We start from the raw sequence: 142762 nt of genomic DNA, 5'->3' as shown, positions 1-142762 counted from the left end.
GATCCTCCGGCAGATAGCGCGGTCATCCCCAGGCCGTCGACGTCGTATTGACAATCACAGCGATCACATGACTCTGGCCTGATAAAAGACTCCACTGGAGTGGCAGGTCCAGTATGTACTGATGAAACACGTTGTCACTGTTGACACTGATTGAAGTTATCTGTGGTATGTTTTGAAAGCGGCTGATTCAGGCGTGTCATGAGACGAGACAATGGTTTCATTCAGTCATCTGTGCAGTTGAAACTCAGCTGCTCATCCAACAGACAACAAGTAAATGGGTCTGTATTTATATGCTGCTTTTCTAATCTTGATGACCACTCAAAGCTGCTTTACAATACAGTTCAGCCATTCAGCCATTCACTCACACTTTCTTCTATGTGCACACGCTGCCGTTAAGTCCATGTAGACAAGCAGAGCTGGGATTTGAACCCAAAACCTGAAACCACTGAGCTACCGTCGCCGTCAGTCAAATATGTCCTGTTTTGTATTTACATTTTGACACTAGAACGCGATTGGAACATGTCACTAGTTCAGAATCAGCCGTTCTGTCGCGGTACAGGACGTATCGTCCTATGTGATTTCCGTATTCCCGTAGCAGCCTCCACATTAAAACAGCTTGAAGCACTTCCACGGAAGCTCAGCTTCTCTGGGAGTCAATGGAGCAGTGGGCGGGGCATGGATGATTGGAGGAACAGTCTGAAAGGCAAAGCCAGTTTTTGATTGACGGCGTTGCAGAGACGAACATGACGGCTCGGTCCTGAAGTCTGTGGACAAACAGCTGCTTGTTGAGTGTTATTTGCTCGAATATTTACATTTGTACAATGAAAACACACTTTTTACATAATTATCACATAATTACAGAAATAACTGAGCCTGAAATGAGCTTCTCCTGTTTCAAAGACCAGCTGCTGTCACTGCACTGTATACAAAAAATGGACCATTGAAAAGCCAAGGACATAGGACAGAAGTAGGAGTTGGCCTCCAGGGGGCGACTGTGGTTGTTACAAAAAGAGCGCGGTTTGAATCTATGGGAATATTTGCTTTTTGATTTATGACGTATAATGGTTTCCTGATTAGTTAATGTTCTCAATCACTAGTTTCAGGTCTTTGTCAGTAGAGCACAATGCCAATTTTATGAATTATGTTCCCATTTAGCACGGTGGTGCAGTGGCTAGAAGTGTTGCCTCACAGCAAGAAGATTGCCAGTACGGATCCCAGTTGAACCAACGGCGCTTCTGTGGGGTTTTCATGGGTTCTCTCACATTAACTGGACACTCTGCGTTGGCCTTGTGAGAGGGAAGGGTTGTCGGATTGGTGACCTGTCCAAGGTGTACCCCGCCTGTCAGCTCCTCCCATGAGCCTCATGTGGAGGATAAAGCAGAAGAAAAAGCTCAGCTGTTCCCATTTAAAGGAGAAGAGACAATAAAGCGGGTTTTGTCCAATAGTAGCTTCAAAAACTGACATTCAGCCGGTCAAATCAAAACAGGAGCTTGTTTTGCAACCGGAAGACTGCGTCTATTTATATAAAGTTTATACATGGACTTCTTTATATGTCCCACTACTTATTTTCTGTCTCTACTGTCAATTAAAGCAGAATTTGGAACGACCTACCGGAGAAAACAAGGTTTTTAAATTTCACGTCTTCCCAATTTTCCCCTTTTTTTGTCCATTGATGTTATCTGATTTTTTTTTCCACTGAGAAAGCACTCTAGATCATTAACTGGGACTCAGTCACCAATAAGATAAGATTAGTGAAAAAGCAACGCACGTAATAATCGATTTGTGGTTATTTAACAAATATACAAATTACTTGTTGGAAATAGCTGATTCATCTATTCAACATAATATTAGACATGGCAGTAAAAGTGGTCAGAATTATAATTTTTTTTTTTATACAGGTTGAAATGCTAAATCTCTTTATATTTAACTTTATTTTGACATTTTGCATTATTTATAGGCCCACACTACAAAATACGAACAGACTGAGAAGAGTCGTGTGATCATAATTCAAAAATGAATTACGCAAATTCAATTAACCTCGACGACGACAAGCTGTTTCTGTTCACGATGGCGTAAATCAACGACTCACAAATATGAGCTGTGTGGTTTCCACTGCAACAATGTTGATTTCACTAAGCAAAGCAGAAACTTCTGACTTTATTTTCATGATACAGCACATTTTTCATCAGCGGCAAAACCTCAAAAACTCAAATTTACAACATCATATCATCATTGCCACATTTTTCTCCCTCTCTCTCTCTCTGTGTGTGTGTCTGCTCGCAGCTTCACTCTTACACTGACATCCATTTTGGCTGAAGGGAGATGTATTTTATTTCGGTGCGTCTCCATGGCGATAATGAGGCCAAGAGCCACGCTGGTGGGAAAAGAAGTGGGTTTGAGAGGACGGACGGACGGACGCACGGACGGAGGAGAGGGAGAAAGGGTACGCGGTGGTGAGGCGGGCGATGCCAGGACTTATGACTCACCCTGGTGAGAGGACGGGAGGAGGAAATGAAGGAGGGAGGATCAGGAACGCAGGGCGGGGATTGGTGGAAGCACTGTGGAAGGTTACAGCCGCCATGTTCGCTGCCATAGTTTCACCATGAAACACGGTCAGAAACAGCAGCAGAGGCATGAAGGTGTTCCACTCCTGAGCATCCACAGCAACAATAGAGCGAGACTTTCATTGTTTATGACTATAAATAAACTCTGACACTTAAGTTTATTGTTCTTTAAAGCCTCAGGCTCAGTAGCGTTAACCTAAAAAAAAAACACCCTTAAACCTCTTGTTGAGGAGTAATGAAAACCACATGCGTTTGCTTCACCTGGTTTGCAGATATGAGCGTCCGTACATGTGGTGTGTGTTATGTTGTTGTAGCAGCCAGAGAGAAAGCACTAAATCGTCTCCAAACTGTCTGACTGCAGGATACGCCTATACAAATAAACCTTTACATATATATGTATATAAGCTGAGCTAAATCTGATTCTTATTGCATTACAAACTCTTGTTTTGTCTTATATACTATTAATGATTAAAAAACATTCTTAGGTTCTGCTAAATGTTTGCTAATGTTAGCGAGCACCAGTTAAGGCTAACGCTAATACCAGCAAACTTAGCCAAAAAATGGCGAGTCAGTTAGTTTGGTAAGCACAAAGAAACCAACACAGTTAATTGGAAAAAAGAAAACTAAAAATGTAAAATTTGGAGTTAATTTTAAAAAAAAGAGAACATTACGGAGCCTCAGACATGTGGGAAAAAAATAAAACTCTGACTCATGGCCACGAAATAGTAATAATAATAATAATTAATAATGTTATAATAACAACTACATGAATAATCATGAAGCTTCGGGATGGACAGAGCTAAGTGTGATTGAGTTTTATTTTAGCTTGGGAATGAGTTACAAAGATATTCTCAAAAGCCTGACACCATCTTTTAATTCTTTAATTCACCCTCAGGTGATTCAAGAGAATGTTATTATAATATTATTAACTGTGTTAACGGTTTCTTTGTGCTTACCAAACTAACTGATTCCCCATCTTTTGCCTAAGTTTCTGCCTCTTGCTAGTATTACCGTTAGCCCTAACTGGTGCTCGCTAACATTAGCAAGCATTTCAGCAAAATTGGTTCGATTCTACTTGTTTTTCTGTTAGTGATAGCTAATACCTGGTACCTAGTGCTTATTTTCGGTGCACGATACTAAAATATGACGTCAACACACTGCCGGCCATTGATCGGTCAGAGAGTGCCGTCACTGGAAGACTCATGAGTGCGACGTACGACACAAGAATCAAAACCAACAATGCTGAACTGTAGATCGGTTAAAAATCCCATGAGAACATGAACGTTAATCTCCAACATTTAGCAAAGGAAACGTCTAAAATGTCAATATTTAACAGCGGAGTCTGAATGATTCTGTAAACAAATATTTTTAATCGACAGATTCTAATGATTCAGTTACACCAAAAACAACCGCTTTACAAGTCACTGGTTGTCCTACTTGGCCAGCTTCTCCTCAACTTCCTGTTTCTTCATGCTATTAGCATGAGCCCTAACTGATAACTTACGTCAGACCTTCATTTTTATTTTCTATCTAATTCATTCCAACTTCAGCAACTTCATTGTCTGTGTGTGTTTTTTTCTACAGTTACCAGGCTTTTGGCTAGCTTGCTAACTGCTATTCATCGTGGACAAAACCTGCCGTCACGAGCGTAAACTACAAACAGGCTCATTGTGTCGTTCTGGCTCGTGATTGTTTTGTGTGTTGTGAAGTTTTCTTTCAGATTTACAGTCCGAGCCCCAACGGACTGTAATTGTGTCACTGAGGTAACTTCACGTCCCCTTGCTACCATTAGCATTCCTCCCTTTTCTCCTGCACGCATTAGCATACAGACACGTTTGACGAGGGGACATTTATTCACGATGCAAACAACCTAATCTCACAAGCGTTTAAAGACTCTTTCTTGTGGAGTTCTGGCTCCTCTTGGTTGAAGAGTTACTTCTGAAGAGATGTTTTTTTTGTCCTGCAAGTAGATTTACTGTCAGAGCCCCGGGAGACGCAAGTCACCGAGGAAAACACTCCAGATCCACAAAAGCTGTCAGAATATAGAGCAGATAAGAAGATAAGTTAAAATGTGTCGCAAGTAACAAGGAATTGCTCATTTATCCACTGCTGTTAAGCAGTGTTAGCTATTAGTTCCACGAGATGAGCAACCGGTGCAAAAGTCCGTGTCACCACGAGGATAAACAGCTTTTATGTGTAATTTCTTTGCTGCTTCCATTTATTAGTTATTAAGTCAAGTCGAGTTGTTCACCCTCATCAATACACACACACACATAAAAAATTATATATATATATATATATATATATATATATATATATATATATGTATATGTATATGTATTTACCTACTTTTGACCACCATTTTTTCCAGAAACACCAAAAAACACCAACTTCTTTAATCTTTATTTCGTGTGTTTACACCAAGGTTATTATAGTTAATGAAAATGAACGCAAACTGAAATTGAAAAAAACACTTTTGTTAACTGAAATAAAAATAAAAACGATAATAACTAACTGAAACTGAATTGTGTTTTGACAAAACAAACTGAAACTTTAGCGAAAATGTGCGTTAGTGAATTATTACAAAAACCTAAACTTTAACACTAAAACTAATAAAACCTAAACTAAAACGAAGCATTTACAAAAAATAAAAACTAATAATAAAAATTAGCACTCTCGCTTATAAACTAATTAAAACTAAAATTGAAAAAGCCAAAGGAAACCATCCATATACATGTATATATACATACCTATACACATATGTATGTATATATATAATATATATATATATATATACATAATGTATGTCAGATAAAAAGAGAGTTTGGTCGTCAACACTTTGGCTTTGATGTGAAAAGTGATTCCACGCAGCCTGAAGGCAAATGTGCGCGGAGATACCAGGCTGTGGACTGGCATTCCATCTGGGGGGGATGGGGATGGAGTCGTAACATGGATCCTGAAACCTGGATTTGACTGAAAGCCTTTGTGTGCACTTTGCATGTTCTGCAATGTGTGCGTGCGTGTATGTGTGTGCGTGTGTACGGTACTTTGGTTTCCTCGTCCTCTCACAGTGGAAAGACATGCAGAGTCGATCTCAACAAAACGTTGACCCTGTGATGGGCCGATGACCCCACCCACCCAAAGTCAGCTGGGATTGTCTGCAGCTACCAGAACTTAAATAAGAAAAGCAGCAAAGACAACTGATTGTACAACTCCGACAGAGAACAAGTTTAATATCACAAATGCAAAACACTACTTAACCTTTAAGACGTGAAGGACAAACCACATTCCTGACAGCATGATGAAACAATGAAATCCAAAGGTTTTGAACAGTGGAGATTGAAATGATATGACATGGATGAATAAAAGTGGAAAAAGAACAGATGCAAAGTGGAATATATCATGTTTATTGACACATGTATTATTGATATTTAATAATACTAGAAACTCCAACCCTAACCCTAACCTGACCTTAAGTGTTGACCCCTATCAAGACCTCTGAAGTTGTGAGGACCTGCACACACACACACATGCTTTTATACATGAATGATTTATATACACGCCTTCATTTACAAATATAAACCAATGTTAATGTTCAGGAAGGAGTGAGCGCTGTCAGCCCGAGGCACACACACACACACACACACACACACACACCTTTTTAAAGCCGTAACTGCAGCGTTTAACTTGTGCTGAATCAGCTGTGTTGTGTTTGAGTCGTTTCAGCTGGTGGATCAGAGAGAGAGAGAGAGAGAACAGATAAAAGTGAAGCAGCTCAACAATCCTCAGTAAAAGATAAGCTTGTCTTTAACAACACACACACAGAGAGAGAGAGAGAGAGAGAACGCTGCAGAAAGACCAGGTAATGGTTTTGAGTGACTGGACAATGTGTCATACAAGTGTAAGGTTTCAGCCCGGCCTCCCTCTCTCTCACCCAGCTCCTGCAGCCAATGGCAGCGCAGAACAGGCTCCTCCCACAACAACAGGGTTTAAAACTCCTCTGAAAGTTCTTCACTGTCTACCCTCTCTGGTCTCTCCCCTCTGCCTGCCTGCCTGCCTGCCCTGATTCCAGGCTACATTTCGTCCAAGAGATCAAGTCCACTCCACTCCTCCAGAATGTCCAACTACAAGTCCACGTCCTACAGCATGAGGTCCTCCTCTGCGCCCAGAACCTACAGCAGCATGTCTTACTCTGGACCAAGCATTTCATCACGCAAAAGCTACAGTGTCAGGAGCAGCGTTGGTGGAGGCAACCGGGGCTATGGAGGTGCTGGCATCACCAGCTCCTCCGCCTACAGCCTGAGCTCAGGCATGGGCGGAGGCGGAGGTGCAGGTATGGGAATGGGAATGGGAATGGGAACAGGAATGGGTATGGGTATGGGCATGGGCTACGGTAGTGGTGGCATGGTTGCCCAGGCCCCCATCACCGCTGTGACTGTGAACAAGAGCCTGCTGGCCCCGTTGAACCTGGAGATCGACCCCACCATCCAGGCCGTCCGCACCCAGGAGAAGGAGCAGATCAAGACCCTCAACAACCGGTTTGCCTCCTTCATTGACAAGGTAAGAAAAAGTCTTACATTCCATGGGAGAAGGGGGTGTTGTGTGACTTTTGGACTCCACTGTGCACATATCCCAGTGTAGTCTTTGCAGAGAGACAGAGAGTCGTGAGGGAACGGGTGGATTTGCACACGAGACTCATATGTGAGCCACATGTTCTGCAATTTCCTCACGTTTTCTTTTATACACACCCCCCCCCACACACACACACACACACACTAATACCGAAAAGATTGAAATGTGCTTGAACCTCAGGGCTAGGCTTCTCTATCTCTTGGCTCTTGGTTTTGGTGGTTATGGTGATGAAAAACAGACGTGCGGAAAGAAAGAAGGAGAGCGAGAGAGAGAAGGAGAGAAAAGGGTGTGTCATGGCACAGCTCAAGGCTTGTGATACCAGTTACCTTGGGATTGGTCCCTCCTTTCAGCTGGGGTGTGGCTCTATATCCACTGCCTTGGTGGCCCACACCCCTCTCTCTCTCCACACACACACACACACTCATACAAACTTCCATAAACACACGCACACAAGTGCCATTGTTCCTTATATGACAATACCTTCTTCAGCAGTGACATATTTAACCAAAAGAGTCCACTGGGTGTGTGCACAGGCTAACTTTGAGTCACTTATGTTGTCATCGAAAGCAGGGCGGCATTGTCCTCTAAAGGCCCGAGCAGCGGGTTAATATTTAAAAAGGCCTGTCGGCCGGTTTCATGTTCCAGTTGTCACCAGCTGCCTGGCTCTGTGTCAGCTCTCCTTCTCACGCCGCTGTGAGGATAATGTGCATTCTGCTTTGCCACTGAAGAACAATAAAAAGTCCTTATCTGGCAGCAGATATCTGCATTTTTCTTTTTACTCCAGTTCAAGTAAAGAGGTTCACAGTGAGACGTGATCTGAGCTGTGCAAGGTCCACTGTGTCACAGATCAGGTTTCACTATCACGGTCACAAATATGCAAACTCCCCCACCTGCACATCTTCCCCTCCTCCTCCTCCTCTTCCTCTGCTCACCTGGCCTTCACTGTGCTGCTCCACCTCCCCCACCTCCTTTCTTTTCGCAGCTCTCCTTTTTCATCACACCTCTAACTCGGTTAAATATTTACTCTTCTGCATCTGCCTGCGGATGCAACACGTCACCCACACCCTCCCCCCCTCCCCCGCTCTGTTTCTATCTCGCTGCACATTTGTGTTCCCTCAGCCGCACAAAAACAGGAAGAAATCCTTCCATGGCCAGACTTTTCCAGCCTCGTCACGCTCTCCGTCCCTGCTGCCCGCTGTCAGGATGCACACACGTCACACAGGCTTTCCTTTCATGGAGCAGATCACCAACCACGTAGAAGATAAAACTAGAGTATAGACGATGAATCAGTTGTGGAAAAAAATGGCCATGTTGACAGTGACTGTGGGACTATTTCAGTTGGTGACCGGCAAAAAGTGTGTAGTCCATTTACCCGGTTCTCTTCTCCCGGCATCAGGTCCGCTTCTTGGAGCAGCAGAACAAAATGCTGGAGACCAAGTGGAACCTGCTGCAGGGACAGACCACCACCCGCTCCAACATTGACGCCATGTTCGAGGCCTACATCAGCAACCTGCGCAGACAGCTCGACAGCCTGGGCAATGACAAGATGAAGCTGGAGGCCGACCTGCACAACATGCAGGGCCTGGTGGAGGACTTCAAGAACAAGTGAGTGAACATTATATGCAGCAACAGAGACATAAAAAGAGGCGTAGGGCTCGTCTAAGTGTTGGACAGGATTTGGGACTTTTCAAGTCAGACTTAAATTATTATTTTTTTTTTTGGGTGGACAACTCCCTACATCTGTCCGTTGTCTTGCGTCACAACCACACTCGTGGGAATTACAACACAGAGGAAGCATGTTCTCAGCACAGATTACGTTACATATGGCTGGAGGTAAAAACTCATTCTACAGTTGCGTGTCAGCACAGCTGTCTGCGGCTTTTACGTAAGACAACAACATCATCAGGAATGAACGCCTGGCTGCTGACTCACAGACAGGTATGACAGGACCACATGTAGTCGTTAGCTGTCCACAAACAAATGGGAGTGCATGAGCCGGGACGTTCCTGAGGGAGAAATGTCACCAACACCTTCTCAGGCCTCTGGCCCTGACTCAACAGACGGTCTGAGGCTAAATGTCTCACAGGAGTCCTAAAGAGTTACACATGGACCACTTATGCCTCCTAGTGTTTTGTTGGTGTATTAACTGAACAGGGGCAGAGATGAGATGTTCCTGCAGAGCCACAAACTGATCTTTTCTGTACGTTGTTTCCTTTTTACTTGTCAGGTATGAAGATGAGATCAACAAGCGCACAGAGTGTGAGAACGACTTTGTTCTCATCAAGAAGGTCAGTATCTCACTATTTACTGAAGTATTTAAAGAAGTGCTTTAAAGATAAACAAATAAATCTGTTCCAAATCAGAGCAGAGAGAAGCTAAAGCTATAGGATATTATAGTATAGGAGATTCTTAAGCGTTAGGTGACCTCAGGTTTTCCGGGAATTCTGCTCCAGGTTTGAATAGCATAAATGTTAAACAAAACCCTTTTCTTGGTTCCACAGGATGTGGATGAGGCCTACATGAATAAGGTTGAGCTGGAGGCCAAGCTCGAGAGTCTGACGGACGAGATCAACTTCCTCAGGTCGATCTACGAGGAGGTACGGCACAGAATCGTCTTACCTTACCTTTCCTGAGACGTTTATGGTGTCTGTGTGGAGTAGTTTGCTTCCACGACCCTCCAAAGCGGACAATAGCCTGAAGGGGTTTCCTCAGTAAGACGGGGGGACTGACTTGTTTGTCTTCTTCAGGAACTGCGTGAGCTCCAGAGCCAGATCAAGGACACATCAGTCATCGTGGAGATGGACAACAGCCGCAACCTGGACATGGACTCAATTGTTGCAGAAGTCAAGGCACAGTATGAGGACGTCGCTAACCGCTCCCGTGCCGAAGCAGAGACATGGTACAAGAGCAAGGTAATGAATGATATTTATAGGTATTTGTTTCATTTTCAAAGACTTTTAAGGTTTTCAGGTCTGCTAATATCTCACTTTTCCTGATGTCTGTTTTAGTTTGAGGAGATGCAGACATCCGCCAACAGATACGGAGATGACCTGAGATCTACCAGGACAGAGATCGCAGACCTGAACCGCATGATCCAGAGGCTGACATCCGAGATCGATGCTGTCAAAGGACAGGTATGAAATAAAGTGTTTTGTTTTATTGAACTACATTAGACCAGAACAATAAGGAGAACAGAGAACGTCTTTATAACGTCTTTGTAAAACTGAATCTCTTTCCAGCGTGCCAACTTGGAGGCTCAGATCGCTGAGGCTGAGGAGCGCGGCGAGATGGCAGTGAAGGACGCCAAGTCCCGCATCAAGGACCTGGAGGATGCCCTGCAGAGAGCCAAGCAGGATATGGCCCGCCAGATTAGAGAATACCAGGACCTGATGAACGTCAAGCTAGCTCTGGACATTGAAATCGCCACCTACAGGAAACTGCTGGAGGGAGAGGAGGACAGGCTGGCAACCGGCATCAAGGCAATCAACATTTCCCAACAGAGCAGTAAGTCACTGTCGTTGTTGGTAAAGCTTTCAGAGTCTTCCCAGATTTCGCATTTTAAAGCTGACGTGTTCCCTCAAACAGCCAGCTACGGTGGCGGCTATGGTGGCGACTCCATGAAGAGCGGCTTCTCCAGCAGCTACTCCAGCGGCTACAGCAGCGGGTACGGCGGCGGATACGGCGGTGGATACAGCAGCGGCGGGTACAGCAGCGGTGGCGGCGGGTACAGCAGTGGTGGCGGGTACGGCAGCGGCAGTAGCAGCGGCGGCATGGGCTTCAGCGGCGGCAGCAGCGGTGGTAGCTACACCCAGAGCAAGAAGAACGTCGTCATCAAAATGATCGAGACCAAGGACGGCAGAGTGGTGTCCGAGTCCTCCGAGGTCATCGAGGATTGAGCTGACTTATAGAGTTTAGAGGTGTAGCTGCCTGTTCTGCTATGATCTAGTTTTATACTCACAGTTCACCCCCCTTTGCCCCCACAACTGTTTTAACAAACAAGTCTGAAGTAAAACCGCTTTCCAGCCTCTGTCTCCCGTAGAGCCTAAACCTGTTCTTCCATGAAACGACAAACAAACGCGACCAAAGATCTGAAAAGGGACCAAAGAATTTAGGATCTAAAAAAAAAACCCTATATAATATCTGACAGTCTTTTACTAAAAAAAGAGTTGTGTCGTAGAAAGTGAGATTAAAAAAAAAAGAAATTTCAAACACTTCCAGCAGCGATTCCACACACTGACGGGTTGTCGCAATCAAATGGACTGTGGCGTTGTCAAAGGAACGTGAATGTACTAAAAACAAGTTCTCCAGTATTGTTGGTTAACTAATGTCTTTAAAATTCGCCTGCTACAGTAGGTAGTGCATGTCTTCCCCGTGCGTGTTCCTGTAACTGAAACTGTTCGACCCCTTAGGAGGCGGCCCACGTCACACTGTCCTGAGGTGCTGTTTTTGCTACCAAACCAAATAAAATGTGTTTACTGAAAAAGTACAAATGCGTTGATTTTTGTTTTAAAGGAAGGAAATATCCCCTGGTTTTGTGAGTGTTTGGAAGTTCCGCCAGTAGTTCCTTTCATTCCCTGTTACGGTCATTGCTGAGCGAGACTAATTTGAATAAATCAATGAATAAATAAATGATTTTAAACACTCACCTTACAAAGCGTTGAAAAAAGTCAATTATTTGTAGCCAATGAGGAGAATGAGGTCAGTGGGACGGTGGAGTTAGGTTTGGTGGACGGGTGTCGTCCACGTAACAGCAAGGCAAGTTCATTTATAAAGAAACATTTCAACAACAAGGCATTTAAAAACATACAGCAGCAGCATTGACAATATAAAAGGCGTAATAAAACACAACATAGACATTTAAATAGAGAGGTAAAGTAAAGGAAACCTTTAACCTTCACAGACCTGCACACCTCTGGGAGTTTGTTCCACATATTTTAGGGCATAAAAACTGAAACTGCCTCCCCCATGTTTAGTCCTGGTACTGGGGACACAGAGCAAACTTGACCCAGGTGACCTTAGTGGTCTGGATGGTTCATAGTGGAACCCTAACCAGGTCAGAGATTAATTTTGGGCCTAAACCATTCAGTGCTTTAGGGACTATCAACAGTATTAAAAAATAAATTTGTTGGCACAGGGGAAGCCAGTGTAAGGAGCTCAGAACTGCAATAAAACTTAAGGTAAATTTACGTATAAATTTACTGAAGGTATGGCCAAAAAATGCAAGATAAATAATGAACAGAAGGGGCCCAGGATAGAACCCTGCGGAACACCATTGGTAACTGGACATTTGTTTACATATATAATGTATATACATACATATATATATATACAGTAATTTATGATTTATGAAAGCTGTAAAATTGGTCAGATTAAACACAAGGGAGCTGAGAGAGAATAATGACTAAACAGAGACATATGGGATGTCAACAAATGAACAAATGAACCTCCACATGAACCCGACAGCGGCAGCCATCTGCTTTTTATTTGCTGTTACTATGAGTATTATTAACTGTGTTGACCTTCAGCCTACTGCTATAATTTGACACGCCCAAAAATGAACAGAATTATTGCCTTAGACTTTTATACCTGTGTGTTTAAATGCAATGAGTGACAGGACATGAGCAACTTTAGCTGGATGCTAGCTGAGGCCAATGTTGAGCATAAATTCAGTCTGGACCTCAGTCCAAAAATGGCAACAGTCTGGTTTTCTCCATGTTTTTCTTGTTGTTGTGGGTGAGAACATGTGTGTGAGTGTCTAGACAACAGTAGTTTGGGTCCACTTCAGTACTTGAACATAAATAACATAGTAATTCAACTAACCAACCTGAATTTTCTGGCTTTGTTAATCCAGATTAAAAAACAGTTTCAGCCAGATTTAAGTGTTCACATGTATTGTAAAAGTCAGGCTTTAGGCGCACTAACGCAACGCAACGCACTCATCACGTGTCCATGTTGTTAAAACGTCTACAGCTGTGATCCTCAAAGAGTGCTCTGCCGCCCTCTGGTGTGCTGTTGGCGGTACTGCAGTTGGGCCATTAAAGAAAGTCATTAAAAAATCCATTTTGTTGTTTTCATAAATAACAAACACAAAAGATGATTGAGATACAACAATAAATGACTATTGTAGGAAAAAAATTAAATGAATAGAAACATTTAATTATTATTTTGACACAGTAAGTCACGATTTGCAAACATTAACTTGACATTTTGAGATAGTGCGTCATTATTTTGACATTGTACATAAAAACTGTATTTGTAGCTATGTCTGTATGAGGTCCAGAAAACTTTGTGGGGACATTTTGTCACAGGTAAGACTTGGTTTTAAGGCTAAGGTTAAGTTAAGTTAAGGGGCGAGTGAATTGTGTCTATGAGAATACAAACAAGGTTGTGTGTTTCTGCATGGAGTTTGCATGTTCTCCCCGTGTGTGCGTGGGTTCTCTCCGGGTTCTCCAGGTTCCTCCCACAGTCCAAAAACATGCGATGTGGGTATTAGGAAAATTGGACACTCTAAATTGACCATAGAAGTGAGTGTGAGAATGAATGGTTGTTTGTATTTATTTTTTTTCAAATGTGCCGCTCAGTGCGTCATGACGCACACACACCCTGCGTCAGTGCGTCAGCAGCAGCACCAGCAGCAGCAGTTGCAGTGCTCCTCTGTCGCCTGTGCGCGGCGCTGTTCTCTGTTGTGTTTCGTTATGGTGCCGCTGCTGGCCGCAGATGCGGCGATACCCTTGCGTGTGAACGCGTCGTGCGGCGCTCGGTCAGCGGCTGCGGGGACGCTGCGCCTCCGGTGACTGATTATTATTATTCTTGTTATCATTATTATTATTATTGTTGTTATTATTATTATGAGGAAGAGGAGGAGGAGCGACCGTCGTCAGGAGGAAGGACGCGCGTCTGTGTCTCTGTCTCTGTGTGTCTGTCCATCAGCGGCCCGTGGATCGTGGTTTGAGGCTGGATTTGAAGATCACAGCAGGGAAGGATGTGATGGTGAGTCTCTGCTGCTGCTGCTGCTGCTGCTGCTGCTGCCGCTGCTGCAGAATTAAAAACCACGGTTAAGGCTGCAGATGTTTCACTGTAGCCATGTTGACTTCACTCGGGCCTGACGATGGATGCTGTGATGAAAGGCTAATCACCTGCTTTGTAACCATGACTGCTGCTGCTGCTGCTGTGTGCTTTGATTATATTGAGAAGAATAAGCAAAGTCAGGAGACATGATGAGTTCAAAGTGCATCATTAAGCAATAAAACCAGAGTCAAATAAACAACTCAACAAATGGAGGGGGGAAAAGAGTCTTTTTAGCTACTGTGTTAAAAAATAAGGGAAGTAAGTGATTATTTTCCCTAAAAATAATGATAAAGTGTGACTTTATTCTGATATAGTGAGTCAAAATGACGAGAGAGTAAGTTATTATTTTGAGATCACTCAAAATATGGAAATCATTATTTAAAGTCCAGATATTGACAGAATAAGTCATTATTATTCGTATATCATTATCTTGACATTGACATATAGAGATAGCGAGACCTTATTTTATGATATTAAGTGATTATTTTAAAAATGAGTGACGCAAATTGATGCAGTCATTATTTGGACATAGTAATCCACAATAATGAAAATATTATTTGATCAAAGTTGCTTTGGATGTAAGCGTCCGCTAAATGACATGTAATGTAATCATTTGAGTTTGGTAACTTATTATTTAGAGATTAATCACGATTTTCACATATAGTAAATCATTATTTGCAAATATTATGTTGACATTTTCAGAGATTTTGTCACTGTTTTTGACATCGTGCATCACAAATATTGATAAATTGTGGCATTACTTTGATACACAAAATACAAATAATGGGATAGTGAGTTATTACTTGCAAAAAAGTTAGTTATTTTGAGATATTAAGTGGACAAACTCATTATTTTGATGTAGTAAATCAAAGATATTGAGATCAAGTTATTTTAATAACAGTGCAATGATTTCAAGATAAAAATGTCCAAATGATGAGACAGTAAAATTATGATATTAATAAATAGTTTTTTAAGTAGAAAGTCATGACTTTGAGATATTACATCAACATATTGAGATGTGAAGCTATTATTCTGACACAGTAACTCATTATTTTTGATCTGGTTAAAGTTTGTGAGTCATTTCTGTCCTAGAAAGCAGTATTAGTGAGAATGTAACTCAAAAAAATGTATTCAACGCTAGTCATTTTTTTGGGAAAGTGGATCTAGTTTTTGTCAAAATGAGTTTCCAATGAGGTGAAACAGACTCTTCATAAATTGACCCGCACAGTAAACGGCTTTAGAAACGTCAGTGAACAACAACGCACTTCATAAATCTGTCGTTTCTCACTTTTATCGTCCTCTGATGTCTTCACTCTGTCACAGTCTGGACAGTTTGGACATCTGTGGACAAACAGGACGAGTGTGATGTCGGACTTTGACTTGCTCTGCAGGCGTCAGCATCTCCTTCATGTTTATGTCTCTGTGGAAAGTCACAGCTGAAAATAAGCCGCGGCGTCTAAATAAAGCAGCGGACGTGACATGTGTTTGGAGCTGCCCAGCTTATTTTAGCTCACTGTGTGTGTGTGAGAGAGAGACACTCACCCATCACATCTTTTTCTTCATCTTTCAGAAAAGGTTTGATGATGAAAGGAAGAAGAGGAGCAGAGAGGAGGAGGATTGAGCGCTCGTTTTAATCTGGCACCGTTTACAATCAGGTACTGACAATATATCTACAGATAAATCAATTAATCTACAGTAAAATCAATAAATCCACAGTCAAATCAATACATCTACAGTCTACATCTACAGTAGAATGCAGTAAACCACCTGGATTATCACTGTATGGTGATCATGGCGTACTGCGGCCGCTCTCTGGACTCCCCGTGCACTCTGGCCTTGCTGGTCGGCTTCCAGTTCGCCTTTGTCCTCTACTTCTCCCTCGGAGGCTTCAGAGGACTGGTGTCCGTGCTGGTGCACACCACGCAGCCGGAGTTCGATTACTCTCGACCGCACGACGTCTACACCAACCTCAGTCACCTGGGAGCGCCGCCCCCGCCGCCTCGCAACTCTGGCACGGGACCTCCTGCCACGGTGCCACCGCTGAGAGACTGCCAGATCCCATCACCACTGCTGGGTAAGATGATGATTTCTTTGTCGTATGGACAGAGACCAGGAAATATTCTATATAATAGTTTGGTTTGGTACGTTGATAATATCAAAATAACCGGTGCCAACCGTTCCATTTTTGGGCACCCTTACCTCGGGGGTTCCACAGTAATGGTACGGTTTGGTACGGGTGGGGCTCAAGCCCACGACAGTCTCAAGTGAACTTGGCTTGGAATTGGAGGGTTGCCAATTTGAATCCTGATAGGTCAACGGATTGGGTCCCTTACCTGAGCAAGGTACCCAATCCCCATCGCTCCACATTGCTTGTTTGTTCTTCTCTACTTCGTTTCCTTCATCTTTAGTGAAGGAAACAAAGTCTCAGACAAAGACGTCTCATCTCGGTAGCAAACCAAAGACAGTAGTGTAGGAGCTGTCTTTTGTATTTACTCCACAGTTTATATGAAGAAGACAAACTCTGTCTTTTCTTTAATGTGATGTGATGTAGACCGCAGCAGAAATCTGTGGATTTCTATAAAGTGGAAGTGAAGGTTTAAATATGTGGCTTATAATGTGCGGTTTCATCGATGAGTGGGTGTGTGTGTGTGGCTTTTCTGTCCAGCTATTCATATTCCATTCCTCCATCTCCTCCCCCAGTTGGACCCGTGTCCGTCCATCTCGCCGCACCTCTGTCTCTGGACGAGATCAGACAGAGGAATCCGTTAGTGTTGCCAGGCGGACGCTACCGGCCGCCTGACTGCGAGTCCCGCCACCACACGGCCATAGTGGTGCCATACCGGAACCGGCTTACCCACCTCCGTGCTCTGCTCTACCACCTGCACCCGTTCCTGCAGAGGCAGCAGATCCACTACAGCATCTACATCGTGCAGCAGGTCGGGTCAGGAACGAGTGTGTGACGGTATCGGGTTTCAGTTTACGCGTCATCTGAAGGACCCGTCCATCAAAGACAAGAGTCCTTTAACGACATGCCTTACAAGGGACGTCTGTCCATCCTCAAATCTGTGGTCCTGTCTGTCCCCACGTGGCTACAACAATAGAAGTGAAGAGTAGTAATAAGAGAACAGTCTTCTGAAACTGTCAATGTAGAGTCCTTTGATGACTTTGATAACTTGTTAATAATCTCTTAAACACTGAAAACCTCTCCCCAGACAGACATATAATATTTCAGTAAGACATGATGACAATAATAGCAAGAAGAACCGTAGCAAATTAAAAGTAAAAACAGAAGTAATATTATTGCATAAATAATTTAGAAACAAAATAAGTGAACAAAAAACAAAGCAAAAAGATAATAAAGCACTGTTTCCAGTCCATCGCACATGATCTACGTCACATGATCTGGGTGACCAGTCATCATTAGCGTGTCACAGGACTGCAGAGGATCGCTTCCACTCTGAGAGCTCGGCCCCAGAGTCAAGAAAGGGAGATCAAACCCTCAAAAATGTTCCATCCTTTCCTTTCAAAACATTCCTCATGGGCGAGAGGACTGAATATCTCCCGTTACCAAAGGGTAACATTCGGTGGGGGAGGAGTTAGTGATCTCTTATTTCAAGGAACTCTTGTCCGTCCCCAACACTTGGCCAGAACAGGAGTAGACGACTACTTAGAATAATAAAATAAAAGAATAAGAGAGGAAATGAAGAAATGAGAGTCCTTTGATGACTTTGATTAGCAAAAGACCGTCTGGCTGTCTGCTAATACCACATCTTCTGCCTCAGGTCTCAACATTACGAAACGATGTGTGGTGTATCATCATTTGAAATGAAAAATCTCTTACTTTTTGTAGCCTTAGATTAAGACTTGTATCTGAATCTTAGACGGACAAACCAGCCACATCGAGCATTTCATGTTTTTTATTCGCATAATCCGTCAAACGGTTGGCTGGACAGACTTGGCGGGTGTGTGCAGTGTTGACATAAATACAGCTCTATTCTGACGGGATTATTTTTTACATGGAGAGGTGAAGGTAAAGTAATTATTACCAGAGCTTCTCAGTGATTTTAGTCCCGTCTGAACGTGTCTTGTCAGTAATTATTATCGTACGATGTCAGTAAAGATTACAGCGACTTTTAATGGGGAGTAAAAGATCGGAAAAAATGACCCCATTTCAGACTAATCCCATGCGAATAGACCAGCAGTAAATATGTGCGTAAATATTCCGTTACTTACAGTTCACAAGCATTCTGTGGGTTTTTCCGTCAAAAGACGAACACCATTTTTAACCAAAAGAAGGTCAGAAGCCCTTGGGATTTCTTATAAATCTCCACCTGAAATCGATGTTTTGCGTTTTTTAGCTTTTGTCGGCACCACATTGAGATCAGGAGTTGAGGGCGGTGCGTAAAATCCATTGACCCCTCCCACTTTTGGTAGTTTAACTGAGATAGTCCTGTGGTAAAATTACATTACTCCACCTACTCATGTAAAACTAATCCCGCTGAAGCCTGCACTGGTGCTGGTAATGATATCAGAGTATTACAGCAGGTTAATATTCCTGGAAATTCATCATTGTGATATAAATACATGTATGAGGTACATTTGTCTAATATGGAAATAACATAACATTACACTATTACAACATAATAGTGTAGTAGTAAGTCTACCTGACCCTTGACCCTCTGCCTCTGTGTCCGTCGCCAGTGGGGGAACGGCACTTTTAACCGGGCCAAGCTGCTCAACGTCGGCGTGCGCGAGGCCCTGCGAGACGAAGACTGGAGCTGCATCTTCCTGCACGACGTGGACCTGCTGCCCGAGAACGACCACAACACCTACACCTGCCACAAGCAGTTCCCCACACACCTGTCTGTGGCCATGGACAAGTTCAGATACAGGTGACGGAGAACTATAGCGCCCACAGCTGCACTTGTTGTTGTTACTGCAGACCTATGGGGCGACTGGGGGTCACCACCAAGGTTGTGTTTGGGTTTTTTCTGTTCTGTTTTTGTTCAAACATTGTGTGTTGTTGATGTCCAGGCTGCCGTACTCGCAGTACTTTGGTGGGGTTTCTGCACTGACGCCAGACCAGTACATGAAGATGAATGGCTTCCCAAACCAGTACTGGGGCTGGGGTGGAGAGGACGACGACATCGCTGCCCGGTGAGGAGCGTCCACAGATCTGCAGCTACGTGCACGACCCCGTCTCCTACTTTTATCACTTTCTGTTTGCATGTTTTCATTCCTACACTTTTAATTTCACGTGTCTAACATCATATTTCACTTTCTGGACCAGACTTTTCAGGCAGGTTTTAACACTCATCTCATTCATGCTGAGGCTCATTTCTCTTTTATCACTTTCCTGGCAAACAAAACAGTTTTATTACCAACCAGGTAACGTTTCAGGTCCTACATAGATATGGGTCATTGAAAGTGCTTGAATTTTGTGCAAGAAAGATGTTAGTGTTGAAATTTCTCCCTTGTTTGTTACGGCGCCACCTCCTGTTTCATGCCCTGCGTTTCTCGATGTAGACTCGGCCTACGCAGGACAAACATGGAGTCACGATCACTAGCGGTGTTGTGGACACTGTCCACTGTCTCTCTCTCTACCATTGACGTGAGATTCCGTGCAGAACAATGAGCGAGTAAAGTTAAAACAAGAGATGCCCGGGAAATGAAAATTTCCGATTCCGAATTCTGTCTCATCAAAGACAACTGACTTTGACCAAGATCCCAAAGACAATCACTTGTCCAGATGCAGAGCAATTAAAGTGCACGCCATCATTGATGAAGATGCTCTTACAAGTTTGTCCTCCCATCTTAAGCTATATCAGCACATTCGGTCCTTGGATTTGTGGGAATTTAGTCCCAGAAAAGTCCTTGAATTTGATGTCAATCAAGGTGTGGGAACCCTGATAAAAAAAGAGTCAATAAATAAATGAATGTTTTACCTAGATCCATAAAATTGAATTACCTCTCACACCTCACATGCAGTACAGTCAAAGCCCATTAGGGGGCAGCAGCCCTCGATTTGGAGTCAATAGTTTGGAATAACAGAATGAAATTGTTTTGTTGATCCAGTGTTGATCTATCGCAGGCTGATATTTCCTGGTTTTACCGCGTTGACCGAGATTCTGATTGTCTTGTTTTGTTTCATCTGTCCAGAGTTCGTCTCTCTGGCATGAAGATTGTGCGCCCTCCAGTGGCCATCGGCCATTACAAGATGATCAAGCATAAAGGAGACCGAGGCAACGAGCAAAATCCACGCAGGTACGGCTGCACAATGTCGAAAGAGTCAGCCTCCAAACTGCACCTTTCAAGTTTGATCGCTGAAAAACAAACACAGAAAAACTTGAGATATCGTTTTGGTCTTTCTAGGTTTGACCTTCTGAAAAGGACCAGGCTCAACTGGCGCTCTGACGGCCTCAACTCTCTGACCTACGAGCTGCTTTCCAAAGAGCTGGAGCCTCTCTACACCAACCTCACCGTCAACATCGGAGAGGACCCCCGTCTGCCCCCGGGGAAAGCGCCCGTTCCGGTGAAAACGGCGGTGCCTGTCCACCAACGTAGCACCAGCAAGAGCCAGGAGTCGGTGGCGGCCACGGTGGCGGTTGCGGCGGCGGCGAACATGACTGTGGCCAAGTCGGTCGCTGAGGGGGCGGAGCCTATGCGGTCGAAAACAGAGAGTGACACGACACACAGAGAAACTGGTGTTAAGACATAGGACGGGGTGTCTGCACTGCAACAAAGTAGTTTAGATCAGCTTTGCCGTGGAACTTCAAGTACACCAGCTTTCTGTGCTCCGTGCGGGTAATTATGCAAGGGATCAAACGAAGAGGCCACTTTGGTCCAGGGCTCAAGAACACGACTGAGTCACCACCTGGTTTATCTTCCACTGAATGTGACTCTGCTTCTTGGAGAAAGTGATGGACACGTTTCCACACAGAGGTCCAAAACAAACTCAATGAACACGAGACGGCCAATATATTAAAATCTCTGCCCTTTTCCAGACACATCGCAAGTCGTATGTACGCAACCCATCTGCCGCCAGCAGCTTCGCCAAGTCTGCGGCCAAAATACTGCTACTGCCCCTACGCCACTGTGGGTCTGTGTTTCTGTGCCTTCTCTCTTTGATGCGCGTTTTATAGACTGGTAAGAGTCGCTTTCAGATGTTACCTCTGTCCTCTGAGGTTTAAGCTGATCCAAGGAAAAGAGCAAATGGTTTGTTCCAACTTCCAGGACTGCCGTTTTATATCGCGTGCACTGACAAAAGCGTTGACCAACTCCATAGTTACCAGACAATTCTAAAGTTTTATATTTATATAGAGACTTATTTATTTGTTTGTTGTTTTGTCGTCTGCTTGTCTACAGTCTGGTGCCTCTCTCTCGCTCTACTCTCTTTCTCTTACATTTAGTTTCTAGACAATCAAAAGATCGCCCTTTGTCCGACCACATTAACAAATTGGAGGAAAAATCATGTCACATAAACATGGACTCGGCATGCTAGTTGTCCTAGTTTGACAGTATTCTTAGAACTGTGCTTCTGATACCATCTGTGGTTATATCATTTTTCTTTGAGATTCAAGAGTTAAGGTTGAAAACTTAATGTTAGCACTGGATTAACCAGTGTCACACTGTGGTTTAATTACAACAAAAGTGTGTAGTTGAAATAAAGCACTGTGTATCTTTGTGTAAGTGAGCGCCAGAGGTGAATCATGAGCGCAATTCAATGACTTGGAGACTACTATGCCTGTACTGCAGGTATCACTGGAGTATTCCACTAGAGGGCCCACTTCAGAGTTGATATAGAACTACCAAAATTCAGCGTGCAAATTTAATAAGTAGCTAGTTAACATTCTGAGTAAAAGAAATGCAAACCAACCTGCTCAAGGCCCGGGTATACTTCCATGCACAACGCGTGCTGACCTAATACTCTCCATGCGCATCAAGCAAACTGCGTCATCTTAATTTTGGAACCACATTGGGTGTGCTTGAACAGTGCATGCGCGAACTGAATTTCCGCCCCAGCGCTAGGTGGAGTATTAAGCCCTGCTCACTAAACAGAAAAAAACATTTGGACAACAGAAGAAGTAGTCAAGGAAAGTCATCCGAGCCTTGATATGGCGACCCCAGAACCGGCCAGTACCCTGACTCTACCTGCCCAATGAGCCTTTCAGCTGTGAGCCGCTCGAACATGACGTGTCCGAGGGAGGTGTAGCATCGTTCTCTGCCTCTTCTTTGGTAGGAATGCTTCCTATTCCCTACGTCCCCAGATTTGTACCGCCACCTGATGGGGAAGTGGGATACTACAAGACCCTGACACGCAACTATATCAGGGTCCATGTGTGTGGAAGTATACCACGGGCTTAATGCTCCCTGTTATACTTGTGCAGGCCGAGTGTTTCCAGCAAGTTGTAGTTATCATTTTGTGGCCCTGGAACATGCTAACCTGGCTAGCATGGTTACCATGCTAAGCAGTCTGATGGTAAGATTTTTTTGTTATCTTCTGTTACCGTCTGTTGCGTACTAGCCTTTGCACTGCCCCCTACCTTTCATTTGAGTATTACAACTTGCGGACATGTCAACTTCATGTCGGAGAAACAGACTCAGGTTTTGTAGAAAAAACAGAAACCCTATCTGGATCCGGTGAGATCCAACACATCGGGCCGAGTTCAAACAAATATATCGTGATTGTAATTGTGAAGTATCACATATTTGTTATTTCATATCTACTGAATGTGCGTATTGTTGATCATTTTCACTGCATGTGTGTGTGTGTAATCAGCGGAAACAAGTAGTAACTGTGTATCCGGTGTGTATCACCAACAGGGTGACAGCTCACTGTAACTGCATCAGGCATTCCAACCTTACCAGTACTTTTCGGGTTAGGGTTGGACTTTGTAGTTTTTCAGGGTCAGGTTCAAAGTGTACACATATGTAGAGTTAACAGCAAGTGTTTCTCTGGCCAAATGTGGTACTAACAATACTAACACTTTCAGTAAGTAAGGGAGATAAGACCTGCGTTTAAGACACAAAACCAGAACATGCATAAACCTGTAGATCTTTCTGTGTTCACAGCTAGGGACGGGTTCTAAACTGGTAGAGGTTTCTGAAAAGTAGCAAAGAAACAACTTAATCCACACTGTCCTAATCCAGTCTTCAGTTTTTGCACCAGATTATAGAGAGTAGGATCATCAAGGATCAGTATCGTTACCAGTCCTTATCAAATCCCTATTCATAGCTTAAATATCGTGTTTCATCTCTCTGGCAGTGCTTTTTTTTTTTTTTAAGTAATAACTACGTGGAATGTAATATTTTTCGTGTCCCTCATGGTTGTTTAACTTTTATTTATTTATTTATTTATGAATTGATTTATTTATTGATAGATGCGGTGCTTGTGTTTGACTTGAATCTGAACACTAGTTTGTATAGGTTATAGGTTTAGGTCTTGCTGCTAATAGACTTGGGGAAACTGTTCAACGTTGCTTGATGATGACGTTGCTTGAAAAATGACATTTATCACAGTATGTAATGAATGTATTTAATTTATTGGTTATTTATTTAACTCATTAACTCAAAGACTTTACCTATTTGATTTTTTTCAGTACGCGTGTGTGTGTGTGTTTTTGGTCTTAAAAACACGCCCGCCTCCACTGTGCATGAACCACATCCATTTTTCTGATGTTAACATTGTGCCTCATGGTGTATGGAATGGCACTTTTCTATTATACAGTTGTAAACACGTCGTTTTCCTTTACTTCATAGAACCTCAATGTGGACGCGGTCAACATTGCATGGCTGCGTGAGACTGTTGTGACGTGATTTGATACGCGACACAGCGCGTAGGCTGAGCGTGCAGCCCAGATTTTGGAGCATGCAAAGAGCGTGTTGGGTGCGCGTGTGTATGCCGCATGAATTTCTGCCCCACCTGTAGGTGGAGTATTGAGACCCGCTCACCAAGCAGGCGGTATACCAGGGCCTTTGGACATTTCCTTTTTTTGTTTCATGATTTTTAAAGTCCTTTTAACTGGTCTACAGTTCAGCATTGATCTCTTTGTGTCTAGTGTCGGAAGTCGCACTCATGACTCTTCCATTGACGACACTCTGACCGATAAGTGACCGGCGGTCTGTTGACGTAGCTTGGAACCTCGCCAGAGCAGGTACAAAAAAAAGTCCAAAGTACCCTAATGGAAAAACAAAGAAACCGAGTAGAGCAAGAACTGTATAATGGAAAAGCACCATAAGTCAGGTATAGGGTTTATGTGTGAGTGCCCTCATGTGGTGAGGTCTGGTCATTACGCCAGTCTAGAGGAACCAAGGCTTGAGTGAAACTGCAGTGTTCTGACATGAATGTGAACTTGTTGGCGTCAGCCATTCACAGACAGGCTTCAGCCAATCCGATCTTTTGTACTGGCTTGAGTTGTATCACGTGACTGAAGCTAATGTCTTAAAGGTGTCGTAAACTTTTATTGGTTAATAGAAACAAAAAAGACTGAAAAAAAAGGCATGTGTTTTATGAATGGGACTAGTTTTTTAGACTGAATCTATGTTTATTTATGGAGAAATATTACCCGTTTAAACAAAAAGTGCTGTAACCAGATAACAGAGTATATAGAGACAATAATTTCCTAGCTTTATACAACACAATTACTATTATTGCATATCAGTAGATTATACATACACATATACATATATACATACATATAGATGTATATATATGTATATATATGTCCTCCAGTCATCATATTGCCTACCTGACACGTTGAAAGCTTTTAAGGATGTTGTGTAATCTCAGCAGCCTGTGTGTGTTTACCTAGAGATTGTTACTATATTTAATAAATAGGGTAGTTTTTATAGGGTGTGTCGTGTTCAGTGTCAGGATTAGAAATGAAATGAAGTCAGTGACCAGGACTGGGTTTTGATGGTTACATTGTTGTTTTTGTTTTCTTCATATCATTTCTGTATTTTTGTTATTGAACACACACACATAAGTGTGTGAGTCCTGATTGAAGTGTGTGTATTCCTGGCAAATAAGACATGATTAATACATGACATGGCTAATCATTTTAGCATCACTAACGTCACTAATGCCTCCGTTATTATTTTTGTGTGGCCTTTTTTTACTGACCTTACGTTGAAGGTGAGAGTGTGTGTGTGTGTTTGTGTACGTACATTTATATATCTTTGTGGGGATATTTCCTCTGGACCCCATAACTGTAAAGGGCTTTTTGAGGGTTAAGACCTGGTTTGAGGGTTAGGGTTAGAATTGGGTTTATGTTAGGTTAGGACTAGGCCACACAGACTGAGTGTGTGTACTTATATTTATTTCACTGTGAGGACATTTTGTCTGGGCCCGACAACTTTTAAGGGCTTTATCAGGGTTAAGACCTGGTTTGAGGGTAAGCGTTTAGGTTAGACACTCAGTTGTGATGGTAAAGGTTAGGGTAAGGGTCTAGGGAAAGCATTATGTCAATGATGTGTCCTCATTAAGATATAAAAACAAGTGTGTGTGTGTGTGTGCATGTCTGTGTGCTACATAATGTAAACCAATAAAAACCCCTGAATGCAAAAATGTGTCTTTCCACATATTCTATAAGACTTAAATGTAGAGCTGTAAACTCTTAAAGGGACAGTTCAGTGTGTGTGTGTGTGAGACACTGACACTGTTCTGTATTTGATAATTAGCTTGATAACAAAAAGTCCATCAGTAAAAATAAGGCCCCCGTTGTTCCACAGGTGCAGATAAGTGTTTATTACTGGTGTGTGATAAGTACTGGTTAAATAGAGAAGACAAATTCACTCTCACTAATTAATGTGTGTGTGTGTGTGTGTGTGCAAAAATGACTAATTCTAATTTAGTTTTTATTTTAGCTTAGTTTATCTTAAGCTCATGTTAGCTTAGTTTTTTATCTTAGCTTGGTTTATCTTACCTTTGCTCATCTTCTCTTAGCTTAGATTTTCTCTTAGCTTGGTGTATCTTATCTTAGCTCATCTTATCTTAGCTTAGTTTTCATCTTAGCTTAGTTTATCTGATCCTATTTTATCTCAGCTGAGTTTTTAATCTCATCGTTTTTTTAATTTCATCTTAGTTTTTTATCTTATCATATCATCTTATCATTATCTTATATTAGCTTAGTTTATCTTAGCTTAGTTTATCATATCCTATTTTAGCTCATCTGAGCTGAGATTATGTGTTTGCTTAGTTTGTTATGTCTTATCTAAGCTCATTAGAGATTTGTTTTTTTTTTATCTTAGTTTTGTTTACCTTGTGCTATCTTATCTTACCTCATCTTAGCTTAGTTGATAGCTGAACTGAGTGTGTCTTTATTATTACTTTTTAATCATGTTATGATAGTTTGAAAAGATACAAACTGATTGAAGTCATTTAAAATGTTCTTGCAGTGCTTGAGTGTGTGTGAGTGTGTGTTTGTGTGTATTAGTGTGTGTATTTGTGTGCTTCTCGGCTCTCGGGCTTTCCCTGTTTGAGGCGACCTTTAACCTTAAGGCCCAACAGGACTTTCAGACTGGCACCAACAAAAGCAGTGTTCAGTTTCAGGAGAGTCGTGGTTACCACACACACACACACACACACACACACACACTCACAGAGAGATAAGCAGAGTTATTAATAACCTGCCTGCTGTTGGCCTGTTGATAGTTAAAGCCTGCTGGATTTCCACATGTCCAGGTTTATTTTTACACACACACACACACACACACATGAAGTTTGTCTTTATTAAAAGGATGTAAAAAGGTCGCTGATAAACCAGCTCATCAAATAGCTGATAATAGTCAAATAATAATAGACACTCACTCCTGTCGACTCTTGATCTTCAGAAGCCGGGGATTGAAACGAGTTGGGAGTTTGAGTCGAGTGAACCCCCGACAGACATCAGCGTGTCCAACAATAGGTTCTATTTCTGATACCAGGGTTATCACTCCACTCATCCCATGTCTCCACCCCTCTGGCTCTCTCTTTCTTCATCCCGCTGCCTCGGTATATCTGACTCTGTCGCTCCACTGCCACAGAATCATGGCCGACAGAAACAGTGCGAAGAAGAAACCGGAGAAGAAGAAGGCCGAGGAGAAGGAGAAGAGTGTGAAAAAGTCGGAGAAGGTGGTCAAGAAGACGCAGAGCAGGACGGATGAGGAGAAGAAGAAGGCAGAGGAGGGTGGAGGAGCAGCAGCAGGAGCAGCAGCAGGAGCAGCAGGAGCAGCAGCAGGAGCACCAGAGGAGGCCAACACTGAAGGAAATGGAGAATTTCAGCCCATCGAGCTGCCACCGTTCCAGATTGTCACAGGGTTGGTAACATTTAAAACAATACACTAGGTTATCATCTGTATCGGCCGATATTGGCTTTTTAAATGTTTTATCAAATCTTGGCAATAACACGCCAACATACCCTGATATGACTTTACTTGTACGTGTACTTTATTTTGTAAGAATTACCAAAATGGCAACATAGGTTTTATTTTAAATCCCTGAACCTACTGTTCATCGCTTTGACAGGAAATCGTCACACTTGGCGCTAACACGGGCACTAACGCTAGACAACCAAATTTTATTTACGCATTTAGCTCTAACACTGTGTTGCCACTGCCTAAACACCGTGGCAACACAGTGATGTCATGCTGCATTCCATTTGTAGTCAGAACGTGGAATTTCCGAGATCACAGGCCATGCAGAGGTTTTTTAACAACTGGCATTGCTAGCAATAGCTAACATTGGCTAGCTCAGGATACGCTTGTGCCTTCCGACTTCTCTCTTGAAACGGGATAAACTCGGATAAACCTCGGGATAAACCCCCCCGGCTAGTCTGGCTAGCTTTCATCCTGAAAAGTAGCAACAGAAAAACTGACTTTTCATCATCTTTCAGTTTTTATCATCGCTATCACTATCGTTATAGTTCATCCCTACTCCCAGTCTGTTGAAGTCACTTTTTATAATATTACTTTTACTGTACTATCCATCTTTTTATTTGGCGGTTACAGGTTACAAAAATAGAGGAAATATTGTGGATTAAAGTTTAAGTTGCTAGAAATATAAATAAAACAGTAAAGTACAGATATGTGAATTACTGAGGTATTTGTATTTTTGCTAACAATGCCACACAACTCATCTCTGGACATGACTTCACTCCCAGCTCCGATTCTGGAGTTGTGACGTAAATGGAACGCAATATGAGACATCCCCATCACTTTAGCGACATTAGCAACTCTTGCAAAGTAGTCGGCTATGCCAGGCACCACTGTCCTAACCCCTATTAGCGTCTTCCAGCTTCACACCCACACGCCGTCAAACATTAACTCATTTAATTTTAATTAGCTGAGGATACAAATGACTTACACTTGAGTCAGTGATAAAAATAGGGATGCATAACTCCGTTGCCGTATCCGTCCGCGAAACCCCAAAGATTTTCTGCTTTCCATTCTCATCAGTTTTTCTTTGTTTGATTTGAAAATGGTGTAAATCTGTCTATTCGTGTCAGCCATCTGTTGGTGCGCAGTCAAACTCGGGCTTAATGAAGACAGACGTGGCAGATGTGTGTGCCGAGTCATGAACTGGCAACTCCAGAGATTAATGTGGATGGATCAATGCCAGTAATATTTTTAGAAACACTGTAGAAGCCTCTTTATTATTCTCAGGGCATCTCTTACAAAGACACAAATGTTTTTCTTTTGAGAACCAACACATTTGTTCACTTAATGGACCTCATTCATTCAATATCTTGAAGAAATATCCATGAAATGCCACATAAAACAGTAACTCAGTCCATCAGAAAATTATCTGTATCTCTGAGGTTCTGAATCAGATCATGACTTTTTTACTATGCTATGACTATTTTGTCTCATTTTGGACGACTTACTATACTATGATTATTTTGTCTCATTTTGGACCACTTACTATACTATGACTATTTTGTCTCATTTTGGACGACTTACTATACTATGACTATTTTGTCTCATTTTGGACGCCTTACTATACTATGACTATTTTGTCTCATTTTGGCTGAGAGAGGACAGGATGAGACGGACAGAGCTCTCACTCTGACGCTGTTTCCGAAAACCGGCGACAGATGCGACTTCCTGTCAAAACAATTTACGGCACTTCCGGGGATTTTAAATAAATAAAAAAGACATCTTTGGTTTTCACTAGTTATTCATATTAAATTAAATCAACATGTTTATATTTTTACAACAGTACCAAACAGTATAGAAGAGGTATGTGTCATGTCCCCCCCTCCAATACAAAAGAGAGGAAAATATTTACCATAGACTCTGGTCATAAACAGTACATGTGCAGACAGTAGACCCTCCTAATACAAAAGAGGAAAAATCTTTACCATAGACTTGGTCATAACGGTACATGTGCATACAACGACCCCCCAATAATAAAAGAGAGTGAAAATCTTTTACCATAGACTCTGGCCTGGCAACAGTAAGACAGACCCCTCTATCAGTTAAAAGAGAGGAAAATCTTTACCATAGACTCTGGTCATAAACAGTACATGTGCAGACAGTAGACCCCCTCTAATACAAAAGAGAGGAAATATTTACCATAGACTCTGGTCATAAACAGTACATGTGCAGACAGTAGACCCCCCTCTAATACAAAAGATAAGAACATTCTGGGATGCAAAAATGAGTGCCCACAGCCGAGAAGACTGGCCCAGATAACCAGATATGATGAACATGTTACTACGGTAACTACAGGTACATGCTCAGATCTGTAAGTGTCCATGTGGTGTGACAACCCTCTCTGTTCTGGTCATCCTTGGTTTCTGTTGCAGGCTCGTTTCAGGCAGATGGGTGGAGTTGATGACGGGGCTGAGATTATTTAGTTGGCTCCTCATTCAGCCACACTCTCTCTCTCTCTGACACTTGCTGCCTGTTTGGATTTGTTTTTTTTCTTTGTTTTATCGTCACCACACTGCACACATTACTGACGTTACGGATTACAGACTTCTTGATTAAGTTGTTTTGAGTTATATTTAATAATAAAATTCTGTTTAAGTTACTTAAAAGTGTGTGGTCTCCCCCTTTGTCTTGCTCTCTGAGCCAGGGTTATGACAGTGGACACATGTCTTCTCCATAGCAGGTGAGACACGTGATGACTGAGGACATTTTTTATATAAAAGTTTTTATATAAACTTTTGTGAACGTCAAACTAGTTTGAAACAATATCATTCTGTCACAGCAAGAGACAACACTCTGTGTGTGTGTGTCTCTCTCCGTCTCTCTCACACACATCATGTCTGATCTTTAATCGATTGCCCACACTTTAAATCATGTCAGCTGTTTTTTTTCCTTTTGAGTCATGCTGTGCTTTTTTTTTCTTTTCAATAAAATACCCCCCACCCATCATTTTTTTTTATCATCAGCTGCCACTGACACACACACACATACTATGGAGAAGTTGATGAAGAGCAGTTGCAGTAAGAGGAAGTGGCTGTGAGGGATACTTCCTGTATGCAAATACACTGACAGAGAGAAGCTGTCAGTGTATTTGACAGCAAACGAAAGGAGAACAACTGAGGGACAACACGCGCTGACAGGTAGGTCCCTGAACGCACCATTACAGCCACAGGACAACAACGAACAAACAACAGATGACAAATAAATACAATACACACACACACGGGCCACACGGTGGTGTAGTGGTTAGCACTCTCGCCTTGCAGCGAGAAGACCCGGGTTTGAGCCCCGGTTGGAACAAGGGCCTTTCTGCATGGAGTTTGCATGTTCTCCCCGTGTGTGCGTGGGTTATCTCCGGGTTCTCCAGCTTCCTCCCACAGTCCAAAAACATGCAATGGGATTAGGTGATCTGGACTCTAAATGAATCATAGGGAGTGAGTGTGAGAGCAATGGTTTAACTGCCCTATGACTGTCCAGTGTACCCCTGCCCATCGCTGATAGCTGAGAGATTGGCACAGCACCCCCCGCGACCCTCTGGTGGAGGATAAAGCGGTTAGATGATGACTGACTGACAGTGCAGGGAAAGAAATCACACAAACAGAATGTGAGGAATGAAAACAGACTACCAAAATAAAACAGGAAATAACAAAAATAACTTGACAGACCCTGACAGTTAATACAGAGAGATTATTATTTTAATGTGATGAACACACAGACACACCCACTGTCACTATGGTTGCTGAGGGGTTGTGTGTTAGTGTGGACGAACAGAGAGTGAGACTTTTATCTTGAAAACTAAGGGGTTGTGTGTTAGTGTGGACGAACAGAGAGTGAGACTTTTATCTTGAAAACTAAGTGGTTGTGTGGAAGTGCGGTTGAACATAAAGTGAGACTTTTATCTTGAAAACTAAGTGGTTGTAAGGTTGAACAGAAAGTGAGACTTTTATCTTGAAAACTAAGTGGTTGTGTGGAAGTGCGGTTGAACAGAAAGTGAGACTTTTATCTTGAAAACTGAGGGGTTGTGTGTTAGTGTGGATGAACATAAAGTGAGACTTTTATTTTGAAAACTGAGGGGTTGTGTGTAAGTGTGGACAGACAGAAAGTTTCCACCTTCACGCATTCACTCACGCAAACTCCCAGCATGCAGTGCAGAGGAGAGGAGAGGAAAGGAAACAGGAGAGGTGAAGAGACGTTCAACAGATAAAACAATCAGATTTCAGATTTGTGCTTCCTGTTGAGTTGCTCTGGGACCAGATGGTGTAACCATGACAACTGAAGTCACACTTCCTGCTGTGATGCAAATAAGCATCAGTGAATTCACAACATCTCACTCTATAGATTCTGCGACACTTGTTATGATGTCAGAGACAAAGTTCCACAGGTCAGAGACAAAGGTCCACAGGTCCACAGGTCAGAGACAAAGTTCCACAGGTCAGAGACAAAGGTCCAGGTCAGAGGAGACAAAGTGGTCCAGGTCAGAGACAAAGTTCCACAGGTCAGAGACAAAGGCCCACAGAGACAAAGGTCCACAGGTCCACAGGTCGTAGAGCCCACAGGTCAGAGACAAAGGTCCACAGGTCCACAGGTCAGAGACAAAGTTCCACAGGTCAGAGACAAAGGTCCACAGGTCAGAGACAAATTTCCACAGGTTTATGAGAATGTGAATCAGGTTTGTGAGTTAAAAAAAAGTTAAAATCCCTGTGTGCTTGATCAGATTATTGAAGATGACTGACATGAATGACACGTACGCTGTGGTCAACAAGTCCAAACATCCCCACCCACCTCTGAAAAACCCTGCCCATTGTGATGTAGCTCCACCCAGATGCAACAGGTAAGCACGTTCACTTTCTGTGACATAGTGAAAATGCAAATGTGACACATTAACGTGTCTCTCTGCTTCCAGGACGATGCCGACGATGCCGTCCTCCCATTACTACGATAATGTCTCCGCTGGAGCTTCGGCCACTCCCATCTACAGCTGTGTCCAACGCCGAGACAAACGGACCGCGGTCACCTTTGACAATCATAGGCTGGGGGAGGTACTACCAGGTAAAGATAGGACAGGTGAAGACAGACAGATGGAGGGAAGACAGGTGAAGACAGACAGGTGGAGGAAAGATGGTAACACTGGACTGTTGTGATTTGTCTCTTCTCTTCCAGATGAACTAATTTCACCAACAAATGATGACTATGAAGAATTTTCAGCAGCCTCAGATTCTTCCACTTTCTGTCCACCTGCTGGCATTGGTGAGTACACCTGTCCTCACTTGTCCTGTGTGTCCTCACCTGTACAGGGACATTTTGTCTCCTGTTCCTGTCTATGCTCTGGTGTTAGTTTTATTTTCTCTTCTGATCAGTTCAGGGACGTATATGACATCATCTGTTACCAGGACAGACGTTGTCCTTCATCTGTTCATGTTGCTGGTACATATGGAGCTAGGCTAGATTGTTACCAGTCTCTGTGCTAAGCTAGGCTAAGTGTTTCCCCTTCTTCCAGTTTTTATGCAAATCTAGGCTAACTGTTTCGGCCTGCCTTCAATCTTTATGCTAAGCAAGGCTCATGTTTGTGCTAAGTTAGGCTAACAGTTCCTCCCTGCTTTCAATCTTTGTGCTAAGCTAGGCTAGCCCTTGTGTAATCATTTCTATATTGATGTATTTACTTGTGTATCTGTGCATGTTTGCGTGTGTATCTGTGTGTGTTGTGTCAGGTTTTAACTGTCGTATCCAGAAACCTCGTGGGCCCAGAGAACCTCCTCCAGAGTGGAGCTGAACCTGGGATCAACTCATTCAATTGTAACTCCACTCAGACTAACTGGACTCAGTTAAATTTAAATCAGGCTCAGTTAAACTTGACTCAGTTAAACTTAAACTTGACTAATTTGAACTGGACTCAGTTAAACCTGACTCAGTTAAACTGACCTCAGTAAAATTGAACTCATTTGAACTGGACTCAGTTAAACCTGACTCAGTTAAACCAGACTCAGTAAAACCAGGCTCAGTTAAACCAGACTCAGTAAAACCAGGCTCAGTTAAACCAGATTCAGTTAAACTGACCTCAGTAGAACTGGACTCAGTTAAACCAGACTCATTAAAACCAGACTCAGTAAACCAGACAGTTAAACCAGACTCAGTAAAACCAGACTCCATTAAATTGTAAACACTTCCTCACATCATGTCATGCTCTTCTTTACATTTTTGCTTCATGATTTCCAATGGACGTTTGTTATTTTAAAGGTTCAGTCTGTAAATTTTCTTCATTAAAATGATTTCAACTCAGAGTTTTGAGTCATCATTATTTTATTATAATTAAGGGCCTGGTGTGTGGTGTTCTAGGTTACCTGGACCCACAACTGTTCAATTCTGCACAATTCACTGACAATGGCCGTGTTTAATTCTCCAGACTTTATGGTACTGAAGGTCCAGGACAGACAGAAAGTCCAATTACACGAGCTGTAAATGACCATGTGACAACACTCAGCCAATCATATCAGTGATTTAGAGCCACGCTAGATTCAGAACAGATGATCTTCATCCAACCAAGGTCGTAAAGGTCACACTAGGTAAAGTGAAAGGTCACACTAAGTGTACTGTAGTAACAGTTTACTAATTTACTGATTTATAAAAAGGTAATCTCTGACCCATGTGTACGCACATTTACGGGGGAAACAGTGCCTCTGGTGGTAGAACAACGAATAACCAGAAGTTGTATGAAAAAATGAATTCAAATATTAAATATTACTACTGTTCACAACTTAAACAGACAAATACATGTTTGACTGATAATGTCACACTCACTATTATTATCATGATTCAGTGCACAAACATCTGGACCTCAGCTCCTGGCACCTGGACCACCATCACTGTGTCCTCTGCTGTTCCTTCTGTCCTCCCATAACTGCAGGACGACACAGTCCTCCTCTCTGGCTCCTGGATGTTTCCCTGGAGCTAAATGTGGAGGAGACCAAGGACATGGTGGTGACCTTCTCCAGCATGCAGAGGGAGCTGGAGACAGGAGCTGGAGACAGGAGCTGGAGACAGGAGCTGGAAACAGGAGCTGGAGACAGGAGCTGTCAGCTGTGACGGAGTCTCCTGAGGAAGCTCTGGGGACGACAAGGACATTTTTATTACTCTTTCATCGAGAGTCTCGTCACCCTCTCCGTGGAACAATGCCAAAATAACAAACCCAAACTTCTCTGTATAGTCCTATTCTCTTAAATTTAAAAAGGGATAAACCAATTTATGTGATTTGATGCTGCACATGTTATGGTACTAGAGAGCCACCTTGTGGTCCTTTGGAGTATGATTTTTCATGACATGCCCAGAGCTCACTGTGTTTTCATTCAGTTATTTCAGTTTTCACTGTTGTTTGTTTTCTCACAGGAAACCACACCTGAGTTAACCTGTTAATCTGAGTTAACCTGATTTAATCCGATTTAATCTGATTTAATCTGATTGAATCTGATGTAACCGGACCACTGGACTGTGGTTTCTGATCCAACACCTGGACTGGACCACTTGTCAAAGCTTCATTTTTCAGTCGTACTACAGACACTGAGCTGATGTGTCATTGTCAAAGCTGAACACCAGGGGGAAGCAGAACCACATTGAACACACACACACACACACACACCAATCCTGCGAAAGGTTGAGCCAGAGAGAGGGAGAGCGAGCAGTGGTTGCTAGGCAACTGAGCAGCTCCTCTTTGAAGTTTTCACTCATTGTTTTTTTTCTTTTCTTTTTTTGCGATTGAACAATGAGGTCAGAGTGAGGCTCTTCCGTAACCATGGAAACCACCTCAGTGATGGAAGGGGTGATGGTCCTTCTCTGGGGCCCCCTAGAGTCCAGGAGCGGCACTGTTACTGAATCACTGTCATAACACACACACACACTCACACACACACACACAGACACACAGGGGAAGGATATGACGTCACATCATCGATGATCAGTTTTACGAGATGATTGTTGTCATGGTAACCAATGTAAACAAACAAAAAAAGTCACTCCTGTCATACTCAGTGCGACCACCAGAGCCTGTGACAACCAGCTGCACACTAAGCCCCGCCCCAAACCCCTCCCCCAACACTGAACCAGAAAGAAATGTAAGGAGAGTGAGTGTGTGTGTATGAGAGAGAGAGAGAGAGAGAGAGAGAGAGAGAGAGGAAAGAATAAAAAGACGAAGAAAGACAAGTGTCTTCAATTGAGAAAATTACAGAGAGAGTGCGAGAGAGGCTGATTAGAGGGTGAAACCACATCCCTGCAGGATCAGTCAGAACAAGAACCAAAACCAGAACCAGGACCAGACTGAGTCAGACCAGGTTTATTTTAGGCTTCATCCACACAAATACATTTTTGTTTAAAACTCATCATCACTGTTGCCATGGTTACAGCCTTGAGACACATGAAGTTCCACTTAAAAAAACAACCTTTAAGGTAAAGTCTGCTTCTGATTGGTTCTTAAAAAAAACCTTTAAGGTAAAGTCTGCTTCTGATTGTCTAAAAAAAACCTTTGTAAAGTCTGCTTTGATTACCTTAAAAGAAAACCTTAAGTTAAGGTCCTTAAAAACCATGGTAAGTCTGGTTCTGTTTGGTTCTTAATAAAAACCTTTAAGTTAAAGTCTGCTTCTGATTGGTTCTTAAAAGAAACCTTTTAAGGTCTGCTCTGATTGGTTCTAAAAACCTTTTATGCTAAAAGTCTTGATTCTTGATTGGCTCTAATAAAACCTTAAGGTAAAGTCTGCTCTGATTGGTTCTCAAAAAAAAGAAGTAGTCTGCTTCGATTGTTTTATAAAACTGCTAAAGTCTGCTTCGATTGGATTCTTTTAAAAAAGTAAAGTCTTCAATTTAAAGTTTCATTGGCTCTGCTGATTGGTTCTTTAAAAACCTTTATGCTAAAGTCTGTTTGATTGGTTTTAAAAACCTTGGCTAAAGCCTGCTTCTGATTGGTTCTTAAAAGAAACCTTTAAGGTAGTCTGCTTCTGGTTGGTTCTTAAAAAAACCTTTAAGGTAAAGTTTGCTTCTGGTTGGTTCTTAAAAGAAACCTTTAAGGTAAAGTCTGCTTCTGGTTGGTTCTTAAAAGGACAAGGACTCAGAACAAGGATTCAGACTCTGAGGACTTTGAGGACTCAGCTCCATCACTGGGGGAAACACAGGGATTGAAAATAAAGTGGGCCTAAACTCCAGCCTTGAGGTTCACCACAGTTGGACCACCTCACACTCAGCTGCTCCCTCTGGTGGTCACCATCACTCATCACATTTAGCTCTGGAATGTGGGTGTGGCTGCGCTGAGCTGCTCTGAGCTGTGATTGGTGGAAAACAAATTGCCACAGTTGTACTGTAGTACTGTATCCCGTATTTATGTTTTCCTGTAATCAGCTGATCAGTGACGCTGCACTTTTATTCTGTTAAAGGTGGATTTATCTTTTGTGTGTGTGCGTGTGTGTGAGAGTGTGTGTGTGTGTGTGTGTGAAGTGTGTCCAGGTATTACTAATGTTGTGGGGACCTAAACCTGTTTACACAGTCACATTATGGGGACTTGTCTTCCTTGTGGGGACAAAAAGCAAGTCCCCATAACGTAAATTACTACATTTTAAGGTGAAGGTATGTTTTAAGGTTAGGCTGAGATTTTAGGGTTAGGGTTAGGATTAGGATTAGGCCAGTAGTAATTGTGGTTATGGTTAGAGTAAGTCTCCAGGAAATGAATGTAAGTCAATGCAATGTCCCCTCATGTCATGAATGTCGAACATATGTGTGTGTGTGTGTGTGTGTGTGTGTGTGTGGTAACATCTATATCTTGCTATGATAATTTTTGTTACAGTTAACCCAGGTTAAATTAACCCCAGTTAATGTCACACACACACACACACACACACACACACATCTGGTTCTGGGAGGAGGGGGAGGAGACAAACAGCAGATTAAGGATTTTTGGACGTGACTATCTCAGACTGTGACAGGGTGAATCAGCTGTTTCACGTGTAAAAACACCGGAAGTCTGTCGTCCATCTTTTCCTCCTCCCCCGTGTTCAAATAAACTCAACAAAAACTGCGGACTAAGCCTTTAATAAACCGTGTCAGTCACGTGTTACTCTCTTATCTCACGGACTCTCGCGGACTCGCCCCCCCTATCCCGGCTGCACAGTGGTACAGTCCAGATGGAGAGAGGGGGGGGGGTGTCTGTGGTGGAGCAGGGACAGACCGTGCCGAGCCAAACCGAGGCAGGCTGAGTGTATGTGTGTGTGAGTGAGAGAAAGTGTGTGTGATTTGGATTATTGTCGTTTTTTTTACCTGCGGAACCACCTGAGTTCAGCTCCGCCCCTTTCCGTTCATGAGAAGAGAGGCGAGAAGAGAAGAAGAAGAAGAAGGAGGAGGAGGAGAAGAAGAAGAATCAGAGAGGCAACAGTAACAACAGCAGCGCGTGCTTGTGAGGATTTAAATTCACTGGACTTTTTCTCTGCGCGGTTCCAGGTGAGTCCATACTGTGTGTATGTGTGTGTGTGTGTGTGTGTGTGCGCGCGCGCGTGTGGATCTGGGGGATCAGGGTGGAGGAGGTGAGTGTGTGTGTGTGGAGGTTTGGGGGAAAACGCCTCGTCTCTCTACGCCGCATCATCATCATCATCATCATCGTCATCTTCATCTTCTTCTGCCGCTGATGCAGTTTTTTTTTTAACGCGTGGAAATTCCACCCATTTTCTTACCATTTTTTTCACTGTGAGGAGGGAGGGGGAGTGTGGGCAGTAGCGCATTTAGTAATTTTGGGCGCTCTCGGTCTGTGTGTGTGTGTGTGTGTGTGTGTGTGGTGGGGGGGTTCTGTACGCGGATCCATTGAAGAACAAAAGGATCCGCGGCAGCAAAAAACCTTTTAAATCGCAGCCGAGGCGTCGAAAACCGCGTCCGCGACAAAGCGCTGCCGCGACGCACGCGCTGATCCCGTCTGTGTTTTTCTCGATCGACCGCCCCCATCATCTGATCAGACCCGATCGATCAGCGCTTCTCCGCCCACGTCTGATATTGATACGAACGTTTTCTTCAGCAGCAGCAACAGTTTGATGTCGTTTGTAAACAAATGATCGATCATGAAAAAACAATCACGTTCATTCACGGCGGACGAAGATGATCGCGATCACTGATCTGTGATCGATAATCGATCACGTTATTGATCCGAAGAAATAATCAAAGCCAACAGAGACGACAGGTCACGAGTTTAACAATGAGATAGGAAAAGGTTCTGTGGTTCTGTTTATAATGAACGAGGTTCTGTGGTTCTGTTTATAATGAACGAGGTTCTGTGGTTCTGTTTATAATGAACGAGGTTCTGTGGTTCTGTTCATATTGGACGAGGTTCTGTAGTTCTATTCATTATGGACGAGGTTCTGTTCATAATTGACGAGGTTCTGTGGTTCTGTTTATAATGACGAGGTTCTGTCGTTTTTTCATAACGATTGAAGGTCTGTGGTTCTGTTCATAATGAATAAGGTTCTGTGGTTCTGTTTTTTAATGAATGAGGTCTGTGGTTCCGTTTATAATGAACAAGGTTCTGTGGTTCTGTTTTTTCTGTTTTTTAATGAACAAGGTTCTGTGGTTCCGTTTATAATGAACAAGGTTCTGTGGTTCTGTTTTTTAATGAACAAGGTTCTGTGGTTCTGTTTATAATGAACAAGGTTATGTGGTTCTGTTTATAATGAACGAGGTTCTGTGGTTCTGTTTATAATGAACAAGGTTATGTGGTTCTGTTTTTAATGAAAAAGGTTCTGTTCATAATAAACAAGGTTCTGCATCAGTCAGACATTACACGCTAATGTACTATCACACGGTTCTGTGGTTCAGTTTGTAATAAACAAAGTTCTGTTTGTAATAAACAAGGTTCTGGGTCAGTCCAACGTTCTGCGCTAATGTACCTTCACGGTTCTGTTGATAATAAACATGGTTCTGTGTTTCTGTTCATAATAAATGAGGTTCTGCGTCAGTCTGACGTTCCAGGCTAACATCCTTTGACGGTTCTGTTCATAACAAACTAGGTCCTGTGGTTCTGTTCATAATAAATGAGGTTCTGCGTCATTCTAACAATCCACGCTAACATACTTTCACGTGTTCATTCATGGTTCTGTTCATAATAAACGAGGTCCTGAGGTTCTGTTCATAATGAACAAGGTTCTGTGGTTCTGTTTATAATGAATGAGGTTCTGTTCATTATGGATGAAGTTCTGTGGTTCTGTTCATAATAAACGAGGTACTGAGGTTCTGTTCATAATGAACAAGGTTGGTTCTGTTTATAATGAATGAGGTTCTGTTCATTATGGATGAAGTTCTGTGGTTCTGTTCATAATGAACGAGGTCCTGTGGTTCTGTTCATAATGAACGAGGTCCTGTGGTTCTGTTTATAATAAACAAGGTTCTGCGCCAGTCTAAAGTTCCTTGCTAACGTACTTTCATGTGTTCATTCATGGTTCTGTTCATAATAAACGAGGTTCTGCATCAGTCTAACATTCATGTTCATTCATGGTTCTGTTCATAATAAACAAGGTCCTGTGGTTCTGTTCATTATGACAGGGTTCTCAGTTCTGTTCATAATAAACAAGGTCCTGTGGTTGTGTTCATAATAAACGAGGTTCTGTGGTTCTGTTCATAATGAACGAGGTTCTGTGGTTCTGTTCATAATAAACGAGGTTCTGTGGTTCTGTTCATAATAAACAAGGTTCTCATCTCTTCTCGCTCGACTGTAAACTTTTACTAAAACGCTGACTCACTGTCACTAAGGTGATGTCAGCTCATGGTTGTGTTTTTAAATGATGAAAACAGAACAGACCTCAGTCCACACCTTAGGTGGGAGTGATCAGAATCTGATCAGAATCTGATCAGAATCTGATCAGTACACACACAGACAGACACACACAGTGGTCCAGCTGCTCGAGGTCAGGAGGCATCACTGGAGGAAGTGAACAGTGTCAGCCAATTGTTTCCTGTGTGTGTGTGTGTGTGTGTGTGTTCGCGCAATCCTTTTAGGTACCAGGGTCAATCATGGACATGTTCATTTTGTCGTGTGTGAGTTTACATGTGATTTAAAATTGCAATAAATTTACGTGACATTAGAAGTCAGTCTAGTCTAGTCTAACTTAAACCAGACTTTAACCACATTTAAAACACATGTAAACATGTTAGTCTGACTTAAATTGCACTTAATCACATTTGTCACACAAAGATCATGTGACTGCATGTTTGTGTTCAGGGTCAGGTTCAGTTAGACCTGAGTCAGGTTCAGTTAGATCTGAGTCAGGTTTGGTTAGACCTGAGTCAGGTTCAGTCCCCAGTTTGGTTCAGTCAGACCTGAGTCAGGTTCAGTCCCGAGTCCGGTTCAGTCAGTCCTGAGTCAGGTTCAGTTAGACCTGAGTCAGGTTCAGTTAGATCTGAGTCAGGTTTGGTTAGACCTGAGTCAGGTTTGGTTAGACCTGAGTCAGGTTCAGTCCCAGTTTGGTTCAGTCAGACCTGAGTCAGGTTCAGTCCGGTCCGGTTCAGTCAGTCCTGAGTCAGGTTCAGTCAGACCAGAGTCAGGTTCATTCCCGAGTCAGGTTCAGTCAGACCTGAGTCAAGTTTCAATCCTGAGTCTGGTTCAGTCGAGTCAGGTTCAGTCAGACCAAAGTCAGGTTCAGTCAGAGTCAGGTTCAGTCAGACCTGAGTCTGGTTCAGTACTGAGTCTGGTTCAGTCCCGAGTCTGGTTCAGTCAGACCTGAGTCTGGTTCAGTCAGAGTCGGTTCAGTCCAAGTCAGGTTCAGTCGACCTGAGTCCGGTTCAGTCCAGAGTCAGGTTCAGTCAGACCTGAGTCCAGTTCAGTCCAGCGTCAGGTTCAGGTTCTACAGATGTCCACCATGTGACTCATGCGATGGAAACAAACCTGGACAAAGTCAGGCTGCTTGATTTCCTGGACTTATGAGGGAACTGAATTTATGGTCTGTCAACTTACATTTCATTTAATGCTCAGATGAATGTGAATCGTGCTCGACATGTTAACACTAAACTGAAAACTGCTTCATACTAACCAGCTGCTGCCCCCTAGTGGAGCAGGACAGGAAGAGTGGAGCGATGTCATCAAGCACACACACACACACAGGGTGGCGTACACCACACCATCTCTGCTCATTTTAGCCTTTAAAGGACGACACCACGTTTTAAGACCTTTAAACATTTCCACTGTTATTACAGAACAAACCTGTGTGTGTGTGTGTGTGTGTGTGTGTGTGTGTGTGTGTGTCGCTCCTAATGCACAAATTGCGAGTGTTTTGGTGAAAGGTCGACAGGAATGTAAAGAACATGTGATAAGTAGTAAATGAGTTAAATGTTCGTTCCTTTAAACAGAGTCTGTTTCTTTTCTTCGCTTTGACTTTTTTTTAAACCATTCAACATGTAGTGAAGCTGTAAACTAAACACAGTGTGTGTGTGTGTGTGTGTGCAGAGTGTGAACAGACTCAGTTTTTATGACATCATTTATTCACAGTTTTAAGATGTTTTATCACAAACTTTACATTTAGATTTCGGTCACCATTTAAAACTAATTTTCTTGTGCCGACCACAATAATTCAGTTTCCAAACCTTAAAACACAGGTCAGAAAAACAACAACATTCTCTTGAAAACCAAGATTTTTGAAAACACAGAGTCCTGAAAACACAGACTTTTGAAAACGCAAATTCGTGGAAACACAGACTCTTGAAGACGCAGACTTCTGAAAACACACTCTTGAAAACACAGACTCTTGAAGACGCAGACTTCTGAAAACACACTCTTGAAAACACAGACTCTTGAAAACAGACTTTTGAAAATAGAGATATTTGAAAACAGTATTTGTGTTTTATTGTGGACGTTCTTAGATGATGACAATAGTTTTACCCTCGTTTACGTCAAATCTCTATGGGGCTAATATTTGTGTATGTGCAGAGGGTGAGCCACAAGTATTTCTTGATTTGAATGCGTGTTTTGAGATCCACAAATAAAAAAATCCCATTTGTAATTGTGATTCTGCATTTGTGGATCACCAGCACACGCATTCCTCTCTTTCCACAGTTTGTTGTTTCTTGTAGTTTCTTGCGCTCGTCAATAGCGTACTCCCATCATGCCTTTCGTTGTTTATGGACGCGCCGAAAGGGGCGGTGCTCTATCCAGTTTTCATAATACATACATGCCATGGAGTGCATTGTCACTTTAGCTAGATTGTACTTGTAAAACACTGCCACCGGCTGATGAAGGGAGGCATTATTGAGACAAATATGACGTCTCAAAAATCCGTAACTGTGGAAAGAGAGGGATGCGTGTGCTGGCGATCCACAAATGCGGAATCACAATTCACAAATGCAATTTTCAGTTTTACAAATGACATATTATTTACAAATACAAATCTGTATTTGTAGAAATCAATATCCAAGTTACAAATGGGATTTTTTTATTTGTGGATCTCAAAACACGCATTCAAATCAAGAAATATGTGTGGATCACCCTCTGCACATACACAAATATTATTGGAACAAATAAATCGACTTCCTGTTTACGTGACTCGCATGTGCTCAGTGCACATGGACAGTCATGTGATTGATGTTTTCAGGTGTGTTATGAAACATTGACATTTGTTGATTGTGTTTGTTTTGTGTTGGAATAAAAGACGTGTATGTCCAGCTGATCAGTACAACAGCCAATAGGGGACGCTCTCTTCTGAGTTGGTTAAACCTTAAATGACAGACAGGTAACAGAGAGGTAACTAAACTTTTGGGGGAGTCACCGTGGTTACCACGGTCACAGACTGTGGTCACTGGTTGTGTGAGTGGAAACCTGAGGTTGAACTGGTGACGTTGATCTGTACAATCTGACACACATGGTTACTTTGATTGGTCGTTACTGTGACCTCACTGTGATATTTATGTCTCTGACTTACTGTGTGTGTGTGTGTGTGTTTGAGAGAGAGAGACAGACAGTTAATGCATCTGTTTGTGGTTCATGTTCAGATTTCAAAGCTGTACATTGTAAATACACTAAACACAATCACTGACTCAATTACTGTTAATTAAATCTGTCACACACACACACACACACAGCGTTGTCTCTGCTGTGATTGGTCACGGTGTTAGCGTTATCTCTGCTGTGATTGGTCTCTTTGTTAGCGTTGTCTCTGCTGTAATTGGTCACGGTGTTAGCGTTGTCTGCTGTGATTGGTCACTGTGTTAGCGTTGTCTCTGCTGTAATTGGTCACAGTGTTATCCTGCTGTGATTGGTCACTGTGTTAGCGTTGTCTCTGCTGTGATTGGTCACTGTGTTGCTGATTAGTCGTTAGTTCTCTGCTGTGATTGGTCACTGTGTTAGCGTTGTCTCTGCTGTAATTGGTCAAGGTGTTAGCGTTATCTCTGCTGTAATTGGTCACGGTGCTAGCGTTGTCTCTGCTGTGATTGGTCTCTGTGTTAGCGATTGTCGGTGCTAGCTTGTCTCTGCTGTGATTGGTCTCTGTGTTAGCGTTGTCTCTCTGTAATTGGTCACAGTGTTTCGTTGTTTCTGCTGTAATTGGTCACAGTGTTTGCGTTGTCTCTGCTGTGATTGGTCTCTGTGTTAGCGTTGTCTCTCTGATTGGTTATGGTGCTAGCGTTGTCTCTGCTGTGATTAGTCACTGTGTTAGCGTTGTCTCTGCTGTGATTGGTTACGGTGTTAGCGCTTGTTCTGCTGTGATTGGTCCTGGTGTTTGCGTCTCTGCTGTAATGTAATTGCTCGTGTGTTAGCGTTGTCTCTGCTGTAATTGGTCATGGTGTTTGCGTTGTCTCTGCTGTGATTGGTCATGTGTTAGCGTTGTCTCTGCTGTGATTGGTCACTGTGTTAGCGTTGTCTCTGCTGTGTGTGTTTGTCTCTGTGTGTTGTCTCTGCTGTGATTGGTCTATGTGTTAGCTTGTCTCTGCTGTGATTGGTCACTGTGTTATGTTATCTCTGCTGTGATTGGTCACTGTGTTAGCGTTGTCTCTGCTGTGATTGGTCTCTGTAAGCTGTCTCTGCTGTGATTGGTCATGGTGTTAGCGTTGTGTTAGGGTTGTCACGGTGTTAGCGTTGTCTCTGCTGTGATTGGTATCTGTGTTAGCATTCTCTCTGCTGTGATTGGTCTCTGTGTTAGCGTTGTCTCTGCTGTGATTGGTCACGGTGTTAGCGTTGTCTCTGCTGTGATTGGTCTCTGTCTCTCAGGTTTCATGTTCATTTCCCTGAGATGATACCGTGTTTACAGAGGTGAAGAGAAACGTGCTGGAGTTTCTCTTCGTCTTTCCTCAGGTTTAACAAACACAGTTCGTCTCCTGTGAGATAAATGCCATCAACATGTCGTATAGTTTTATTTTTAAGAATTATGATTATGATCAGGAGGACACAGTCGACGCCGATGCTTCACTGGAGCAGCACGTTAGCACGTTAGCGTTTGAGCTGTTAATAGCAGCGCTGAGAGTGTGTGTGTGTGTGTGCGTGTGTGTGTGTAATTACAGAGGGCGAGCGAGGGGACGAGCAGCTTCACACTTCACTGTGTTTATGTAATTACAGGAAGGGACACAACAATCAAACTAAATTAGGTCACTGATTGTCTCTGTAAAGGAGCAGTCTGCCTTTTATTAGCATTGAAAAGAAATACAGCTGATTTTTCTACTTAATGGAAGTACAATTTCATACTATATATATTAGGGCTGGGCGATATGGACCAAAACTGATATTGCGAAATTATAACGATATTTTGGACAAAGCAGGTCCGCTTGCTAGCTTACCGGTTGGCCACTCCGCTGACAGCTGAGAGCTGAAACAGCTGTTAGCTGAAAGCTGAAACCCGGCAGCCGGAGTGTACAACAGAAACCCGGAGACAGTAGACCAGAAACCCGGAGACCAGAGCCTCAGTGTTGGACACGGTAAACAACGAGCCGCTGATATGTTTTAAGTCCACTTGGAGCCGAAATTTGCGGCTAACACCTAAGCGGCTAACAGCTGGTGCAGCCAAACACTAGTGACAACAAACAGGCATTACGTCACCAGCTCAACTTTTATTTTGTAGTAACGAGTGACAAAGATGGTTAAGAAAAATGTACCAGAGTAAAAGTAGACAGGGGCAGCCCGTGGCCAAGTGGAAAGGGAATTAGGCTTGTAGCTGGAGGGTTGCCGGTTCAAATCCCCACCCGGTCAAAAAGGATTGGGCTACCAGCCCTAATTTAATTTAATTAAAATTTTATTTAGGAAAATAACAGCGCCATTATTCTTTTTCTTAGCCACCAACTGTCTCTCCACCTGCACTCGTGTCCGCCACATTTTCGTTCAAATGGCTGTTGTGATGTGTAGCGTGGGTGGGAGAACACTACGTCGTACGTACATGTAAGGGGCGTGGCTGAGCAGCTGAACTAGGCTTGTAGGCTCAAAGAGAAGTGGTCAGCTTTATTAAATAGCGTATAAATACCCGTATAACTCTTACTACCGGTATATCGCCCAGCCCTAACATATACATATGTGTATATATATATATATATTTAGCTATTGTTTTTGTGTGTGTGTGTGTCTCAGAAATGACCTTCACATTCTCTGACCTTTTTTGACTGCATCAGCAGATTTTGTTCTTCACAGGCGCCATCTTTAATTTATCTGCACGTTTAAGACCAACAAAATATACTTTACACTAGTGCTGTCAAAAGATGATTAATTGCATTAATGTCATAGTTAACTCACGATTAATCGCACATTTTTATCTATTCTAAATGTCCCTTGGTTGAATGAAGGCATGAATGAATGAAGGTAACACAATAACACCTTTGTCCACATGTTGTTGATGCATGAATGATTGAATGAAGGTAACTTAATAACACATTTGTCCACATGCTGTTGATGAATGCATGAATGAATGAATGAATGAAGGTAACATAGTAACACATTTCTCCACATGTTGATGCATGAATGAATGAATGACGGCAAGAATGAATGAAGGTAACATAATAACACATTTGTCCACATGTTGTTGTTGCATGAATGAATGAATGAATGAAGGTAACATAGTAACACATTTGTCCACATGTTGATGCATGAATGAATGAATGAAGGTAACATAGTAACACATTTGTCCACATGTTGTTGATGCATGAATGAATGAAGGTAACATAATAACACATTTGTCCACATGTTGTTGATGAATGAATGAATTCATAGGTCAAACTCAGACCTGATCATGTTCATCAGATTGAACTGTGAATGATTGTTGTACAGACCCCACCCCCTTCCTCCTTTTCCTCCACCTTCATCCCCTCACACCCTCAGCTCTGTGACTGAGACTCAGTGTGAATCACTAAAAATCAGGGACAAAGACACTTTGTTGCTGCAGAGGACGAAGACAGTGGCCGGGTGGTCTGTTGTGGAGGGGGCGGAGCCAGCAGTGTGTGTGTGTGTGTGGGGGGGGGCTACAGACAATGCTCTCACTTTAGTGAACAGCCTCAGGTGTTTGAGGGAGCATCCACACACACACACACACATTTTAGTGCCTGAAACAGTGTTTTTTTTTGAAAATGTGAAAACTCTGGCCTCGTGTTTCCATGGAAACAGAGAGCACACTACTTTGTGTGTGTGTGTGTGTGTTCTCCTTCACTTTGTTTGGTGTAGTGTTAAAGTTACTGTCATGAATGACAGTGTCTTCAGTTGTTTGCATGTGGATGCAGGTTTTTAACTATTTTGGAAACAGCAAAAAAAAGGTCAGCAGTGATGTCTCAGTGTGGGCGGGGCTGACAGGGTGGGCGGGGCTGACAGGGTGGTCGTCTGACCTGATTGGTTCTCTGTAACAGTCGTCTGACCTTTTCCTTGCATAGTCACATTTTCACTGTGCACATTCATGTTTCATTGAGCATAGTCATGGTTTCATTGAGCATAGTCATGGTTTCATTGAGCATAGTCATGGTTTCATTGAGCATATACATGGTTTCATTCATGGACTGAATGAAAGGGTTCATGGTTTCATTGAGCATAGTCATGTTTTTCTGTCACATTTTAGTTAAACATTAACCTGGGTTAACTTCACCTGGGTTAACTTCATCTGGGTTAACTTTACCTGGATTAACTTCATCTGGGTTAACTTCAACTGGGTTAAATTTCAACTTTATCAGGGTTAAATTCACTTGGGTTAACTTCAACTGGGTTAACCCTAACAAAATAATTATAGCGAGATATAGATGTAACCACACACACACACACACAGCATGTTAATAAATTCTTCTTCTGTGTCTCCACAGACATGATTCACTGAGTCGACTCATCATCACACCGGCAGCTCCTCCACCTCCTCTCTCTGTCCACCATGTCCCCCCCCTCTCCTCCCCTCCTCTTCTCCCTCCTCTCTCGGCTCCTCCTCCTCCTCTCCTCCTCCCCCCTCCTCTCCGCCCCGGCGGCTCCTCCCCCTCCCCCCTCCTTGTCGGGCAGGACAGTGTTCCGGGCGTTCGACACCTCCCTCACCCACCTCACGGTTCACCAGAGGACGGGGGTCTTTGTTGGTGCCGTCAACCGAGTCCTGAAGCTGTCGTCCAACCTGACGGAGCTGAGGAGTCACATGACCGGACCGGTGGAGGACAACGCCAAGTGTTACCCTCCCCCGAGCGTCAGGGCCTGTGCTCACCGGTCTGTATGCACACCTGTGTGTTTGTCTCTGTCCTCACCTGTCTCTGTCCTCACCTGTCTCTGTCCTCACCTGTCTCTGTCCTCAGCCTGGAGTCTTCAGACAACGTGAACAAGCTCCTCCTGGTGGACTACCTGGGGAACCGGCTGGTAGCGTGCGGCTCCATCTGGCAGGGAGTGTGTCAGTTCCTGCGTCTGGAGGATCTCTTCAAACTCGGAGAACCTCACCATCGCAAAGAACATTACTTGTCCGGAGCCAGAGAGGCTGATGGGATGGCAGGTAAGCTGGGCCGTGGGGGGGCTCAGGGGGCGGAGTCACGGCAGGTAATTGTCCGTGTAGATCAGAGGAAGAAACAGGAAACATGTGATGTAGCTGTGGATGTCTCCACAGGTGTGGTTGTGGGTGAGGACGACTGGACGTCTGACCCCAAGAAGAAGAAGCCGGCGAAGGGCGGCAGCCGCCTGTTCATCGGTGCCGCCATCGACGGGAAGTCGGAGTATTTCCCGACACTGTCGAGCAGGAAGCTGGTGGCGGATGAGGAGAGTGTGAACATGTTCTCGCTGGTCTACCAGGACGAGTTTGTCTCCTCGCAGATCAAGATCCCATCGGACACACTGTCGCTGTACCCAGCCTTCGACATCTACTACGTCTACGGCTTCTCCAGCCGCACCTACGTCTACTTCCTGACGCTGCAGCTGGACACGCAGCTGACACAGATGGACGCCGGCGGCGAGAAGTTCTTCACCTCAAAAATTGTCCGTATGTGCTCCAAGGACACAGAATTCTACTCGTACGTGGAGTTTCCTCTGGGCTGCACCAAGGATGGTGTGGAGTACCGGCTGGTCCAGGCCGCGTACAAACACAAGCCAGGGCGCCGGCTGGCTCAGGCGCTCGGTCTGTCTGAGGACGACGACGTGCTGTTTGTCGTCTTCTCTCAGGTAACTGTCTGTCTGTCTGTCTGTCTGTCTGTCCGTCTGTCCTCTGTCCTCCCCTGACTCTCTGTGCTTTGTTGTTTGCTCTCAGGGACAGAAGAATCGCTCTAACCCGCCCAGAGAGACCGTCCTCTGTCTCTTCACACTCTTTGAAATCAACCTGGCCATGAGAGAGAGGATCCGCTCTTGTTACCGTGGAGAGGGACGACTCTCGTTACCATGGTTACTCAACAAGGAGCTGCCCTGCATCCACACGGTCAGTTCACCCATAGTCAGGTCCAAGCCCACAGTTTTATCACAGTTTATCTTCAGTACTCCTGAGTCATGTGATAGGTGTTTGTTTACATATTACACGTGTGAATGGATGTAATCTGATTACACATGTGAATGGTTGTAATCTGATTACATTTTAATGTTGTAATTTGATTACATATTACATGTGTGAATGGTTGTAATCTGATTACATTTTAATGTTGTAATTTGATTACATATTACATGTGTGAATGGTTGTAATCTGATTACACATGTGAATGGTTGTAATCTGATTACACTTTAATGTTGTAATTTGATTACATGTGTAAATGTTTGTAATCTGATTACCCGTGTGAATGGTTGTAATCGGATTTCACGTGAATGGTTGTAATCTGATTAAACATGTGAATGTTGTAATCTGATTACACAGTTGAATGTTTGAAATCTAATTACACGTGTGAATTGTTATGTGATTACACAGTTGAAAGCTTGTAATCTGATTACACCTATAAATTGTCATAATCTGATTACATGGTTGTAATGTGATTACATGTGTGAAGGTTGTAATCTGATTACACGTGTGGATGGTTGTAATCTGATTACACATGTGAATGGTTGTAATCTGATTACACGTAAAGTAATCAGAAGTTTAATGGTCAGATATTTTCTTCTGTCTTTGTCTCCACAGCCGAAGCAGATCGGAGACGTGTTCTGTGGTCTGGTGCTGAACCAGCCGCTCGGAGGCCTCAGGGTCATCGAGGGCCACCCGCTGTACGAGGACCGCACCGAGGGCATGGGCGCTGTAGCAGCGTACACCTACGGAGAATACACGGTGGTGTTTGTGGGAACCCGGAGCGGACAACTGAAGAAGGTTGGAGGAGTCTCTTTGTTCCTTCATGTCACAATAGCCTGAAAATTCAGGTTCTGTTCTGCATTTGTCCTTCATGTCCCTCATGTTCTTCATGTCCTTCATGTCCTTCATGTTCTTCATGTTCTTCATGTTCTTCATGTTCTTCTTGATGTTCTTCTCAACATTCTTCATGTTCTTCTTGATATTCTGTTCTCTCTCTGGGTAAAGAAAGAATAGAATCAGTTCTAGAACGACCTCTGTGTTAAACATGTATGTTTGTGTTCACAAATGTTAGCATGTGCTGCTGAGCAAGCAAACTGTGATCATGTGATGTTGTCAGGACCAATCAGGTCGCTGCTCAGACGTTAGCTCTCACTCTGACGAACAGTTTTAAAATATAAACTGTTATCATTTTTAGTAAAAACTGTTGTTGTTGTTGCCATGGCAACAGTAGTAAAATAATTCCCACTAGCTGGTCTGACAGCTGATTGTCTTAATGTGAGTGATGTCATCACTAAGTTAGAGATAAACGAGGCGACGGGACAGGAAGCGGGGGGAGTGTCCCAGGAGAATTGTGTGTTTGTGTCTTTGTGTGTGTGTGAGACTGTGTGTGTGTGTGTGGGGCATGACTCCTCTCTCCCCTCAGGCTTGTTTGTTTTGGCATCAAACCTGACACACACACACACACACACACACAGTCTCTCTCACACACACACGCACACACACGCAGTCTCACTCACACACACACACAGTCTCACACACACACTGAAGGAGCAGCTGGTGTTGCAGTTTTATTGGTTGTAAATTAAATTACAGACTATCTTTAGTTGCCATGGTAACAGATACCCCGCTGGTTGGTCGATTTGGTTGTGGCAGTGAAGCGGTCAGGACCAGTCAGGACCTGCTGCTTCCTCCTGTAAATAAACAACATCCAGAAAAATAAACAAACTCACTTCAGTGGAGACTGAGTCCACTAAAGACGTGGATCTGACCAGGTTTAGCCTGGACTCTGTGGTAAAAACTATCAGTCCAGACATTCTCCACAACTTCTGTGTGTGTGTGCGTGTGTGTGCTGTTATTGACTGTGTTTTAGAGTGAAATCCATAAAGTTTGTCCCAAAGGACACATTTTAGTCTGACATCACACACACACACATACACACACACAAAATAATAAAACGGTGTGTGGTCTACTGTCCTTCCTCTCCTGCTCTTTTATGACTCGTCCACAAATTACGTTCTTTCTTTCTGTGTGTGTGTGTGTGTGTGTGTGTGTGTGTGTGAGTGTGTGTGTGTGTGTGTGTGTGCGCACTGAGGCAGAGAGCTGCTGCCACACCCAGTCTAAATCTGAACATGGTTAGACTTCTGAAAAAACAACACACTCCTACCCAGAGTTCATACACACACACACACACACACACGTATGGGGGGCATTTTTATACTAAAACGCCTTAACCGCGTCGCCTACGCTGCATAAAGACCGAAAAAACACGCGTGCGATACACATGCGTACAGGCTTCTTCACTTCACAATTCAAGCAGTCCATGTATTACCTAGAGAGACCCATGTGACAGTTTAGGCTATTTCAGTCACACGTATTTAGTATTACATATATATATGTGTGTATATATGTATAAATATTTATAATATATATTTTATGTATATATATGTAATACTAAACTTGAAACACAAATGACAAACACACATTTAGCCTGTAGCCGGCTATCGCTAATGCTAAGACAGTTATATACGTATTGTTGGCACTGCTCCTTCCTTTGGGTGAAGTTTGATGCTGTGTCCTGCTTTTTATTGCTACTTTCAATAAAAAGAAACCGTCTACGGTTGAAAGTACGTCACCGGATGTGCCCGGACTCTAGTGCCGGACTAGGAGGCGCTGCTGTTTAGAGGAATGGTGAAATTCGCCAGTGACGTAACTAGTCAAGGGAAGTGCCTTTCCGCTTCGTAGAAAAAATAATAAAAAAAGAAAAATAAATAAATAAATGAATCTGTAATCTCAAGAGCGGATTCAATTTCTGTTTGTCAATGAACACATTTTCTCACTTTAGAATTTACATTTATAAGTGGGCATGTGCGTGTTGTTGTTCAGCACCATTTTCTGTATGTGACCTGTGACCTATGTCCTCTCGTCATCCCTGCACTGTCATATGTATGTACTTTGTGTTCCGGCACCTTATGATTTACAAATGACGCGCTGGTTGTAGGCTATACCTGCTCATATTGCTGTTGGTTATGTTAAATGTGATGATTACATGCTCGCATGTGGCACGGCACTAATGACCCCTCGCTGTTTGATTTACTGAACAGAACGTATTTGAGGCGTAGTTCACGTAGGCGTATGCGCAACAACGCATGTGCAGCGTCTGCGTGGCGCTCGTCTGTCCATTGAAAGTGAATGAATTTACACACGCATGTTAGAGGTTTTTAGTATAGTGTGCTGTCATAAAATGCCCCCATACACATACACACAGCCACACACGTACACACGCACACACAAGTACTCTTAAATTCACTCTTTAATTCTTCTGATGCAGTTGCCATGACAACAGCAGGGTACATGTGAACACACACACACACTGACGTTTTGGTTCTATTGGGTCTTTTAGTTCTCTTGGTTCCTTTGGTTCTGTTGGTTTCTTTGGTTCCTTTGGTTCTGTTGGCTCCTTTGATTATGTTGGTTCCTTTGGTTCTGTTGGTTCTGTTGGTTATTTTGGTTCTATAGATTCCTTTGGTTCTGTAGATTATTTTGGTTCTATAGATTCCCTTGGATCTGTTGGTTCTGGAGATTCCTATGGTTCTGTTGGTTCTGGAGATTCCTTTGGTTCTGTTGGTTCGTTTGGTTCTGTAGATTCCTTTGCTTCTGTAGATTATTTTGGTTCTATATGTTCTTTTGGTTCTGTTGGTTCCTTTGGTTCTGTAGATTCCTTTGGTTTTATATGTTCTTTTGGTTCTGTAGATTCTGTTGGTTCTTTTGGTTCTGTAGATTATTTTGGTTCTGTTGGTTATTTTGATTCTGTAGATTCCTTTGTTCCGTTGGTTATTTTGATTCTGTTGGTTCTGTATATTCCTTTGGTTCTTTTGCTTCTGTAGATTCCTTTGGTTCTGTTGGTTCCTTTGGTTATTTTGGTTCTGTTGATTCTTTTGGTTCTGTTGGTTCTTTTGATTCTGTAGATTCCTTTGGTTCTGTTGATTACTTTGGTTATTTTGGTTATTTTGGTTCTGTTGATTCCTTTGTTTCTGTTGATTCTTTTGGTTCTGTACATTCCTTTGGTTCTGTTAGTTCCTTTGGTTCTGTAGATTCCTTTGGTTCTGTTGGTTCTTTTGGTTCTGTAGATTTGGTTCTGTAGAATATTTTGGTTCTGTAGATTATCTTGGTTCTGTTGGTTCTTTTGGTTCTGTAGAATATTTAGGTTCTGTTGGTTCTGTAGATTCTGTTGGTTCTTTTGGTTCTGTAGATTCCTTTGGTTCTGTTGGTTCTGCCTTGTTTACATGTTGTGGGACGTACAGCATCACTCATGCTCACCTGGACCTATTGATTCGTCCCAGATCAGAGGCTGAAGAAATGTCCAGTGTAGGAAAAATACTGATGTCATGGAAACGATAGATATTAACAGTAATATTATAATAACAACAATAATAATAATAATAATAATAAATATTATTATTGCCCTGTGTTACTTTGGAGTAATGGCAGTAACATCATCATATGACCTAAAATTCTGAATCTATGAAATAACATTTTTTATTGTGTGTTTGGCTGGAGCTGAATGACAGGGTGAACGTGACACAGTGATGTTTTTTCTTAATATTCAGTTGTAACTTAATCATCAGAGAAAGTCAAGCAAAACAAAACATTTGTTCACATTATTGAGAAAAAAAATCTGACGAGAGAAGAAACAACAGCTGCAGGAACCTGAGAGTGTGCGTGTGTGTGGGTGTGTGTGAGTGTGTGTGTGTGTGTGTGTGTGAGTGAGACTGTGTGTGTGTGTGTGAGTGAGAGAGGCCTGCATCCAGCTGCCTGTAATTCCGATGTCACATAATACCTAGAGTATTTGTGTGTATGTGTGTGTGTGTGTGTGTGTGTGTGTTATACTGAATGAAAAATGTCTCAGTGACATTAATCAACAGACTAAGAATATTTAGTTAAATTAACATTTTGTTATTATATGATCTTTATTAGAAATAATGAAAGTTTCTGATGTGAATCTTTGCTTTGTTTGATTGATTTAAAATCTCACTCAGAAACTTTATTAGAAAATAAACTGAATTTCTGCTTGAAATTCAACTGGAAAACTGATGTGGGGTCAGAGGTCACGTGTCATAGACAGAGGGTGTGTGTGTGTGTGTGTGTGAGCACACAGAACAAAGCACAGACCGTTGGGGAAAACCAGCCAGGGGTCAGAGGTCAAAGGTCAGAGGTTATTTCCTCAACCACCAATCACACATGGCTGTTGATGTGGAGCTCTGACTTCATCAGACTGAGAGGTCTCACTCTGTCCGTCTGTCTGTGGACAAGATGTCCACCACCAATGTCTTAGAGAGAGAGAGAGAGAGAGAACATCTTCTAATAAAAACTTGATGAAAGTGTAGTAAAGGATGGAGGAAGAGGAGGAGGAGGAGGAGGAACACACACACACACTCACACTCACTCAGTCAGTCACACAGCAGAGGGAGGAGGAGTTAAAGTAGGACACTGCAGCAGCAGAAAAAACAGCTCACACAAATCCACTCTAACTCGCTCTCTCACTCACTCAGTCGCTCTCTCACTCAGTCGCTCAGTCACTCTCTCTCACTCACTCAGTCACTCACTCACTCTCTCACTCAGTTAGTCTCTCACTCACTCAGTCACTCTCTCACTCACTCACTCAGTTAGTCTCTCACTCACTCTCTCACTCACTCACAGCAGAGGGGGAGGAGTTAAAGTAGGACACTGCAGCAGCAGAAAAACATGTTTACACTGAAAATCCAAACGTTTTCCTGTGAAAATAAACAAACAGAATTTTGACAAACATCAGACATGTGGAGAAAAAGTCTTGCTCTTTTCTAATATGGTCTGTTTTTCTCACAGAAAGCTGAAGAAAAACTAAAGCAGCACATTTTCAAAGGGAGTTTTGCAGCAGTGTTAGCCTCACAGCTAGGCTAACTCTGATCTCTGTTTGCCTGTCCTCTTCCTCTTCCCCTCCTCCTCTTCATCTCCTCCTCTGCAGCTCCTATTCACCTCCTCCATCTTCCTCTTCACATTTGTGTGTTTCAGATCCGTGTGGATGGGATCCCACCCCCGACCCAGAATGCTTTGCTGTATGAGACGGTGACGGTGGTGGAAGGAAAACCTATTCTCAGAGACATGGTGTTCAGTCCTGATTATCAATACATCTACCTGCTGAGTGACAGACAGGTGAGACACACAGAGAGTCAGACAGACAGACAGACAGGTGAGATAGACGGACAGGTAAGACACACACACCAACAGACAGACAGGTGAGATGAAACAATAGAATCAGATTTTTAGTTGAGTTCACATGAAACTCAAAGAATGAACGAATGAACAAAACTGCAGAGTCAGCAGCTTTGTGAATGAAGTGTGGACTGATAATGAGGTCACTGTGTGTGTGTGTGTGAGTGAGTGAGTGAGTGAGAGAGAGAGAGAGAGAGAGACAATAAGTGTATTCAAGTGTGAATGTCTGAATGAAACAGAGCGTCCACTGTGTTCTCTCTCTCTCTCTCTCTCTCTATCTCTCTCTCACTCACACACACACGTGTTTGTGCTTCATTCATAGTGAGGACACACATAGACACAATACATTATCTAGTCCCTGACCTTTAACCTAAACCTAAAACCAGGTCTAAATCCTCAAAAAGCCACCATGATGTGAGGACCAGACAAAATGTCCTCACTCTGTGGTTTATATGAGTTTTGGTCCTCACAAAGCCACAAATACAAGAACACACACACTCAAGACATCGTAATGTTTAAATTCATTAATAATGAATTAACTGTTTATTAATATACATTTATTTTCTGTGTGTGTGTGTGTGTTACTGCAGGTCACCAGACTTCCTGTAGAGACATGTGATCAGTACAGCAGCTGCTCAGACTGTCTTGGATCTGGAGACCCTCACTGTGGATGGTGTGTCCTCTTCAACAAGTAAGTCACTCATCTCACTCCCCTGTAGTGTTGTAGTCAAGACCAGCTAAACCGAGACCAAGTCGAGACCAAGACCACAGTGTATCGACACCAAGACAAGACCGAGACAAGACCAAGACCGAGGCAGTAAAATATGGACGTGGTCCCACTTTTAAAGAATTTACATGTTGCGCTGTGTTTTCTTTTGGAGGTATTTATGCACAAAATGTCTTTGTTGTTCAGGTAACCAAATGTTATTATAGATGAGTCGGCTGACATCTTCTCACGGCCTCTTCTCCTGTCACTCACATGCACTTGTGGGGGGCGTGTGAAAGGGGGCGGGAGGGGTGATAGCCGTGAACGGTGACAAAAATTTCAAATGATAAATGAGTCAAGTTTTTGGTTGTATCTGAAGCGAAATACGATTTACACAAAATCACAGTAATGATATTAACAAGTTAATCCAAAAATGCACAGGCAATTTATTGATATCCCCACAGTTGTGGTCTTGACTGGTCTTGAAATAAAATCCAAAGTCCGCTTTGTCCGAGACCGAGACAAGTAAAATTGCAGTCAATTCCGAGATCTTCAAAAAGTGACCGATCTCGAGTACTACAACACTACTCCCCTGTTGTGATGTCATCAGTTTTTACTTAAAATAAACCAGTCATTTTAAAGTGAAGGTCTGAGGAAAGTCAAAGTTCCTGACTTTCTACACATGTTCTGTAGATTAAAGTTTAGCTGTCATATGGCTAACTTTAGCAGTAAAAGCTAAAGTTAGCAATAGACTGCGAAAGTTAGCCATACGATAGCTAAATTTAGCCATAGACAGCTAAAGTTAGCCATAGACAGCTAAAGTTAGCCATATGATAGCTAAATTTAGACATAGACTGCTAAAGTTAGCTATATGATAGCTAAAGTTAGCCAAACAACTGAAGTTGATTAAAAATAATATATATTGTTTATTTTACTAAAAGAAAAAATTTTTCATTGTTTTGCGTAACAAAAAACTTTTAAAGTTTTTTTTATTTACCTTAAAGATCAATTTAAAAATGTACAAAATCGAACAATGATTCAAAAATGTTGAAGAATATTTTTATAAATTAATGAAGAAAATTAGCTTGTGTTGACCTTTGACCTCTCCCCAAAGGTGTTCCACACTGGAAGCCTGTGAGAAGTGGGAGGAGCCTCAGCACTTTAACACTCAGCTGGACCAGTGTGTCGACATCACTGTTACCCCGAGCAACATGTCCGTCACCTCACCACCGACGCAGGTGTGCACACACACACACACACACACACACAGCTCTGCCCCTCAGAGGCTCCACCCCCAACTTTTCATGCTGCTACATCTGTCCTTGTCCCAGCAGGCGCACCCTGGTAGAAGAAATATGAATTATGAGTGATTGATTTGACCTTTTACCTCTGTGCAGTTGACCATACGGGTGCAGAATGTTCCTGCTCTGACCGGCGGCGTCTCCTGCGTGTTTGAGGACCTGAGTGAAAGCAGCGCAGAGGTGATGGAGGACGGTCAGGTGGTGTGTGTGTCACCGTCACTGAGAGAGCTGCCCACACACACACACACACACTCCCCTGGTGAGAGACACACACACACACACACACACTCGGTGGTGTTGTGGTGCTGACAGCTGATTCGCTAAAGTGTGTGATGATGTAATTACAGGTGAGCAGCGTGTGGTTCAGCTCAGTCTTCGATCCACAGAAACAAAACAGAAATTCATCAGCACCAACTTCATCTACTACAACTGCTCTGTGCTCGACTCGTAAGTCTGGACACTCCTCCTCCTCCTCTCCTCCTCTCCTTACTGAAACTGTGGCCATTTCTCAATATCTTTACTTGTGCGTACTCCTGTACTTGTGAAAACGTCATCGGCCTCAGTCCAAGTTCTGTTCCAATTCTCAAGTAAGCGAACAGCGAGGACGGTTCTCAAACCTGGAAGTGTTCTCGCTCTGCCCATTTTTACCAAGTATGCATCGGAGGTGACTTAAGCGTACTTGGGATGGCCATGTATCCCAGAATACATTTCGGCGGAACATAGCTGTAGATAATAGAAATATAAATCTGAAATAAATATTTTTTATTTCAGATTTGTCTCTTACTTGCTTACTGGAGTATTGAGAAACAGCCTGTATGATTTTAGAACCTTAGCAAAGTGAAGAAGAAGAAATTATGTCTCTGCTGTCTCATGTTACCTCAGAGTCATGTGACCTGTTTGCACTGATGTTCGCTGATGTTAGCATCTGATGTTAGCTGACTTTAGCATCTGCTGTTAGCATCTGATGTTAGCTGACTTTAGAATCTGATGTTAACATCTGATGTGGGCTGACTTTAGCATCTGATGTTAGCATCTAATGTTAGCTGATGTTAGCATCTCATATTAGCAGATGTTAGCATCTGATGTTAGCATTTGATGTTAGCAGATGTTAGCATCTGATGTTAGCAGATGTTAGCTTCTCTCACTCTCTCAATTTTCAAATTCAATTCTCTCTCTCTCTCTCTCTCTCTCTCTCTGTCTCTCCCTCAGGTGTACTTCCTGTGTGAGCAGTGTGTTCCCGTGTCACTGGTGTAAATACCGTCACACCTGCACCAACAACCTGCAGGACTGTTCTTTCCAGGAGGGACGAGTGAGCAACATGGAGGTACACACACGCACATACGCACACCACATGCACACACACACACACAGACACACACACACACACACAGACCCACACACATGTACGCACAAATGGACAACATGACAACCGTCTGCTCTGGCTCTGCTCTATCCCAGCAGTGGAGGCGAGCTTGGAGCCGTGTGTGTGTTGGTGTCTCGTTGTCATGACGACTCACTGATGGTAACAACGTGTGTTTAGTTAATTGGTTAATGTAAGATGAAAAGCTACTTAATTGACATGAAAGCATCCAATCACAGTAATTAATGTTAATTTCCAGGCAGTTAGACTAATGGGGGGGGTCATCATTTCCTGTTTCTCCTTCAAATTAAAGGTCTCCTTCTTCACTGTGATTATAAACTTATCCAACTTTCAACACCACTGAGACATCAGCTGTGTCTCCATTTACGCCCCGCCTCACCACTCCACAGGCTCCTCCCCCTTCCACACAACAGGTGATTCATTTCTGGTGAAATGATAAAGATGTTGATGGTGCCGAAGATGATGATAATGATGATGATGAAGATGTTGACGATGCCGAAGATGATGATAATGATGATGGTGAAGATGATGACAAAGATGATGATAATGATGATAACAGAGATGATGACTATGATGATAATAATGATAGTGAAGATGAAGATATGTCCCATGTCCAGTTGCAGCTATGTTGCTAGGCAACAGTGGGAAATCCCCTGTCGACCAGACCATCTCTTTCAGTTCACTTCCTCGGAAGGAGGCGGGGCTTAACAGCAGAGAGAACATGTTTCCACAGCAACAGCAGTGAAATGGCTGTGTGTGAATGTGGTGGAACTGCCCTTTAATTAAGATTAAACAGGAGGATTTTTAAAGTGGAAAAGTGATGGATGGTTCACGCACACACACACACACACAGAGTCATGGTGGTGTCCGCTGTGCTCTGATCCACTTCCTGTGGAGTTAATGGTCTTCCTGTCACTCAAAAGGTAATTAATTACCGTGGTGACGCTCGTTAATAAAGGTTTCACCTCAGTGAGAGACTGTGTGTGTGTGTGTGTGAATGTGTGAGTGTGTTGCCAGCAGCCCCAGGACGCTCCACAGCCTGGATCTGTCACCAGCTGTCCATTACTGACACACACACACACACACACACACACACACACACACAGAGGTATGTGGTCTCCAGTATATTACCTATATATGTATATGTTTATGTATATTTATATGTATATATATATATATATATATATATATATATATATATATATATATATATATATATATATATATATATAGTATATATAAATGTGTGTGTATATATTTATATATATATACACATATATAAATATGAATATATATATAATATATGTATATATATATTATACATAATGTATTACATTTATTCATTTCAGACACATATTATACATAAAATATTCAGACTTTTATTTTGAAAAGTGCAAGTTGTGTTTTCATTGTAAATAAATTATCTCTCTCCCCTCCCTCTCTCTTTCTCTCTGTGTCTCTCTCCCCTCTCTCCCCTCTCTCCCCTCGCAGGGTTGTCCTCAGATCCTCCCGACCTCTGACATCCTGGTTCCGGCCGGGATGGTGCGTCCAATCACGCTGCGAGCTCGTAATCTGCCGCAGCCTCAGTCGGGTCAGAAGAATTATGAGTGTGTGTTTAACATCCAGGGCAAAGTTCAGAGGATTCCTGCCGTCCGCTTCAACTCGTCCTGCATTCAGTGTCAGAACACCTCGGTGAGACACCGCGCTACCCAGCATGCACTGTTGCTCCCACTCTACACTCTACTCTACACGCACACACCTTTAAACACTGTGTCTTTGTCTGCTGATCTGATCTGATCTGAACTGGTCTGATCTGGTCTTGTCTTAATCTGGTCTGGGTTTAATCTAGTCTGATCTGGTCTGGTCTGGTTTTAATTTGGTCTGGTCTGATCTGATCAGATTACATCATCGTTCTGTGATGATGTCATATGATGATGTCATCATGATGATCACCACGACAATGTGATTAACATAAAACTGTCAGACAGTCACAGGGAAGCGTTACTGCCACCAAGTGGAGTGAAGTAAAACTCGCAGTCATCTGATGAGTCAGTGCAACACTTAGTGGTGACACACACACACACACACACACACACACACACACACACACAGCCTTGAACGCAGTCATGTGATTGCCTTTTTAGTTTTAAGGCATGTAAAAAAAAAAGTGTAATAAGATCCAGTTTAAATCCACGATATCTACGGCACATGTTCACGTCTTTGTCTGTAACTGTGAGACACTCACTCTCCCACACCAAAGTCCAAATGTCCAAGTTCAAATGTCTTATTTTGTTAATTCGGCAATAAAAGTCCTTGGTTCAGGTTTACCTCAATGACATAAAGTGACCACACGAGGCAGCGGAGAAGCAACAGCTGTGTTTTCACCTCCTTCCTCTTTATACTTTAGTTTTGTATTGAGAGAAATTCAGGAGTGAGTGTGTGAGACTCAGCTTTTTAAATGGAAAATCATCATTCGACACACACACACACACACACACACATGCACACATACACACACACATACTTGCACTCAGTTATGAATATGGTCATTCTTGAGGTTCTGCAGAAAAGATCTTTTGGTTGTTGCTGCACACCACAGCAGGGTTGTCATGGTGGCTTCAGGTCTCCATGGTAACCAATATAAAGCAGAATGGATTCAGAGGTTTTTGTGTGTGTGTGTGTCTCTGCAGTACTGGTATGAGGGCGATGAAGTCGGTGACCTCCCTGTGGACTTTTCCATCGTCTGGGATGGAGACTTCTTCATCGACAAGCCTGCGTCCATGAAAGGTAACGCTGGCTCCGCCCACAATACAATGATTGGTTGGACTCACTGAAGCTGACCGTGTCACTGTGTGTGTGTGTATGTTTGGTCAGCGTTGCTGTACAAGTGCGAGGCTCAGCGCTCCAGCTGCGGTCAGTGTCTCAAAGCGCCTGCTGCGTTCGAGTGCGGCTGGTGTACGGAAACCAGGAGGTGTCTCCTGCAGCAACATTGCCCCGCCCCCGAAGACAACTGGATGTACCACGGTCGACACAACCTGCGCTGTAGCCACCCGCGCATCACCAAGGTGAGAACGCCAAGTCACTTGCTCCTCTCTCCTGACACTTTACCCCTCCCTCCTGACACTTGCTCCTCCCTCCTGACACTTTACCGCTCCCTCCTGACACTTGCTCCTCCCTCCTGACACTTTACCCCTCCCCTCCTGACACTTGCTCTTCCTCCCTCCTGACACTTTACCCCACCTCCTGACACTTGCTCCTCCCCTTCCCTGACACTACCCCTCCCCTCCCTGGCACTCCTCCCCTCCTGACACTTCCCACCCTCCTCCTCCTGACATTTGCTCCCCTCAGCCTGCTCCTCCCTCCCTGACACTTGCTCTTCCCTCCTGGCACTTGCTCCCTCTCTCCTGGCCTTTACCCCTCCTATTCCTGACACTTTACCCCTCCCTCCTGACATTTGCTCCTCCCTCCTGACACTGCTCCTCCCTTCTGACAGAGTGCTCCTCCCTCTCAGATCCGACCACTGGCCGGGGCCTGTGAGCGGGGACCAGTGACTGAGGGGAGGAGACCTGGAGTCTTCAGGTGAAGGAGATGGCTCATGTGCAGGTGGCGGCGTCGCTGCAATCCGTCCCTTCACGGTATATCAGGCTGGGGGTCAGTGGCGTGTTAACGTTAGCATGTTAGTCAGCATGTTGTGAGTCGTCCTCTTACTGTGTGTGTGTGTGTGCACAGGATTGTGTGCGACATGGCCGAAGCGCTCCTCCCTCACTCTCCCGGCGGTCCCGGCGAGCTCTGTATCGGCGTCTGCAGCGCTGAGTACCGGACTCTGTCCACGCAGACGTACTCTTTCGTGGTTAGTGTCGCCGTGTTCTTGGAATGTCGTGAGTGGCGTTCGTCGGCTGAATCGTATGTTGACTCTTTCTTCGTTCCAGAGCCCAATCTTCAGCCGCGTTTGGCCGGAGAAGGGTCCCGTCTCCGGGGGAACCAGGTTAAAGGTGACGGGCCGATACCTGGACGCCGGCAGCAGCGTCAGTGTTTTCATCGACAAGGAGGAGTGTTTGTTCGTCAAGTGAGTGGATCCTCCGCGCTCACAGATCAACTCATGAATGCATGAAACACAAATACACGTCGCAGTGAAACACTCCGCTCCTCTGCTTACAGACGGACCAATCGGGAAATAATCTGCATAACTCCCGCCTCCCTGTCAGGCTCTGGCCCCGCCCCCATCCGTCTGATGATCGACAGAGCTGAGGTGACGAGTTTAGAGACCAAATATATTTACACTGAAGACCCGACGATCAGCAGCATCGAACCCAACTGGACCATCCTGAAGTAAATCCTGAGTCAGCTGTCAATCATCATTAACCTGTCATCGTTAACATCAATCAATAATTAATGTGTGTGTGTGTGTGTCTCTGTGTGTGTGTAGTGGTAGTACAGTGATTACAGTAACAGGAACAAACTTGCAGACCATTCAAGAACCCAAAGTCCGAGCAAAGTTCGGAGGAGTGGAAACTAGCAATGTAAGCACGAGATGAACACATGAATACATGAACACATGAATACATGAACACATGAATACACGTTGGTGTTATAAATTACATATTAGACAAGCACACGTTCTTCCAGTGTTTTGGGGGCGTGTCTCTGTGGAGGGGGTGGGGTGATTAGTCGTAGTGGTTTCAAAGTTGCTGAGTGGAGCTTTAATCTCAGTTGTCTTCTGTGGTCAGTTGTGCTCCATCGTCAATGACAGCACCATGACCTGTTTGGCTCCTGGACTGGTTTACAGTAAACCCCACCCACCAGAGGGGGCACTGCGCCCCGATGAGTTTGGCTTCATCTTTGACCAGGTAAGTGCTTGGTAAAGTAATCGGTTACTCGGGAGGAGGTCAAGCATGAAATTACTTGTTTACCTTCCTGTCCAGGTGTCGGCACTGCTCATCCTAAACTCCAACCCCTTCATGCACTACCCCAACCCGACCTTCCTGAAGGTGAGAATGAAAATAGGAAGTGACGAAGAAGAAATGAAAAAGATGAGGAGGAGGTGTGGTCTAACATTGTGTGTGTATGTATGTGTCAGGGTAAGAACTTGGTCCCGCCCACCCCTGGTAACAACCGTCTGAACTACACAGTTCTGATTGGAGAGTCTCCGTGTCAGCTGACTGTGTCAGAGAACCAGCTGCTCTGTGATTCGCCGGATTTGACCGGAGAGCAGCGAGTCATGGTGAGTGCCTTAGCCCCGCCTCTTTCAGAAAAGCATTCACACACGCACACACATTCACGCACACATATGTGCGCCCGAAGTGCCTGAATGACTATCGCCCTGTAGCACTCACACCCATTATTATGAAGTGCTTTGAGCGACTGGTCCTGGCACACATGAAGAACTGCCTCCCACCCACACTGGACCCTTACCAGTTAGCAATAGGAGCACAGAAGATGCAGTCTCCACCGTGCTGCACTGTGTGCTCACACATCTGGACAAAAATAACACTACGCAAGAATGCTGTTCATTGATTTCAGCTCAACTTTCAATACTGTCATCCCCTCCAAGTTAAACACCAAACTTGGAGACCTAGGCTTCAACACTTCCCTCCGCCACTGGATTACGGACTTTCTGACCAACAGACCTCAATTTGTTAGGTCAGGACACTCACACTCAACACAGGCGTACCACAGGGCTGTGTGCTGAGCCCATTCCTCTACTCCCTCTTCACCCACGACTGCAGGCCTGTACATGGATCCAACAACATCGTCAAGTTTGCGGATGGTACAGCGGTGATTGGCCTCATCAGTAACAACGATGAGACAGCCTACAGGGAGGAAGTGAGACATCTGGCCGCTTGGTGCGCTGACAACAACCTGCTCCTTAACACCAGCAAAACAAAGGAGCTCATCGTGGACTTCAGGAGAGAAAGTAGAAACACGAACAACCCCATTCACATCAACAGGATGGCTGTAGAACGTGTTTCCAGCTTTAAGTTCCTGGGGACCCACATCACAGAGGACCTCTCCTGGTCCACCAACACCTCCAGTCTGGTAAAGAAGGCTCATCAACGCCTCTTTTTCCTGAGGATCCTGAAACGCGAGGAGCAGAAACATGAGGAACAGAAACATGAGGAGCAGAAACATGAGGAGCAGAAATATGAGGAGCAGAAACCTGAGGAGAAACATCATTTTTTCTTTTATTTAAAAATAAATATATCAAATGTAATAAGAATTAGAAACTTTTTATATAAATCAATGATTTAATGAATCTCTCTCTCTCCTACCTTGCTGTACATTGTGTGTGTGTGTGTGCAGAGAGAGAGAGGGGAGGGTCGAACAAGCAAACAGAAGGAGGAGGAGCCAGAGAGAGTGAGAGAGAGATGTGTGTGTGTGAGAGAGAAAGTGAGAGAGGAGATGACAGCAGAGGAGGTTGTTGCCGCGGCAGCAGAGCAGCTCACATCACACACACTAAAACATTCTTCATCATCATCATCATCATCATCGCTGCCTCCTCCTGCGTCTCCTCGTCCTGAGTCTCCTCGCCCTGCGTCCACAAACCTGCCTTCATCCTCTTCATCCTCCACTTCTTCATCCTCCTCTTCTTCATCTTCATCATCTGTGGTAAGTAGTAACTGCTCCAGATAACAAGACTTCTGAGAATAGAAGGAGGAGGAGAAGAAGAGAACAGGACAGACGGAGGGATGGAGAGGAGAAAATAGAACAAGAGTTTTTAAAAGAAGAAGACAGGAGGAAGGAAGAAAGAAAGGAAGAAAGAAAGACATGATTTAAGTAGAACAGTAGGAAGAAGAGAATTGTATGAGTGTGTGCGTGTGTGTGAGTGAGTGTGTGTCAGAGTGTGTGTGTGTGTGTGTGTCGAGGTTGATGTAATCCAGCAGCATGAATTAGTGATGAAGTTCTCTGTGTTTGCTATTAACAGTGGTTTAGTATTCACACGCACACACACATACACACACACAAATAGAGACACACACACAGATACACACTCACACTGTTTTCTTTGCTTCCTGTTTTATTTCGAAGTTTGTCCTTCCTGTCCTGTCTTCCCTGTTGATTGTGTGTCCCGCCCTAATGTGTCTCACCTGTGTTTGATTGTCTCACCTGTGTCTTTTGTATATCTCAGTGTTTCACTTCTGTCTGTTGTGCTTTCATGTTTTCATGCTTTCATGTTTTCATGCTTTCATGTTTTTATGCTTTCATGTGTTCATGCTTTCTTGTTTCATGTTCGTATGCTTCATTTTTTAAAGCTTTCATGTTTTATGCTTTCATGTTTCATGTTCTTATGCTTTCATTTTCATGTTCTTATGCTTTCATGCTTCCATGCTTTCATGCTTCCATGCTTTCATGCTTCCATGCTTTCATGCTTCCATGCTTTCATGTTTCATGCTTTCATGTTTTCCTGGTAAGATCCTCATGTTTCAGCTCTATGTTCTGTAACTTTATTTTATTCTATTACTAAAGATTATTTTTGTAAAATTTTTTGAACCTACATTTGTGTCCTTCATTATTATTTTTTTTTTCATGTATGGATACATGTATACATAACTAACCCAAACTCTAACCTTTACTATTCTTAACCAAAGTCATGTTACTTTACCTAAACTTACCTAAACCTAAACTTTAACTCTCTAGTTGTGGATGCGTTGTGTGGGATGTGGATCTGTCCTGCAACAGACAGATGGAGACAGATGGACAGACAGATAGAGAGAAAGACGGTCATTTTAAGGTGTAGCTAAACTTGTGAACCAGTGAATGTTTGTCTGAATCTAGTTCATGTTACTTTGTTGATCTTCTCAGTTTAAACATTTACTGCCCTCTCTGGCCAAACACCAGCTACTGCGTTTCACATTTTTATTCATGCTTTCATCACCGGTTCACTCTTTCATCACTGGTTCACTCTTTTATCACTGGTTTACTCTTTATCACCATTTTTACTAATTAGTGCAAGGCTCAGACTCCTCCCTTTTTTAAAACACAGGAGCTATTGCTCTTTTTCTTAAACGACGTCAGTGTCAGATTTCAGACCACGCCCACTTTTAGCCGTTTAGTCGTAGTTTAATAATTTTAGTAATAGTTTTAATAGATTTAATAGTAGTTTAAATAGTTTTAGCAGTAGTTTAATAGTTTTAGTAGTAGTTGTAATAGATTTAATAGTAGTTTTAGTAGATTTTAATCTGTGCGATTGACTGACAGATTACAGGAAACTGGATTATTGAAAATCAGGTGACTGATGAATAAAGTCACTTACTACTGTGCGTGTGTGTGTACGTGTGTGTGTGTGCGCAGTGTTTACAAATAACAAACTAAAAATGATTCTTTTCCCATTCCTACACTATCTCTTTTTTCTCTCTCTCTTTCTCCCATCCTCTCTCCATGTTTTGTCTCTGTTTATGTTCCATACGTCCCCTCTCTCTCTCTCTCTCTCTCTCACATCCTTTAACCCTCTTTGTCTCTCCTTCTTTTTCTTCATCTCTAACGCGCTCTCTGTTTATCTCTACTTCTACTTTTCCTTCAACTTCTCTTCTCCTTGTCTTCTGTCCACCTGCTTTCTCTCCCTCTCTCTCCTGACAGGACGACCAAACATGGACATGGAATAACGACCGCCTGACGCCTCCTCCTCCTCCTCCTCCTCCTCGCTCCTCAAAACAAACCTGGTGTCTCTCGACCATCGCCGCTAATGCCTTGCTGACTTGCACAAGAGAGCGAGAGACAGTAAAACAGAGAGAGAGAGAGAGAGAGAGAGAGGCTGCAGATCTATAATCACCACAGCAGAGAAAAAACACTTAGGGCGAGCGAGGAGGCAGCCATTCTGTTGATGTTGCAACTTTGAAGAACCATCATCACAATTTAATAAGAATTTGAAAAGCTGTAATAAAAGGAGGGAGGAGCTACAGGCAACATTTAGTTTTTAACTTTCCGACATTCTGAACAAGAAGGCTCCTCCCCCCTCCAAACATAAGGATTCTCCAGGAAGGCTCCGCCCCCTCCAGACAGAAGGATTCTCCAGGAAGGCTCCGCCCCCTCCGGACAGAAGGGTTCTCCACGAAGGCTCCGCCCCCTCCGGACAGAGAGACACTCGATTAGAGTGAAAACGTACCGGCGTCCTCGATGCGTCACTGCATTCTTTTCATGGCTTGACCTTTGACCCTTCAGCTGAACCCTTCCTATGCCCCTCCCCCTCATCATGTCCCCCCCACTTCCTGTCGCGCTGCTCTGACCACTCGAGGCAGGAAACAAAGTGAGGGAGGAGTTAGGATTGACTGGGCCCCACCCCCCTCCTCATAGGCCGCCGAAGCTCAACTCCCAGTGCGTGGATTTCCTCTGATGCAAGATGGCGGCCGGCGTGGCGACATGGCTGCCGTTTGCGCGGGCGGCGGCGGTTGGCTGGCTGCCGCTCGCCAAGAAGACGATGCCTAAACCTCCGGTGGACAACTCGTCCAGGTCTGACGAAATTCTGTACGTCAACGTCAGCGGGGTCAGATTTCAGGTGGGTGTGGCCTCTCCAATACATTGACCCCACCCACTTTAAAAAGCAGCAGTACCTATGATCATTGTCATGAAGATTAATATGTCACTTTCAAATAAAATGATGTGTAATAAAGGTTTGGCTCTGTTTATGTTTCCCAGACGTGGAAGAACACTCTGGACCGTTATCCCGACACGCTGCTCGGATCCTCGGAGAAAGAGTTTTTCTACAACGAAGACACGCAGGAGTATTTCTTTGACCGAGACCCCGAGATGTTCCGGCACATTCTGAACTTTTACCGCACGGGAAAGTTGCACTACCCGAGACACGAGTGCATCCAGGCCTTCGACGAGGAGCTGGCGTTCTATGGCATCGTACCAGAGATCATTGGAGATTGTTGCATGGAGGTAAATCTGCATTTCAGGACCTGAGTGATCTGTGAGGATGATTATTTCCGGTGTGATGGGTCTGATCATAGAGTGCCTTGTACGTGAGGAGGAGGATTCTAATTTAAATTCTTAACTGCAGAGAAGCTAACACTGGAGTGGTCTGGTCTGTCTCTCTAGTTCCTAGAGAGACAGAACTTGTGCTGCAGCATTTTGAATTAATTGAAGGTAATATGGAGATAATCCGGAGTGCCAGTAATCTAATCTAGAAGCATGAGCTAGTTTTACAGCGTCCTTTAAGGACAGAATGTTTCTCATTTTCATGATGTTCTGCAGGTGAAAGAAGGTGTGAATCAGATGACATGTCCTGGTCAAAAATAACTGGACGCCATGGTGATGTCATCTAAAGTGGACAGAGAGTTCAGGGCCGAGTATAATCACCTCAGTTTTGTCCGAGTTTAAAAGTAGAACGTTGCAGGTCGTCCAGGACTCCTGAAGTTGAACAACCTGATTTATTTCCGGCCTCACTGAAGGCTGCGGTGCTGTCGCCCCGGAGCAGAAGTTTGCGAAAACCAAGGAACCTCAGCAGTTCCTCACGGGACTGAGGAACAGACTAGGACGTGCCCACTGAGACCCTGGGTGGAGAAATAATCCCTCCACCTAGTACTTGGTCTGCCCCAGGGTCTCCTCCCAGGTAGATGTGTCAGGACCCCAACGGTATCCTTACCAGATGCCCAAACATGTCAACTAGTCCGAGTCCCTCCCGGATGGCTGAACTGGTCTCTGAGGAGACCCTCAGCCAATTTGGCTGCTTGTACCTGTGATCTTGTTCTTTCGGTCATGACCACAGGTAAGCGTAGAAATGAAGATCGACCGGTAGATCGAGAACTTTGCTTGACTTTTACTGTTTGTCTGTGGAAATATAGACTTCCTGTAGCTGAGGTTGTTGATTGGTTTATGATTTTGTGACGCATCTGTCCTTTCAATATTTGAAATAAATAAATGCATAATTTGCTCAGTCTGTGGTCTTGCACCTCATCTCAATCTCATCTTCTGCTTTCATGTCTTTCCATGAAGGAATATCGAGACCGGAAGAAAGAGAACCAGGAGCGTTTGGCTGAAGATACCGAGGCCAATGAGGCCATGGACGCCCCCCTCCCCCCACACAGCACGCCCAGGGAGCGTCTGTGGCGAGCGTTTGAGAACCCCCACACCTCCACCATGGCTCTGGTCTTCTACTATGTCACCGGCTTCTTCATCGCCGTTTCCGTCATCGCCAACGTGGTGGAGACAGTTCCCTGCCGGCCTCTGAAAGGCAGCGTGAAGGACCTACCGTGTGGAGAGAAATACCAGCTGGCCTTTTTCTGCATGGACACGGCCTGCGTGCTCATCTTCACCTTCGAGTACCTGATGCGTCTGTTCGCGGCGCCCAGCCGCTGCAAGTTCATGCGCTCTGTGATGTCCGTGATCGACGTGGTGGCCATCATGCCATACTACATTGGCCTTGTGATGCCCGAGAACGAGGACGTTAGCGGCGCCTTTGTCACGCTCCGCGTCTTCCGCGTCTTCAGGATCTTCAAGTTCTCGCGCCACTCGCAGGGTCTGAGGATTCTGGGCTACACGCTGAAGAGCTGCGCCTCGGAGCTTGGCTTCCTGCTCTTCTCCCTCACCATGGCCATCATCATCTTCGCCACCGTCATGTTCTACGCCGAGAAGGGCACCAAGGGCTCCACCTTCACCTCCATCCCCGCCTCCTTCTGGTACACCATCGTCACCATGACAACACTTGGGTGAGTGTGATGAAGTAAAGCTGCAACTGAACACTTTACTGCTGTTTATAATATCACCATGGCAACGTGTGTATGTGTGTTATGTGTGTGTGTTGCTCTGGGTCATGTTGGGACATGTGTCGTTATTATTGGTTACAGAGAAAAAATGAAAGCAGATGAAGTTTGTGTGTGTTTGCCTCCCCCTCAATGCTTCTCAAGTACGGTGGTGAATCTTCACTCTCGCCCACATGACGTGTGTGTGTGTGTGTGTGTGCGTGTCTGTGTCTGTGTGTGTGTGTATATCAAACTATCATCATGCAGCTCCAGCAATGATATTATCTGCTGCTCAAAGAGTTATGGAAACATCCGAAATACAAACAGACTTGATCCACAGAGGTGTGATCCTGTGATCTGTGATCCTGTGATCTGTGATCCTGTGATCTGTGATCCTGTGATCCTGTGATCTGTGATCCTGTGATTGAGTGATCTTGTGATATTATGATCCTGTGATCTTGTGATATTATGATCCTGTGATCATGTGATCATGTGATTGTGTGATCGTGTGATCTTGTGATCTTGTGATCCTGTGATCCTGTGATCCTGTGTGATCTTGTGTTTGTGTGTTTGTGTGATGCTGTGATCATGTGTTCCTGTGTTCCTGTGTTCCTGTGTTCCTGTGTTCCTGTGATCCTGTGTTGTGTGATCCTGTGATCCTGTGTCCATGATCCTGTGATCCTGTGATCCTGTGATCCTGTGATCCTGTGATCCCTGTGATCCTGTGATCCTGTGTTCCTGTGTTCCTGTGTTCCTGTGATCCTGTGTTCCTGTGATCCTGTGATCCTGTGATCCTGTGATCCTGTGTCCGTGTGATCCTGTGATCCTGTGATCCTGTGTTCCTGTGTTCCTGTGATCCTGTGATCATGTGTTCCTGTGTTCCTGTGTTCCTGTGATCCTGTGATCCTGTGTGTCAGAGATTTCTCTGTAATGAAATCATAATAATTGAGATGAACTGAGCCACAGTTGCGTGTCTCTTCGGTCCGGACAAACAAAGTGTCGTCCCTCTCCAGTGTCGTGTTTCCTCTGTGGTGTGGACGTGAACGCAGGACAAAATGCTGCCTCACACAACTCGATTATCAGAGTGAATTCTGAGGATGGACTCAGCCACCCTGCACAGGAAATGTAGCCTCAGTCTCATTTTTCCAGTCACATTGTTGAAGCTCGGGAGCTGAGCTGAGGTTTGGATCACGGATCGATGGGTAAACTGAGAGCTTCAGCCATCACAGGCTTCTCTGCAGTTTCAGTGTGACGCCATGAGAAGCTGGAGGATAATGTGTCAACATTTGGTTCATAAAACCAAATCAACATGCCGTGTTTCTGGCGGGAACCCTGTCCCAGTAAAGGTGATGTTTTAAAACCCGTTCATATCTGCTGCTCTCACCGGTGAGTGAGGAAGTTGTTTAAGCTCTTGACTCCATTTACACTGAGTCACTTCAGGCTTCTGCGGCAGATCTGATCTCAAAGAAGCTGAGTGTTAATGCATCCAGGAAGCTTTCAAGACAGATGGGAAAATCAAACATCCACTCCTCACTGTTTGATTCTGTCTGCTGCGTCCTCACATAAACACAGTTCACTCACAAACATCCTCTTCTTTCACTGTAATATTTAAAATAGTATCGACATGTCAATATATATCAACATCATCATCATCGTCATCATTGTCCTGACTCATAACATACAATTACTGCTTTAATTTCAGCAGCGTCAGTTCTGTGTGACTCCTGCTGGTGGCGCTGCTTCAGTTTTTCTATTGTTAGTGAATCAAATGACATTCTTCAGATTTAACTTCTCTCCTCTTGTCCTCCTCTCCTCCTCTTCCTCTTCTCTCCTCCTCCTGCCCTCCTCTCCTCTTGTCCTCCACTCCTCTTCTCTCCTCCTCCTGCCCTCCTCCTCTCCTGTCCTCCTGTCCTCCTCTTGTCCTCCTGTCCTCCTCTCCTGTCCTCCCCTGTCCTCCTCTTGTCCTCCTGTCCTCCTCTCCTGTCCTCCTCTTGTCCTCCTGTCCTCCTCCCTCTTGTCCTCCTCTTCTCTCCTCCTCTCTCCTCTCCTCTTGTCCTCCCTCTCCTCCTGTCCTCTCTCTCCTCCTCCTCCTCCTCATCTCTCCTCTCCCTCCTGTCCTCCTCCTCTTGTCCTCCTCTCTCCTGTCCTCTTCTCTCTCCTCCTCCTCCCTGTCCTCATCTCTCCCTCTCCTCCTGTCCTCCTCCTCCTCCTTGTCCTCCTCCTGTCCTCCTCCTGTCCTCCTCCTGTCCTCTTCTCTGCTCTCTTCATCTGTGCTCTGATCAGTTGTTTCTCTGTGGTCTCCTCCTCTTCTTCTTCTTCTTATCGTTGTTTTTCATCTCTGTTCTTTTATTGCTTTGCTCCTGTGTTTTTATCGCAGTGTAAATAAAGTGGAAGTGGAATCACAAACAACATCACACACACACACACACACACACACAGAGGAAAAGCATCATTATCATCATCATCATCATCTTCATCATCAGCAGCAGCAGCTGCTCTGATAACAACTGTTTCATGAGCTCAAACTACATCATGTGGATTTTCTGCTTTTGGCAGCAGAACAAATGCAAGAAACATAATATGTGCAACATCTATCTGTCTGTCTGTCTGTCTGTCTGTCTATCTATCTATCTATCTATCTATATGCGCGTGTGTGTGTGTGTGGGTGTGCTCCTCACAGTTGACTCCATCACATCCACTCTCACTGTTACTGACTGCTGCACAGAAACAAAGTCAGTCAAAAGATATGTAGTGAGGACCTGAGGACACGAGGACACAAGGACACGAGGAGAGACGATGAAAAGGATCAGATGGATCGGTCATTTCCTGTGATACGATCCCTGACTCAGAGAGAGACATAGGGACGGGTCAAAGGCAACTGAACTGGAGCATCTCGGTCAGTTAGGACACAAAGATGAAACTATGAGATGCTGATGTAACGTGGTTCAGGTTCAGGTTCAGGTTCAGGTTCAGGTTCAGGGTGGGTTCTGTTGTGTTGTCTGTTGGTTTCATATCTATGTGACAATCATTTATACTGGAGTACAAGAACCATGGACCACTAAATATAAAACTGATCAACCTGACCTGACCTTTGACCTAACTGCAGATAAATACGAGAACGATCAACGTTGAGCTTATTTTAACTTCCGTGTGTGTGTGTGTGTGTGTGTGTGGTGTGTGTGTGTGTGTGTGTGTGTGTGTGTGTGCGTGTGCGCGTGTGTGATATTTTCCTCTGCCTGTTTCAGTTTTATTTTCAGACTTGAATCTAAACTTAGAACCACTTCCTGCTCGTGTGACTCATTGATTCTCAGTTTATATTTATTCTGTTTGATTTTGTCTGTGGATCAGAGGGAAAGACTTTCCGTCCACCTGCTGTGTCCAATGACGAATCTGCACCAAGGACAAATGGTTTTTTGTCGTTTCGGTCATTTTACATTCCTGACGTTTGCTTGGCAGTGAAACTGCTGATGTGCAACATGTGTGTGTGTGTGTGTGTGTGTGGTCAAGACTTCATCTGGTCCATTATTGTCTGTCATGTTTTATTCATGTCGCTGTATTTACTCTTCTCTGTGTCCTGTCATCAGCATTAGTGCAACGTCATCAACATTAGTGCAACGTCATCAGCATTAGTGCAACGTCATCAGCATTAGTGCAACGTCATCAGAATTAGTGCAACGTCATTAGCATTAGTGCAACGTCATCAGCATTAGTGCAACGTCATCAGCATTAGTGCAACATCATCAGAATTAGTGCAACGCCATCAGCATTAGTGCAACGCCATCAGCATAGTCATCAGCATCAGCATTAGTGCAACGCATCAGCATTAGTGCAACGTCATTAGCATTAGTGCAACATCATCAGCATTAGTGCAACGTCATCAGCATTAGTGCAACGTCATCAGCAAATTTATTGAAACAGAAGCATGACATTTTGCAAAAAACAAACTTCACACTACAATACTATAGCCTCACAACTGGATCTGGATCCTGCAGCCCTGGTGTCACAGGTCCCTGCAGACGTGGTGAAAAACATGTCCTCCACAGCAGATGTTGGTGGAGGTTGTCAGTCATCCAGGTCTTCTCCAGCAGATGTGGAAGCCACACTCATCCTGTGTCAGGGAACATTCAAGAAAACCTGCTGGATCAGCTTCAAAAGTCTCCTGCAACACGAGGAACCTGGTGTTTGTCGTGCAGAATGTTCTCCACTCTTTCACAGCAGACGGTCAAACGTCTAATGTCCATCACCATGTGGTGAACATCAGTGGTTTCTTGGCTGCTGGCTGTGGCAGGATGGTCCAGCGATGGGTCATTTTCAATGCTATTGAATTAACCCCGCCCACTGTTTCACATGTCATAAAGCTGGAGCAACCAACATGACTGTTGTTTGGAAACACCACGGGACCAGATGTTCTCCAAACGTCTGAAATCCTCATTTCTTTAATGACTCTCAAACGTGGGTTCCTCTGGCACGTGCAGACTCCAGACAGTCATGTGATCTGTGAATCTTTGACCTGAAGTGACCTTTAAGAAACACGTGAAAAATGAGATGAAGAAGAACCAAGAGGAGAAATGAAGAAGAACCAGGAGGAGGAGGAGGAGGACAGGGCTGGGATTCTGGAGGAGAAAACATGGAACAGCCATTCTTTCTCCTGCAACTTTCATCATCACTCCATCAATTAAACATGGATGTGGATTACACTGCTGCAGGAGACCGGGGGGCCAGGGAGAAAGGAGAGAAAGAAAAGGTGAGAGGAGGAAGAGGAAGAAGAGGAAGGGTGGGGGAGGGAGGGAAAGAGGAGGAGAGCAGGGAGGCTTTTAGTAACTGACTGTGTCCAAGAATAGAAGTTTTCAAAGAGGAAAAACAAACTGAGCTGATGATCAAACCAGAGCGATCGATACCACGTCCTTGTGAAGAACGATCGCTGAGGAAGACAGAGGAGGAGGAGGAGGAGGAGGAGGAAGAGGAGGAGGAGGAATTCAGAGATTCAGATAAAAACCTTAAGATGCATAAATGGAAAATAATAATAATTTTGGATCAGTGTCAGTGAGTTAATCTGATAAAACAACACGCTGCAGATTGTTCTTCTTCTTGTGAAGAGGAATCACCTGCTCTCTAATTGTCCTTCCTGGTTTCTTCACTAAACTAATTACCATTGTCTGTCTGTCTGCTCCATCAGATTGGGATTGGCTCGCTCTCCTGTTACAGGTGCACGATAAGGTGCCTGTTATTTGATTGGCTGACTTTGCACTAATGGTTTCCTATCTGCACCAATCAAGAATCAGCCTCTTCTTTGTCTGTCTGTCTGCGTCGTTGTTGTAAAATGTTGAATCTTTATCTCCGGTCGGCCTCGTCGTCTCTGTCCGTCGTTGTCATGGCGTCGTAGTTTGGGTGCAGGATGACATAATCCTGACCATGAAATATTTAATGTACTGAGAGAGCAGCAGCTCAGAATAACCGGGCTGACCCGGGTCTCCTGAGGGTTTTCTAAAACCTTTATTTGTCACGACGGTTGATTCTAGCTCTCTCCCTCTCTCGCTCTCTCTCCCCGTCTTTCTCTCTCTCTCTTGCTCCCCCCCCCTCTCTCTCTCGCTGTCTCCCTCTCTCTCTATCTCTCTCCTCTCTCAGCTTCTCTCTCCCTCTCTCTCTCTCTCTCTCTCTCTCTTGCCTCGCCTTCCTCTCTCTCTCTCTCTCTCTCTTCGCCTCTCTCTCTCAGAATTCAAATCACAGGCGAACCTTATCTTGTGTCATGTACACACCTGTACACACCATGTACACACCTGTACACACCTGTACACACAAGCAGAAGCCTTTCTAATATTGATATCTGGCTGAAATAGAGCAGGTGTAAAATATAAGAGAGAAAATACACATCCCATCATGCACTGCTTGCAGCCTTTTTTCATGAATTCAACTGTGTTCATAATAATCGAATTAACCAACTAACTAACTTCAAACTTTTTCTTCGAACAGGTACGGCGACATGGTTCCCAACACCATTGCTGGGAAGATCTTTGGGTCCATCTGCTCACTCAGTGGTGTCCTGGTCATCGCGCTGCCCGTCCCCGTCATTGTGTCCAACTTCAGCCGAATATATCACCAGAACCAGAGGGCGGATAAGATGAGAGCACAGCAGGTGAGACAGGTTCATCTATGAGAACCGAGCAAGTGAGATAGGCTCATCTATGAGAACCGAGCAGGTGAGACAGGTTCACATCTATGAGAACCGAAAAGTGAGACAGGTTAATCTATGAGAAACTAATCCGAGCTGAGAGAGCAGGTGAGACAGGTTCATCTATGAGAACCCAGCAGGTGAGACAGGTTCATCTATGAGAACCGGCAGGTGAGACAGGTTCATCTATGAGAACTGAGCAGGTGAGACAGGTTCATCTATGAAAACCGAGCAGGTGAGACAGGTTCATCTATGAGAACCAGCAGGTGAGACAGGTTCATCTATGAGAACCGAGAGGTGAGACAGGTTCATCTATGAGAACCGAGCAGGTGAGACAGGTTCATCAATGAGAACCGAGCAGGTGAGACAGGTTCATCTATGAGAACCGAGCAGGTGAGACAGGTTCATGAGTTACAAGGTCATTTATCACAGAATGCACCTTTATGCATACAGTTTGTGTGTGTGTGTGTGTGTGTGTGTGTGTGTGGGTGTGCGTGTGTGTGCACGGTAATAATGTAATTGTTTGTTGTTTAACAGAAAGTGCGTTTAGCTCGAATCCGCATGGCAAAGAAAGGAACAACCAACGCTTTTCTACAATACAAAGAAGACAGAGCACTGGGGGTAAGACACACACACACACAGACACACACAAACTTTAACCTTAACCACATTTCAAATCTTAGTCCTAAACTTATCCAGTTCCTCAGAAATGAGGCGCTGCTTACTGGTCCTTTACAGAGTGTGTGTGTGTCTCTGTGTGTGTAGGATCGGGACAGTGACAGCACGGCTCTGTGTGTGAAGAACAGATCAGCGTTTGAACACCAACATCATCATCTGCTGCACTGTCTGGAGAAAACAACGGTGAAGAACGCACACGCGCACACACACATGGAGTTTGGACAGACGTTGTCCTTTTGTCCACAGTAACAGTCTGTCCTCTATGTGTCCTCACAGAACCACGAGTTCACAGATGAGATGACGTACAGCGAGCTCTGTATGACCGAGTCCGTCGGCTTCAGGACGAGCCGCAGCACCTCCCTGTCGAGCCAGCAGGGGGCGCAGAACAACTCCACCGGCTGCTGCCCGCGGCGTGCCCGCAGACGAGCTGCCATGCGTCTGGCCAACTCCACGGTGTCTGTGAGCCGTGGGAGTGTCCAGGAGCTGGACACGCTGCACATGAAAATCACCGCGATACCACCGCAAACGTAAACATGCACATCAACACCACACTTGTCACATGCGGGGCCGCTGTGGGTCGGTCTTCTGATCGGAGGGTCAGAAGTTCGATCTCCAGCTCCTGTAGTCTACATGTCTTTGTGTCACTGGATGTGTGATAGATACAGATGTGTATCTAACCTGTCCTGCCTAGTACCTAAGACATGTTATATGGTTGACTGCATTCCTTGTGTTGTTGGGGACGGGGAGTGGACAGACAAAGGCAAGAAATGATCTGAGAGTGAGCGGGAGAGAGGCAATGCCCCACAAACCCCCCGCCGCGGGCCGATAAGGATCCAGACGTCTAGGGTGCCCAGCAGTCGCACAGGGCAGGAGACCCCCGAAGAAGACCAGCCGGAGGTGTGCGGGGCAGAAGCCCCCCAACCCAGGGTCAGCCTGAGGGAGCAAGACCACACACAGAGGCAGAGTCACCTCACACCCAGGCAGACAGCAGAGGCCCAGGTCCCCCGCACTAAGAGCCTGCTAGCACCCCGGGGCAGGGCCAGTCCGCCAATGGCGGTGGCCAGTCCCCCCAGACCGCCCACGAGAAGGCAGGCCAGAGTCTGCCATAGTTACCCCCACCGCCCACCAGAGGCCGACTGCACGCACCCGATCCAAGGAGGCCCACGCAGGACCCCAAGCCAGGGAGAGCCCCTAGAGACGGGAGACGGGCAGACCCCCGAGCCAGTCCACGGCAAGCATAGGCGGGGCCAGAGATCCAAGGACTCGCCATGTCTGACCCTGCGGTGGCCCGGCAAACTGCTCCACCAAACATCCTGGAGTGCTGATGCCCAGCATTGATCCCTGCCGCCCACCACCGCACCTTCAAGGAGGTGCATCATGATGGGCCGCAGCTATGCCACCCGGGCACCGCCCAGACCGAGCTAAGGGAACCAGATCCCCCACATCCAGCAATGCTCCCAGACCACCACAGCTGTCCCCACCCAGACCGCCAGCCCCAACACGGCCGAGGAGTGAGCAGGAGTCAGGCACCCGGGAGAGTACTCTGTCCCACCCCCCAGCCCCAGCTCATGCCCACCCCCCAGGGACTGGTGGTGGTGTGTGTGCAAATGTGATATGGGGTATGTTGGTATCTAGTGTGCAGTTCAAATGGAGGGGGGAGATGTGGCACGGACGCCCACTGCTGGCAGACAGTGGAGCTGTTGAGAACGGGTGAATCAAATCTGAAAGAGTGAGAAGGAAAGAATAAAATAATTGTATCATTAATCCGTTGTTTTTCTTCTCTCGCAGTCGCTCCAGTCTCAACGCTCAGCTCGAGGACCTGAAGCTAAATTGCGGGGAACAGGATTTCAGCGCGGCCATCATCAGCATCCCCACGCCCCCCGCCAACACACCTGAGGAGAGTCTGCCTCCCTCACCCGCTCCCATCCCTGGCATCCTTAGAAACACCCGTGCCACCGCATACACTCATGACAAGATCAAAGTCTCCTCCTTATAACCTTCAGACCTCAAGCAGTAAGCCCCTCCCCCTCTCGTTGCTCTACCCTCCCTGTGAACGTCGAAGATCCTGAGCAGCAGCTTCTGCTCCCTGAGCTTCTCACATGTTTGCAGATGTTTTAAAAAAAAACAAACCCGGGAACAGAATATTGTGTCATGGAGAGAGAACTTGATGGTCATGAAGGTAGAACCAAAGTCCTTTAAACCCAGGCCCTCTGACCTTTGACCTTTGAACAGGTCGTCCGGCTGATTGACTGGGTTCACTTTGCATAACCACTGAACGTACAAGACGGAATTGAAACGGCAGCTGAGGCTGGTGTTTAGATCTGGACTCTTGAGGGTTTAGACCTGGACTAAGGTGTTTAGACCTGGACTCTTGAGGGTTTAGACCTGGACTAAGGTGTTTAGACCTGGACTCTTGAGGGTTTAAACTCAGAGACAAAGTGATAAAAGTTCCAAGTGACTCTTCTTCAGCTCAGGTTCACTTTATGAAAATGCGACAACGGCGGCGACGAGCTGAACCAAACTGGATTAAGTCCGTTTTCTAAATAAGAGAACGTTTCTTCACTGAGATCAGATTAAAAGTGGTCTGATCCGACTCTCACACGGGAAACTAAAGCCTTTTACTTTTCAAAATATGCAACACTGAAACAAACAGGACAAGAGCATCAACAAAGAGCAGGATAATAAGAATGATAATGATAATAATAACGACAATAAGAACAATAATAATAATGATATCATGTATTTAAAAGCTTCTGTCACTGCAGGGAACAAAATGTAAAGCAATTAAGAAACGACGCGTGAAGACATGTTTCCCAATATTTTTCCAGAGAAAAGGAAACTGAAGTCAGGTTTGTCCCGGCGACGACGATCGGCTTGTTTTCAGCACGTGGATTAAAAATGTTTGCTTTCTGCCTCCAGGGGGCACCTGTGTCACAACGATAGTTAAGTTAGTTAGTGAGTCGTTACAGTCGTGAAAAAAATAGGTTTTCTGCTCCTCAGTCAAAACATGAAAATATAATAAAAGAACACGACAAATAAATGTAAATTAAACTTTTACACAAAGAAATGTTCCATCAAATAAGAAACAGCAGAAAATAAATCTTTAAATTTATCATCCACTGCAGAAACACTGTTTACGTCCTGTTTCTGGTCTAATTACTTCCTGTAAACAACAGGAAACATCAGATTTCATGTTGTTCATGTTGAATGATCAATATAATGTTTTATGATTCATTTCTTATTCATTTCAAATGAATTAATTCAAAAAAATAAGGAAAAAAAAGCTGAAAACGAGGGAGTGAACGTTGTGGACGACTTGACTTCAGTGTTCAGACGAGCTTGTCGTCCACCAATCAGAAGCGAGTATGTAAATGAGTGCGTCAGTGACAGACAGTGAACATTGTAACATATTTTGTATCATAAACTCTCACCTGCATCTTCCAATCAAACCCTGAGAAAAAAGAAAAGACAAAAGAAAACAGATGGAGACGAACGTGCGTGGGTGTGTGTGGGTGTTTCTCCATGCATGAGCCTTGTACAGTAGAAGTAGCATTATTGATCAAAAGTGATCATAAGAACTTATCAATCATATCAGAAAAAAAGATCGTCTGTCGTTTTGCATGAAAAATTCTTCAGTTTGTTCTCGTTTCTCCAAAATAACTTTAACGAAGAGTGTTTGCACCAAAGCAAAGGAATTATTATTATTGGATTATTGATTTCCAAAATAAAAATAAAATCATTCAGGCATGTTCCTCGCCAGGATGTGTGTGTGTGTGTGTGTGTGTGTGTGTGTGTGCTGCAAGGTGTGTGTGCGCGTGTGCGTGCTTGTGTGTGAGTGTGTATGAGAGAGACAGCAGTCACAAATATGCATGGATACCGTTATAGGTATTTTCTCTGTTTAACAAAGATGAGATTGAACTCACTGTGACTGGTTTCTATGACAACGACCATGTTCAAACATCATGTAACAAACTTTTATTCAAGGTCCAGTTTTTCTCTCACTTTGACCAGCAACTGTACCAAGTTCCTGTCAGAAGGGGGCGCTGTGCTGACGAGTGTAAATGTGTTCCTTTAACGCGGAAACACTGGTTTGATGCATTTGAAAACTCCAGAGAACATAACCAGGTGACCTCCAGATGACCTCCACGTGACCTCCAGTTCAGACGAGGTGACCTTGAATTTGGACATGGTGACCTTGAGTTTGGACCAGGTGACCTCCAGTTCGGACGAGGTGACCTTGTGGTGACCTTGAGTTCGGACGAGGTGACCTTGAGTTCGGAATTGGTGACCTTGAGTTCGGACGAGGTGACCTTGTGGTGACCTTGAGTTCGGACGAGGTGACCTCGTGGTGACCTTGAGTTTGGATTGACCTCTGACATCGTTGACAGGATGTAAATGAATTTACAGAAAAAGTAAATTGTTTATTTTATTAATTCCGGAAATTTTTCTAATTCTTCATTTAAATAATTTGTGAAAATGTTTGTTTTATTTTCATCCTGTCAGTGGTTTTGTTGTCATGTGACCTGTTTTTTCGTGGGTCTTTAATTGTTGGTCTGCTGAAGGTTTGATTGTTTCCATCCGTGAAGTTCAGTCTCAGTGAGTGAAGAAGAAGAAGAAGAAGAAAACAACATAAAAGCACAGACATGTATATTCATTCCACTAATAAACAACAGAAACCACATGTTTGATGTCCTTTCTACCATCTCACACTTTTCTTTCTTCACCGTCTTTAAACTCAACTGTGAAAACAAACGCCAATCATGTGGGCGGAGCTTCTAACGAGCATTAGCAGCGCTTACAACGTCTTCTTCTCTGTTTTTTGGTGTAGCGTTACAGAGCCACTTACAGGCCTGGCCCTGGTGAGCTGTAAGACCAGCCTAACTCAAGGAAGGTACACCTGACGACACCTGACGCCACAATCAAGTGCTGAAGTGCTTGGCTGCTCCAAAAGCCCGGCCGAACTTCTCATGGGTCACTTCCTTCATGCGAGAAGAGGAGAAACAACTGACCAACCCATCACCACCAGACTCAAGCCCACTGGACACAGCCCGGGATTGGGAAATGGTAGAGTAAAGTAGACCTTCATCAGGAGCTGACAGTCCCTTGGGAGGAAGCCATCGACGAGGCATCCGTATGCCAACCCAGCAGCTGAAGCAGAGGACCGAGGCTGGCACGTAAAGGTGCGACCAGTGGAGGTGGACTGTAGGGTCTTTGTATCTAGCTCCACCACAAGGCTACTGAATGAAGCGGGAATCAGAGGAAAGGCCCGAAGGAGGAGCATCGAGGAGCTCGCCAGAGTCGCTGGAAGACGGAAAGTTACTGGCTGTGGCTGAAGAGGAAGGAGACAGCGTGGGGTCTGATCAGCCTGTGGTGAGCGTGTATTGTGATAAAAGGCCAACATTTATTTTATTATAAACAGTGGGATTATTATAAACATTTCATAACAGTGGGATTATTATAAACATTTTATAACAGTGGGACTATTATAAACATTTTATAACAGTGGGATTATTATAAACATTTTATAACAGTGGGATTATTATAAACATTTTATAACAGTGGGACTATTATAAACATTTCATAACAGTGGGATTATTATAAACATTTTATAACAGTGGGATTATTATAAACATTTTATGAGTGGGATTATTATAAACATTTTATGAGTGGGATTATTATAAACATTTTATAACAGTGGGATTATTACAAACATTTTATATGAGTGGGATTATATAGATATTTTATATGAGTGTGATGATCATAGATATTTGTGGGATTATTGTATCAATGGGATTATTGTAAACATTTTTATATCAGTGAGATTATTTATTGTGGGATTCTTTATCAAACCTTTCAATAAATATAAAACTCCGGATTATGGAACAAACATTTGCATTTGAACAGAAGAGGAATAAAAAAAATCTTCCGTAATTTCGTTCATGTTTTGTTTTCTGTTTAAAAAAAAACAAAACAAAAAAACAGTTTCAGTCGCGCAATGACTCATGGGAAGCGCGGCAGGTGTATTCAGGTGTGTTCAGTTGTCCCCTGTCCTCCTGTCCCTGCGGCGTCTCTGTCGCGTGTTTCCTGTTTCCTGGTTCTTGTCTCGGGCGCGTTCGTCACCTCCACAGCCGCAGTCTCGGTCCAGGTCTCCGGTGTCGACTCAGAACCGCGTCCGCGGACGTTACCGGGCCTGCACGCGCACGTTCGGCTCAGTGTTTGTTGTTTTTTTTTTCCTTTTAAAAAAGAGACAGACACCACTCTCTCTCTCTCTCTCTCTCCCTCCCCCCCGTGTCTCCCTGTGTCTCGCTCTCTTTGTTTACCTGTTCAGACACAAACAAACAAACAACTAAAATCACGCGGGACTTCGCGCTTCACTTTGGACATCATGGATTTTCTGGACTCGGGACAAAAGTTCAGTCCGAGGCAGGTGAGTGTTGTACCTGTCGGTGACGTCACAGCTCAGTATCGCCCGAATTTAACAAACAGAAACTCAAAGTGATTCTGGAAACAATGTAACGTGATGAATAAAATAAGTTAGAATATAATATCATTTCATGATTTTAAAGAATTTGAAATGATTGTAACCTTTATTCTGTTTTTGGTTTATTATTTATTTTTGGTTCTGTTTTGTATATATATATATTATATATATATATATATATATATATATATATATATATATATATATATATATATATATATATATATATATATATATATATATGTATATGTACATGTACAGTTGAAACCAGAAGTTTACAAAAACTATATAAAAAGACACATGCTATTTTTCTCACATTTGCAAACTGTAATCTGTCTTTTTTATGTTTCTGTTGGTCGTAGTAGTCACTGTGGATAATGACCACAGTGAATTACCAGCTTCAGCCACCGTCTTCACAATGTCTTATGCGTTTGTTCTTGGGTTGATGTGCACATTTCAGACCAAAGCACGTTCACCTCTGGGACACAGAACCTGTCTCCTTCCTGAGCGGTATGATGGCTGGACATTCCCATGGTGTTTATACTTGCGTACAATTGTTTGAACCGATGAACGTGGTAATATGTGTGTATATATATACGTATATACACATTTATGTATATATATATATGTATATACTATATCTACTGTTTAACGCATGGACTTACTACTGCTGCTACCTCAGTCCAGGTCTGGACCCTGGTCCACCTGTTTGTGACCTTTGACCTACAGACTTTTGCTGAGTGATAATGCATCATACGGGAAAGTATTTGTGTAAAAAAAAAATAAAAAAAATAATTGAGTTAAAGATTTCTGAGAGTAAAATCAGAATTCTGAGATTAATTGAGAATTCTGATGTCATCAGTACAATCATGTATCATTAGCATTTTAGCATCAGCGTGTTCTTCCATTAATCCATGAACTCAGTTTTATTGTGAAAGATGAAAGAGGGCGGAGTCTTTGTCTCTATGCTTGAATCATGACAAACAGGACATGGCACAAAGACATTCCTGTTCACTCACTCACTCACTCACTCACTCGCTCACTTGGACTCAACTTTCCCATTTCATTTCACTTGTGCGTAAAGGCTCAGTTCAGCTAAATTACAACAAAACCAGGTCTAAACTGTTTGTGTCTGTGTGTGTGTGTGTGTGTGTGTGTGTGTGTGTGTATGTGGTGTGTGTGTGTGTGTGTGCGTGTGTGTGTGTGTGTGTGTGTGTGTGTGTGTAGGACAGTGAGTGGGACACGACGCTGCAGTTTCTTCCGGCTCCTGACACCAAACAGCTGGAGAAGAACTCTGGCCGCAGGAAGAAGCTGGTTCTGGGTCTGGGTCTGGTTCTGGCCGCTGCAGCTCTGGCTCTGATCACTGGTCTGCTCGTGTGGCACTTTCACTGTGAGCTCCACAAAACTTTATTTACACACATTTCTCTGACGACATGGCCGACTTCACGATGACCCCTGACCCCGAAGTCAAGTTCTGTCCAAACTCTACATCGGTTCTGCTCATTTTCATTGTCCTGTGACGTCGTCATAGCAACAACATTTCTCTATTAACCACGCCCACGTCACATTTCGGGCCAATCAACACACAGGAAAAAAAGTTCTGCCCAGATGTTGTGTCAAGAAATGAATGATGTCACAGCCCTTACCCTTAACCTTACACTTACCCTTAACCCAACACTTACCCATAACCCTATCCTTACCCTAACCCTTAAGTTTACCCTTACACTTCCCCTTATGCTTAACTTTCCCCTTAAATGTCCCCTGAGACAGACGTCTCCTTCCTGGTTAAGTTTAAACTTAAACTAACAATAAACCCTTTAATGTGGGATTAGAATTAAACTCTATCTGTGAAAATGTTTTAAATTCTGTGTTAAACCCACAAACATGTTTGATGTTTTTCTATAAAAGTGAATTTATTGTTTGTTTTTTTATGTTCACATGTCTGCTGTCTTGTGAGCGTCTGACCTTTGACCTCTCCCTCTCGCTCAGTGCGCAGCGACGTCCGAGTGAAGAAAGTTTACATCGGCGCCATGGGAATCGACGAGCGGCGTTTCCTGCCGGAGTACGAAGATCCCGACAGTCCACAGTTCACCGAGCTGTCTGCTCTGGTTCTACGGCAGGTGAGTACATGAAATGATTATTATGAAGTATTTCTCCACTCCACGCTTGACCTTTGTGACCTTTGTGACCTTTGTCTCTTTCAGCTGAAGCTGATTTACTCTAAAGATTCTGTGTTGGCCAAGTACTTCACGGGCTCCACGGTGCAGGCGTTCAGGTACGAGTCACATGACGACGGCGAGTCACATGACGATGGCGATGTTTGTGATGTTTGTGCTGTGATGTGGCAGTGAAGCAGACGGCGGCGGTGACGGCCTCGTGGCTTATTACCAGTCAGAGTTCGAGGTTCCTGTGACTCAGCAGAATTCTCTGGACGGAGCCATAGAGTCGCTGGATCCTCCGGCAGCAACAGGAAGTCGACAGGGACGACTTCTGCTGAAACCCGCGGACGCTCTGAGTGTGAGGAGCGTCGTCTCGCGAGGTCTGGACTCAACTGAACTAAACTAAACTGGAATATCAACATGATTCATGTGTTCATACAGAAGAGTATTAGTGCCAAACAGCATGAATTCTGAGATGAAAGTCAGAATTCTGACTTTTACTTTAATCTCAGAGTTCCAAATTTCTTTCTCATAATTCCAGTTTAAATCTGAGAATTCTGACATTTCCTTTTAGAATTCTGACTTTAATCTCAAAATTCTGATTTCAATGTGAGAATTCTAACTTTAATCTGAGAATTCCGACTTGAATCTGAGAATTCCGACTTGAATCTGAGAATTCTGACTTTTCTTTCTCATAATTCCCAGTTTGAATCTAGAATTATGACATTTCAACTCTGACTATAATCTCAGAATTCTGATTTAATTATGAGAATTCCGACATTAATCTGAGAATTCTGACTTTAATCTCAGAAAAATTCTGTCTTCCTGTCCATTGAGCCATCGCTATGGAATCGTTTACAGACACTTGGTTTGTGTTTTGTAAAAGTGCGTTTGCTTTAAATATTGAATCTTTTGAATAATCTCTTCACAGCTATAGATCCACGAATGACGAGGAAATCCTTATTTGGTGAGATATTATTATTATTATCATTGTTATTATCATTATTATTATAATATTATCATTATTATTATAATATTATCATTATTATTGTTATTGCTTACATTAATATTATTATCATTCTTATTTTTATTACAATTTTTTGTTTTCATTCTTGACATTAATTGTCTTTTTTTTTTTTTCAGTGAAAAAGTCCTTTGACGTCCACGTCAGAGACGCGGGAGTCCTCCGCTCTCCGGGTTTTCCAGACTCCTCTTATCCACCAAACGTCTACCTTCAGTGGAGACTCCGGGCCGATCCGGGTCACAGGATCAAGCTGGACTTCCACACTCTGATCCTGGAGGACGACTGTGAGCAGGACTTCATCAAACTCTACGACTCTCTGGCTGCAATAGAACAGCGCGCTCTCACCGAGTGAGTGTCCCACTGTCCGTCCATCATCTGTGTCTTTGTGTCCTCTCCTCAGGCAGTGTGTGTTTGTGTCCTCTCCTCAGACGTTGTGTGTTTGTGTCCTCTCCTGTGTGTCCTCCTTTGTGTCCTCTCCTCAGACGTGTGTCTTTGTGTTTGTGTCCTCTCCTCAGACAGTGTGTATTTGTGTCTTCTCCTCAGACAGTGTGTGTTTGTGTCCTCTCCTCAGACAGTGTGTATTTGTGTCCTCTCCTCAGACAGTGTGTGTTTGTGTCCTCTCCTCAGACAGTGTGGCTACCCTCACAACTCCCTGTCCTTTCTGTCCTCTGGAAACGTCATGTTGTTGACTCTCGTCACCAGTGAAGAGAGGAACTTTCCAGGATTCAGAGCAAACTACTCACAACTGGCTGTGAGCGAACAAAGTAGGACAACACGCACATGCACATGCACACGCACAGTGCCGGATTAACGCAAAGGCATACAAGCTCCTCAGGACGCTCCTCGTCCTGATGACGCGACGCTGTCAGGGCGTTCTGAGGACAGTCTGCTCCAATCGACAGTCGCGCTGGGGACAGGTGGGCGGGAGTAGCTGCAGCGAGTGCAAATGTCCGCGGCGAGGTCCGGGCGGGGGTTCGCTGTAAACCACCTTCGCCCTGAGCCTTTCCAAGCTGATCTTGCGTCGACACATGACTTATCTTGGCATAAAGTTGAAGTTAAAGTTAGTTTTTATTAATCCCCTTAGGGAAAGAACACAAAGAACCAACTCGTAACCAAAGACTACGCTATGTAAAATGTGAATTAACTTTTATTCGTAACTTTGGTAAGTTTCAGATTTCAATTCATAAATAACATCGATGGAGGGGGGCCCAAAAAATACAGTCTGTCTAGTATGGTACATTTATTTAATCCGGCACTGCACACACACGCACACACACACAGACACGCACACGCACAGACACACAACCACACACACACACAGACACACAACCCCACACAGACACACACACAGTCACGCACACAGACACAGTCACACACGCACACACACACAGACACGCACACATGCACACACACACACACACATCACATTTTCACTGTGTTACTCTAAAGTGAAACATGTTTTTTTTTAATGTCTCTTTGTGTCCAGAGTGTGGAGGGACACTGAGAGAGGACAAAGGATCTGTCTCTTCTCCGTTCTTTCCCTCTAACTATCCTCCTCGAACCACGTGTGTGTGGGACATCCAGGTGAGTCCATGAGTGTTACCCTGTCTGTCCTCAGGGGGGAGCTGCAATAAATGTCAGTCACTTTATTTGTCCACTAAGGGAACAAAATAATATTTCCTGTGTAATAATGTGTCCATTCTGAGTGTCCTTGTCCTTACTGAGACACTGAGCTGGTTTGGACAGTGTGGACACTCGTCTGCACTGTTTGCTCTGGTGTCTCATCTTCCTCTTGACCTGGGGTTCAGGTCAGGACACTTACAGTGTAGTGTATGAGTGGACAGAGTGGACAGAGTGTGCCAAGTCCTTCTGGAAAATGAAATCAGCATGTCCATAAAGCTCATCGGCAGAAGGACAGAAGAATTTAAAATTCCCTGATAGACGCCTGTGTTGACTTTGGGCTTAATAAAACACTGTGGACCAACACTGGAGGTTAATCCACCGAGGACAGAGGTTAATGCACCAAGAGGACGTTGGTTAATCCACCGAGGACGGAGGTTAATCCACCAAAGACGGAGGTTAATCCACCGAGAGGATTGAGGTTAATCCATCGAGAGGACGGAGGTTAATACACAAGAGGACGGAGGTTAATCCACGGAGGTTAATACGGATACACAAGAGGACGGAGGTTAATCCATCCACAGAGGACGGAGGTTAATCCACAGAGGACGGAGGTTAATTGCACCAAGAGGATGAGGTTAATCCACCGAGGACGGAGGTTAATCCACCAAAGACGGAGGTTAATCCACTGAGAGGATTGAGGTTAATCCATCGAGAGGACGGAGGTTAATCCACCGAGAGGATTGAGGTTAATCCACAGAGGATGGAGGTTAATCCACAGAGGACGGAGGTTAATCCACAAAGGACAGATTAGGTCTGAATGAGGCTACGATGAAAAACATTGAATTTGTCTTTTTCAGGTCCCAGAAGACAAGTTCATAAAGGTTCAGTTCAACAAGTTTCAGCTGGGAAATCACAGTGTCCCGTGTCCTGAGGATTATGTCGACATTGACAATCAAAGGTCAGAATTCCTGCTTTTACAGTTTGAAGAAAAATGTGTAACAAAGTGTTAGTGAGACCACACCCACTTTAGAGTGAGACCACCCCCACTTTCTCTGACTTTTTTCTTTAATCTCAGAATTCCTGCTATTTTCTTTCTTTCTTTGTTTCATACTCTTCCGTATCTTAGTGACGAAGAAACAGAATAATTGGTTTTGAGTATGAACGACGTTCATGTTGAATCACAGATTATTTGTCTCTAATCTCAAACGTGGACACAGTTTAAATCACATCTTGCCATTGTCTTGCAGATTGTGTGGAAGCAAGTTAAAAAACACGGTCATCACCAGCAGAAGCAACAAGATGACCATTAAGTTTAACTCGGACTCGTCTTACGTGGACCAGGGTTTCACCGCCGAGTACGAAGCCTTCGTCCCCAACAACCGTACGGCTGAACTTCATTTTGTAAACCTGTGACATCATCATCATTTCCTGTCGCTGACTGCCTTGTTGTGGTTGTTGTTGTCGTTGCTCAGCTTGTCCCGGAAACTTCCAGTGCAGCAACAACCTGTGCATCAACACCACTCTGAGATGTGACGGCTGGAACGACTGCGGAGACGACAGCGATGAAGACGGCTGCAGTGAGTCCAAACCTACAGCGCCACCTAGTGTTCTGGCTGGAATGATTAATACACAAGTTTGTAGAAGCTCTTTAACCAAAATGATATTGTGAGCGTGGAGGTCAGGTCTGGTGAAAATAAGATATTGGCATAGCGCCCCCTAAGGTGAAAACGGAGGCAAAACTAACTTCCACCAAATTTCCCGAAACTTGATGGGAAGATGTTATAGACCAAGACAAACAATAAAATCGACTGTAGCCATGGCCTCAAGTCAACAGGAAGTCGGCCATTTGGAATTTTGCCGTCCATTTTTGGCGATTTGCACCCTACGTAAATGCGCATTTGTCGTAGCGACATTAAAAAAAAAAAACACGCCAATTTGTACTAGACACATCAAAAGCGAAACATTTTTGAAAGGTTTTGCAGATTCAAAAACAGCGTGGCCATGGCAACCATTGGAGTTTTGTCAAATTTTCGACCATTTGCCACGAAACAGGAAGTGCCCTATGACTTTGGCATACACCTAGTTACACCGAATTTCCTGAAACTTGGTGGGAAGATGTTATAGACCAAGACAAACAATCAAGTCGACTGTAGCCATGGCCTCAACTCAACAGGAAGTCGGCCATTTGGAATCTTGGCGTCGATTTTGGCGATTTGCACCCTACGTAAATGAGTGAGACACATCAAAGGTGAAAAGTTGTCGAAAGGTTTTGCGGGTTCAAAGTGAGGGGACTGCTGGGCCCTGTCATGACTGCGTGCAGTCCTCGTTACTATTGTTTTCCATGAATTTACGTTTCCTGAACAGAAACATGAGTTTGAAAAGATGACGTGACATTGGAGCCACAGACAGAGACGAGACACGTTGTCGTGACTCGTTTGTGTGTTTGTTTGTTGTCCTCAGAGTGCGATGCGTCTCAGATGAAGTGTAAAAATGGACGCTGTAAACCAAAGTTGTGGGAGTGTGACGGGTCCGACGACTGTGGAGACAACACGGACGAGGAAGACTGTGGTGCGTTCATCAGCGTTAAAGCAAAGAACGTTCATTTCTTGAACATGGAAGTGAAGACGTTTGCTTTTGTCTTTTTTTTTCCCTAGAAAAGTGTAAACCAGGAGAGTTTTCTTGCAGAAACAGGAAGTGCATCCCAGAGAAGCTCAGGTGTAACGGGAAAGACGACTGTTCTGACGGATCCGACGAGTCCAAGTGTGAAAAATGTAACATGCTCATATTGTTGTTCACCATCAGGGGGCAGTAACGCGTGCTCACTGATGTTTGTTTCCTGACCGTGTGTTTGTTGTTGTTAAGCTCTGGTTCTGCAGACGTGTTCTGAATTCAACTTCCGCTGCACAAACGGACACTGCATCAGTAAACTCAACCCAGAGTGTGACGACGAGCAAGACTGTGATGACGGATCTGACGAGGCCCACTGTGGTACGTACACACACAGTTTTACAGTGTGTGTTTTACAGTGTAACTCGGACACGACCTGTGCAAACATCAGTTTGGATGCGCTCAGGTTTCCCCAAGGCCGGGGCGTAACATATATCCTTATCCTTTACAGAGTGTGGGTCCAGGCCGTACCGGAGCTCGCGTATTGTGGGCGGGCAGACATCGCGGGAGGGGGAGTGGCCGTGGCAGGTCAGCCTCCACATCAAAGGCACGGGTCACGTGTGTGGAGCGTCGGTGTTGAGTCGCCGCTGGCTGCTGACGGCCGCTCACTGCGTCCAAGACAACGGGCCAAACAAGTAGATCCTGATCTCTGATAATAATAAAGTCACAGTTATCGTTCTAAACTGAAAATATCATTTGAAAGTGTTAACAGATAAAATCACAAGAGATATTTGTTGTCACTCTACGTGCAGGTACTCTCAGGCCGGCCAATGGGAGGCCATGCTGGGTCTACATGTGCAAAGTCTGACCAATGAGTGGACGGTGAAGAGGAACATTAAGCGAATCATTGCCCACGACGACTACAACCCTCTGAGATACAACAACGACATCGCTCTGATGGAGCTGGACCAGGAAGTGTCGCTGAACCAGAACATCTGGCCCATCTGTCTGCCGTCACCTGCCCACGACTTCCCTGCAGGTCAGGAGGCGTGGGTGACCGGCTGGGGCGCCACGCGAGAGGGAGGTGAGCAGGTCCCGTATGATGTTTCGAGGCAACAGATCATTGTACGTCACTTCCTGTTTTGTGGCGAAATGGCAGCTAAATGTAAAACGGCCGATTTTCTGGTTTGTGTCCGTAGACGTGTTCGGGGTTAGTCTCTTGTGTCACGTATCAAATTTGATGTCAATCAGGCAATGTATGCCAAAGTTACAGGGCACTTCCTGTTTTTTCCTGGTTGCTGTGGCCACGCCCTTTTGAATCTGCAAATCCTTTTGCCTTTGATGTGTCTAGTACCAATTGGCGCACTTTTTTATGTCGCTCAGACGGGTTTGCTCATTTATGTAGTGTGCAAATCGCCAAAATGGACGCCAAAGTTCAAAATGGCTTGGTCTAAAACATCTTCCCACCAGGTTTTGGGAAATTCGGTGGAACTCAGTTTTGCCTCTGTTTTCACCTTAGGGGGCGCTATGCCAATATCTTACTTTTACCAGACCTGACCTCCACACACGATTTCAAGAGGTTTGTGCACGGTTTTTGTGCATGGCCGCAAAGCCACGGATAGAATTATAATCTGAAGGATAACAATGGACTCCTGAACATGAAGTTATTATTATTGTTTTATTTGAATGAATGAATGAATGAATGAATGAATGTGCAGCAGTAATCACACACTGAGCATGAATTCACTCTGTCATGTTGTCTTTCAGGCTCCACGGCCTCTGTCCTGCAGAAAGCTGAGGTTCGAATCATCAACAGCACAGTTTGTAAGAAACTGATGGACGACGACGTCAGCGACAACATGATCTGTGCTGGAGTTCTGAAAGGGGGCGTGGACGCCTGTCAGGTAACAGCCAATCACATCACTCGTCACATTCAAACTGACATATGTGCACATTTATCCCATTTGATGATGAATCACAGGTGAACTGATGAATCCCAGGTGACCTGATGAATCCCAGGTGACCTGATGAATCACAGGTGACCACATGAATCACAGCTGACCACATGAATCACAGGTGACCTGGTGAATCACAGGTGACCTGGTGAATCACATATGACATGATGAATTACAGGTGACATGATGAATCACAGGTGACCTGGTGAATCACAGGTGACCTGGTGAATCACATATGACATGATGAATCACATATGACATGATGACTCACATGTGACCTGATGAATCACAGGTAAACTGATGAGTCACATGTGACCTGATGAATCACGGGTGACCTGATGAATCACAGGTGACATGATGAATCACAGGTAAACTGATGAGTCACATGTGACCAGATGAATCACATGTGACCACATGAATCACAGGTGACCTGGTGAATCACATGTGACCACATGAATCACAGGTGATCTGATCACTATTATAATTGTCTTCTTTCAGGGTGACTCTGGTGGTCCACTGTCAGTCACCGCCCTCAGTGGGCGTGTCTTCATAGCTGGTGTGGTGAGCTGGGGCGACGGATGCGCTCGCAGGAACAAACCTGGTATTTACACTCAGATTATCAAATACCGCAGGTGGATAAAGGAGATGAGTGATGTGTAACTGATGATCAATCTGGTGGTGTTGACTTTCAAGACTAAAAAAATTCACAGCACAGACAAAAACTTTTGCTGTTTCTGCATATATATATATATATATATATATATATATATATATATATATATATATATATCTATACATATATATATGTGTGTATATATATATATATATACACATTAATAACCCATTAATATTATATTATATTATATTATATTATATATATATATATATATATATATATATATATGTATATATATATATATATATATATATGGATACATATATATATATATATATATATATATATAATATAATATAATATAATATAATATAATATTAATGGGTTCCAAATGGAACCCGAATAATTTGGCAAAAAAAAGGTTCATGAACATTTTTTATAAAGACTAGATTTAAAGTCTAAATCCTCAGCTTTTATTGTCATAATTATAAATAGAATTCATACTGTAGTAACTACTTTATGTTCTGTAGCTGTTTTTATCTGAAATTAAAATTTTCTGGACTGTTTATTGGCAACAGATGTGAATCCACTTAAAGAAAATATCTATAAAATACAGAGAAACTTTAGTGAATAGCAGGATTAGATTAAAGGATCAGATTAAAGGATGATGTCAGTATTCAGTCTGAGACGTGACTTGGACCATTTTTGTCAACCAATATTTGACATTCAACAATTTTGGCTCACCTTCAGAAATAAAAAACGTCAGGGATTTTAATTATTTTATGATATTTGCGGAGTAGAGCCATCTTGTTTTTGTTCCAGTTTAAAAAAAATCTAGATTTGTTTTGTTTACTGTGTGGTGACATGTTTTTGCAGAGTGTTTATTTGTACAGTGTTTCTTCATTATTGATCACTTTATGGAACAATGTTTGACTCTTTATGGAACGATTGTGACTAATCTTCTCCGAGTGATGCATCAAAAAGAAGTGAAAATATCTCCATTATGTCAAAGTCATTATGTCTTCAAAGTTTTATTTTCATTTGTTGTGATGTTTTTATTTAAAGAATTGGGTGAAGGGTTTTTTGAAAACCAGTCAGTGTGGAAGTTACAGATAATTGTATGAAGTCTAACTTATATATATTGTAAAGATATTCAAATCTTCATGTAAATTGTAATGAATTTTTTCAGAGAAACTGCCAAAACTCACTTTTAAACACATCCTTAAACAAATATTAACCCTATGTGTGTGTGTGTTTTTTATCCATTTATTTTAAGGGTAAGGGGTTTTGGGGTCTGGAATCAGGGCTATGAAACCATGAACTTCAATAACTCTATGTCGGAGTGGCTTAGGTTTATGGCCAGTGGATTCAAACATTACATTCTAAAAAATATATAATAAATGTTATTCATTATTTTGAGATTTTCAAATTCAAATAATACCAATTATTGACCATTGGTTCTTTAAATTACATCTTCTAACATCATTCATCATTTAAAAAATAGGAAATATTGTGTAAACAGTTGGGCTTGAAAGTGAATATGCTGTAATTAGGACAGAAGTCTATTTTTATAATCAAGGCTAAGGCCTTCCTTGGCTATAGGGCCTTGGACTTGATGGTTCTTAACAATAAAAACACAAAACACATGTAAAATATAATAATGATTGTTGTGAAATGCATGTTAATATAAATAAAGCAGTTTATTTCAGTAAAAAATGGGCCTATTGATGAAGTTTGATTTAACTGTTTATACCGTTAGCCTATTAGCAGCTAATGCTACCAGGTAAAATTAGTTCATCCTGTTAGATTTTTTGGTTTTTACCAAATGTTAACATGGGGGGGGGTTACTAATGTTAGCAGCAGTGAATCAACATCTCCTACGTGCTGTGATGTAAAATCGATGATTTTCTCAATGGAGTTTGGTGTGGGAGAGTGAGTGGTTTATTAAAATGACACAAACTTCAGTTTCCATTCAAGAAAAGGTGTCCAATGAAGACAAAGGCAAATTATACACTGAAGCTGGTGTCCCTCATGTCCATGTACCTGGAGATACCTGATCTCAAATGACACCATAGAACCTCACCGGACGAGGATAAAGAACGTTGTATGTGCAGATTAAAAAGTGGAACGTGTTTGTACATGAAGAAACCAGAGAAATCCAACTTTGCTCTTCTGTGGTCTCTGAAATGTTCACAACTGAGGCCCTGCTGCCCTCCAGTGGCCTTGTTAGAGCCCTGCAAGTTCTGTAAACCCTGTTGACTGTTATAAAATAAGTGTAACACAAGAGTCTTTCAGCATTCCAGTTAATATGTAAACCTTTAATCTGAGGCCACTAAACAGAAGCTTAATCCCAGCAACTGAGAGGGCTTTTCTTTACTTTTCTTTTCAAAATAAGAGCATCTAATTATCTTGTTGTGTCATATATGTATATAAACATACATATCAAACAATCAATATAAATACACATAATTACGTGTAATACGCTGTCACATATTCATGTGATAAATACAACAACAAATACATGTATGTGTGCGTACACACGTACAAATATTTTTGTTGTATTTAACCCTTTTTTTCCCTTTTAAATACTGAATATTCACATATATATTGAACACATATATTGTATGTATACAAAAATGAACGATACAATAATAATAATAATGATAATAATAATAACAATAATACAATTAAATATTCAGAAGTGTAATTCACTGAATTGATTTTTCACCCACCATGTCTTAACCCTGAAAAAACATCCCAACATTAACCCTAAAGCTAACACTAAACGCAAAAACCAGGTCTAAATCCTGAAAAAAACCTTTAAAGTTGTGTCCCCACAAAGACAGGTTTGTATGTTTTTTGGACCTCACAAAGCCAACCATAACCTTAACCATCACAACTAAGTGCTTAACATTAACCCTTAATCTAAAGCTAACCATAAAACGGGTTTGTATGTTTTTGGACCTCACAAAGATGTACTGCCTAGTCTTAAGCCTTAAGCTAAAGCTAAAGCTAATGCTAACCCTAACCACCCTTTTAAGTTGTGGGGTTCAGACAACATGTTTCCACAAAGAAACATTTACATATTACATTTCCATTTGTTGGACAAAAATGTAAATACAAGTACACACAAACACAACCTTGTTTTTATTAAATGTATATGTCTTAGTGAGGACACTTCATTGACATAATTCATCCAATAACCTCATAACCCTAAAACAGGTCTAAACCCTGAAAATGCCCTTTAAAGTTGTGGGGTTCAGACAAAATGTCCCCACAAAAATATAATACCAGTACACACACACATAGCCCGCCCCCCTCCTCTCCCACCAGGAGTGTGACGTCATGGGAGGAGTTTGGTTGGGATCCACCAAACTTTTTTGCGTGCTCTCCTTTTCCTTTACGACGCCACGCCTCTACTTTAGCGTTTTTTTCCTCCCCTCTCTCCCTCCGCGCGTTAATTCCACGCCAAACTCAAACATACCTAACATTCCGCCTTTTTTCCCCTCTAACCCCCCCACTCTGTCAAACTCCCATCATTTCGTTTGTTTTTTAGTTGTTTTTTAACTGAGGAACCGGGGGCCGGTTCTTCAGAGCGGGGCCAGCGTCGGGATTGTGTCCGGCGGAGAGGAGCAGAGGAGCGGTTGTGAGGTGAGAGCGCTCTCGGTCACTTCTTCTTTGTTGTGTATGTATGTGTGTGTGTGTGTGTGTGCGCGCTGTAACTTTCACGCCGCTGAAGTTTTGGGATTTTTCGCATATTTCGCATTTCCCCCGCTGTCGCTGCGCCGAATCGCAGCGTCGGGACTTCCTCCGTGTTTATTCACACTCCGGTGTCGGAATTAAACTCTATTTTTCTTCCCCACTCGCTGACTTTGTTGGCTCTTTTCTTTTTTTGTCGGAAGAGGAGCGGGGTATTATTAGCCCGCAAGCTAACCAACTAGCATGCGAGCCCGAGTGTGTTAGCACTGGTTTATGTGCAAATAAACACCGACGGGACACAAAGTGAAAGAGTATTTTTGATTTTAACGTGTCTCCGTCGTTTGTTTGCAATAGTTGGGCCCAGTTTGAATGAAGTTTGTCTCGGTTTCGTCTCGGGATTGACGGCAGAGTTAAGCTAACTCACAGTTGGCTAAAGGGCTCCAGTCGTTCAGTGTGATTTCACTTTTTCCTCATTACATGCGAACAGATGTGGACTGTCGTGTCCTCACAGTAACCCGATTAAATCCGATCTGAGTATTGTATGCATGTTTGATTAAGTATGATCCAATGTTTACAATAATGATAATCTGATTAAAACTATATCTGACCAAGGTACTGCCATCGTGTTCTGATTACCTTAAACAGAATGCTTCAATGATCGGATTAAAACTATAGTCTGGCAAACATACTGTCATTAAAACAGCATGTTCTGATTTCCTTAATCTATACCAGTTCACACTCGGGGAGACATAAATGGATTAAACTGTGTGAATAAGACACTGTCATGAAAACACTTTTTACCTTAATCTGAGTCATGTCACACTCAAAATGAGTAATGGTCAGATTAAGTCAATATTCTGCCAAGAAAACAGAACTGGTTTCCTCATCAAAATAAGATCATACTTTAAAGATGCAGTAATCAGATGAAACAACTCAGATTACGAGTCATATTATACAATATATAGTGCAGCATGATGAAATCTTAATGTGATGGTAAAGTAAATCTGAATCTTTGCTGAGTCACATTACTGTTGTCCCCTCTGGGAGAAGACAGCAGTGTGTAATGACCATGTGTTCGCTGAGCTCATGGCTTTATTTAGTCCAGCGCTGGCTGCACCGAACACCTGTGACCTTTTTAACCGCTTGGAACTTTTTAACCGCTCAGTCAGACGTCAGTTAATCACACGATTACTTTGCATCTCACTTTTATTCCGGTAAATGACGAGCGGTGGCTGTTGTGATGTTTCACGAACCGTGTATTGCAAATCACTATTTCTGTGAGGCTGGGGCGATATAGTTCCTAAATTACATCTGGATATTTTTAGTCTAGATCCTGATATAGGAGATATATTTGTATACAGGTTGTTTCTCAATGGACTCATGAAAAATAAATGCACTCCAAATAAAATACCTACTGTTTATGGTCTGTGTTATGTGATCTGTAAATACCTGCTTAATTTCTTTATATTAAGGATATTAACATTCTGGAAACAACGACATTGACTATAAATAGGGTCACAAATAGTGAAATATTTAATTATTTAAATAATTAAATAAGTGACCTTTGAGTATAATTTTGTCAACTCCATGTGTTTAACAATTGGTCAATGCCACGAGAAGTAAATATTGGCCCAGTTAATTGGCACAAACGATTCATCAATCTACCTCTAATGTTCAGTTTTTGTTTAAGCCTCGCATGAAGCTCCATTTTAATTCTATAATGTGTTTCCTATTGAGGCCACAGTGAGATGATAGATAGATAGATAGATAGATAGATTAATCTGTTGATTGTCTTCTCATTTTGTTGTTGGTCCACAAAAAGTCAGAAAATGTTGCTAAAATCTGGAAATGATGATGCTCTCAGATGTCTTTTTTTGTCCACAAACCAAACCTAATCAGTTTAAAATGATTTATTTGCCAACTGGAGCAAAGAAACCAGAACATATTCACATTTGAGAAGCTTACAAGAAACTCACAAAAGTTTTGTTTGATCCACAAAAACTTGTGGATCTGCTGTTGCAGCTTTACGTCCCAGTGCCCAGCAGTTCACTGTTGACTGTAAATAATGTTTATCAGCAGAATCAGTGTGTGTCGACTGAAGTGATTTAATCAGGTTAACTCTGGTGTTTTGTTGATGTTTGTTTTAATTCTCCATTGTTTTCATGGCCATCAACCCTTCTGAAAAAATGGGACAGTAGCGGCTGGTTATTTTGGTTCTGCTCCTAATGGAAATGCAGAAAAATTGTGCACCATTTAGCCGTGTTTCCACTGAGTGGAAAGGGTTCCTTTTGGTACGATATGGTGCATATTTTTTGCGTTTCCATAAGGCATAGTGCCAAAATAACTAGCACCAACCATTCCGTTCCAAAGTTAAATGGTACGGTACAGTCAGGGTGGAGCTACACCAATGTTTGATGTAGTCATGCTTTGTGACCATTAGGCACAGCCCTCCCCCCGCCTACCAAGTAAAGGTACTGGTCTCAGTAAAAACGCAAGTCTGATGCAGGCTTTACCCTACTGAACCGTACCATGATGGAAACTCAGCATTAATGTACCAAACTGGGACTGTTGCTGTTCGAGGGGAAACGCGGTGTACGGCAACAGCACAGTCCTGCCAGAGCAGTGACTGAAACTGTGAAGGCCCAGTGCCGGCCGTGTGTGTCCAAAAAGGAAAAACTCGGCAACCGCACTGTTCTCCAGCGGTTCTTCTGTGGCAGAACAACCACGTTAGCCACACTATGGAAAACATGACACACCAGGCAGCGCTGGCTTGTTGTGTGTGTGTGTGTTTCAGGAGATTTTGGAGCATCCTCAACAATAACAAAGGAATGTGTAATTTCCTCAAAGTGGCCAGAGCAGGAAAGGTAGAGAGAGAGAGAGAGAAAGAGAGAGAGAGAGTGATGGCTTCTGGGAAATTCACACTACCTCAGTCAGTCATGGTTTTTAGTTTCCTTTTGGCCAATTAAAATCATCAATCAACTGCTGGTGTAACTGTAATACGCGAGACCAGGCTCGTCTTGTCTTCATTGACCTTGGATGACATCTTCATAAATTTACAACCGCCTTTTCTCTTTTGTTTATCGGTGTTGCTCTGAACCCTTCAGTGCCAGATCTATTAATATATAATGAAAGCAGTTAACGGCGCAAAAGTAGACCTGTCTGATCTTGCTCGCCAGTGAAGTGTGGACACACTCGGACTGCAGGAAATCTCACACCATCCCGAGCAGTCGTAAAAACTCTATCCTGGTCCTGTGACTGTCCGTCACTGTCTGCGAGAGGTTCAGAGACAGGCTGACGCTGTGCTGTTTTTTGTGTTCTGTTGAGCCCCTGTTGTATTTGCGTCTGAAGAGTGTTGTTGTGTCTAAAATGGCAACAACTAATCAAATCCTAAATTTAATGCCAACAACTCTGAGCATCAATTAATAAATGTGAGTTATTTTCAATATATATATAATATATTTTTTAATTAAATTATACAAATATCTAATAATATAATACATAATGTTCAATCGAGCTCCAGTAGCTGACGAAAGCGACGCTGTTCACCTCTACCTGCACGTATGTACTAGACAACACATAAATCAAGCAAATAAAGTGCCAAAATAGTCGGAGATAGGCTGACAGGCCAACGGGAGAATGTTTTACCAGATCTCCACAGATCCAGAGAGACGATGGAGGTGAATCACTGCTATGAAACGTGAAGCATTAGTGGTAGAAGACTGGAAAATTAATTTTGTGGCTAACTGTTGGTAAATCATGGACAATATTTAGAGAGCTTGTCTGCACAGCAAAGTTAACACAGCAATTATTAGCCAGGTAACTTCCGACCAAGTTTCCCCTCATTCATGTGATGTGACATGAAGTAGTGACTGGCAGGGACGGTTTACTTTAGAGCGCCTTAATTTGTTAATTAAAATATCGCCCTGGCGTATCAATTCTCATATTGCAGAAGGAAGGACGGCGATATATCACCTTTTTGGGCATTGCTACGTCACGTCTCCTTGCTGTGGTGGTTTATGATTTGTTTTGCAATATATTGATCCTAACAGAATTGTCGTAACGTGATATTATTGGTATCGTATCGTGAGGAACCCTGTTATTCCTAATCCTAGTATTAAACATGGTTTTGTTTAAAATCTGAAAGTGTACAGCTGCGCATAAACATAACTCAGAAGTGTTGAAATTTACCAGGGTCTTTGAATGCATCTCTTCAGCTGCTCGTTACGCTCACGGAGTTTAGAACATTTGAAAATTCTCTTTCATTTTTTTTTCTCATTTTTTGTGAGAAAACCACCCTGAGTTCATATGAGAGTGTTGTTACCCACGCTGACGTGATGTGTCCGTCTGGGTCTGGTAAAAGACGCAATATTGCGACATTTTGACTCAAACATTTAGGCTCAACTGACCCAGTTTATATTGTACGAACCCGTCCTCTCCAGACCATAATACTTCACCATGATTCACTTTGATTTGCTTCTGGTTTTAAGTGGAACCACATTTCATAAGTTCTTCCCATGTGTGGTTGATTGGACACATTGTTCTCATGCTCCTGTGCTGCTCTGAGCCCATTTCTCAATTTATCATATTTCAAAATAAAAGTTTTTTTTGGACACGTTTCGGTTTAATGCTGCCGACGGTTGTATTTATACGTGCACAAAGAGATGTTTGTTGGAGCAGGACTCAGTTTTTTTATTTTTCAATAAATAAATGGGTAAATAATATGTGTAGTGGTGAAATCAACCATATGTGGTCAAGAAAAGTTTCTCTTGCCACAAAAACATCTTTTATTGATTGTCACCCACTGTGAATATACACGACAGAGTTTGTGTATTTCTCTTCAGTGGATGATTTAAAGCTGCAAACACCCAGAAGACGGCTGCATTACTTTCTTTAATCTTTGCTGATTGCTAAGGGTTTTTTCTGTTGAAGTTAATTAACTATGAAAACAAACACAGAGCATTGCAGTCTCATGGTATTTTAATGTGGTAGAAAAAGCAGGGTTGTTATGTCAGTACTCATTCTCTATTTTCATCATCTATTAATTTTTTTAATTTAAAGTTGTTTGGTCAATGAAGTGTAGTAAAAATGTTTTTACCAAACCTCAACATGATGTTCTCAAATAATCGTAATCAGTTTGAATTATTTCTTTGTTACATGAGGCAAATAAACCTAAAAAAATTTCACATTATGAAGCTAAAAAGTCAGAACTTTCAACAACTCCAACAACCGATCATCAAAATAGTTGGCGATTAATTTAAAATGAATTATTTTCTGTCCAGGTTTCTCCTGGCTGATCCTTTCAGCCCAATTCTCCCTTCTGGAAAGGGTAACCAGAACAAGTACGACGGGTACAACTCGACTGTCTTTCTGAAGGCATTTTGTTAGTAGCCAGAAGCCAGTCAGTTAGTGGTTAGTTTAGACAGTTAGTAGTTAGCTACTAACCAGAGTTAGTTAGTTAGACAGCATTTTGTTAGGTTGTAAAACCGACAAGTCGTACAGGTTCTGATGATGGATAGATTTTCAAAGGCATATACGAAGGTTAATACATAACAAAACATGGCTTTGACAATGCACCTTAAAGGCACTTTAAAGGCAACTGTGCTTTGATACCAATTACAACAATAAACAGATAAATAGAATGAAAGATAAATAGCTTTGCCTGCTAGAAAGTTCTACATATTCCATATCACTTTTTTGTTTACACTGGTGTGAAAGTGCAGTCATTTTCTCCAGTATCTTCTGTTATGTACGGCTGCTGATTTCCTTAATCAATTGGATTCCCGTTCACACTGTTGTGGTCCTGCAAGACTATGAATATCGACTGTTGTGGTCCTGCGAGACTATGACTATCGAATGTTGTGGTCCTGCGAGACTATGACTATCGACTGTTGTGGTCCTGAGACTATGACTATCGAATGTTGTGGTGACTATGTCATTGACTTCGAAGACTATGACTATCGTTGTGGTTATGTAGACTATGACTATTCCTATAATGAGACTATGACTGTTGTTGAGACTATGACTATCAACTGTTGTGGTTGACTATCGACTGTTGTGGGAGACTATGACTCGTTGTGGTGAGACTATGACTATCGACTGTTGTGGTCCTCTGAGACTATGACTATCGACTGTTGTGGTCCCGACTATGACTATCGACTGTTGTGGTCCCCTGACTATGTTGTGGTCCTGCAAGACTATGACTATCGACTGTTGTGGTCCTGCGAGACTATGACTATCGAATGTTGTGGTCCTGCGAGACTATGACTATCGACTGTTGTGGTCCCGTGTTGTGAGTGTATTTGGTGGCAGATTAAATATTAATATTAAAAGAGCGATTTGAGGATTTTATGAATTGATATCAGATCAAATCCAGCCCTACCGTTATAAAAACTCTCTCTCTTTAGTAACAATGTCTCCTGTCTGTTGAAGGTGTGTTGTGGGCGGAGCCGTCATCATTGCGTCGGAGTGGAGTTGCCGTGGCAGCCCTGATGGGGCTCAGGAGGAGGAGGAGGAGGGCGCGGATGGAGAGGGACTTGGTGACGGGGCAGACCGCGGGCTGGACGGTGACCCCGAGGGCGTGTGGAGTCCAGACATCGAGCAGAGCTTTCAGGAAGCTCTGGCCATTTACCCGCCCTGCGGCAGGAGGAAGATCATACTGTCAGATGAGGGCAAGATGTACGGTGAGGACAACGACACATTTCTTTCCCAGTGAAGATGAGACATGTCCCGACAGGTCCCTCAGTCCTGGGTGTTCACTGAACCACCAAATGTCAAAATTTGTCAACACATGAAAGCGATAGTTCAGGATTTCTGAAGTGTGGTCTTGAGGACCAGTCTGAGACATGGACATAGAGAAAATCAGGGATTTTTAGCTCATGGGGACACTGGTGCTGCTGGTCCACTGCTGCCTCGTGTGGTCACTTTGTGCCACTTAGTTTTACCCAAACTGAGGAGTTCAAGTGCTGAATTCACAAAATAACACATTTGAACTCAGCGGTGGATCAACGACTCCTGTGTGGTGTGATGTTAAAAATCGCTGATTTTCTATATGGAGTTTGGTTTGAGAGAGTGAGCGTTTAATAAAGCGACAAAACGTTGTTTTCCTGTAGGAAAAGTCTTGTCTAAGAGCGAGATTAAGCTCATAATGACACCATTGTCATATTTTTGTATATTGTATTCTGTATGAATATGACTCCATTGGTGTTTTGTGTAGAGGTCAGCGAAGAGATTTTATTTTTGCCCAGGTGATGTGTTTGCAGGAATTCTGGAGAAGGGTTAATTTGCTCTGGGTTCAAAGGTCAGATGGCAGGGTCAGAGGTTGAAGGATTGAGCGGGCTGACATTTCTGGTCAGGTTAGGAGCTGCTTGATTGCTCGTTCCCACAAGGCACTAATGACTCGTTCACATTGTTGTGTGTGTGTGTGTGTGTGGGATAACCAGCAGTGTGACCCTTTCTTTGTTTGAAGATTTTCTACCATTTCTTCGCACATTATTGAAGGTTTCGGCCCGCACCCAACATTCCCGGCATTTTCTTTTTGTTTGTTTTGAAATGATTTTGTGCTGAGAGTTGACGCTGGCGTCTGTGCAGGATATTTGATCCCATGCGACAGAAAAGGAAAGAGTGTCGACCACCTCTCACTCTTGTGTCAACAAACACGCTTTGACCCTGCAAATATATTTAAATCTCACTTAGCAGCTGGTCTTCCTCTAAAATCATTAAAAAAAATGATTGTACAACATTGTGGGGAAATAATTAATTGTTCTCTCATCATTAAACCATAATGTAAAACGTCTACTTCATAAAGTTCGACCAAATTTGTTGTAATGCAAAGCTTCATCTCTCCCTGTAATGTGATGTTTCAGTTCAGGTTTTTTTCAGCTTATAAACCACTCACTCTCCCACACCAAAGCCCATTGAGAAAATCAGTGATTTAAGCTCATGGGAACACAGGAGCCGCTGGTCTACTGCTGCCTCGTGTGGTCAGTTTATGTCACTGAGGTCAATCTGAACCAAGATTGTTGAACACCAAAGTAGCACATTTGAACTGACTGATGGAGGCAGCCGTAGGATGAACGACTCACGTGTGCTGTGATGTAAAAAGTACTGATTTTCTCTATGGGGTTTGGTGTGAGAGAGTCAGTGGTTTAAAAAGAGACACAAAATTCAGTTTCCTCCAGGGATTTTAATTTTAAAATCAAACTAAAGTCACTGCATGTAATTTAATCCTCAAGTGATGTTCACTCGTGTTTTATTTCTAGCTTTTTTGTTAAATACAGATGCTGCCAGTCGAAGCTGAGAACTCTCTAAATCATGGCTTTTTCTCGGGGGATGTGGTTGAGTTTCTCGGGTGGCACAATAGTGCAGTGGTCTGCTCTCTGTTTGCCTCACAGCGAGAGGTTTATGAGTCACTGTCGTTGAGATCTCTGTGTGTGTGTGTGTGTGTGTGTGTGTGTGTGCGCGTGCGCGTGGAGACTGCACGGTTACGATTCGTGGATTAAGCTCACGTGCGATGACTTCATCACATTTTCTCACCTTCATCGACGACTTCCTCTCGTGAATGAGGCCGTTTGCTGTTCAGCTTTGGTTGAAAACTGTAGAGAGAAACTGTGTGTGTGTGTGTGTGTGTGTGTGTGTGTTTTGTGGGACTTGGAGCAGATTATCGCTGAGTCTGACTCAGCCTCTTGTGCTGATTTGGGGGAATTCTGTGTTCTGGTAACTTCACAGAGGCCGATGTGACTCAGTCCAAGTCCCAACAGCATCGCACCACTTCCCAGAAGGAAGGATAGTGATGATGGTCCGTGTGTATGTCGTTAAATGACTGTAACAGAGGAATCGGGCTATAAAATTTCATTTAAACACCTTTATGTTCATCTTTTGCCCCTCTCTTCCCTTTGTTTGACTTTGTTTCCTCTGCCGCTGTCTGCAAGCAAAACTAGAATCATTTCAACTAGGACTGCAACTAATGGATCATTAATCTGTGTAATCAGTTTACTGTTTGGTCAGAAACTCTTGATCTGTGTTATTTCCCAAAACCTTGAAATAACGATGCTCTCAAATGTCTTGCCCACAAACTGAAAGTAATTCCATTTTAATGATTCAATCTTTTGTTATTTGGAGCAAAAGAAACCAGAAAATATTCACATGTAAGAGAAACGCTCAGATCAGTGGTTAACATAGTTTGTGGTGAAAATAGTCTAGTCTATTAAAGCAGAACTATGCAGGATTTTTACCCTAATTTAACAGCGTCGGAGTCTCTGTGATGGTTAAATGTCTTGGAAGTTATTTAACATGTTCATCATGGAAGAGCTGGCGAAAAAGATACAGAGAAAACGGTTGAAAGAAGAGGAAACGACTTTCCAATCGAGTGCATGTGAAATATGTCCTCCTAAACTGTAGGGGGAGCTCCGTAGAGAATGTTTTGTAATTTAATCCAACTGCGTCTAAACCCCACCTCGACAACTCTGGAAGCTGACGCCATGCAGGACGCCATTTTGGCAGGAAGTGTTTACATTGTGTTGCTTTAGAGCAATGGTTTCTCTTCACGTTAACTTAACTTAACTGAATAAAGGGAAAGAACATGTAAGGGTTTAAAGGGTTTACGTGTGTGAGAATGAAGAATAAGTGAATTTTTTTTTAAGATCCTCAGAGAGTTCTTTGCCACGAGGTGCCATGTTGAACTTCCAGTGACCAGTATGAGAGCGATAATACCACATTTAACACACCCTGTTCCCCATTTACACCTGAGACCTTGTAACACTAACGAGTCACATGACACCGGGGAGGGAAAATTGCTAATTGGACCCAATTTGGACACTTTCACTTAGGGGTGTACTCACTTTTGTGATATGCTGTAAAACTGTGTCTCAATTGTTTCTGACTGATTATTTATTTTTTTTTTGGTTTACATCTCAATTCAAGGTCGGAATGAGCTGATCGCTCGCTACATCAAGCTACGGACAGGGAAGACGCGCACACGCAAACAGGTTTGTATGACTCCCACAGTAGATTCATCAATTATTTAATCATTCATTTTATCACCAACTATTTTCATAATTTTTTTCCCAGCTTGTTAAATGTGAATTTAAGTTTTTCTGTCATTTATGGACAAACGGGAGACATTTACCAACACATAATCCTTATTAAAGTCATTATTTACAGACTGTGGTTGTGTAAAATTTACAAAAATCACTGTGTGAATGTGTGTGTGTGTGTGTGTGTGGTGACCCTGGTGCTGCAGGTGTCGAGTCACATTCAGGTTCTGGCGCGTAAGAGGGTACGAGAATACCAGGCCAGCATCAAGGTGGGTGTCGCATGGACAGAACTCTCCCTTTCCCTCTGTAGTCACCTCTGCTCTTCTTCTTCTCTTCTTCTTTTCCCTCCCCTCCCCCCCTTCGTCCTGTCTTTCTTCAGGTCTCTAGTCACCTGCAGGTCTTGGCCAAGAGAAAGTCTCGTGAGGTTCAGTCTAAGCTCCAGGTACACGTTGCTCTCGCTGCCTCTGCTGCTTCGCTCTCTCTCTCTCTGCATGTGGCCCAAAAAAAATCGGAGCCAAAAACACAAAAGAGCCAGCAAGCGTCGAGCGAGCGACAGAACGAGGGTGTGTTTTTGGACAAATAATGAGGTTATAAATAAACCGAGCAAAGTCACAGGATTATTCATTATCATTATTATTAGTTTTTATTATTATTATCAGTTAAACGTGTTAGCACAAACCCATTTTAACCGCAGCGTTTTTATCGCGAGATTAACGTTCTTTTTGGCCGAGCAAACTTTGTCATTTTTTTTCACCACACCGGATCTAGCTAGACCGCAAACAAAACGACAGGCACGCTATACACCTTTTTAGAGAGTAGTAGGCTGACGTTTTGAGTGGATGGCGAGCGCTGTGTGCTTCTCCGTCTCCCCCGTATCCAACGCAGCCTGGATCATTCCACGGCACACGCCCCACATCCAAGTAATGATGTATGCAGTGTTACCAACCAAGCTGGCAGACCCCCGACCCGTAGTAAGGAGTCCTCCGGTCTGCGTTTAAGAATGGCACATTATTCACCGCACTGCAGGGTGATACACAGCCTCTCTTATTACTGTGCAGCTCCCATGATAAGAGGAATAACTCTATTCTGACAAAAGAGATATTCTCAATAAGAAAACATTAGCACAAAGAAGCAGATCCACTTTTCTATGTTAAGAGCATTAAAATGAGAAAAAAATAACGGGACAAAAAGAAATCAAGGGACATTTAGAATAGATTAAAAAAGTGCGATTAATCACGAGTTAACTATGACTTTGAAGCGATTAATCGCGATTAAATATTTTAATCGTTTGACAGCGCTAATTCAATTTATTATAACTTTTTGGTATTTTCTATGCACTCTTGTTAAACGTCCCTCAACTCCACTCTGATGATCATTTACCCTGATATTTACACTGGACAGTATTTCTTATTTTCCCTTTAAGTACCACCAGAGGAAGCTTGTGTGCCACAGTTTGAGAACAATGGTACTAAGTCATAGTAAATACTGTAGGAAGTTGTTTCAGGTAGAAGTAGACGGATGAATCGGGTCGTTTTTTATTTTAAAATTACAATCTTTGTTCTCAGAAGCTTGATAAATGTTGCTAAAGTCTCCATAAAATTTGATTAATTAATGTTTTTTGAGGACCTGTTTCATGTATTTAATATTTAGTTATGCATAATTTTGTTTATTGCAAGTACTGTATTACATTTACATTTAAGCATTTAGCATTTTTATCTTTAGCGACTTACAAAAGAGGAATAAGCTACATAGAAGAAGTCTTGTAAAGAAAACACTGCATATAACTGTATAAAGACAGACCACATTAGTGTTGTTCAATAGCTCAAAATTCCAATGTTTCTGTATTTCTGATGTACCACCAGAGGAAGTTTGTGTGCCACTAGTGGTACACGCACCACAATCTGAGAACCGGGGCTCTAAAGCAACACAATGTACACACACTTCCTGCTAAAATGGCGGCGTCGTGGTTGCATCGCCTCAGGTTCCGGAGCCCTGAGGGCGGGGTTGAAATAGCAAGTTTTTAAATTTTGGTTTATTTTGCATTTCTGAAAAAAAGTAATAACAGCGATGCACAATATTGTTGATTGACCAATATTGGCCCTAAAAAATCTCCCTGACATGACCAACGAGTAAAAACAGTAATAACTGAACAAGCTGCTATTTCGTTGACTTCTTTGATTTATTGTTTTTTTATTTATTTTGCACAATGGAGAAAATTTAAATCTACATCTGCTGCTTCATTTCACTACAGAATAAATTAAATGACTTCTGCATTTAGCAGTGTATATATGTATATACTTGTACTGGAATTGATTATTTGCCTATGCTCACCCGATATATCGGCATATTGGATATTGGCAAATATCTATAATTAATTGGGGTCCACTGAGTGTGGAGTTTGGTCCGTAGTCGAAAAAAAAGCAACTTTGTGATGTTATAATATTGTAATGTTTTATAATATATATTGATAGTGCATAGTTTTTGTTCTGTTTTACAATGCACTAAACATTTACAGCTAAAAACCGTTAAAGGCCAGAGTTGTGCCTTCATTTTATTTTATCACATTAAAAAATGTCAAATGCTGCTACAAGCTGCAAAGTTCATTAAAAGGTGAATGAACTATCATCTTTTCTTTATTTTTAACTGGCACATACCGTAAACACTTCAAGCTGGAAGCAGCTGCATGCTGGTGCGAGAACCTGCAATTCACGTGTGATCCGATTAGTCGACTAACCGCAAAAATAATCGGTCACTAGTCGATTATCGAAATAATTGTTTGTGGCAGCCCTAATAAATGCACTTGTTACCACAACGTACGGCCGTTGTAAAAGACAATACTGTTTTCTGACTGTAGGGGGACCCTGGGAGCAAAATCTTACATGGTGTGACTTTAAGAGAAAGTGGGTGTGGGGATAGATGTATGGTGGCTCAGGCTTGTCAAACCTGTTTATTTTTTTAACTTTGTAGTTTATAGTTATTTATTTTTATTTTCTATTATATTGCATGTCAATAATGAGTTCAATCCAGAGTTCTCCAGGTTTGTGGCCTTGGACAGATGATTGCATGACATACATGGGGTCAGTCTCAGCATGTACACGGCCTGCAGACACACACACACAAACGTTACATGGAGCTTTGTAATCTTCCACCACACTTGAGGCAGAACTTTCAGAACTTTGAGTTTTCTCTTCCTCCCTCTGATCTCCATGTTCTGGCTGTGGAACTTTTCCCACAGTGGTTGTGTGTCTTTCCTGTTTTAGACCTTTTCTTGTGGTTTCTCTTTCTCGCCACACTCGCCCTGTAATGACGATCACATTACTTTTTATTTATTTACATGTGAGGAAATATCATCAACAATCAGATTACACAGGGCGTCCCTCTTACTGTTGGATCATTTCAAGCTTTGCAGAACAGTAAACGATCTGTTGTCAGTGCAGGTTTCACATCATGTTGAGATAATGCCGAGGTCTCAAATTTGTGGTTGGAATTCCCAGATTAAAGTTAGAATTATGAGATTATACTCAGAACTATGAGATTAAAGTCAGAATTCTGAAAGGAAATATGAGAAAGAAAAGTCAGAATTCTCAGATATAGGTTGCAATTCTCAGATTAGTCAGAATTCTGAAATTTAAATTGGGAGTTATCAGATTAAAGTCAGAACTATGAGATTATAGTCAGAACTATGAGATTAAAATCAGAATTCTGAGATTTTAATCGGATTTATGAGAAAGAAAAGTCAGAATTCTCAGATTTAGGTCATAATTCTCAGATTTAAGTCAGAAATACGAGATTAAAGTCAGAGTCAGAGTTGCTCTAATCCATTTCCGTAATTATGAATATCCAAAGTAACTGATTGACTGTTTTTACAGTAAAAAGATCAACATCAGCACAAGTGTACGCTATCTTAACAATACGTTTGCTGCTTTATTTTGCTGTAAGATGGACATTTTCAACAGGAAACTGACGTTTTTTTATAAAAGCGTTCAAGTTACCACCAAAGTCCATTGACAAAATCAACAACTTTCACAGGAGCTGCTGCTCTACCACGGCCTTTTTTGGCAAATTTATGTCCCTTAGGTAAAGTTGAATAATAGATTTCAAACACTGAAGTCATAGTGCTACACATTTGAGCTTAATAATGGAGGCAGCAGTGGATCCTGAACTACACTGAGCTGTGATTTAAAATGATTTTCTCTATGGACATTGGTGTGGGAGAGTCAAACTTCAGTTTCCTGTTTAAAAAACCTGAGATAAAGTATCAAACAAATCATCTAATATAAAAATATTGATATTCATATGTTTATATTTTGTTGTCATTGAAGATTATGTGTGTAATGTTTAAGAATTGATCTAAAAAACTGGATTTCTGACCTCATGTTATACCTTGTAGTTAGTTTTTTACTCAGAGTGAATATTAGTGGAAATAAAGTGATGAAATATCTCTGTGTTGTCCAGCATTTGCATGCAGATCTGCAAAATTCTGTGTCGAGACCTGAATTTATGTTTGAAAGCAGTTTGAAATGTTGATGCTGTGCCCCCTGGTGGTTGGCTCTGTCATAGTTCTTCATCATGTTCCAATTTCCCTGCTGAGAACAGGAAAATCGGTCCAAATTTAAGGATAATGTAGAGACTAATTTCACATCTTTAACACCTTATTCACCACTTTCATTATTGTAAATTGATTTTAAATTTATTTTGTGCATGTTATTTGAAAATAATATACACATACATCTGAAATAAAATGTTGGGGAAAATTCTGCAAATTAGTTTGGGGACCCCAAAAAATTCTCCCGTGACCCATATGTGAGTAGCACAGGGTGCAGATTCCCTCGAGTATTTGAAGGACGTTTTTGTTGTTTCCAATCAAAATGTTTTTATTTTTATTGTGTAGATGTAACAATTAATTGGTTATTGATAAATTCACTCCTGAATTAATGACCAATTATTTGATTTTGACATTTAATTATTTGGTTAATGTCGACACGTTTTTGAAACAATTTTTTTCAGAAAACGAATAGATTGATCAATGAAGCAAAACATTTGATGAATTTCCCATAAGTTAAGAAATTCCAATCAACATATAGCAACAAAGACACAGATCTGTTCAAATGTAAAATTAGTAGATTATCAGCAGATGAAGCGATAATGAGAATAATTGTTATCTTTTCAGTTTTCATCTTTGCTTTAAGAGGCGTTAACAGGCTGATATTTGTCGTTTTTAAACAACTTTTATTTGTTTTTCTGATATCTTATCAGGCCGAGAAAAAAAAAAAGGAAAATTGGCTAAAATACAGGCCAAAAAAAATCCACATTTTATCATTTATCAGATGGTCTGCCAATATCAGTCGACCTTGAAATGTCTGTGAATATTTAAATTTATAATAACAAAGCGGAGTAAATAATCGACAGATGATGAAAAATGACGCCCGAGCTTTGTTGTTTCTGTGCTTTTTTCCTTCCCCGTTCACTGCTCTCTGAAGTTAATTGATAATTGTGTCTCTTCTGTCTTAGGCCATGAACTTGGTAAGTTTGAAGTTACACAACTTTGAGTTTATTTTTTATTTTCTCCTTCAGGCTTTTGTGCTTTTGTGGTTGGCAAAACATTACATTACTCCTTCATGTCCACAGCACAGTTCTTCTGCAAGGCTCCAGAACTCTTCTCTCTCTCTTTTGTTTTTTTTGTTTTGTTTTTAGTGGCTTTAGTTAAAATCTGGTGATGGCTCCAGTTAGCTCCTCCTCCTCCTCCTCTGCTTTGGCACCTCCCCTCCCTCCCTGTGTCTCTGCTTTGCTTTCTCTCCTGTCTTTTCCCTCATTACTGCATCATGTTGAAGTTGGCTGGCTCGCTGGAACTAAAAAAAAAAACAAAACACCTCGAAGTTTTGCTGACTAATGAACAGAAACTTCTTTTCTTCTCATGATGCATGAGCACATTTCTACGTTTTCTGTTGTTGTTCATTAACGCGTCTCTGTGTGGTTCAGGACCAGGTGTCTAAAGACAAGGCTCTGCAGACGGTGGCCAACCTGTCGTCCGCTCAGATCGTGTCTGCGAGTGTCATGAAACCACAGACTCCCTTCCCGCCACCAGTCAGAGTGAGACACACACACACACAGACAGACAGACAGACAGACACATCTGTTCCTTGAGTAACACTATCTGCTTCCTGTTTCTCCTTTGTGCAGTTTTGGCCCGGCCCTATGCCAGGACAGCCTGGACATTCTCAGGAGTAAGTCACTCTGACCCATTATTATTATTTATATAAGTTTCACACCAAGTTTCATCCATATACATATTTCATTAATATTTAGTGTATTTCACGACTTTAATGATCATCAAGGCTTTTATTTATTTTGACATCAAACAATAATAAAAAAAGTATATTGTGATAAGATTTAGATTACTTTCACACTCACTTTCAAACTCAAACTATTCCTTTAATCATATTTTGTATTTTTCCCGCTCATTTCCAGCATTAAGCCCTTTGCACAGCTGCCTTACACCACACTCCCGGCCCCGGTCCCTGCTTCTCTCAGTGAGTGCCGACACCAAATTGACTGATTTACCCGACGTCGGTCATCGTCGTTGTGTTTTAAAAAGCGTGTTTAATTTAATTTGTTTTGTTTTTTTAACGTGTGTGCAGGTTACGAGCCTCTGCCGCCTCACCGTCCCGCAGCCATCGCCGCCCCCGTGTGGCAGGACCGAACCATCGCCTCGGCGAAACTCCGCCTCCTGGACTTCTCTGCCTTCATGGAGACGCAGAGAGACAGAGAGACGGTAGAGACGCCAGCGTGACCTGAACTCCTTCCTCCTCATGTTTGTGTGTTTCCTCTTTGTGACACAGTCTTTTCTTCCGTTGCTTTTCTCACAGCAGAAGCATCTTTTTGTGCACATCGGTCCGTCAAACCCGAGCTACAACGACCCCGTCCTGGAGTCGATAGACGTGAGGCAGATCTACGACAAGTTCTCCGAGAAGAAGGGAGGACTGAAGGAGCTGTTTGAAAAAGGGCCGCACAACGCGTTCTTCCTCGTCAAGTTCTGGGTCAGTGCATGGGAATTATTTTAAGATCTGATTTTTACACTGAACCACGTGAGTGAAAAACTTGAAGTCCAGAAAATGTCACGAAAGCAAAGTGTGGAAAAGTTTAATTTGAGTGAAATAAGAAACTTTATGATAAATTATTAGCGATAAATTGATGAATAAATGTCGACCCTAAAGTGAAAAACAGACCAAACTCATCGGTGCCTTTTTCAGATATTATTTAGATCAGTTACCAAACACGTACTAAATGAAGTTCCACCTTTTTGAGTGTTTTTATTTTCATGTTTTTTTTAAAAAAACAATGTTTTCTCTGGTTTATTATATTTTTATTTTTTATTTTTTTTATTTTTTATCTGAATATTTTCTGCTTTCTTTGCTTCATAAAACAAAGAAAAATCATTAAAATCAGAAATTATTTTGGTTTGTGGACAAAGAAAACGATTTTGACGTTTAACCGACCAAACGAGTACTAATATACTATGTGTGTGTGTCATAAATATAAATGTCTATATTTGAATTTTAAATAAAAAAAATTAAACACGGGTTTATTGATCCATTCAGAAACACAGCCAGAATAAACAAATGTTTCAGTGAAAAACATTATAGATTAGATTATTGTAGATTATTAGAGCGGGAAAGAACCAGGAAAAATGATCAAATTAATTCATAAACATTCATTTATTCTGAAAAATATTGATTCATATTCTCACAAAAGCTTTTCCTTTTAAACTCTTTCTTATTTCATTAATGATTTATTTGTACGTTGTTTTAAGGTTCTGTGTGTGTGTGTGTGTGTGTGTGTGTGTGTGTGTGTGTGTGCGTGCAGGCTGACCTGAGCAGTGACGTAGAGGAAGGTTCCAGTGCTTTCTATGGTGTGAGCAGTCAGTACAGTGGGACCGAGGACATCAGCATCAGTGTCTCCACAAAGGTTTGCTCCTTTGGCAAACAGGTGGTGGAGAAGGTGGAGGTGAGACACTTTAAAACTGTTCCTCAGGGTTTCACTGCAGCTTTTTAAAAGGTTGTGTGTTGGCGTCACAATCAAAGTTCAATGATTGGTTTACTGTGTGTGTGTGTGTGTAGACAGAGTACGCTCACCTGGAAGGAGGGAAGTACGTGTTCCGCATCCATCGCTCGCCCATGTGTGAATACATGATCAACTTCATCCACAAACTCAAACACCTGCCCGAGAAATACATGATGAACAGTGTGTTAGAGAACTTCACCATCCTGCAGGTGTGTGTGTGTGTGTCTATGTGTGTGTGTCGTGTGTATGTCTCGTGTGTGTCTCTGTGTGTGTATGTCCGTGTGTGTCTCTATATGTCTCTGTATGTGTGTGTGTATGTCTCTATCGTGTGTGTGTCCGGTGTGTGTCTCTGTATGTGTGTGTATGTCTCTCCTATCCGTGTGTGTCTGTATGTGTGTGTGTATGTCTCTATCCGTGTGTGTGTCTCTGTATGTGTGTGTGTGTGTATGTCTCTATCCGTGTGTGTGTGTGTGTGTCTCTGTATGTGTGTGTGTATGTCTCTATCCACGTGTGTGTCTCTGTATGTATGTGTGTGTGTATGTCTCTATCCACGTGTGTGTGTTGAAGGGTTGACATTCGTTTTGATTGAGGCCACATCCACACAATGATGTTTTAATTCAGGTTAAAAACAAAAATCAGGAAAAATGACCTGATTCATTCACAAAAACACAAAACAATTTTCTTTTCTATTTTCAGGGAAAGAACATTTTATTAATTGAGATTAAAATCTGGGAAAAAAAAGTTTTCAAGCAGACTCACCTGTGTTTGGACTGGACTGAATAAGTAAAATGTTTTCAATGAAATGAACCCTGACTCCTCCCCCTCTCTCACTGACTCCTCCCCCGCCTGTTTCCCACCAGGTGGTTTCCAACAGAGAAACTCAGGAGACTCTGCTCTGCATCGCCTTCGTGTTCGAGGTGTCCACCAGTGAACACGGAGCGCAGTACCACGTGTATCGACTCGTCAACGACTAGCGGCGAAGTTCGCAGAGACTTTTTTTTTCCACGTTAATGTCGTAAAAACACGCCCACTCCTCTGAAACACACACACTGACAGTCCTGCTGTCGTCACACCTCTGCTTTCACATGTTGTTTTATAGCTACAAACAAATACGGTCATCCCATAATTTAAAAGTCCCAGATGGTCGACATTTACTGTACGTGTTATTATTTTTTATTGTTAAAAAAAGCTGTTTTGTATGAAAAACACTAGGAAAATATCGCAGAGCTCAAACCACGTAGAAAACCACAGAGCTTTTATTCTGAAACTGTGCCTTTAAACTGAGCTGTCTGTCTTTTTGTAACGTTGTGCGAGTGACAGACTCTGCCCTCAGCCACGCCCACTAGGACCTGGATTCAGAGTTTTTTAGCCTGTTATTGACGGTTTGTTAAAACCACTGCCCTTCAGTTTTTATCAGATTCACACTAAGAAGTTTTTGCTCTCTTATAATCACGATTTTTGCGTTTATCCACGACTGACTGCCAACACCGACTCATACACTACATAATCTTCCACTAGGTGGAGCTGTGACTCCAGATTTTTTGTTTTTTTAGAAACAAAAATGTGACAGGAAATGACGCAAGTTGTTTTTTTTTCTTGTTTTTCTTCTTCACCGCGTCCTGGTCTCTGATTGGCTGAAGATGTCGCAGTCTCCGATCAGATTTCCAGCAGGCTGGAAATGTTAACGAATAATTTCTCTCTGCGACCTGCGAAACAGGTCAGCAGCTAATACCGATATGCAGCCGTTACCATGGTTACTGAGTCTTTTTCCCTGGCTAATTGACCACAAATGCATTGTACTCCAGCTAACCAAGCTAGCATGACCAGACCTGAATATGATTTCCGAAAAGTTCTGTCCAGTTTCACACTTATGTTATTTTTATTGAAAAAAAAATTGTGCTGTATGAATAACGACAAGATTTACGCACCGAAACTGTATTAGAAGAAATTTAAGCTAGTCAGCACTTTTCGGTGCTTTCGCCTTCAACCCTCGTGATTTTCTCTTCATTAATTATCTGAACAGATAAATATTTTTTTAGTCGCACCTTTGGCCAAAAATTGGGAAATTATCGGGTACAACTTTGACAGTAAACAATTTGGTAGTTGATGTAGAAATATGACATAATTATAATTATTATAACTATAATAATTTATAGTAAACATCTGTGGGCCCCTTTGAGAATCAATATGAAACAATTAACTGTATTTTTGCTGTTCCACATGTTACCCACAAGGTGGCACATTAGAAAGTCACGACTTATCCTATATGTATTATTTTTCTTCCCCCTGAAGTTCACAAACTCTTCCAGATTCACTTTCACTCGAGTTTCGGTTGAAGAATTAGCGTTAAGGCTCATTTATGCTCAGATACGTTAAATACGTAAATGGAATGGAATGGCCGCAGCGCCACAAACTCTGCATTCGCTATGTCCTTATTTGGTCGCGTCCTTTGAAAGTTCACAGATACGAGTGCAATGGACGTAAGTTGGGGCAGAACCACTGGTGGTCATGTGGAGGGAAGCAGTGCAGCTAATAGTGCAAGGGAAAAGACGTGAGGAAGACCTTGAAATATGGCAGAAAGTTACGGGATTATGTGAAAACTACGCAAGAAATCATAAAAAAATGTGATTTAATCTCAAAATAAACAGTCACGGGTGAAATATGACGGAAAAAAACACAAATAACAGCGAGTTATGGAATTATATGAAAGGATTATCCTGACAAAAATGATTGCGAATCACGCAGTTATTGCGATTTTCGAAAAAACTTTGTTTTTTCTTTTTGGCAAAAAACCAAACTGTAAATAAAAACGTTATAAATGAAAAATATTGCGATGTGGCTGTAAAGAGTCAGGCTCCCCCTTGTGGCAAATGGAAATAAATCATGGCTCGAATCATCGCTCCGAACAACAACTTTTGGACTCTTCTAACATCTGTTTTGGTCTTGACTCTGTGCTGCCCTCTAGTGGATGTAGTTCTTTACCACCACGCATGGTGATGGAGAAAAACCTTGCATAAATGAGCCTTAACTGTTCAAAAAATCGACTGCAGTATTTTTCTACCTCCGCGTGAGTCGAGACGAGGACGTGCGATAGTTTGGAAATGCGTAAAAATCGGAGGAGCACTGATGTAAATGTCGTGTTGTACACTACACTTGGAAATGGTACTGTTTTAAAAACCAAACATCGTAAATACACTTGTTTTTGTTTACTTTTTTTCCTTCTTGTTTTGTTTTTTACCGGTGTAGAGTGTTAAACGATAAATCATTTTTTCGTTTTTTTGTTTTTGGTACCGAGTTGATGACGTGCACTGTGGTAGCTTTAAACCTAATAACACTAACAAACTATCCAGCTGACACTTTTTTGTTTTCCTTTTTGTTCAAAAGAACAAACATTTTTGTTTGCGTAATATCTGTAAAATTTTTGGTACACTGTCGTATATTTGACGCCCTCTCCTGGCAGGTTCTTGTATAACCACGTTGGAAGATAACAGTGATCTGTTTTGACTTAAGATTCTTCTTCACTGTGCGGCCGTTTGACGATGTTTTTACGTCGTTTTTTTGTTTTCTTTGTTTGTTGTTGTCGTGTTGGCTGTGCCTCACCACTCCTTCGGTCGACTCTGCTCAGTGAAAGAAATCTGTGCCTTTTTATGCTGTACCAATAAACTCACGGTGTAAAGAAAATCAAGGTGTTTTTACTGCGAGAGAAAGAAGAAATTATTAAGAGAAAATGACAAATTTTAACCCACGCGTTCACTGAAACTCCACGTGTTCTTTCAAACAAGTTGTTTTGGGTTCGGGTTAGTGTTGTTATATTGGCGTACGGTTCCTTAAAAAACTTACTAATTTGTTCCTAGCAGCAGAAAATGTCACCTTCCCAAAAACAATAGAAAATTAGAAACAAAGAATATTATTAATTAAACTACTTTAATGAAGGAAATATTTGACTGTTATTAAAGAGTAATTGTTTATGTGATATCTAACATTAGTTTATAAAATTCCTTCTAATAAAAATTGAAAAAAAATCCCTTTTTCTTTGATTTTAACCACATATGATGGCTGCAGTTTCATCTGTGGCCACCAGACGGTGATATTTCATCAATATTCACAGTGTTCTGACTGCACTTGTGTGTGAGCAGTTTGTTTTTGATGGAATTAAAGATGATGAATGTATGAATGTGTGAACATGATGAACATTTTGTTTCTTCATAAATAATTAAAATGTTCATCAGTTTCGTCAAGTATCAGGAAAACAAGAAACCCACACACACACACACACACACACACATATTATGTTACGTTTACTTCCGTGTGCTGCTGTTCAAACAGATTTATTGTTTCTCTAGAACATTAAAACATGAATGATTAACTTGTGTATTCTGAACCTTATCGTCTCTGATGATGAACTGAAGTCCTGTGACGTCGACACAATCGGCTGCTATATCATGACAATATTAGGACTTCAGTGTGTCGGTGACACCACAGGAAATACAGTGTGTTAAAGAGTTATCTTTAGTGTCCAGGTCACCGCACATGAACATGTGTGTGTGTGTGTGTGTGTGTGTGTGTGTGTCCTGACACTTTAAAAGCCTCATACAATAAAACATGCTAACGTGTGTTTGCTGTGAAACATTTAAGTGCCAAAGCAAACACACAGGAGTTTTTACTAGTTTTACTAGAGTTTTATCAGCAGCAGTGGTGGTAGTAGGTCATGACGTCTGTATCATAGCAACAAAGCTGTATCATAGGCCAGTGTGGTTAAATAACAAACTAACAACGTCTCGCCTCATAAAATCCTGGTCAGTTCACGTCTACGATATCTTAAACCACTCACTCTCCCAGAGAGAAAATCAGGGATTTTAGCTTGCGGGGACACAGGGGCTGCTGATCCACTGCTGCCTCGTGTGGATCAACATGTCCTGTGTCTCTGTGATGTTAAAATCACTGATTTTCTCTGTGGACTTTGTTCATGTTAGTGTCTGACCTCAGAGACTCAGAGTCACTTTCACAGCTCTTTGGTTGTGTAGACATTCGTCAAAGAGTGATTAACACACACACACAGTCATGAGATAAAAAACAAAGACACGACTCAGCGCCTCGTCATGATTCCAGGTGAGATTCAGACATGAGTTAATTGCTGAATAATGAATGAGTTACTCTCACTGCTGCACCTGTGTGTGTGTGTGTGTGTAAAGAAATCACACAAAACATGTTTCCACACCTCACTGACAACGAACACATGCACACCTGATGCAGCATATTGAAAATGTATGCAAATGTCACAGGTATATCACACACACACACACACACACACACACAGAGGGTGTGGTGGGAACATGTCACTTTCAGAAACGGAGCCAAACTACTCTGATCTGTATATATGTAGTTACACATTTTATGTTTTTTTATTTTTTGTAAAAGTGAACTTTTAGTTGTGCAGATTTTTTTTTTAAGTGTGTTGACGTTTGTTTCGTAGTTGTGCAAATGTTTTTTACATTTTTTTAGATGCAAAACCATTGCTTTGCACAAATGTTGTGTCGATGTGAAACGTTAGTTTTCAGTTGTACAAGTGTTTTTTCTTTTATTTTTGCTCGTCACTTGTTCAGCTCTAAACAAATGTGTTGCACTGATGTGACTTTTTTGTTTGATTTTCTGTTTTTTTTAATTGAACCAATGCTATTTTTGGTTTGTGCTAATGTTGTTGTTTATATTGTGAGATATTAGTTTTTACTTTACTTTACTTTCGCCGTGAAAGTGTCAATGTTTGCGTGTTTCATTTGTGCAGATGTTACACACTGACACACAGTCAGTGGCCCCACCCTTCTCTCCACACCTGCCCGTGAACTCTGGATCCTCCTCTGTGGGGCGCGGTCCTGGAGGGTGGAGCAGCTCTGGGAACATTGTTACATTCTTGGCTTCTTCACTGCGCCACACTCACTCACTCACTCACTCACTCTCACCCTGTCACCCCTCCTCTGTGCTCTCTGTTCTCTGGATCTTCTCTGAACCGGGGAACGTTTATTTCGTTTGTTTTCCCGTTCACTCGGATAAGATGATGGCTCCGGAACCGCTGCGTTCGGCCACGACCGTCGGCTGCGTCGAGGACACGTCGCTCGCGCTCCCCTCTGACGACAACCTGCGCTCGGGACAACAGCGCGTGCTCGATCAGGTGCTCACGATCAAGAGGAGCAAGTCCAAACATGGCAAGAACGGAGCACAGAGTCCGTCACCGACAGGTAACCACACACGCGCACACACACACACACACACACACGCACACACACGGACAGTGTTCATCGGTGACCTCTGACCCACAGGTTTGACCCCTGACTCCTGATTTCCTCAGGTTTTTGTTTCTCTACTGCAGACCAGGTTTTAACCAGACCAGGTTTAACCAGTTCCTTATGGGACAAAGTTAGTTTTCCAAACAGGGGTGTGATTGAGAACTCTGGGGACCCGGGGGGCCAACATAACCCTCAATGAAAATCTGATCAGTTAATAATGTTTATTCTCAAAAACGCTTCCGTTTTGTTTTCATGTGTAAAAACAAAAATGCTACTTTGGAGGAAACACTGATGTCATAGCTCCGCCCCTCTCTCTCCTGCTCTTTCATTTGTTGTTTCTTTATGTTTGTCATTGTTTTCTTCTGCTTCTTGTTTTTGTTCTTGTTGTTTAGCAGTGCAGGTTTAGTAGTTGTGTAGCAGTTGTGTAGCAGTTGTGTAGCAGTGCAGGTGTAGTAGTTGTGTAACAGTTGTGTAGCAGTTGTGTGCAGTGTTGTGTAGCGCAAGTGGCAGTGCAGGTGTAGTAGTTGTGTAGCAGTTGTGTAGTGGCGCAGTGTAGTTTGTTTAGTAGTTGTGGCAGCGCTGTAGTAGTTGTGCAGTAGTTGTGTAGCAGTTGTGTAGTGGTGCGTAGTAGTTGTGTAGCGCAAGTGTAGAAGTGTAGTAGTTGTAGCCGCAAGCAAGCAGAGTGTAGTAGTTGCGTAGTGTAGCAGTGTAGCAGTTGTGTAGCAGCAGGTGTAGCTGTTGTTTAGTAGTTGTGTAGTTGTGTAGCAGTTGTGTAGTGCAAGTGTAGCAGTTGTGCAGCAACTGGTGTTGCTGTGTAGCAGTGCAAGTGTAGTGCAGGTGCAAGTGTAGTAGTTGTGTAGCAGTTGTGTAGTGGTGCAGGTGTAGCCGTTGTTTAGTAGTTGTGTAGCAGTGCTGGTGTAGTAGTTGTGTAGAAGTTATGTAGCGGTTGTGTAGCAGTGCAAGTGTAGTAGTTGTGTAGCAATTGTGTAGCGGTTCTGGTGCCGTAGTTGTGTAGCAGTTGTGTAGCGGTTTTATAGCAGTTGTGTAGCGGTTGAGTTGTAGTTTTGTAGCAGTTGTGTAGCAGTTGTGTAGTCCTGCCTCACATTTGTTAATTTTCAGTGTGACCTCTCTTCTTCTGATAAGTGTGTTAGTTCTTGTGTTGACTTGCACCCTCTGTTGGCATAAAAACAGAATTACACAGCAACACAGGTGCAAGGAAATGTCGGGTAAACAAAAATAAAATGATAATTTATTGACGCATTTTTAATCAGTGAAAATCTTAAAGTAACTGTTTCCTGTATTTGTCTCCGCCCTCTTTATGTTTTAATTCCCTGATGCCTCAGGGAATTAAAACATAATGAACATAATGAACAGTGTGTCAGTGTTTGAAGCCTCTGCTGTTTTATTATTTACAAAGCATTGTAAAGTTTTTTTATTGTTTTTGCCTGATGATGGAAGTCGATCAACAGAAGGGAACAGAAGCCTGTGAAGCTCAAACAGAGCAGAGTCTGAGTTCTTCTGTGGCTGTGAAACGTGATCCACGGCCGCTGCCGCTGAACAACAGAGTTCTGTTGTCGACGCGGTGAGAAACCGCTCCGTCGCTCTGAACTGTTCCTCTCTGTCAGGTTTGGAATGCAGCCTCTGGCCTCTCTTTCAATCCCACACAAACACAAAAAAACAAAAACGTGTTTACCTCGTTGAAAACAGGGCCTTGTTTTCACTCTTCGCCGCGGTGATCAGAGTCGTTAATAGTCGTGTGTTTTACAGCCGCGCTGACGCTGTTAATGCTTCAGTAAGTCATCGTGAAATTTATGGCACCGCAACGGAAGCTGCACATATGAGACGTCCCACAAACGAGCACATTAAAGGCTTTAGCTGAACAAATGATGCAAAAAAGAATGCATTTTTGAATGGAGTTCAATGGAGTTGTTGATCCACTGTTTCCTCCATGAGTAAGTTCACATGTGTCACTTTGTGAAATCCTTCGTTTGGCTTTGCCTCAGTGACATAAACTGACCACACGAGGCAGCAGTAGACCAGCAGCTCCTGTGTCCCCGCGAGCTAAAATCACTGATTTTCTCAGTGGGCTTTGGTGGAGGGAGAGTGAGTGGTTTACAAACTTCAGTTTCCTGTTGGAGAGTTCTGTGTAACGGTGAGATAAAGACGTGAACCAATCCTTAAAATATGGTAGACTTAATCTGTTGTTGTTCTAACTGCAGTGATCCTGAAATGGTGAATTAGTCATAGTCTGAGAGTCACATGGTCACATGAATCATATGATGGCACAGACGGGCGATGACATGAAAACGTGCTCACCCAAGAGGACGGGATTAACGGTAGCTGCAGACGATGACTGATGCTGTGTTGTGTCTGTATTTCTGTCTCACTGAAGGAATGAGAGACACCCAGTATAGCTATAGAGTTTGTGTTTATCTACTAATCTTTTTTGAATTCTTTCTAAACAACTTAATCCCGCCCCACACTAGAGCATAATTGGCCAAATTTCAGTCCGTGATCTTGTCCTTCCGATAATTGTGATTGTTAATCCGATTTTAGGCTGATTTGAACAGATAATCTGACCAAATTATCCTGCTGTGTGTGGGATTATCAGAGTCTTCCTGATTTCAAATCCGACTGAAATGGATGTCGTGTACATTTATTTAGAACCGTAACTTGTACAAGTCAACGTAGAGTTCTCAGTCATAACTTCATCCACAGTCTCCCTCTCTCTGTCTCTGTCTCTTCCTTCTCTCACTTCCTTGTCTCCTCTCTCCTCAGGTCAGATCCCGTTCCCTCTGGGTTCGTACAGTGAGTTCGGAGCCTTCAGGTTTTCTCCGACCAAATCAAGCAGCACCTTTAGCCGCAGCCACTCCACCGCGGCAACCAGCTACAGCAAAACGGTAACCTATAATCTCTGTGACCTAATCTGTCTGTCTGTCTGCCTGTCTGTCTGTCTGTTTGAGAGAGCTGACTAACTAGCACCTATTTATCTGTGGACTGTATTTATCCAGCGCCTTTCCAAAGCTGCTTTGCACTACAGTTTACTCTGCGTTCAATCATTGACACTCAGTCACGCGCTGCCGGCAGGAGCGACGTGTGTTGCCCGAGGACACGTTGGCATTTTAAGACGAGCAGAACCACAATCAAACCCACAACCTTCAAGTTGAAAGATGACTCACTCTACCGTCATCACCCTCTACCTATCTGTTTGTCAAGGCATCGCTAGGTAGCGAGCTATTTAGCATCTATCTATCTATCTATCTGTCTGTCTGTCTGTCTGTCTGTCTGTCTATCTATCTATCTAGTATGTCTGTCTGTCTATCTATCTATCTAGCTAACTATCTGTCTGTCTGTCTATCTATCTATCTATCTATCTATCTATCTATCTATCTATCTAGCTAACTATCTATCTGTCTGTCTGTCTATCTGATTATCTATCTGTCTGTCTGTCTATCTATCTATCTAGCTAACTCATCTAGCTCTATCTGTTCATCTATCATCATTCATCTATCTATCTATCTATCTATCTATCTAACTATCTGGCTCCGTCCGTCTGTCTTCAGTATCTGTCTGTCTGTCTATCTATCTATCTATCTAGCTAACTATCTATCTGTCTGTCTGTCTATCTATCTATCTATCTGTCTGTCTGTCTGTCTGTCTGTCTATCTATCTATCTATCTAGCTAGCTAGATAGATAGATAGATAGATAGCACAGATAGATAGATAGATAGATAGATAGATAGATAGATAGATAGATAGATAGACAGTTAGCTAGATAGATAGACAGACAGACAGACAGAAAGACAGCTAACTAGATAGATAGATAGACAGACAGACAGACAGTTAGCTAGATAGATAGTTAGCTAGATAGATAGATAGACAGAGACAGACACAGATAGATAGATAGATAGATAGATAGATAGATAGATAGACAGACAGACAGATAGATAGTTAGATAGATAGATAGATAGATAGATAGATAGACAGACAGACAGACAGATAGTTAGCTAGATAGATAGATAGATAGATAGACAGACAGACAGAGCCAGCTAGCTAGCTAGCTAACTATCTATCTAGCTAACTATCTATCAAACGTTTTTGATTCCCTCAGTTTTTCGTACATTAAAGGACAAATGTTGACATTATTCCGAACATGAAACTTCATCACACACACGTTAAACCTGTGTTTGTGTGAATGTTGAGTATTGTGTGTGTTTTTACACTGAATGACCTGAAATCAGCACTCAGTCTGCCGCTGTTAGCAAAGACACAAACAGTGCGGCTGCGATATTAAATAATCAATCTCTGAGCTCAGCTGTTTGTTTACTGAGCCAATCCAGCTTTAATTTGTCCTGTGGTATTTAGACCACGTCGAATAATCCTCACACACACACACACACACACACACACACACACACACACACGTGCGTAATTAAAGAGGATGTGACAGAAACATGAACGATGGTGTGAAGATGATGATGATGATGACAAAATCCAAGAATTCATCGCCACACTCCCTCGACATGCCTCGACTCGTCGTTGTTCGGTCAGACTGAACCAGAGACACACACACACACGCCATACACACACACACACACACACACACACACACACACGGCTGAGGTCAACATGAGACCTTTGTGGAATGTGTGTGACGGGAAAAATCAGCTGAAATAAGAAAATGTCAAGCAGGGACAGATTAGAGATTAAATTATCGGCAGACTGATTAATCTGTTGGGTTTAACCAGGCCGGCATTGACAGATTACTACAAGTTACACATTTGTGTTTCCAGAAATGTGAGAAATGCTGTTTTTTTCTGTCCAAAAGAGAGTTTATAAATTGGTTTTGGATTATTTGTTTTCATTAAACACATTTTATTAGATGGAGGAAGAAATTGGCTCGAGTTAATCGTCAGTTTCAGCAGAATCTCTTTGCTGGTGTGAACTCGACTCATGTTGTTCTCTGAAAAACCCCTCATTTAAATGAGTTCTCTGTTTTTAAACTGGAATTATCTTTATGCTTTGTGCAATAATCAAACATTACACTGCATTTTTACAGTGATATTTTATCGTTTAAAGAAGAACAATGATATATATATGTATATAGATATATATATATAGATATATATAGTGTAAACACTGAAAACTTCCCCTGCGCTCTCACTGTTTATGTAGGAGTTCATGTTCAACTGTTGCTAGGCAACCATTTGTGTTAGGTATGCGCACAAAGACGAGTGAGACAACAAATATTTAGATATTTAAATATATATTTCACACTGAAAAACCACTTTAACACTTTTTTTTAATAAAAAACAAAAAAAACAAAAAAAAAACTAACTTTTAACTGGAACAGTTTTGGGGACGAGTCGGTCCCCGGTGGTCAAGAGTGGAACTTTTTTTATACATTTTAGTTTTTTTGCACCAAATTATATTTAGTAAAAAGGTGTTATTAAGTATCGGAATCAACTTTTTTTTCTCTCGAAATTCTGACTTTTTGTCCTCGAAATTCTGATTTTTTTTCTTGAAATTCAGATTTCTTTTCCTCGAATTTCAAACTTCTTTTTTTTCCAGAATTTTTACTTTTTTTCCTCAGATTTTTTTTTAACTTTTGTTCACAGAATTCTGGTTTATAAAAACCCAGGTTCTCATCGTCATTATGGTTTGGCTTGGATGAGCTTCAGTGATTAACTGTGAGCAAACGGTTGTGAGTCAGTGTTTATAGTTTTTTGGGAGAGAAGAAAGTTTTCCATTTCTTTGTCTCACAGGTGAACTCCTCCCTCCCTCCCTCCCTCCTTTGTTTTCATTAATCCTAATTATTATTATTATTTTTGTTCTGTGGATTTTTGTGGTGCTTTACATGGCTTTAGTTTGGGGGCGGTTTTAACGGGCGTCTTTGTTCCAGAAACACCAGATTTTCCCGAAACTGAATCAAACGCCGTAGGTGTAAAACGGTAGAATGAGTTATTGTGGAAGCATCTGCAGGACGTGTTGTGTCATTTCCCGCAGGCAATGCCAGGTTTCATGTCTGGTTACTGTGTGGCAAAGCTAGAATTATGTGTTTTGTACACACACGAAAACGGTTCCGTACACAGAGCTCATCTGTGAGGAAGTGCAGAGCAAACAAGACAAAGTCTTGAGTTTGTTTTCAGAGAGAAAACCTGGGTTTGTCTGATTGTTTTTATGGAACTTGGTCCTCACTGGAAAATCAAGGAAGGAAGGAAGGAAGGAAAGGATAATAGTTATTTGTCAGATTTCTCCGCCTGGAATAACAGTTGATAGGTTTGAAAAATGCTCCTCCTGTAAAAAAAAAACACTTTCGCCATTAACTTGGCAAAGTGCCACAGACACGCCCCTTAAGTCATGTTGTATTTTAGCGACAGCAAATCACTTTTACGACGTGTTCGTTTATGTCAGAGGGACGGAGCCTACGGCGGGTTATTCAGTCGTCCTTTTCTTGCGTTATCGCAACAACACCTGAAAGATGTCGTCTGTAAATTTTAAATACCAACAAATGGCCACGCCCTGTGACTCTCTGTGTGTCTCACTGTCACAGTGACGGAGGCAACAGCAACTCCTTTTTCTCCCTAAAATGACTCGTGATTCCTGCTGTCGCCGACATTCACGATCAATCCAGCGTTAACAAATGAAGGCGCTGGAAAGTAAAACAATCTCTGCCAGTTTCACTCGCCCGGCGTCGCTACTTCATTTTCTCAGTAGGAATATTTGTAATATTTGTAATGATGATCTATTCTCTCTTTTTAGGCAAACAGCCAGAGGAGTCGCACTCTGTCCAATAAATCCCTGGGAGGAGGACAGTTCAGCTCGTACGCTGCGTTGGAGCAACGTTACAAATCGCCCCGCTCGCCTCAGGGTCTACGTGGACTGGCACCCAGCCGCAGTGACCCGGCTCTGGCTCCTCCCTTTTCTCCTGCTCCTGCACACGTCATGGTGAGGGAGTCGTCTCATTTACCTAAGCTCTTATTTTCTTAACCCGCGGCGTTGTCATGTGACCGTTCTCCACCTCACAACGTTCTGCAGAGGGTCAAAGGTCAGGGGGGCCACAGCCAGCACAACATCCAATCTCAGGTCAGCCGACACAGCACCTACTCCATGACCAACGGCAATCACATGACCAGCAGCCAGACGCGCATCGTGCAGCCCACGTCCGCTCAGTCCCACACCGAGGGGAAGATGGGCACCATGAAGATCTCCAAGAAAGAGCTGCAGCAGTCGGCGTGAGTTTCATCAGGAAATATTCAAAAACATGAACTTTGAGTCAATGATAGTGCGTGTAGGGGGCGTGGCCTCAAAAAGGCCTGCAGTAAGTCGAGTTCCCAAGCTTTTAAATTCAAGTTTATATGTTTGACAGACTTTTCCAACAACATATTACATTTTGTCGGTTGCTCACTCTCCCACACCAAAGTCCATGGAGAAAATCCGTGATTTTAGCTCACGGGAACACAGGAGCTGTTGGTCTACTGCTGCCTCGTGTGGTCAGTTTATGTCACTGAGGTCAATCTGAAGAAATTATTTCAAAAGCCGAAATATCTAAATAAGACATTTGAAGTTAGTGATGGAGGCAGCAGTGGATCAACAACTCCTGTGTGTGTGATGTTAAAATTTTCTCTATGGAGTTTGGTTCAGGGCGAGAGGGAGTGGTTTACACTCTGTAAACGTTGTTTAACAGTGAGAGGAAGTCATTAAACTGCTTCTCCAGTCATTCTTAAACACGCATAAAGCATGCATAAAGTTAATTTTTTATTTACCAATTCGAAATGATCTCAGGTGCTGCAGAGTTCTTATTAGTTTTAAAAAGTGGACAACACTGTCTTATTCAACCCAACCCAACAAAAACCCTCAACACTCCCTCTCATAATATAATGAATCCACTTTGTTTTTAAAACCGCTGTGACCCGCGTGATTCCTGCTCCTCCAGAGTGAACAGCGGGATCAACCTCTCAGACCTGACTCTGCGTGAAGCCGTGGCGTTCCTCTCTCACTCTGAGGAGAGCTTCCAGCAGTGCGGCGCCACCTTCATCCAGCACGCCACCTACAAGGAGGAGCGTGCTAAACAGGAGGTCTGAGCGCACACACACACACACACACACACGCTCTCTCTAAACACTTCCTGCACAGACACGCCCTACAAATATGCTCTTCAGTGTTTGTGTGAGGGTTGTGTTAAAAGTGCATCGATGCTGTGTGTGTCCTCAGAAGACCTTTGCGTCACCTGCCTCCGGGGAGTGGGAGGAGCCATGACTGCTGTTTGTAACGTCAGTGTTGTTGCTATGCCGCCTCTCACTCCTGCCCTCTTCTTTATCGGCACCGCAGGTTCACCAGCTGGGTGGGATCCCTCACCTGGTGACCCTGCTGCGCAGCTCCAATCCGGCGGTGAGCCAGGCAGCGGCCGGCGCTCTGAGGAACCTGGTGTTCAAACACCACGACAACAAGCTGGAGGTGCAGCACTGCGGGGGGATCGGGAAGGCTCTGCAGCTGCTGAAGGAGACCGACTCTACTGAGACCCAGAAACAGATCACAGGTACGACCTCAGGATAATCCCGATCTGGCCCTTCTGACAATCTTGGGTGTCTTCTGATTTTAGGTTGATTTATGACCATCATGATAATCAGACCGCCTGGATTTATTTCGATTTCATGGCTGTAGAACTGTCAGAAAAATGATCGACGAGTGACTTCTTCTGTTTTTTCCAAGATAACTTTCACTTTTCTGTATCCGGCAGTTATTCAACCGTTTAGGAATTACGGTCCTGAGAGGCTGACGGCGCACACTTGTGACACGCCGGTGAATCTTGTCTGTGATTGGACGGTCGTTCTGTGGAAGTCCTGAGGGCAACCGGTAGTTTTGGAATTTTGTAGACATCACAAACGGAGTAGGAGTTCTTGAGCAGTACGCATGCCAAATTTTGCGAGGCTGGTTTACCCGTTAGCAGACGGCCCCCCCAATCTCCCCACGACAATTAAACCATCACAATAACTCAATGAAAACCCACTAACTGGTGTGGTTTACAAATCAAAGTGTGTGAGGAAACCAGGTCCATGTGAGTCTGATCCAGTCTCCAGAGATCTTGAGTTGCAAAAATACAAAGACACCAGACAACAAGAGCTAAGCCGGGTCTGAGTCAGGGCCTTAAAGGCTAAGACTATCTGAGATCTATGTCTGACCAATCAGGAGGAGTTAAAAATGGGCAAACCTCCAAATACACGCAGCTTTGGATTATAAAGCATTTTATAATCAGGTGTTTTTATAGCCCTGATTCACATATTTAATCATATTAAAGACTGACTGAAGGTGAAGAATTACACCACAGTCGGGTCCAGTTCTTGTGATATCTCTGGAACACCATGAGGTCATTTCTACTTGGAAAAAAATCAAGGTCACTGCGACCTCACAAACATTCCAGGAACATCTCGTAGAAACGTTTTCAACCTTCACTCGGACAATCCTAAGAACACCCAGAGGAACCTTTACATTTGGCATCAACGTTTGCTTGGACTCGAGGTTGTGAGTGTTTTTTATGGGAAATTGCTTCAAATTTGGGTTGAAAGTGGTGGTCAAAGTCAAGGTCAAAGTCAAGGTCACTGCGACCTTACAAAGATTAGCTTGAGCTTGCAAATGCAACATTCCAGGAACATTTTTTCAAATTTAGTGTCAACATTGACTTGGATTTAAAGAGGACGTGATTAGTATGAAGTGATGAAAATCCTAAGAACACCCGGAGGAACCTTTGAAATTTGGCATCAACGTTCACTCAGACTAAAGTGTTTGTTTTCATGGCTCTGGCGTCATGCTTTCAGGTTTTTCATCATGAAATCTCAGAAACACTTTGGGGGAATTTCTTCATATTTAAAGATGAAGTGATTATGAGTCACTGTGACCTCCCTGTGACTGAATGAGTGATTCCTGTTTTAAACTGAACTCCCCTCTGGTTTTGCAGGCCTGCTGTGGAACCTGTCGTCGGCCGACGAGCTGAAGGGAGAGCTGACGGCGACGGCGCTGCCCGCGCTCACGGAGAACGTGGTGGTGCCGTTCACGTGCTGGTCGGACAACAGCGCCAACAACAACATTCACCCCGATGTTTTCTACAGCGCCACAGGCTGCCTGCGGTGAGAACATGACACAACACAACAACAATCCCCACTAAGATAAAGCAAGAATTATGTATTAAAATAATATTTCCCAGTCTGGAATGTAATGGTTTTTGATTTGAAAACAGTAAGCTTGACTTGACTCACAGGGTTCATCCGTGCCAAAATCCACCCTCTCATTATCTTTGTTGTTGGCTTTTGAGTGAATCCATGCAGAAAGAAAGATAAACAGCTCAATGATCGCTGTGTTTGTGTTTCAGGAACTTGAGCTGTGGCCAGAAGAGAGAGAGGCAGGCGATGAGAGACTGTCGCGGCCTCATCGACTCCCTCATGACTTACGTGCAGTCCTGTGTGGCCGAGGAAAACCCAGATGATAAGGTACGAGTGTGAGGACGCGCATCTGCAGCGTCTGCCTCAAAAACAACAGCAGAAACACTTCAGTCCACTTCAGTCCACTTCAGAGCTTGATTGTCCCTCAAGGGAAAACTTGATTTGCTGTTGGTGGTATTAAAAAAAGCAATAAAAAAACACAATTAACATAATAAACAAAGACACAGGACAACCCAGACGCAGCTGAACCAAGCTTGACCTAAAACAATCCCAGTCAGATCTCAAATTCAAGACAAGAACTGCTAATAAAGTGCAACAGGAAACAGTAAAAACAGCATGAAGAGTGCCATCATTTCGTACTTTTGACTCTGGACGCCTTAATCTCCAGAATGTCCAGAGAAGAAGAATGAAATCTCTGCATCGTCCACTAAAATGTACTTCTACCAAGGCGGTTTCTGACTGAACCAGTCAATCAACCACCCTATCTAACAACCTTCATACCTACCTCCTTACCCACAACCGACCTACCTCCTAACCCACAACCTTCTCACCTACCTCCTTACCCACAACCCCACCTTACCTACAACCTTCTTACTACCTCCTTCCCTACCTCCTTACCCACAACCTTCTCACCTACCTCCTCACCCACAACCGACCTACCACCTTACCTACAACCTTCTTACCTACCTCCTTCCCTACCTCCTTACCTATAACCTTCTTACCTACCTCCTTACCCACAACCTTCTCACCTACCTCCTTACCCACAACCACCTACCTCCTTACCCACAACCTTCTCACCTACCTCCCACAACCTTCTCACCTACCTCCTTACCCACAACCACCTACCTCACTTACCTACCTCCTTACCCACAACCTTCTTACCTATAACATTCTTACCTACAACATTCTTACCTACAACATTCTTACCTACCTCCTTACCCACAACCGATCTACCACCTTACTGACAACCTTCTTACCTACCTCCTTCCCTACCTTCTTACCTACAACCTTCTTACCTACCTCCTACCTCAACCTTCTTACCTACCTACCTACTTACCTACAACCTTCTTACCTACCTCTTTACCTACCTACTACTTACCTACCTCCTTCCCTACCTCCTTACCTACAACCTTCTTACCTACCCCCCAACCTACCTATATCAGTGGCTTTTGTTATTTGAATTTGCCCCTAATCCTCTTTCTAATAGCTGTAAACAAATTTGTTTTTGATTAATGAAAGCTAATTAAATTCCAAGTTGTAACAACTTCCCAAGTTTAAGTAAACTCAGCTTGATCTTGAGTAGACAAGATTATAATAGTCGCGGTAATTCTTTGGACAAACACAGATGTACATTGACATACAGGGCGTCCTCAGGTCCAGCAGTAAACTTTCTATACATACAGAGTGTGTGTACATGTGACACCGTGCTCTCTCAGGACATTGTGGGTGTGTGCGTGTGTGTTTAATGGCTGCTGTTTACACACGCTGATGTGTGTGCGTGTGTGTGTGTGTGTGTGATATTCTTTGTTTATTTTAAAGTCAGGTGTGTTAATGAGACACAGTAGCTTCTTGTTGTGAACTCAAACTGGAGTCTTTAAAAGATAAAAAGCTGCTGCACTTTATACTCAGCACTCAGTACGGGATCGAGCCTCATTAAAGGGATATCTCACTGTAACACAGACTTTTCCAACAGGAAACTGACGTTTACAACAAATTTGAAAAAGTCTGTCTCACAGCATTAAAACATGTTATTTAAGAACATACACATACGCTGACATAGATTTCATGGCTTAAGTATTTTATGAAGTTGCTAAATCAGCCACACAGCTGGTTGTGTGTATATATGTTGCCTCTTACACACACACACACACACACACCCTGAACTTAAGGTGTGTCCACAGTGAATGCAAAGAAATGCATCACCTGCTCTTCCTGTGGCCACTGGATCAGTGGTTGTAGTGATGTGAGTAAACACAATCCACCACAGCTCACCTGAGGCTAATGCTAGAGCTAACAACAACATGCAAACACCGACGTCACGTGAAATTGTCTCCAGCAGCTGAAGAGAATCAGATCAGGGTCCATTGACAAAAACAGCGAATTATACATCACAGCTCAAATCTTCAGGGTTTGAAATCCTTTGTTCAGTTTTACCTCAGTGACACAAACTGACCACACGAGGCAGCAGTAGCCCAGCAGCTTCTGTTTTTTTCAATGGAGTCTGGTGTTGCTAATATTTCTCTTTCAACTCTTCTGTCTCTTGTAGTCTGTGGAGAACTGCGTGTGCATCCTCCATAACCTGAGCTACCAGCTGGAGGCGGAGTCTCCAAAGTGCTTCAGTAAGTACTACCCGACAGACGGTCAGCTGGAGGACAAGAAAAGCCCCACCATTGGATGTTTCAGCCCCAAGAGTGGCAAGGCTCATAAGCAGGTGAGTGTCGCCTATAACGCCCACCTACACCCGTGTCCAATCACTGTGGCTATTTTAATCCAAGCCCCGCCTCCACCCTCTTTTTTCCTCAGTTTGCATTTGACGTGAATCGCCGGATGTTAGACGACGGCGTCCCGTCAGGTGAGCGGTGGCTGTGCCATCCCAAAGCCATGCGCACGTACCTGTCTCTGCTGGGCTCGTCTCAGAAGGACGCCACGCTGGAGGCGAGCTGCGGCGCGCTGCAGAACCTCACTGCCAACTGGGGGCTGGTGAGTCCACAGGCGATCAGTGAAGTCCAGATTGGACTTCTTGACCCATAAAAAAGAGTGCGAACCAAATTCTCTTTCGCGGAGAACGAGGCTGACGTTGACTTTTTCTCTTCACATTTGAAGAGAAGATCGAAGGAGAAGTCATGCAGAACACCAAGGAGGGTTTTTACGAATATTGCCCCCTCCAAGAAAACATATTTTTGGTTTTTAAATTGTCTCGGCAGTTGGAGAAAAACTCTGGGGGTATTTCAGTCGATGGTTTGTTGTTGAAAAAGGTCAGTGTCGTCAGCATAGCACTTGATCTTGAAACTGAGGGATCCCAGCACAGAGCATGGGGTACGCCTTGGTTGATTGGGGTTTTCTAACAGTTACGCCAGGGCAAATATCGATATTTTAAATAACAAATGAAGTGTCACTCGCCGGGCGTCATTACTTCATGTCTCCTCAAGGTGGCGCTGCTCAAATGAACGAATGGAAAGTTGTGCAGAAGTTACCTGGCTGAAGAAGACGAGGGAGTTTACGGTGGGATAAAGGTGGTGAAAGCTACGTTCAATACATAGACTTTATGACCTTTCACCTTGTTGAGAATAAATAGAGAAGCTATCAGAAGACAGATATCGTGATGTGTTGTTGTACGTTTGTCTCGTGATATTATCGGTATCGTGGACCACAGTGAGTTTCCTCGCATTTATAGAGTTGTATTTCTAGAGTTTTGTTTTTTTTAGCGTTTTGAATACAAGTCGCTCTGGATTTTGCAAAATCGGCCAAACTTTCAGTCCAGTCAGTTGATCGTTGAATCGTTGTTTATCCACCAAATGTCGGAAATAGTTGCTGTTAAATGTCTTGTTTTTGTCCCCAAACCAAAAGGATTCCGTTGTAATGATTTCTTTGTCCTATGGACCAAAGAAACCAGACAATATTCACATCTAAGAAGCTGAAAAATGAGGAAAACAATATTCCAGAAAATGCTACCGAACTATGTGGCCACATTTTGATTGTTCTACGAGATAATCTGCTGCTACTGTAACGTCAGATGAACCGGTTTTGTCTGTTGCCTCAGGGTTCCGAGGCCATGACCCAGATCCTGGTTCAGAAGTTGGGTGCCCTGCTGCACTTGGCTCCTCTGTTAAAGTCACCAAACGGCACTCTGCAGAAAACCGCCATGTCCCTGCTCGGTAACATGAGCCGGTATCCCAGTGTGCAGACCACCATGGGTGAGGAAGAAGCACCCAGACATGGATGAATGTTTATTTCAAACATTTTTTAAATCTCGTCTCCTCCGCAGCAAAACAGATTCTGCCCGAGCTCACGGGCCTGCTGTCGACGGGGCCTCGCGAGATGGGGAAAAGTGACGAGACTGTGGCAGCGGGCTGTAACACGGTGCGGTCTCTGATGATGGCCGACCCCGAGGTCAGCAAGAAGTTCATCAACAACGAACTGGTGACTTCGCTAGCCGACCTCAGCGAGAACGGGTGAGTCAAATGGACTGAATTTCCCTTCTTTTTCTGAGCTTATACACGAACATGGATCTAATGCTCAAGTCTACGCTGTCGTCTCGGCTTTAACTCGATGTTAGACGGAGTTTTCCAACGCGAAACTGACGTTTGCCAAATCCCATAGAGAAAACCACTGATTTTAGCCCGTGTGGACACAGGAGCCGCTGGTCTGGTCTGAGCTGCCTGCGCTGGTCAGTTTGTGTCACTTAAGTAAACCCAAACAAAGCCCCTTTGTAACATTATTGGAACTGACTGAAGGGGGCAGCAGTGGGTCAAACCTGTTGCTGTGAGGTTAGGTGTTGCAGGGATTACATTACATGTCATTTAGCAGACGCTTTTATCCAAAGGGACTTACAATGGAATTGAGTACAATCAGCGAGTATTATATTACATATAATACTGTCCGGTCACTATCGTGATGTTTTGTGTATCATTTGTAAATTAAATCTTGTTTTACAACTTCTTGGGAAATTGGAATGTACTTAAGTAGAATTTGGAATTCTAAGTAGAATTTGGAATTCTAAGTAGAAGTCGGAATTCTAAGTAGAATTTGGAATTCTAAGTAGAATTTGGAATTTTAAGTAGAAGTTGGAATTCTAAGTAGAATTTGGAATTCTATCTTGTTTTTTCTGTGTGTCTTCTGTCGCTGATGTGTCTTCATGTCTGTGTGTCTTCTGTCGCTGATGTGTCTTCATGTCTGTGTGTCTTCTGTTGCTGATGTGTCTTCTGTGCTGATGTGTCTTCTTCTGATGATGTGTCTTCTGTCGCTGATGTGTCTTCTGTTGCTGATGTGTCTTCTGTTGCTGATGTGTCTTCTGTCGCTGATGTGTCTTCATGTCTCTTGTCACAGGTCTTTCCCCAGAGGCAGCAAAGCCGCCTCACTGCTGCTCTACACCTTATGGAACGAGAAGAATTTACAAGGCGTTCTGAAAAAGGTAAAAATGCAAAGCTGTGGCTTGAACTGACAGCTTCACTCTCTGCACTCACACTGCTGCTGCTGCTGCTGCTGCTGCATCTGCATCTGCTGCTGCTGCTGCTGCTGCTGCATCTGCATCTGCATCTGCTTCATCTGCATCTGCATCTGCATCTGCTGCTGCTGCATCTGCATCTGCTGCTGCTCCTGCATCTGCATCTGCATCTGCATCTGCATCTGCTGCTGCATCTGCATCTGCTGCTGCTCCTGCATCTGCTGCTGCTGCTGCTGCTGCTGCTGCTGCTGCTGCTGCTGCTGCTCCTGCTGCTGCTGACTTGCACAATCAGAGACAGGGAGGGGAAATGGGCGGGTGTTTATTATTGTGACTCTGGCTCACTTTCCCTTCCCTGGTGCCACACCCAAGAGCCGAGTGAATACAGTCATGCAGGAATCCTGGCCGACTGGTTCTCGCGGCTCAGCGACGACGACTGCAGTAGGAAGATGTGAGAATAAGAACAAAGATAAAGAAGAGGTCAAACAGCAAGAGTGACAGGTGGAGACGTCTCCCTGAAGTTTGTGCATGAGCAAGCGCTGATGCTTACACTGTTGATATGAAAGTGACAGTTCAGGTTTTTTGAAGTGTGACTCACCACATCACAACTTTACCGTGTCTTAAGAACATGTGTCACGTCTTTATCTCACTGTGAGACAGACTTTTTCAACAGGGAACTGGAGTTTGTAAACTGTTCACTCTCCCACACCAAACTCCATAGAGAAAACCAGCGATTTTAACATCACAGCACAAAGGAGTTATTGATCTTATTTTGTCAATTCAGCTTTTGAAATTCTTTCATTAAATTTACCTCAGTGACACAAAGTGACCACACGAGGCAGCAGCAGAGCAGCCGCTCCTGTGGACTTTGGTTTGGGAGAGTGAGTGAGTGGTCGACAAACAAAAAATGTTGGAAAAGCATGTCTAACAGTGCCTATTGTGCTGTGAGCGCCCCCTGCTGCTGAGAACAAGCCTGAGACACCAAATAAATTGTACATCAACTTCTGTCAATAATATCTTTGTCTCACTGTGAGACAAAAACCTTTAAAAACTGGTCAGTGAAGTTTTGTGTTTTGTGATATATAACTCCACAGCAGCATGTGTTTTCTGACTGACCTCACTGATCTTTTAACATTTCCAGATGCATTTGAGGGAGAAATATTAGTAACAAAACAAGTGCACCAGACCCCATTGAAAAAAAATGCAATTTAAGCTCACGGGGACACAGGAGCTGCTGGTCTACTGCTGCCTCGTGTGGTCACTTTGTGTCACTGAGGTAAATTTGAGCAAAGTATTTTCGATGCCGAATTCACAAAATAACACATTTGAACTGTACTAATGGAGGTAGCAGTGGATCAACACCTCCTATGTGCTGCGATGTAAAATTGTTGATTTTTTCTATGGGGTTTGGTGTGGGAGAGTTTACGGCGTACAAACTTCAATTTCCTGTTGGAAAAGTCTGTCTAACAGTGAGATAAAGACGCAGACATGTTCTTAAGATATGAACTGTCCCTTTAAGGTGCTTCCACACACTTTAATTATATGCTGGATCCTCTGTGTTCATAGTAACGCGAGTAAACACAGCGCCGCCCGCTCACTTTGAGGGGGAAGCTAGATAACAGCGTGGTTCCCACGGTTTCATGATGATTTCTCAGCTGTTTTGTTTCCTGATCCACAGCTGGGATTGGCTAAGTCCCTGTTTGTCAACGACAACACCACGTCAGTGCACAGGTCGGCACAGATCATCGACTGAGCGCGGTGGCCACGTGACGCCGCGCAGCCCCCACAGGTACGGACCGCTTTGTTGTTGTTATTATTTAAGCTCATGTACACAGGGACGGGGATTAAAGTGTCTTCCTCTCTTCCTTCCATTCATGTGTTCATGTGCGTGCCTGCAGATGGAAACCCGACATGTCGGGACAGAAGCTGCAGCGGCCACACCCACTCTCGCAGCGAGGAGAGCGTGGACACGTCTTCATTTAACAGCTTCGCTGACAGACGCAGCCCCCTTTACGTTATATGTTGTATATACTTTAGAGAAGAAGAGAGAGTGAGCTTTTAATTTCATACGTAATCCTGCGGTGTTTGTATGTATTTAACGTGGACACATGTAAAGTGTGTGTGTGTGTGTGTGTGTGTGTGTGTGAGACGCTAAAGATGCTTGTTTGTTTGGTAAAACGCTACGAAAAAAATGTATGAAAAGAAGCGGAAAAGACAAGTCTTGACGTAGTTTCCGAGTTCAGCAGGTATAACGTGACGCTTTTTAAAAAGAAAATAGTCATCGATAAATAAAGTTGCAATAAAAGTGTCTGTAGCCTCGCAATACGAGGATTTAGCGCCTTCAAATCAGTCGTAAACTTGCACTATCTGTGCGGGGTTATGTTTATGTACAAATATGATAAACTGAGTTTTCTAACACCAGAAGGGGGCAGCATTGCAACATTAAATCCCTGCAGAAGAAGTAGAAGAAGAAATCAAATGATTCCGAATTTTTAACCCACAAACTCTTCCCAGAATCGTTACGCGTTATGATTTACGATGTTGTGAGGTGCAACGCGAGGGTTGGGTCCGAAGTAAAATGAGGTCCGCTGGTACACAGACTCGAGCTTTTCACAGATTGATCGTGGTTCACTTCAGAAAGAAAACCGCACTTGGATTTGTTCTTTTTTTTTTTTAACACAAATGCTACAAGAAATGCTACATTTTAGTTTAGTTTCAGTTTATTATCGGATTTTTTATTTTGTTGTTGTTACTCGCTTGCTGTTTAGCACACGAATATATCTATAATAATACACATATTTTGCTTCCTTGCTGAAAAACTCGGTACACAGTGGCCTAAATGTGAAGCTACAGCTAGCTAGCTAGCAACAGGATAGCCTAGCATAGCTTGAAACAAAAGGAAGATCGTGTTTCTCCGATGTTTCCCCCTTGAGATGTGAACTTGTTGCTACAACTGTGCGGCGACAAACCATTTCTACTTGATATCGTGTTAAATGCTAGCAAAGATTTGTACGATATTATCACAAGAACACGATTTGCGTACAGAAAAGTTCTTATTTGTGAAATGTGACATTTTCCCAGTCTGGAACTCATTTTCTAGATTTTGTTTTGGCACCATGAGAAACAAGTGGAGGTAGCAAGTCTTAAAGCTAAGGTTAGCATGTTGCTTCACATTTGGCTTCAAATCATTATTATTTTATTTTTTATTTTTAAAGGGCCAGTGTGTCAAATTTAAGAAGAGTCTATTGAGAGGAAAGTGAAAGCAGTATTTCATTCATTTATTTTCACAAGGAAAACTAAAGACTGCGTCTCACACACTGGTCCTTTAAACTTTCTGTCGTGTTGCTTTTGTCATTTATCATCCTTTTGAAATTATACCATGTATTGTTTTAGTTTTGTTTTGTTGCTTTTCTCACATAAATAAAAGAAACATAGATGGAGGAATATTGTGAATTGAAACAGCAGAAGTAGCCACGCAGTCAGTGTGGGGATAATGACGAGGCTCCGCCCTCTAACATTATCCATAATTACCGACTTGACATGTGCACGTTCACGTATATTTACACTTCTACTTATACATTAACTCTCAGTCTTGTTTACTGAAATGAGATATAATCTTAAATTACTCACACGTCCTGGTAAAAGAAATGAGACGATGGTTGTGGCAGTGGCGGGGATTTCCCCCCCGGCCGCACGGTCACGCCGAGGTTCCTTCACCTCGGAGAAAACAGTATTTCTGTCATCCTGTATTTTTGGAGAAAATGTGATGTGATTAAGTTTAAGTAACTTTCCCTGTCGCTCAGTCAGCGCGTGAAATAAATTTTTAAAAAAAAGTTTGCAGGAAACACACGAGTCTGTTTTTTTTTAACCATAAAATGAGATTATCTGAACTTGTTCAATGGGATTCCATATGTTAAATCTACATATCTGCTAAATCTTTAATCTGGATCAGATCTAGATGAAACTCAGTCTGATGGTAGAGTTCAAATCTGATGAGTTTTGACGGAAATAATTTAGAGATTTTTAACAGTTTTGCCCATTATTAAGAAATGTGGATTTCTGGGAAATGTGATCATTTTTGTGACGTCATCTGTGCGTCAATTCTTACCAAAATTGAATGGGAACATACTTGGGTGATCACCTATCCATCACAAAAAAATCTGATTGATCCTTCAAAAAAAAAAAAAAAAAGTGGACAGGATGTTTCAACACACTTAGATAGATAAAACCACGCTGCATCTCAGCGACATCTTAACAGATCCAGATGTTCTTTACACGGGGGCACATGTTCATTTCAGATATAAGCTTTAAAATGATCAATTATATCACAATATACGGTTGTGATATCAAAATAAAGACATTTATGATGGTGTTTCACAGAATTTCAAATTAAAGTGTTTGGTTTGACATGGAACCATGTATTTATGATGAATTCATCTCTCAATAAAAAAATATAACTCATTATAACTTGTATAAGTAAGTTTTGAGATCTCTGAAAGTCTTCTGGATTATCTGTTCTGTAAAAAAACTAATCAGAATGGCCTTAATCAGATTAAGGAAATTGAAGGAAATCTTCACATGACTGGACATTAGGATTGGGCCAATTCCAAAGGGGGAGGAGCCTAACACGGCACACACAGGTGGGACAGATGAGGGGCGGAGCTGACAATCACAGAGACACAAAGACCTTCATGATGTTTCCACATGGACGACTGTTTGAAGAGGATTATTCTTCATCGTCTGACCAACGTGAGTTTGAAAAAAACAAGACATTTAACGACATTTAACAAAAGACAAGACATTTAACAAACACAGGACATTTAACAAAAGACAGGACATTTAACAAACACAGGACATTTAACAAAAGACAGGACATTTAACAAAAAACAAGACATTTAACAAACACAG

General features: G+C 42.9%; 8 protein-coding genes across 14 annotated transcripts; all 8 read left to right on the top strand.

Annotated features, from left to right (window-relative positions):
- Positions 1-6572: 6572 nt before the first annotated feature.
- LOC122777261 (keratin, type II cytoskeletal 8-like) lies at positions 6573-11682 on the top strand. Its single transcript, XM_044038370.1, has 8 exons — positions 6573-7124; positions 8593-8801; positions 9424-9484; positions 9698-9793; positions 9944-10108; positions 10205-10330; positions 10436-10700; positions 10782-11682. The coding sequence occupies exons 1-8, from the start codon at positions 6681-6683 to the stop codon at positions 11090-11092; spliced, it is 1677 nt and encodes a 558-aa protein (XP_043894305.1). The 5' UTR covers positions 6573-6680; the 3' UTR covers positions 11093-11682.
- Positions 11683-13834: 2152 nt separating this feature from the next.
- b4galt3 (UDP-Gal:betaGlcNAc beta 1,4- galactosyltransferase, polypeptide 3) lies at positions 13835-25342 on the top strand. Of its 2 annotated transcripts, none has more exons than XM_044038915.1 (8): positions 13835-14186; positions 15835-15919; positions 16014-16338; positions 16965-17200; positions 18966-19156; positions 19299-19421; positions 20424-20528; positions 20637-25342. In XM_044038915.1, exons 3-8 carry the CDS (start codon positions 16047-16049, stop codon positions 20980-20982), a joined length of 1293 nt encoding a protein of 430 aa, XP_043894850.1. In that variant the 5' UTR covers positions 13835-14186; positions 15835-15919; positions 16014-16046; the 3' UTR covers positions 20983-25342. The 2 variants fall into 2 exon arrangements, with proteins under 2 accessions (XP_043894850.1, XP_043894849.1); XM_044038914.1 differs by having other exon boundaries at positions 16001-16338.
- Positions 25343-30730: 5388 nt separating this feature from the next.
- LOC122777514 (tyrosine-protein phosphatase non-receptor type 18-like) lies at positions 30731-33945 on the top strand. Its single transcript, XM_044038809.1, has 5 exons — positions 30731-30814; positions 32389-32505; positions 32578-32723; positions 32835-32921; positions 33383-33945. The coding sequence occupies exons 2-5, from the start codon at positions 32399-32401 to the stop codon at positions 33442-33444; spliced, it is 402 nt and encodes a 133-aa protein (XP_043894744.1). The 5' UTR covers positions 30731-30814; positions 32389-32398; the 3' UTR covers positions 33445-33945.
- Positions 33946-48046: 14101 nt separating this feature from the next.
- On the top strand, positions 48047-68483 carry LOC122776863 (plexin A3-like; the record flags this gene model as incomplete). Its single annotated transcript, XM_044037615.1, has 24 exons — positions 48047-48303; positions 48390-48580; positions 48692-49239; positions 49325-49489; positions 50174-50356; positions 55607-55747; positions 56398-56498; positions 57628-57751; positions 57911-58073; positions 58162-58261; positions 59024-59138; positions 60687-60887; positions 61886-61982; positions 62070-62368; positions 62689-62774; positions 62925-63045; positions 63125-63261; positions 63354-63524; positions 63622-63715; positions 63923-64042; positions 64118-64183; positions 64273-64416; positions 64836-65231; positions 68352-68483. Coding segments are annotated over 24 exons (4152 nt in total), but the record flags the coding sequence as incomplete, so codon positions are not given.
- Positions 65773-80958, top strand: kcnd1 (potassium voltage-gated channel, Shal-related subfamily, member 1). 2 transcript variants are annotated; one of them, XR_006361251.1, is made up of 10 exons: positions 65773-65801; positions 67770-68685; positions 68826-69071; positions 70128-70840; positions 76844-77006; positions 77580-77663; positions 77808-77903; positions 77997-78247; positions 79509-80031; positions 80074-80958. XR_006361251.1 is itself a non-coding variant. In XM_044037356.1 (9 exons), the coding sequence occupies exons 2-9, from the start codon at positions 68530-68532 to the stop codon at positions 79714-79716; spliced, it is 1917 nt and encodes a 638-aa protein (XP_043893291.1). In that variant the 5' UTR covers positions 65773-65801; positions 67770-68529; the 3' UTR covers positions 79717-80958. The 2 variants fall into 2 exon arrangements, 1 of the variants encoding a protein (XP_043893291.1); XM_044037356.1 differs by having other exon boundaries at positions 79509-80958.
- Positions 80959-84019: 3061 nt separating this feature from the next.
- On the top strand, positions 84020-94343 carry LOC122776619 (suppressor of tumorigenicity 14 protein homolog). Its single transcript, XM_044037232.1, has 19 exons — positions 84020-84147; positions 85429-85591; positions 86191-86321; positions 86406-86476; positions 86550-86740; positions 87292-87327; positions 87504-87732; positions 88012-88148; positions 88871-88968; positions 89865-89965; positions 90255-90388; positions 90480-90584; positions 91468-91575; positions 91662-91778; positions 91870-91995; positions 92126-92309; positions 92427-92698; positions 93382-93518; positions 94068-94343. The coding sequence occupies exons 1-19, from the start codon at positions 84106-84108 to the stop codon at positions 94227-94229; spliced, it is 2544 nt and encodes an 847-aa protein (XP_043893167.1). The 5' UTR covers positions 84020-84105; the 3' UTR covers positions 94230-94343.
- A 3227-nt stretch (positions 94344-97570) lies between these two features.
- Positions 97571-119657, top strand: tead3a (TEA domain family member 3 a). Of its 5 annotated transcripts, none has more exons than XM_044038499.1 (14): positions 97571-97836; positions 104314-104564; positions 107803-107867; positions 108122-108184; positions 108295-108357; positions 113427-113438; positions 113895-114005; positions 114096-114139; positions 114384-114445; positions 114554-114687; positions 114785-114952; positions 115779-115919; positions 116033-116185; positions 116837-119657. In XM_044038499.1, the coding sequence occupies exons 2-14, from the start codon at positions 104558-104560 to the stop codon at positions 116948-116950; spliced, it is 1137 nt and encodes a 378-aa protein (XP_043894434.1). In that variant the 5' UTR covers positions 97571-97836; positions 104314-104557; the 3' UTR covers positions 116951-119657. The 5 variants fall into 5 exon arrangements, with proteins under 5 accessions (XP_043894434.1, XP_043894433.1, XP_043894436.1 ...); XM_044038498.1 differs by having other exon boundaries at positions 97572-97836; positions 114782-114952; XM_044038501.1 differs by lacking the exon at positions 108295-108357 and having other exon boundaries at positions 97572-97836; positions 114782-114952.
- Positions 119658-121873: 2216 nt separating this feature from the next.
- On the top strand, positions 121874-141184 carry LOC122777349 (plakophilin-1). Its single transcript, XM_044038520.1, has 15 exons — positions 121874-122209; positions 125036-125157; positions 129020-129205; positions 129296-129492; positions 130194-130335; positions 130589-130796; positions 132213-132381; positions 132624-132741; positions 134960-135124; positions 135217-135393; positions 136454-136607; positions 136679-136865; positions 137740-137824; positions 139533-139643; positions 139753-141184. Exons 1-14 carry the CDS (start codon positions 122026-122028, stop codon positions 139605-139607), a joined length of 2169 nt encoding a protein of 722 aa, XP_043894455.1. The 5' UTR covers positions 121874-122025; the 3' UTR covers positions 139608-139643; positions 139753-141184.
- The last annotated feature ends 1578 nt before the right edge of the window (positions 141185-142762 follow it).

This window comes from Solea senegalensis, linkage group LG11, assembly GCF_019176455.1.
Source record: "Solea senegalensis isolate Sse05_10M linkage group LG11, IFAPA_SoseM_1, whole genome shotgun sequence".
NCBI classification, from domain to species: domain Eukaryota; kingdom Metazoa; phylum Chordata; class Actinopteri; order Pleuronectiformes; family Soleidae; genus Solea; species Solea senegalensis.
This window is presented reverse-complemented; position numbering and strand designations above follow the sequence as displayed.

Bases quoted from the DNA above. Each gene is read 5' to 3' on its own strand.
- LOC122777514 (XM_044038809.1), top strand. From the start codon at position 32,399: ATGACTGACATGAATGACACGTACGCTGTGGTCAACAAGTCCAAACAT. The intron at 32,506-32,577 runs GTAAGCACGTTC...CTCTGCTTCCAG, and splicing joins GCTCCACCCAGATGCAACAG to GACGATGCCGACGATGCCGT. The intron at 32,922-33,382 runs GTGAGTACACCT...GTGTTGTGTCAG, and splicing joins CTGTCCACCTGCTGGCATTG to GTTTTAACTGTCGTATCCAG.
- kcnd1 (XM_044037356.1), top strand. From the start codon at position 68,530: ATGGCGGCCGGCGTGGCGACATGGCTGCCGTTTGCGCGGGCGGCGGCG. The intron at 77,664-77,807 runs GTAAGACACACA...CTGTGTGTGTAG, and splicing joins AAGAAGACAGAGCACTGGGG to GATCGGGACAGTGACAGCAC. The intron at 77,904-77,996 runs GTGAAGAACGCA...GTGTCCTCACAG, and splicing joins ACTGTCTGGAGAAAACAACG to AACCACGAGTTCACAGATGA.
- LOC122777349 (XM_044038520.1), top strand. From the start codon at position 122,026: ATGATGGCTCCGGAACCGCTGCGTTCGGCCACGACCGTCGGCTGCGTC. The intron at 132,382-132,623 runs GTGAGAACATGA...TTTGTGTTTCAG, and splicing joins AGCGCCACAGGCTGCCTGCG to GAACTTGAGCTGTGGCCAGA. The intron at 132,742-134,959 runs GTACGAGTGTGA...TGTCTCTTGTAG, and splicing joins AGGAAAACCCAGATGATAAG to TCTGTGGAGAACTGCGTGTG.
- LOC122777261 (XM_044038370.1), top strand. From the start codon at position 6,681: ATGTCCAACTACAAGTCCACGTCCTACAGCATGAGGTCCTCCTCTGCG. The intron at 9,485-9,697 runs GTCAGTATCTCA...TTGGTTCCACAG, and splicing joins ACTTTGTTCTCATCAAGAAG to GATGTGGATGAGGCCTACAT. The intron at 10,701-10,781 runs GTAAGTCACTGT...TCCCTCAAACAG, and splicing joins CAACATTTCCCAACAGAGCA to CCAGCTACGGTGGCGGCTAT.
- tead3a (XM_044038498.1), top strand. The intron at 107,868-108,121 runs GTTTGTATGACT...CTGGTGCTGCAG, and splicing joins AGACGCGCACACGCAAACAG to GTGTCGAGTCACATTCAGGT. The intron at 114,006-114,095 runs GTGAGACACACA...TCCTTTGTGCAG, and splicing joins CCTTCCCGCCACCAGTCAGA to TTTTGGCCCGGCCCTATGCC.
- LOC122776619 (XM_044037232.1), top strand. From the start codon at position 84,106: ATGGATTTTCTGGACTCGGGACAAAAGTTCAGTCCGAGGCAG. The intron at 88,149-88,870 runs GTAGGACAACAC...CTTTGTGTCCAG, and splicing joins ACTGGCTGTGAGCGAACAAA to AGTGTGGAGGGACACTGAGA. The intron at 92,699-93,381 runs GTGAGCAGGTCC...GTTGTCTTTCAG, and splicing joins GGGCGCCACGCGAGAGGGAG to GCTCCACGGCCTCTGTCCTG.
- b4galt3 (XM_044038915.1), top strand. From the start codon at position 16,047: ATGGTGATCATGGCGTACTGCGGCCGCTCTCTGGACTCCCCGTGCACT. The intron at 17,201-18,965 runs GTCGGGTCAGGA...GTCCGTCGCCAG, and splicing joins GCATCTACATCGTGCAGCAG to TGGGGGAACGGCACTTTTAA. The intron at 19,157-19,298 runs GTGACGGAGAAC...GTTGATGTCCAG, and splicing joins ATGGACAAGTTCAGATACAG to GCTGCCGTACTCGCAGTACT.